The sequence below is a fragment of the Pseudonaja textilis genome, chromosome 14, assembly GCF_049901715.1.
Source record: "Pseudonaja textilis isolate UNSWEBS1 chromosome 14, rPseTex1.2, whole genome shotgun sequence".
In the NCBI taxonomy this organism is placed as follows: domain Eukaryota; kingdom Metazoa; phylum Chordata; class Lepidosauria; order Squamata; family Elapidae; genus Pseudonaja; species Pseudonaja textilis.
This window is the reverse complement of record NC_142003.1, coordinates 14,395,149-14,525,587: the sequence shown is the minus strand read 5'-3', so window position 1 is coordinate 14,525,587 and position 130,439 is coordinate 14,395,149. Positions and strand designations below refer to the sequence as shown.

Genomic DNA, 130,439 nt, shown 5'->3' with positions numbered 1-130,439 from the left:
GTAAGAATTGCCTGTACAGGTAGTCCTCAACTTATGACCACAATTGAGCCCAAAATTTCTGCTGCTAAGTGAAATGTTTGTGAAGTGAAACTTCTGGCCGGGGTGGGATTCAAATTTTTTAACAACCGGTTCTGTGGGCATGGCTTAGGTGGTGGGCACGGCTTGGTGGTCGTGACTGGGTGAACATGGCTTGGTGGTCATGTTATTGGCTGGGCGTGGCCAACTCAGCATCACTCACATCGAGGCACGCATCTCCTCGCCTGGCCTCTCATGACTGGGGATGCTGCAACAGTTGTAAGTGTGAGAAATGGTCTGTGGGATTTGTTTTATCAATGGTTGGACAAAAAGACATGGTAATGTAATAGACTAGATAATTTTGTGATAGAAATTTAATAGATTGATAGAAGACATAATATAGACATATATTGGTTGAAAGTATAACATAAATTTTAAGATAAAACTTGGAACATCTCGTATAAAATGATGGAATACACAGTTTAGTCATGGATGGTTAATAACTGATAAATATATAAGCATATGTTAGTTTGACAATATGAAAATTGATATAAATTGTGAGTAAATGACTACAAAAAGATAGCACAAAAGATTTGTAACCAACTGAACACTGTATGTATATAAAATGGAAGATGGTTTTATGTTTTATGTTTTGTATGTGTATGTTTTTAAAAATAAAAATTCTTTTTTTGAAAAAAGAAAAGTGGTCATAAGTCACTTTTTTCAGTGCCTTTGTAACTTTGAGTGGTCACTCCCTTTCAAAGGGAAAAAAACCTCCAGAGAAGTTCCTGAGACAGAAAGTCTAGTCCTACCAAGAATGTAATAAGGGTTAACAGAGAGGCAGTTTCTGTAAGCAACCCCAGAATGTTTCCTTCCTGTCTTCCTTACAGGATTAGGCCAGTAATTTCCTCTAACAACCGGTTCTCCAGACTGCTTAGAATGTTAACAACCGGTTCTAGAGAATAGGTGCAAGCTGGTAGAATCCCACCCCTGGCGGGGGGCGCAGGGGACACTCGTGCATGTGCAGAAGCATGTGACACACATGGGGTTGCACGTGCATGCACAGAAGCATGCAGCACGGGTCACACAGGTCACGCACACATGCACAGGAGACATGGGGATCTGCGCGCATTGCCTTCTGGATGATGGCACGCGAGCACGAGCAGGCAAGTGCATGCGCAATTATCAGTACAGGAGCCCAAAAAGGTTAGCCACCAAAACCCTAGCCACAATAGAAAACCCCAGGTACAGAATTATCAGAGAAGACATAGAGATTGAAAAAAGACCTGAAAGCATGAATAGAAGAGATGACTCCACCAGACTGTCAATTATCTGGAAGCCTGCACACACCTGGGCACAAACAGACCCCCCCTCCAATACCTCCAGCCCAAACACCCCCCAACCAGGCATCCAGATGAAACCTAGCTTCCTAATAAATGATAGCCATCCATTTACTTGGAGCCAAGCTGCACTAAAAGCCTTCAATACAGGAACACAATGCTGCCAGCCAATCAAGACAAAAAATGCTACAAAACAGACAGAAGATATTAGAAACACCAATCAAGCAGAATACAGCAAACTCCAAAATCAATAAACACAGACCAAGACTCCCAACCAATCAGGATGAAGAAAAAACCATTCTGGCACAGCAGTAGGCTAAACCCACCCCTTCTCTTAGGAAAATGAAATATTTTAGAATATACTTAAAAAGGCAGAATATTTCCCCTAAAAAGAAAAGTAAAAACTCAGAGAGGCAGAAACTCACACACACCCCTTTGCTAATGGACCATTACTCTGGCATAGGCCAGCCTATTCTACATAACAAAGATCTACCACCTTCAGGCAGACCCATAATAGGAATTGCGCAAAGCCCTTTCATGACATCATCACCCAGCAAGGCTCAACCAAGCCTGGGACTCAAGACAGCCTACAGAGTTGCCCCTGCGTGGCCCCATGGGAGTCTGACAACCAATCAGAATACTTAAAGAAGCTCAAATTCAAATCCCAACAGAGGGTATAAAACCCAGGGACTCTCAGCACCTCTTCTCTTTTTTTCACCCAGGAGCTCCAAGGCATGTGATCCTGTGCACCATTAAACCATCTTTCCAAGCAGTCACCATGTTTCCAGTGTCTTTCTTCCCCACTTGGAACTGAACCCAGAAGGATATTTCTTCCAACACTCAAAGAACAAATTTATTGGGTCTGTCATGTTGGCACAGACTGGTGAAAAGGTTCTAAAGGTTCCCATGGTTTTCACCTTAATTACAAGTAAAAGTTTTCCTCCCTTTCCCAAACAATCAGTCACATGGTCCAATCAGGGTGCTGTCTGGTTGCTTGGAAACTTTACTCCTCCTCTTTCAGCCACCTGTGGGAATGTCCTTGGTTCTCAAAGGAAACTATTTTGTTTTGGCTACAAAAGCTATCTCTATTCCCCACCACCCAATCCCTCAGCACCATTGTGGCAACACTGAAGCCTCCAAGATGGCCTCAGCCAGGCTAACTTCAGAATTGACCACTGGGCTTTTGCCCATCCAGTTTAGCTGACCGTCGCTTTCCTCTAACATGTCATAGGCAATGCCTATTGGGAAGGGGATGGGACAGCTTGCTGCAGCCAACTCACCCTGGCCCAACTCACCGCAGGACAATTTAACAATTCTGTTTAATTATTTAAAATGAATAAAAATTGTTTTGATTTTTGCCATTTCATTCTGTCCCTCCTTTTGCATCCTTTCTTTAATGATTATATTCCACCACTTCTTCGATATTAGTATAACTCTTGTCCCACAGGGAGTTGGCCATGGTGAATTGTCATAGACCCATTGGAATGGCTGTGGCTAAGTCACCAGGCAGAGAAAAAGGATGGAGTGAACTTGGCTTGCTTTGTACCGAAGTGTGAATTTACTTATTTTCATGTTTTTCAAACCACAGTGCAAATTGAAACACATTCACCTTTCAAAATCTGGACTTTTTTCCATTTTTAAGGCAGCTTTCAAATGGAAAACAGTTGCATTCCTGAAGCTTCTGCAGTTAAAAAAAAAAGTTTTTTGCGTGAAGACTGATGCAAAGAATGAATTAAGCAGCTCTGCTTTCTCTCTACTGCCTGTTACTTCCTTGCCACCTTCTCTCTTTAGGGGACCAACCGTTTCCTTGACTTTTTTTCTTGTTATTAATATGTTGAAAGATTTTTTTATTATTATCTTTGACTTGCAAGTCTTTGTTCATTCTAAGTCTTTGCCTTCCAGGCCATCTTTGCAGATTCTGGCTATCTGCTGATATTCTGTCTTAGTTATGTGTCCACCCTTTTTTTGTACCTGCTCTTTTTTTTGTCTTTCAGTTTATCAGAGAGATCTTTGTGCAGCTATGCTGGTTCCTTCTTGAATTTCTTGTTTTTCTTTTTCAGTGATATTTGGACTGGGCTTTTATTGATCACATTGTTGGAAGAAATATCCTTCTGGGTTCAGTTCCAAGTGAGGAAAAAGACATGGAGGCTGTTTGGCAGGTTTAATGGTGGACAGGACCACACGGCCTGGAGCTCTAGAGTGAAAAGGAAGGATGATCACATGCTTCAAGCTGAAGGAGGAGATCAAGAAAGGGCTGATATGCTGAGAGCGCCTGGGTTTTATAACCTTTGTTGGGATTTGAATTGGAGCTTGTATTCTGATTGGTTGACAGACTCCCATGGGGCCATGCACATGGGGCAACTCTGTAGGCTGTTCTGAGTTCCAGGCTTGGTTGAGCCTTGCTGGATGATGATGCACTGAAAGGGCTTTGGGCAATTGCTATAGTTTTATCTGGAGATTTTTGTTATGTAAAGTATTCTGGCCCAGACCTTAATGGCCCACCCATTAACAAAGGTGGGGGTGAGTTTCTGCTTCTGATGTGAGTTTCCACTTCTGAGTATCTACTCTTTTTAGAGGAAATATTCTGCCTTTTTAATATTTCCTAGGCTATTTCAATTTTCTAGGAGAAGGGTGGGTGCTAACTTCCTACAACATTGTTCAGAGTTTCGCACACTTCTTGTTTTCCCTTTTAAGATTTTCATCCATGGAATCTTTCCTAGAGGTTCTCTCTGAGTTTGTTAAAATCAGCTCTTTTGAAGTTTAAGACACTGCTTGGATGATTTTCTATCTCTTGTGTTTGCATTATACTGAATTCCAGAATTACATGGTCACTCTCGCCCAAGGTTCCAGCAACTTCAACTCCCTCCACAACTTCTTCTCTATTTAGTAAGAATTATGTCCAGTGTAGCTTGACTTCTAGTTCCCTTCTGTATCTTTCAGATGACAAAGTTGTCAGCTAGGTTGGTTAGGAATCTGTTTGATCTCCCCCTCTTTGCAGAGTTGGTCTCCCAGTTGATATCTCATTATGTCACCCACTGAAGTGTATAGGAGCCATACAGGTGAATACAACACCCTGAGCTAAATAGTGTATAGTACATGATGCAAACTGGACAATTGACTTGGCTCAGTAGACAATTGTCCAGGAACAATGAGTTTGCATTTGTTCCCACAAATCTGGGAATTTCTTTCATCCAAAGAGGAGGAAAATCAGGAAAAAAAAAAGTTAACATAGACTGCACTTTTCGCAAGAGAGCATCTTTACAACCTAAAACGAGACAAGATTGCCAATTATCTGTTAGACAGGTAATCCTCAATTTAAGACTACAATTGAGCCCAAAATGTATGTTGCTAAGTGAGAAATGTGTAAAGTGACAAATTTGTTTATTTGCTCTTGCCACATTTGTTAAGTGAACCGCCGCAGTTGTTAAATTAGTAACACGGTTGGTAAGTGGATTTGGCTTCCTCCATTGACTTTACTTGTCAGAAGGTTCGTAAAATGGAATCATGTGACCCCAAGACACTGCAAACCGTCATAAATGTGAGTCAATAGCCAAGCGTCTGAATTCTGATCACGCGGCAATGGTCAAGAGTGTGAAAAACAGTCATAAGTCCCTTTTTTCAGTGCCGTTGTAACTTTGAACAATCACTAAGCAAACTGTTACAAGTGGAGGACTACCTGTACTCTGTGTTGAAAACAGTCCTGGCAATTCATATATTTTATTTGGGGTGGGGGCTAAATCCACTTCAGACTTTCTCATGTTTAATGCAGTGTGAATAAAATTTATAAGCATAGAACATTGTATCCTGAAACTTCCCAAAATTTTAATCCACTGCAGGATTTTTGAATCTTAGCAAGTTTAAGATGCATGGATGCCAACTCCCAGAATTCCACAGCTGGCATGCTTGATAACTATACTATTTACTTTAAATAGTTTCTTATTTGAAATTTTTCCTTGTATATATTCCTATGTTCTAAACCTGAAATCTAAATTGTATTTTTAATGTTCCCAGTGGTGATGATCTTGTGAAGGTCAAAGACTAATAAAATGTGATCCTTATTAAAGCGTTTCTTATTATATCCGGCAAAATTGAAAAACAGGATTAAAGACATGAAGATTTTCAGCACAGCACAGATACCCAAGCCTTTCCCGCTTTGATCGGGAATCCAATTAGAACTGGAGAAGTTTGCATTTGAATCTTCGCTGAACGCTAAATTTTGGAATTTGGAAACAGTAAATTCCTCAGCCTATTTTCCCTTCCAGAGGTATTATTGTATAGTAACATGGGGGAGAGGAAACATTTATAACTTGGAATAGGTATCTTCTCTTCTAAAAGAGAGAGACAGGGAGGGAGGGGAGGGGGAGAGAGGGGGAGAGAGAAGAGTTTGTTCATCAGAAAGGTCGGCCATTCGGTGGTTCGAATCCCTAGCACCGCGTAACAGAGTGAGCTGTTATTTGTCCCAGCAGCTTCTTCCAAACTAGCAGTTCGAAAGAATGTAAAAATGCAAGTAGGAAAATAGGGACCCCTTTGGTGGGAAGGTAACAGCGTTCTGTGCGCCTTCGGCATTTTTTCATGCCAGCCACATGACCACGGAGACGTTCTTCAGACAGCGCTGGCTCTTCGGCTTTGTAACGGAGATGAGCACCACCTCAAAAAGACCAAAACATCTCCATACCAGCAATCCAGCACCCAGATGAGCAGAGACTAATTCCAAGATTAACATCAGACCAACAATCAAATAAACAATACCCCAAGCAAGGAACAAGCAAACAGTAAACAGCCCAACCTTATTAAGCCCTGGGGTTAGAATGCAGCATTGCAGGCTAACTCTGCCCACTGCTAGGAGTTCGACCCTGACCGGCTCAAGGTTGACTCAGCCTTCCATCCTTCCGAGGTCGGTAGAATGAGGACCCAGGTGGTTGGGGAAAAGATATTGACTCTACAAACTGCTTTGAGAGAGCTCTAAGCTGAGAAAAGTTGCAGCATTAAGACTAGAGCAGTATATAAATAAGTGCTATTACTATCTACTGTATTTCTCTCTCTCTCTCTCTCTCTCCCAATTTCTATTTCTCTCTTTCAATTTCTCTCCCCTACCCCCGCAGTGCTTAGAATGCAATATTGCAGGCTGACTCTGGCAACTGTCAGCAGTTCGATCCTAACCGGCTCAAGGTTGACTCAGCCTTCCATCCTTCCAAGGTGGGTAAAGACCCAGATTGTTGAGGGCAAGAGGCTGACTCTGTAAACCTCTTAAAGACGGCTGTAAAGCACTGTGAAGCGGTATAGAAGTCTAAGTGCTCTTGCTATTCTGTGGAGTGGGTAGCCACTGCGGAAAAGGCTGTCCTACATCCTGCCCAGCATGGCAACCAGGTTGCCAAAACCCTTTGACCAACTGGGTCCACAGGTTGCCCTTTCTGCCAGATCGAGTGGGACAGGCCAGGGAAATGCAGAATTACAAAGAGATGACTGATTTTAGCAGGCAGCATGAAGTTACGTGTATGTGGTATTTATTTTACAACAAGGGTCTCCTATCTGTTAAATATCAAGCATGAAGGAAAATTCACTGCTAGAGAATAAAACATTCAGTATATCCAAGTAACACCTGAAAGGTCCAACTCTTGTGCCAGATTAAGCAATGATTTGTGAATAAATCATAGTTGGCAGGGCTTAAACCAGGGCATGATTTACACACCCGAGTGGATTCACACATAAAGGCAAATGTAGGAAGGACATAAAAAGTCACAATGACAGCCAGAAGTGTGCAATTCAAACCCTGTCCTTTTGGTACAACAAGACGCAGAAAAATAGGTGGAATTTTTGATGGCTGAATTGTCTCTGCCCTCTTGCCTTTTTTCTCTTTTTGGACACCTTCCACAGGTGTAGAGATGGGAAGGCCTGGAAAAAAACAGGAAAAATTGGGAGAGAAACAAATTTTTTCCTGTTTTTTTTTTCCCCCAAAGCCATTTCCCTCCTGTTGGAAGAATTATCCTTCTGGGTTCAGTTCCAAATGGGGGAAAAGACACTTGAAACATTGAGGCTGTTTGGAAAGATGGTGGACATGTCCACATGGCTTGGAGCAGTGGTGGGATTCCATTTTTTTTACTACCGGTTCTGTGGGCTTGGCTTGGTGGGCGTGGCAGGGGAAGGAGACTGTAAAATCTCCAGTCAGAAGTGGGCTTTGCCGGTTCTCCAAACTACTCAAAATTTCCGCTACCGGTTCTCCAGAACTGGTCAGAACCTGCTGAATCCCACCTCTGGCTTGGAGCTCCAAAGTGAAAAGAATGATCACATGCTTCAAGATGTTGGGTGAAGGAAAAAGAAGGTCTGATATGCTGAGAGTGCAATTGTTTTATACCCTCAGGGCTTTGCGCAATTCCTATTATGGGTCTGCCTGAAGGTGGTAGATCTTCGTTATGTAAAATAGACTGGCCCAGGCCAGAGTAATGGTCCATTAGCAAAGGTGGCGGGGCTGAGTTTCTGACTCTGAGTTTCTACTTTTTTTTAGGGGAAATATTCCGCCTTTTTTGTATATCCTAAAATATTTTATATTCCTAGGAGAAGGGGTGGGTTTTAACTTAGAACACTCCCGAAAAAAGTGGGGAAAGTGTGGGATGTGTTCTTTTCAAATGATAAATAACATATATGTAGGGGGCGTGCATAAGCGCACCAATTGTGCCTACCGTCCCAGTCCTATTGTTTCTTTTTATTTTTCTTATATGTATCCATCTCATGTATTCAAAGCTATGTTTATACTTATACCTGTTATCTTGTAAGCGATTGACAAATCAAATAAATAAATTATACATACATACATACATACATACATACATACATACATACATATGGTATTCAGCTTTGTTTGGGTATTTTCTCACGTCATTATAGTTGTGCTTTTAAAGTTGTAGCAACGTTTCGGCAGAATCTCATCTGCCATCGTCAGGCTTCTGTATTGTGTTTGTCTGTGAGTCAGACTTTCACAGCCATTTCTGTTTTAAATTTGGGGCTAGCCTACTGCTTTTTGTTTTTTTCTTCATCCTGATTGGTTGGGAGTCTTGGTCTGTGTTTATTGGTCTTGGAGTTTGCAGTGTCCTGCTTGATTGATGTTTCTAATATCTTCTGTCTGTTTTGTAGTGGGTTTTTTTTGTCTTAATTAGCTGGCAACGTTGTATTTCACGGCTTGGCTCCGAGTAAATGGACGGCTATCATTTATTAGGAAGCTAGGTTTCATCTGGCTGGCTGGCTGGGGTGTGTTTGGGCTGGAGGTATTGGGGGGGGGGGGGTTGTTTGTGCCCAGGTGTTTGCTTGGCTTGTGGTGTGGAGATTTTTTTGTTTGTGGGTGCACGCTTCCAGAAAATTGACAGTCTCTTCTATTCATGCTTTCAGGTCTTTTTTCAATCTCTATGGCGTCTCTGATTATTCTATGGCTGGGGTTTTCTATAGTGGCTAGGGTTTTGGTGCCATTGAAGTCGATGCTATGACCTGTGGCTTTCATGTGTTGGACTAGTGAGGAAGTGTGTTCCAGCATTTTTAACTGTATTTTTGTGTTCATCAAGGTGGGTATTTATTCTTCTATTGGTCTGTCCAATGTATGTGGCAGGCCATGATGCGCAGGGGACTTCATATATGCCTTGGTTTTCCAGGTTTATTTTATCTTTGGGGTTTCTAATGATGGCTGCTATTTTTCTGTCTGATTTGAAGGCAGCCTTGATGTGGTGCCTGTGTAGTATCTTACTGATTTTTTCTGTTGTACCTCTTATGTAGGGCAGGACAGCTGTTCCATGAGTCTGTTCATCTTCTAAGTCTTTATTGTGTCTCAGTGTGTTTTTGTGGATCAGGCCTGTGATTTTGCTTTTGTGGAAGCCATTGACTGTCAGTACTTTGGTCAGGGTGCACATATCAGTCTTTATGTGTGTCTTGTCTGCCAGGTGTTTGGTTCTGGCAATTAGTGTTTGGCCACAGAATTTATCTGTGCTGGGTGGTGGTGGGATTGGGCGTTGAGGTAGAGGTTGGTGTGTGTTTTCTTCTGGTATATAGTGTGTCGTAGTGTGCCATCTGGTTTTTTTGTAGATTAGTACATCTAGGAATGGTAGTTGTTTGTTTCCGTTTCTATGGTGAATTTGATTTTGGGGTGTGTGCTGTTTAGGTATGTTAGGACATTGTTTAGGTTTTCATTTCCATGGGGCCAAATAACAAATGTGTCATCGATGTATCTTAACCATAGCTTGGGTTTGTGGGTGGCATTTGCCAGGGCTCTGGATTCGAATTCCTCCATGAACAGGTTTGCAATAATACACACACACACACACACACACACACACACACACACAGTGTTCAAACCATGTAACATGAAGACGTTAATAAAAGATTTCTGAGACTTTTGGTAAAGTATTAAATTATTGCAAGTTCTCTCAGCTGAAAACAAGCAAATCCTGAAACATAATTCAAGTAAAGCGGTACTTTTCAAGGCAGTTCTTAAACAAGAGTAATATGCATTTGTGCCACTAGGGGGCACTGCAGGGAAGGCTCCAATTTAGTTTGCTTGTGTGTACAGTACCTTGGACCCGAGTAATGGTTGGTATAAGAGGAAGAAGAAATGGAAAATGATAGCAGTAGTTCAAAAAATGAGATAGAATAAACTGCATGTATATGTTGTGTCTTCTGTTTCTTTTTTTTAAAAAGCATCACTCAAAAGGTAAAAGTTTTGTGGAGCTGAAATGTTGAGGTGGACCTTAACTTTATTTGCTATTGGTGCCAAGGGGCAAATCTGATTATTATTATTATTATTTTATGTTGATGGTTTCTTGATTTTTTTTTTTGGTTCCTTAGATGGGAAAGTGGGGTTGATTACCTGTTTATTGCAAGCACAATTCTTTTATATACATTGCATTTCACACAATTTCCACACTGAATTTTTTCCCCCATTATTTCCAAAAATTTCTATTTTTTCTCGAAAAAAAACCAGAAGGAAAGATGGTTTTTTTCTCATGGCTTCAAAATTTCCAGAAATTTTACATCTCTACACAGGTGTCCCACTTCACACAGCCCACTAGGCCAAAACTATCCAAAGCATAACGTTGGACCAACATCTAAGTTCTGGGATAGAGGTCTCCAACCATGGCAACATTAAGACTTGGGGACTTCAACTCCCAGAATTCCCCAGACAGCAGAATTCTGGGAGTTGCAGTCCACCAGTCTTACTGTTGTCAAGGCTGGGGATTCTTTGGGATAATCTGTAGAAGCCTCTTTCTTCTAGCTCTACACTCATGCCCTTGCCAGCAGCCCAGCTCCGTGTGCCAACCCGGTTGCCATGCTGGGCATTCTGTTGATGGAACTGTCTCTTCCTTAGCTGCGACTCGGCCAATGGGGAGCCAGGCTGAGATCTGCACATTCCATCCCATTTGTGCAGGTTCTCCTTTTGGAACATTGATGCCTCACACCCCCGGGCACCCCATGCCAATGTGCTTGGCGTGGCTCGGAGAGACCAACAAGTGAGGAACGGAGGAGTTCGTTTCCTGAAAGCCTCGTGCCAATCATATCCCAGGTACGCCTCCAACACGAAGCCCCAACCCAAGAAGGGGCACCAAAGATTTCGCCAAGCGGAGAAAAATGTCTTTACTTGATCTCATTCTGTTGAATGAAATGGTGTTTTCTTCAGAAATGTCTTCCTAAAGCAGAAATCCCCAAACTTGGCAACTTTAAGACTTGTGGACTTCAACTCCCAGAATTCTGGGAGTTGAAGTCCACAAGTCTTAAAGTTGCCAAGTTTGGGGACCCCTGTCCTAAAGAGTTGTTCAGGGACTCCTGCTGGGTACAGTAGGGTGCTCTCCCGGGGTGGGATTTAACTAGCATTACTCTTGGTTTGGTGATTACATTTTACGCATAGCAGCTGAGGTTGAAAAAGCAGGAAATAAAAGTCAGGTAAGCGTCCGGGCGGGCAGGTGGGCCAAACAGCAGCAAACACAGAACCGGTTCTGTGTCTGCTGCTCTTCAGAGCTACCAGCTCTATAGAACCGGGCAGAACCGGTAGCTTCCCAGCCCTGGTGCTCTCCCACTAACTAAAGGATGGTGGCCAATAAGAGATTTTGAGCGGCCATTCCTTTGTTGCATAATATTCTCTGCAGCCTCGGTGGCTTCCCACCGTTCCATGCTGGTCCCAGGTGACTCCTTCCAGAGAGTTTCTCCAGGTGTGCCATTCCTGGGTTGTCTACACTCAACACCCTCCCAGTCAAAGGGTTGTCCAGTTCTATTTTTGAAAACCTTCAGTGACGGAGCACCCCAAACTCCAGAAGGCAAGGCACTCAATTGGTTAACTCTTCTCACTGTCAGGAAATTTCTCCCTATTTCTACTCGGATCTCTCTTTGATAATCTTCCACCTATTATTTCTTGTCCTGACCTCCGGGGCTTTGGAGAAGAAGTCAACCCCCTCCTTTCTGTGACAGCCCTTCAGAGCTATTGGGAAACTGTCATCACGTACCCCCTGGGCTTTCTCTTTGATAGGGTAGACATACCCAGCTCCCTCAACCATTCATCATACGATTTAACCTCCAGATCCCTTATCATTTTTATTGCTCTTCTCTGCACACTTTCCAGGGACTCAACTTTTTTTTTTTGTGGTGACCAGAACTGGACACAGTATTCCAAGTGTGGCCTCACTAATACTTATGAAGTGGTATTATCACTTCTGATGATCTTGATACTATCCATCTGTTGATGCAGCCCAAGACTGCGCTGGCTTTTTTGGCAGCTGCAGAACAGTGCCGGCTCACTTAAGTAATGGTCCCTAGGACTCCTAATCCCTCTCACAGGTACTGCTGTTGAGCCAGGTATCACCAATTCCACACCTGTGCATTTTGTTTTTCCTGCTTAAGCGTAGGACCTTACTTTTTCACCACTGACTTAGTGAAATCCAACTTCATTCTAAATCGTATTTTATTCCTATTTCATTTTAAATTGTATTTTATTCGATTCCATTTTAAATTTTTTTAATCAGATTTTAGTAATAATTTGTGTCTGGAACTCTGCACTTTGATATGGCTCAGGGGCTAACCAATAAACTTAACTAAACTAAACTAAACACCACTGAATTGCATATTGTTGGATATGGCCCAGTGCTCAAGCACTGGCATATCAAGATGCCAAAATAATATAGGTTCTCCTGCGTAAAAAGGGAATAGGATCAGAAGACTTCCAAAGTCCCTTCCACCTCAATTCTGATTGATTGATTGATTGGTTGATTGATGATTGTTCTGGAGCTTAAGCCCATTTGCTAAAGCTATTCCGCTCAGTTTAGTGTCATCTGCACATTTGATCAGCTCCTCTTCTATCCCTTCATCTAAATTATTTATGATGATGTTGACAGTACTGGGCCGAAGACCGAACCTTGTGTTATACCACTGCATGCTTCCCTTCGTGTAAGTATAGAGTAGGTCCATTGAGGACTATCCATAGAGTGTCATTGGACAGCCAATTGCGGATCCATCTAAGGGTGCCTACTCCATATTGTTCTACCTTACCAAGACGTAGGTTGTGTTCTCCTATGTCAAATCATTTATTCATCTTTTCTCCTTGAGTATTTGGTGGAAATGTGAGCCCAGCTCCGTTCCAAAAGATTCTGCATAATCAAGGATTTCTTTGCTAGCTTCTTGGAACTTCCTGAGAGATAGCCAGAAAACTATTCGGTGTTTTCTTACCAGGATTACTTTCCTGGTTAACCCTACTGGTTACTTGCTGTGTATTCCGGAGTTCCACATATCAAGTGCATCCATCATAGACTGTGGCAGGCAACAGCACCAACCAATTCATTTTAAGGCTGTGAAAAATCAGAATAATTGCTGCTCCACTTTAAACTTGATTCATTTGGGGTTTGTTTGTTTGTTTTTGCAGCAAATTTGCTTCACAGCATCATTTGGCAAAAGAAAAGAAAAAAAGCTTTATTACAAAACCACGGAGCTCTTACAATTTATACAAATTTCTTTTTGAAAAGGATGGGATGGCCTCTGCCAGGATGCTAGCTGCTCCTAAAGGGATGAAGCCTCTAGACCTCCGATAAAAGGCTGCCTGCCTTCGGGGATGGTTCAAACATTATGCTAAACCACAGATGGGCCTTGCACTTAAAACACTGTCGTTTATGTTTTCATGTGGCAACGAGGACACTCATTAAGCACGGTGTTCTGATTCACACATTAAAACATGAATCAGGACAGGCACAAAAAGCTGTTGATAGCGGTCACGTGTGCATGCTTCATCGTATAAACAAAAATATTAGCAACAATGGCCGCAAAGAAAATATTTTGCATGTAAATATTAGAATCATAGAGCTGGCAGGGACCTTGTGGTTCAACCGCCTGCCAGTGGCAAGAGATTTAATGTCATCCCAGACAAATGGTCGCCCAAGCTTTTCTTTAAAACCTCCAGTGATAGAGAGCTTGGGGAGGCCAGCTGTCCCAACGGATTGTTCTCATGGTCAGAAAAGCAAGGTCCTGCACTTCAGCAGGAAAACCCAATGCACAGGTACAAAATAGGTGGTACCTGATTCAACAGTAGTTCCTGTGAAAGGGATATAGGCAGGGGTGGGCTTCAGCGATGTTAGCAAGGGGTTCTCTGCCCAGTTGCTGGGTGGACGTGGACATAGTGGGGGTGGCCTAGTTGGCCTCTTGCACCACGGCGGGGGGGGGCGTGTTTTTGCCCTCCCCGGACTCCTGAGGCTTTCCTCGAGCCTCCTAGAGGGCAAAAACAACTTCCTGGGCTCCGGAGGCTCTCTGGAAGCTGGAAACAGGCCCATTTCCGGCCTTCCCGAACTTCCGGGAGGCCCATTTTTCGCCCTCCCTGAGCCTCCGTGAAGGCCCTGCCCTTACCTGCATCCAAAATGGGCCCTGTGGGGACCCCTGGGAGGGTAGGGGAGGGGTGGGCAGAGCCAGCCAGGAGTGGGATTTGGGGGTTTTCCAAATTGCACAGAAACTTAGCTAGGGGCTCTCCCGAACCCATGCAAACCCCCAGCAGCCCATCTGTGGATCTAGGTGTCCTGGTGGAACAGTACTTAGGGGTGAGCAGCAAGGGGCTAGTGCAATCCTAGGCTTCATCAACAGAGAGTTAGTATCAAGATCGCGTGAAGTGATAATAAGAGAATAACAGAGTTGGGAGGGACTTTGGAGGTCTACTAGTCCAACCCCCAGCTCAGGCAGGAAACGCTTTACCATGTCAGACAAGTGCTTGTCCAGTCTCTTCTTAATAACATCCAGTGTTGGAACACCTGAACAAGGAGAGATTCACCCTGGAAATCAGGAGAAACTTTCCGACAGTGAGAACAATCAACCCATGGAACAGAAGTTGCCCTCGGAAGTTGTGGGAGCTTCATCCCTGGAGGCTTTTAAGAAGAGACTGGACTGCCCTCTGTTAGAAATGGTGTAGGGTCTCCCGCTTGGGTGGGTGGGGGTTGGACTAGATGACCTACAAGGTCCCTTCCAGCTCTGTTAATCTGTTAAACCTACAACTTCTGAAGGCAAGCTGTTCCTCTAGTTAATTGTTCTCCCTGTCAGGAAATTCCTCCTTAGTTCTAAGTTGCTTCTCTCCTTGATTAGTTTCCATCCTGTGTTTCTTCTCCTGCCTTTCGGTGCTTTGGAATTTGACTCCCTCTTCATTGTGGCAGCCCCTCAAATATTGGAAGACTGCTATCCTGTCACCCCTTCCCTCTTTTCGTGTTCTGTACTGCACTAGTGAAGTTACACAGGGAATACTGTTTTTCCAACTTTTGTGCTAAGAAAGGCTCAGCTCCAAAATTGCCATCTTCTCTCATTAAGAACAGATAAGCCAAGATAATGATTTGGGGTACCCTTGGCCCATTGGAGCACTTACTCAAATTATTCTTCCAGTGCAAATACAGGACTTTCTACAGTTCATTTAGTGACCATTTGAAGTTACGACGGGGCTGAAAAAAGTGACTTCAGACCATTTATCACGCTTATGACTGTTGCAGCATCCCCATGGTTGCATGATCAAAATTCGGATGCTTTGGCCCCTGACTCGTATTTATGATAGTTGCAGTGCCCCTTTTGGGACTTTCTGACAAGCAAAGACAACGGGGAAGCCAGATTCCAATAAGACCAGGGAGCTTATAGTGGACTCTAGAAGGAACAGATCAGACCTCCAGCCCTTGCTTATCAACGGAGACCGAGTGGAGCAAGAGGCAGTTTTAAGTTTCTGGGTATTACCCTAAAAGAGGACCTGACCTGGGGTGCCCACATTGCAGCCCTGGTCAATAGGGCCCAGCAGAGATTAGACTACCTGAGACTTCTCAGGAAACAACGACTGAATGAAAAACTGCTGGTGACCTTCTACCGCTGCACCACAGAGAGTATCTTAACTGACTGCGCTTATGCCTGGTTAGCCAATTGCACAGGGGCAGATAGGAAAGCACTCCAGAGGGTTAAGGTCATTGCCCAGGGGATCATGGGTTGCCCTCTCCCCTCTTTGGAAGAGCTTTATAGCTCCTGCTGCCTTAAGAAAGTTCAAAACATCCTCAAAGATCCATCTCATCTTGGGCACCCCCCCCCCCACTTTTTTTTAACTATTACCATCTGGCAGACGGTACAGGATAATAATAAAAACAAGGACAAATAGGCTGAAAAACAGCTTCTATCCCAGGGCAGTTGCTCCTTTGAATTCTGCTGTATAGTGCAGTGTTGGTGCGGTGTCGGGAGTGGGGGGGTTGGTTCAATGTGTGGAGGGTGAAGGATGTGTGTTTGTGTTTATTTTCATGGTCATGATGTACACTGAGGATGGTATTTGATTTTGTTGTATGAGGTTCAATGACAACAAAGTAAACTAAACTAAACTAATTCACTTGACGCTAGTGTTAGTGTTACTAACATAACAATTGCAGCAATTCACTTAACAATGGTGGGACAAAAGGTCGTAAAATGGGGGCAAAACTCACTTAACAAATGTCTCATTTAGCAACAGAAATATTGGATTTCAGTTGTGGTTGTAATTCGGGGACCACCTGCATGGGCAAAAAAGCACTAGCACCTGCACATCAACCGCTTTTTATTTCCTTTGTTCGTGTAGACCTGGATTTTGCAAATGAGATCCTTCTCAAGCAGCCAGCAATAATATAAATAATAGGAAAGAGGGAAGAATTATTGAAATATTTAAAATTAATTCTCGTATTATTCCAGGTCAAAGCCAGTTTATTAAAAACCTTTGGTATGGAGGTCAGTCCCCCTTTAAGTGAAATTATTGTGAGTGGCCAAAAGGAAATAAATTTTGTTTAGAACTTCTTATTTTTTGTTCTAGTTCTTCTTTGTCTATTATTTCCATTTTGTGCTTTGTTAGTTTCATTTTGTTTTGTAAATCATTTCTTTGCAGATTTCTTTGAAGCTCCTTCTCCAGCTTTTTATAATCTTCTTCTAGTATTTTTGTGCCAGTCTTTTCTTTCTATTTTTCTTTCCTGTATATGCTATAGTAGTCCTCTAGTATAAGCTTTTGCTGTATCCCAAACATTTTGTAATAAAGTTTCCTCTTTTCTATTTTTTATCAAAGAAAAGTTCCAATTCTTTTTCCATCTATTTAATGTACTCCTTTTAATATTAAATTGTTCGTTGTCCATCTTGACCTCTTTTTGTGTCCCTTCCATATTACTTTAATCGGATTAGGATCTGTCCAATTTTTTGTTTCAATACTTATTTCTTGTATGTTGAAAATTAAATCTGTTGATACCCACATCATGTTAATCCTGGACCAGGACAAATGTCTATTCAAATAGAACGTATATTGTTTGGTTTTGGGATGTATTTCACTCCATGCATCTTGGATTGCTAACTCTTCCGTCATCTTAAAGGAAGATTTTGGTAATGTTTTCGTATTCTTTTTGTCTTTTGTGTTTTATAGTCTACTGAAAACCTTTGGTATGGAGGTCAGTCCCCCTTTAAGTGAAATTATTTTGAATGGGTTAGAGAGTCAGAAATGTCATTAGCGACCACAAAAGTGGTCAAAAGGAAATAAATTATTTGACTGTCAGCGATCACGTCACTCCTAGTTCTTTCTGTTCGTTAGACTAGACATACCTACATACCGCAATCATTCCTGGTATGTTTTAACATGCAATCCCCTAATCATCTGTGTTGCTCTTCTCTATACTTTTTCTAGTTTTGTGGGAAAGGGGTGTATTGTATTGTGGTGGACCAAAACTGGGCACAGTATTCAACATGTGATCTCATCAATGCAGTAGAAAGTGGCACTAACACTTCATTTGACCTTGATGTTATTCTTCTGCCAATGCAGCCTAGGATTACATTAGCTCTCTTGGCAGCTGCAACATGCTGCTGGCTCATATTTAAGAAGTTTTTCCACTAGGAGTTCTAGACCATTTTCACAGTTGCTGTTGTTGAGCCAAATGCCACACATGTGCTGGGTTTTTCTTCTTGCTTTGGTATAAAACTTTACTCTTCTTACCGCTGAATTGCATCTTGTACGTCAAGGCCCAGTACTCAAGTCTGTCAAGACCCTTTTGAATCTTGCATCTATACTTCTACATGCAACTGTACTTCAGGGCTCAATTATATGGTAGCTGTACCAGGACAAGAAGCTCAAGTTTATAGCATTCACTGAAGTAGAAGTCTTCCTTTGCTCTAAATTTAAACCAAGAATTAAATCTAAATGAGTGCAATGGAAGACAAAGCTGCAATAACCACTAGGGAAGAAAGCTTTCTTACCTAAGTCCAATCAAACTACAGGAATATCCCTCGGGTGAAGTCCCTAGAATAATGGCCCCCAAACTCTTCAGTTCATCAACCCCTTCATGAAGTTTCAGATTGTTCACTGACTCAAAAAAAAAAGTTCTATGAAAATAATGTAATAAACTTTTAAAATAATAATACTGTGTTTCCCCAAACATAAGACCCAGTCTGATTTTCTTTTGGGCCCCAAAATAAGCACCAGGTCTTATTTTCAGGGATGTGTTTACCTGCTTACCTTAGGACCACCACAGCCAGCCCTCCCACGCCCCAACATCTATTATGCCCCAGCCCAACATATTTGTGCAGCCACTGGGGCCACTTGCAGCCAGATACCGCATGTTTGCCGTGCTGGTGCTGTTGCTCACAGCAAGAGGCCGTGTAGTACATTGTGCTGTTGCGTGCACACATGGCAGTATCATCGTGACATGCCACACAGTATCCTGCTGTGAGCAGAGGCACTGGCACGATGAGCCACGTGGCCTGCCGTGAGCGGCAGCACTGGTGTATGCACCACGTGGCAACCAGCCAGGAGTGGACACAAGCGGACACAGAAGAAGTCAGGCAGCCCGGCGACAGGTGTTGAGGCGTGGGAGGCTTCAGTGGTCCTAAGATAAACGGGTAAGGGACACGTGGGGCAGCTCCACCCCTCCACCCTAACCCTACCTTCATTTTTATGTATGTGCCTTGCCCCACCTCGTACAATCAGATGGTGGGCACGACTTAACTAGGGCTTATCTGGGGGCTAGGGCTTATATTAGGCGCAGGCATGAAAATTGGGCAAGGGCCTGTTCTGGGAGTAGGTCGTATTTTGGGGGAAACACAATATTATAAATAATAGTTATTAGTAGTAATAGTGTTGATAATTTACTAAAATCTGCACATAAAATTTTCCATCAACAATTATAAAAGGATTCTCACATATGTTATGGCCATATATTACTACATCCTATCTTCTTGAAAAGAACATGATGCGCATGAAGGTTAACCCCAGCTAAAAAGACTGTCAGCTGTGACAGCACATTTTAGTGCATGCAATAAAAGAATTATCACAGGCCAGTAATGAAAACAAAACAATGTATTGAAGGTCACAAATTAAGATTTGGAAATTGAAATGGACATATTATGGAATAAACCAACTGTGTTGGTCCCGGTGGTTTGACACTTTGGGTACCCTAACAAAAAATCCTGAACAGCACTTTACAAAATCTGTGCCTTGACAAAATTTCCGTCAGACAATTACAAAAAGCCACACATTTGCTATGCTGATACATTATGACATTCTAGGTTCTTGAGAAGAATTGGATAGGTGTGAAGGCCAACATAAGAACTGGCAGCTGTGACTTCACATTGTTTGTATGTAGAAATTCCAAACATCTGGAGACAACAAGAATCCTTAATTACAATAATCCCTCAGTGAGGCACTACCCCAATGTGATTGTGGGGTTTGTGTGCTCTGAGGAAGATTAGGCTTATGCCCGAGGTTCAACCATACTGGACAACTATCACCAGAAGAGCCAGAGAAAGTGTGTCTCTCCATTAACAATACGGTGAGAAATCATTTACAGAAACCCCCACCAAATTGGTTGTCATCCAGGCCACTAATGATTGCGCTAACTGTTGAAGTTTCTGGACATCTTGGGGCAAGTGGACTGCAGAATTCAGGAGTGTTATTACAAATCAAATCCAATGAGAAGAGGATAACTGAAAAAAAATGCATTATTTCTGGAAAGAACAATGTTCAGCTCCAGCAATAAGAGAACAGAGGCTAGCAGATCAATCTCAATTTATAATATGAAATAAAAGTATTCCCAGAAGCAGAATGGGAAGAATTGCAAAGGTCTACCCAGGACAAAGACATCAAAGTTTCTCAGAATATAGAGGCAAACCAGGAAGAGTCAGAAATGCAATAAGTCAGCATAGCTATTGACACATTTTTTTTCCTTCCCAAATCAGGGGCCTTCTCCTCTGCCCTTTCCTCAGAAACAACAAACTAACTAGAAAAGAAGAACTGAAACAAACAATAATTGAGCATCTAAAACCACACAAGAACAACAGAACGGGGTTGCCTGACGCGAACAGCTAGCAGAACTATTAAAAGATGCCAATATTTTAATATTAAATATAAACACTGGCTCAGTCAACTAACATAGGGCACCATTGCAGAAATAACTGGATACCTGGGATGCAAAATCGACAAAGAAGGAAAAAAGGCATACACTGCACTGCCGAGACAGAAGATAAGATCAGCATGCAAAGGTTAGATGCAAGCAAGTTGGAACAGATGAAAGAGAAGAAGTTGAAGAACAAAGAACACCTGGCGAAGAAAAGCCATCCGGAAACAAGGAAGTTCAAGGCAGCACCGGAAATAATAAAGCAGCAAATGACAGGTACAGCCAAGAAGATCAGCAGATAGTAAGCTCAAATTGAACTCTATGGGCAGAATCTCCAATTTCAATCCAATCATAAATATTTCTACGAACCCATCGACGGAGAGACTGCAGAGAACCAGTTAATGCTTGACCAAGAAGGCACCAGGTGAAGATGAAGTGCATAGTTTTTGGTTGAAACATCTGTCTCGTTTACACCCACTCATGGCCAAGCAATGTAACAACACACAGGCGGTCTTTGACTTATAGTCGTTTGTTTAGTGACCAAAGTTACAACGGCACTGAAAAAAGGGACCATTTTTCACACTTCCAATTGTTGTGGCATCCCCTGTGGTCACATGATCAAAATTCAGACACAACCGAGTCATGTTTACAACAGTTGCAGTGTCCCAGGGTCACGTGATCAATTTTTGTGACCTTCTGACAAGCAAAGTGTCAGGGCTCTGGTAGTTACCCATTTAAATCATGAGTCTCGAGCCAAACTTCCAAAACTTAAAAAAAGGATTTATTGGGAGTTAACATGTCTGGCACTGCCTGGGTGTAGCCAACTCTGAGTAACATCGTTCATTGTCCCCCTTGACCCTGGTTTCCCCTCACCCCCTGGGTGTATCGTAATCCATATTCTCCAATGGGACACATCCATAGCCAAGAGTCATCAATGAGGCTCTCCAGTTAGAATTTTGCTCCACAGACACTTCAGTCACCTAGAAACTATCTATGAAAACATTTATGGAATGCAAGTTGTCGCACTGCTCCCCCCTCCCTTTCTGTTGGCAACTCTAAAAAGACCATAGAAATATTTTATGAATTGAGACAAAGTCAATGGGGCAGCCAGATTCACTTAACAATCATGCTGTTAGCTTAACAGTTGCAATGATTCACTTAACAACTGTGACAAGAAAGGTCGTAAAATGGCTCAAAATTCACTTAATAAATGTCTCACTTATCAATTGAAATTTTGGGCCCAATTACGGTCATAAGTCGAGAATTACCTGTATTGCAAGGAGGTGGGTTTGAAGAGTGGCTAACCTCGGACAAAAGGAGTAGAACCAGGCAACTGTAGGCCAATTACCTGTTTGCTAACAACTTTCAAATTTCTATCTGCTGTAGTGGCTGATGCAGTCCAGAGGCATCTGTTTCGAAATAAGCTATTCGTACCTGAGCAGAAAGTAAACTGTCCGAACGACAGAGGAACAAAAGATTGGCTCCTAACTGACAAAGATGTTTCAGATTAACAGAATTGGAAGGGATCTTGTAGGTCATCTAGTCCAACCCCCTGCCCAAGCAGGAAACCCTGCACCATTTCTGACAAATGGCAGTTCAACCTCTTCTTGTCTTTCTGTCAGAAAAGTTATCCTTATTTCCAGGATGAATCTTTCCCTGTTCAGTTTCTATCCATTGTTCCTTGTCTGGCCTTCGGATGCCTTGGAAAATAGCCTGACCCCCTCCTCTCTGTGGCAGCCCCTCGAATATTGGAAGACTGCTATCCTGTCTCCTCTGGTCCTTCTCTTCCTTAGACTAGCCATGCCCAGTTCCTATCACAAGATGATTTTGGAAAAACTGCAGGAGAAGGAAGACTAACTTGAATGAAGCTTGGATTGAATACAAGAAGGCATTCAATTATCTGCCACATGATTGGATAACCAAGTGCCTAGAAATAACAAGAGTCTGTAGAAGCATTGGAAGCTTCATGCAAAGATCAGCAGCACAATAGTATCAGTTAATCACTATTACTGATAGTTATTGCTATCAAACATCAAAAACATTGGCCAGGTTAAGGAAATGGATGATCTGAAGCTGCAGGGAAAAACACCATCTGAAATAGAATCACTGCTCCAGGAGGTCCATATATATAGCAAAAATATTGCAATGGAGTTCAGACGGGACAAGTGTCCCAACTTCACCATCAAGAGGGGAAAATAGTTAAAATTGAAGGAATCAAGATGGTAATTATATCAAGAGTGGATGAAAACTATCACTAACAAATTGCTGGGCATCTTTCAAACTGATATCATCAAGCACATTGAAGTCAAGATCAAACAGATCAAACAGATCATCAGAGTTGGAAGGGACCTTGTAGGTCATCTAGTCCAACCCCCCACCCTACACCATTTCTGACAAATGGCAGTCCAATCTCTTCTTGAAAATCTCAAGTGATGATGCTCCCACAACTTCCGAGGGCAACTTCTGTTCCATGGGTTGATTGTTCTCACTGTCAGAAAGTTTCTCCTTATTTCCTGGTTGAATCTCTCCTTGTTCAGTTTCTATCCATTATTCCTTGTCTGGCCTACAGGCGCTTTAGAAAATAGCTTGACCCCCTTCCTCCCTGTGGCAGCCCCTCAAATATTGGAAGACTGCTATCATGTCTTCCCTGATCCTTCTCTTCACTGGACTAGCCAAGCCCAGTTCCTGCAACTGTTCATTGTATGTTTTAGCCTCCAGTCCCCTAATCATCCTGGTTGCTCTTCTCTGTACTTTTTCTAGAGTCTTAACATCTTTTTTATAATGAGATGAACAAAACTGGATGCAGTACTCTAGGTGTGGTCTACTAAGGCTTTATAGAGTAGAATTAGTATTTCCCTTGATCTTGATTGTATCCCTCTGTTAATACAATTTAGGATTGATTGCATTAGCCTTTTTGGCAGCGGTTGCACACTGCTGGCTCATATTTAGTTGGTTGTCCACTAAGACCCCAAGATCCCTCTCACAGTTACTGCTATTGAGACTGGTTTCACCCCAGTCTATATGTGTCCTTTTGGTTTTTCTTGCCTAAGTGTAGGATTTTACTTTTCTCTACATTGAATTTCATTTTGTTAGATATGGCCCAGTGTTCTAGTCTGTCAAGATCCATCAGGACCTTGAGCCTGTCTTCTTGAGTGTTAGCTATTCCTGCCAGCTTAGTATCATCTGCAAATTTGGTAAGTTCCCCTTCTATTCCCACATCTAAGTCATTAATGAAGATATGGAAGAGTACTGGGCCTAAGACAGAACTTTGTGGCACCCCACTGTTTACTTCCCTCCATCAAGAAGAAGGTTAGAAGAATATCATGGGAGTGAAGAAGATATTTGAAATTTAGAAGCTATGAAGAAATGTCCTAACGGTGAGAGCAATCAACACATGGAACAACTTGCCTTGAGAAGCTGTGGGTGCTCCATCACTGGAGGCTTTCAGAAAGAGACTGGACAGCTATTTGTCTGAAATGGTATAAGGTCTCCTGCTTGAGCAGGGAGTTGGACTAGAAGACCTCTGAAGTCCCTTCCAACTAACCCTAACCCTTCCAACTCCTTATATTTTATTCAAAGTTCCTTCCAACTCTATTATTCTATGTTCTCTGATAAAGTCCAAACTCAGTGGAGAAAATACCATCCAGACAATGAATACCTGGATAATGCCAGACATTTGATACACAGCTGGAATTTCTGGGCACTTCTATCTCATAGGATCTCTTATGGACTATGAATGCTAACATGCTTGTGAAGAAGGCACAGAAGGCATTCTCTTACTGAGAATGCTCAGTAAGATATAAATCTATCTCAGCATCTACTTCTGCCCTGCTACTGCAGCACCATTGAGAGGGTCCTGACATAAGCATTCTTGCATGGTATGGGAGCAGCTCTGTAGCAGACAAAAAAGCTCTACAGAGAATCATTAAAACTGCCCAGAACATCACTGGGCTCCAGCTACCAGCCCTGGACCACATCTTCGCATCTCGCTGTTTAAGGAAGTCGCACAACATTCTCAGAGACTCTTCCCATCCTGCTCACAATCTTTATGAACTGTTGCCTGCTGGCAGAAGATACAGAACCATTAAAACTCGGAACACATGTTTCCTGAACAGTTTATATCCCAAAGCTATAATTGCACTTAACAATGAACTTAAGGACCATCATCAGTGAGCTGTTGGACAGGATTACTTGGCCTGTTGTGTGGAGGCTTGTGTGTGTTTTTAGGGGGCGGGGAATTTTGGGGATTGTCGTGTATGTGTGCATGTCGGGTCTGGTCTCTGGGTGTTATGTGAATTTCATATGTGTATACTGTGTAATATACGTACAATGACAATAAATTGTTATTGGTGTTGTTAATAATAATAATAATAATAATAATAATAATAACAACAACAACAACAACAACAACAATGACGACAACGACGACAACAACAGACAGGGACTCAAGTAGAATTAAATGTCCTGGATAGGTAGACCAAAAAAATTAGGATAGTGAATCATCCCAAAGGTGCTTGTTTTTTCAAAGACAACTGGTCTTAGAATAGAAAAACAGAGTTGGAAAGGATCTTGGTTGTCTTCTAGTCCAACTTACTTGATTTTTCTTCCTTTGACAATGTTTTGCTTCTTATTCAAGAAGCTTCTTCGGTTCAAACTAATAGGTAGGAAATGGAAAGATGTAGATTCTTTGCGGTCCTCCTGTTCAATGTCATTGAGTTCACTTGGGGGCATATCTGTCCTCAGGGTCATCTGAGTAGTGGAAATGGGTGTGAAGTGCTGAAAGGACTGTGTTGTAGACAGGAGATAGATGATGTCATATTTTTCCCCAATCGATTGTGGGAGGGCTGTCCAATTTTAATATAGACGGCCCCTTTGACTCCTCTTTCAAACCAGCCATCCTCTCTGTCTAGAATGTGAACCTTGTCAGTGCCTTCCCTAAACATTTAAACCCCCAAATGAACACAAATGAACAATGACAATACAATGAAACTTGGGGAGAGGACGATTTATTTTAACCTAAAAGGTTCTTCACAGCTCCGCCTGACCCTTTTCTGTACCTCCCCACAGGAGATACACCTCACAGTTTGGGAAACCTTCTCTATCGGACTTTCGCCCATTTAACAGAGAATTCACATCCTAACGCCGTTTGCCTAGTTTTATTCAAGTGGTTTAGAAGCTGTGATTTAGGGAAGTGTGAGATTCAGAGAGTGCAGAGAGTCCTAAATTATTCATCACCAATTCAGGGATACAGCAGATGGAAGGAGGACATAGCAGGTTAGGAATAAGGTAAAGGTAAACGTTCCCCTCACACCTACGTGCCTGTTGTTAACAGCTCTAGGGGGCGCTGCTCATCTCCGTTACAAAGCTGAAGAGACAGCACTCTCAGTGGCCATGTAGCCGGCATGACTAAACGCTGAAGGTGCATGGAACACTGTGACCTTCCCACCAAAGGGGTCCCTATTTTTCTACTTGCATTTTTTTTTTTACATGCTTTCAAACTGCTAGGCTGGGACAAGGAACGGGAGCTCACTCTGTTACATGGTGCTAGGGATTCGAACTGCCGAACTGCTGACTTTTCTGATCGACAAGCTCAGCGTTTTAGCCCCTGAGCCATCACATCCTCTAAGGATTAGCTGCATGCAAAATCCAGTTGAAGCACCTGCAGGAAAAGCAGATAAATCTTCCTTTCTGGAAGTCTGTGGAGATACTTTGTTGATCAAGTCCTATATTCAGTCCCAAACCAGCTGTTGTACCTCCAAGGCTGTGGACTGGGTTAAATATATAAAATATACCTTGGTTAACAGCAACATCTTGTGCAAACACTGAGTAGACAGTGTGGAGTTCAGAAGGAGCCTTCTCTGAGTTTGCAAAGCACAGCAGCCAATGCTTTAGATGGGCATTTGATAGCAGCTTAATCCTTGGTGGCACAAAAACATGACATTTTATGAGCTGATTTCAGGGGTGTGATGACAGTTGTTAAACCCGAAGGATTCCATCACCGTTAGAACATTGGCTGCTAGAATGAATTCAGTGCCTGGGGTGTTTTGAGGAACACAATGCCGAGGGCCATGGCATGATCCTGGCCAAATCCCAGGTTTTCTGGGTTTGGTAGAGGAAAGAGGTGAGTTTCGAATGGCACAACATGCCACTGCTGACAACTCACCATGGCCAACCTGCCATGGGACAACTTGATGCAGCACAAGTCAATAATTCAATGTATTTATTTAAAACAATTTTTAAAAATAACATATTTTTTTGTTATTTCACATTCATTTTGTACCTCTTTTGGCATATTTTTTTTTAATGATTCCATTCTACCATTTCTTCGATGTTGGTGTAACTCTTGTCTCATGGCGAATTGTCCCGTGGCGAGTTGGTGGCTACAAGTTGGTCACATGAGTTGTCCTAGACCCAGTGAGTTTAGAGGGATTTGTCTTTCTTTTTCAAAATAATCACCAAGTATTAGTAAGGCTCATTCGGAATAGGGGCAGGAGGCAAGAGAGCCTGGTTTTCTGCACTTAGGGAGGCAGAGGCTTGGAAGTGAAGAGGGGGTAAACCATATCAAATCATGATCACTCAGTTAAAGATTATAGCCATTCCTGTTGGAACTGTGGTGGCACAGTGGTTAGAATGCAGCATTGCAGGCTGACTCTGCCCACTGCCAGGAGTTCAATCCTGACTGGCTCAAGGTTGACTCAGCCTTCCATCCTTCCGAGGTGGGTCAAATGATGGGGACCCAGATTGTTGGGGGTGACATGCTGACATTGTAAACTGCTTAGAGAGGGCTGCAAAAACACAATGAAGTGGTATTTAAGTCTAAGTACTATTGTGATAGATAGATGGATGGATGGATGGATAGATAGATAGATAGATAGATAGATAGATAGATAGATAGATAGATAGATAGATAGATAGATAGACAGACAGATAGACAGACAGACAGACAGATTGAGTGAGCAGTCGTTAAAATGCAGCTTTGCAGGCTGACTGTTCACTGCCAACAGTTCAATCCTCACTGGCTCAAGGTGGACAGCCTTCCATCCTTCCGAGGTGGGTCAAATGAGGACCCAGATCATTGTGGGACAATAGGCTGACTCTGCAAACCGCTTAGAGAGGGCTGGAAAGCACTGTGAAGTGGTATATAAGTCTGAATGCTATTGCTATTGGTTTTAGCCCACAGGTATGACTTGGTTTATATTTCTAATTTTTTGCAGGAGAATCCATTCCTGGAGAATAAAGTGATACTTACTCATGTTTGGGAAGTTGATCCACACGGCTCTCTCTGCAGATGACTGGGACTTTACAAGGATACTCTCAAGTAATTCTTTCTTTAAAAAAATAGCCTGGGAAAAGTAATATATAAATTGTTATTGGAAAAGGCACTGATCTTATTATCTTTTAAATTTCAAGGATGTTTTATCATATTTTTTTGCCAAAGAATCCTGGGAACTTAGTCTAACAATTAGACTATTCCCCAACCAATCAAAGTTCATAATCTGGTTTTGCTTCATGTTTTGTGTGCCCGCCCACACTGTGGTTTATTTATCAGGGTTTGTAACTTAACATGTATGATTAGACTTAGAACATCATAGCAATCCAAGAAGTTACAAAGGGAAAAACTGATTTCAGAAAATCGACTGGCTTGTGAAATATCAGACTTTTCAGGTTTGGAAAAAACAACAACCCCCTTTATCTCTGGTTCCACTTACACTTATAACAAGCATTGCAGAACTGACAACTATTTCAGTTCAACTAATTGTTTGAGGAACAGGTGTTTAAGCAACAAAAATGCTCCACTTTCAAGACGTGTAGACTTCAACTCCCAGAATTCCTCAGCCAGCATGGCCAAAACATGGCTGACTAGGGAATTCTGGGAGTTGAAGTCCACACGTCTTAAAATTGTCTGGGTTGAGAAACATTGCTCTAGTCTAGACAATATAATGGAGAGAAGGTGGTTTTGGAATGCGACTAGGAAGACAACAGGTTTATTTACTCTATTTATTTTTATTTACTAGATTTATATCCAACCTTTATTCTGTACAAGGTAGCACTGATCATGTTCTCAACTCTTTTATTTTCACGATAACCATCTTGTGAGATAGTTTGGGCTGAGGGACCTAGCTGCCTTCTGCCTCTGAGGGAAACTTTGACTGCATAACCTTCAGTGAGGAGACTTTTGGGGGGATCACCTTTCACAGGATGATTATTTTGGGATCGTATTGAATTGATACACACAGCCCTTGCCCTCTCAAGAGAAAATAAATAAAAACAAGCACTTTAATCCACTGATTCCCTCTTATATGTCAAATTAAGCCTTACAGACTGGCAGCACCCGCTTTTGGAGAAACAGAAATTCTCCCCTCAGATATTTGGAAGCTCGTCAAGGGAGGCAATGCATTTGGGGGTTCATTAGAACATAGAATAACACAGGGACCTTGGAGGTCATCTAGTCTGATCCCCTGCTCAAGTAGGAGAGTCTATACCATTCCAGACAAATGCCATCTAGTCTCTTCTTGAAAGCTTCCGGTGATAAAGCCCCCACAACTTCTGAACGCAAGCTATTCCACTGGTTTATTGCTCTTACTGTCAGGAAATTTCTCCTAGGCTGCTTCTCTCCTTAATTTTCAACCATTTTTTCTCTTCTTTCTTTTTGGTGCTTCGGATAATAATTTGCCCCTCTTCTTTGTGGCAGCCCCACAAATATTGGAAAACTGCTATGCTATCATGTCACCCCCTAATCCAGGGGTCCCCAAACTTGGCAACTTTTCAGACTTGTGGACTTCAACTCCCAGAAAGCTCCAACTGGCTGGAGAATTCTGGGAGTTGAAGTCCACAAGTCTTCAAGTCGCCAAGTTTGGAGACCTTTGCCCTTGTCCTTCTTTTCATTTGACTACACATACCCAATTCTTGCAACTGTTCAGGTTTTTGCCTCCAGCCCTCTAATCACCTTTGTTGCTCTTCTCTGCACTTTTTTTTTCCAGAGTCTCCACATCTTATTTATATTCTGGTGCCCAAAACTGGATAGTGTATTCCAAGTGTGATCTTACTAAGGTTTTGTAAAGGGGTCCTAATACTTCACATGGTCTTGATTCTATCCCTCCATTAATGCAGCCTAGGATTGTTATCAGCTCTGCCCTCCGATGAATGAATTCAACACCTGCCTTTTAATAGATTCATTTTAACTGGATTTACCTTTGGCCAATTTTTCAGCATAACCATATCTCATTGCTGTGAGATGATCAAGTGAATCAGTCAGAGCTAACGCACCATGTAGATACGTGTCCATGTAGAACTGTGTTATTTTTAAAGTGTGTTAACAACACAGGTAGTCCTCATCTCACAGCCATACATTCAATGGCTTTTCAGTTACAACATGGGAAAAAGGGACTTGGGACTATTTTTCCCGACTTACAACCGTTGCAGCATCCCTGTGGTCACATGATCCAAATTCAGAGGCTTGGCAGCTGGTTTCATATTTATGACAGTTGCGATGTCCCAGGGTCACACGATTCCCTTTTGCGACTGTCTGACAAGCAAAGTCCATGGGGAAGCCAGGTTCACTTAACAGTTGTGCCACCAACTTAACTGCTATTATGCTTCACTTAACAACTGTGGCAAGAAAAGTTGCAAAATGAGTCAAAAACCCCAACTTAACAGAAATTTGGGGCTCAGTTGTGGCTGTAAGTTGAGGACTCCCTGTAAGGCACCAGCTTGATTTATTGAAATGACCAACCTGCCTTGGGTTCATACAGCAAGCTGTATGAACAAATCAGTAAACAAATCATCTTGACTACTTGGCCTCCTTCAGGGATGAAAGCCCACTGAGTGACTTGGCCCAGCAATCACTAGGAGACAGGGAGTTCTAGTTCCACTTTAGGCATGAATGATGGCTGGGGGATTTGGGGCTATTCCCCCTCTTAGCCTAACCCTCTTCACAGGGTTCTTGCTGTTGGGAAAATACGAGGAAGGAAGAGTATTAGATATGTTCGCTGCCAGAGTTGATTGTCTTTCTGCAAATAAATAAAAGGTGGAATAAAAATCTCGGAACTTTAACACAGCACCTGATCTGCACAGAACCCTTTCGCTCTGTCCTCCCCCCACACACAATCCTTATCAGCACCCTCAAATTGCTTATCTTCTTGTACTTCTCCAATTACATGTTTTCTTGATTTCCCTTCCCCACAACTCCTCCTCTCCTGGAACCCTGCCTCATTCCCATGGAAAAGTCCTGCAAAGTGCTGCTTTAATGCATCTCCACAATATAAGTTGTGCCAAACACAGCATCTAAGAAAAAGCATGAAGAAAGTCTTGATGATCACTGCTTAAAAAATAATACAAACTCTGTATCTTTATAAGCAGGTAATTGTTTTCTGCTGAGTAATTATTATAAGGGCAAATGAAAAATGTGCCATACAGCATTCTCAGAATAGGCATCTCCGTAGCAGAGAACAATAAACCCAAAGATGGTTCCCATCTCCACATCCCCAATATTTACATAAGAGGTGCAAAAAATCTTTAACAGCTATAGATGCTAAAGAGGTGGATAAGTCAATGCTTAGATCTACACCGTTGCAGAGGCTGGAAAGGTTTGTTCTCTTATATTTGGGTTACTCAATTTTTTGCAGAGCTCAGCAACGTACCAATGAGTCATTTGTCAATGTACATTAGTGATGGCTGATTATAGTGAATTTGGGTTTATTATTCATTGAAACCTTTAGCTAGAATGTTTATATAAGTACTGTATCCATATGTCCGGTTTTATTTTTACAAATAGTTTTTCTTTCTTTGTAACTCTGGGTGCTGGTTTTCTTTCTTATTGTTTCTTGTGTTCAAGTAACGAGTTGTCATCTTCCAGTAGAAAAAGGAGTACCAGATTTCAGCTGCAAAAATTCCAGATGATTATTAAAAGGCAGTGATTAAGTTTTGGAACGTAGTGCAGATTTTTGCAGCCCAATTCTGAGAGCCCATTCTTGCTTTCTGAAAGTATCCCCCCTAAGTTTTTTGCTCCTTTGGCCTAAACATGGCTGGCTGGGAAATTCTGGGAGTTGAATTCCAACATCTTATAGTTGCTAAAGTTGAGAAACACTGCTCAAGCAAGGTGTTTCTCAATCTCACGGGTTAAATTCTCAGAACCAGCCCCTCCAAAATATACGGTACCCATCTCCAGATTAAGCCAGCTTTATGGGTGTGTTGCAAACAGTCTATGTGTACTGTATTTGCGTATGCACACACGCAAGGTGATAACAGGTTTTGAAGTGGATTTGGGTGGGAAAACAATTGAAGAGTAATTGGTGAGGTGCAAAGGACGGTTTAAACCTGATCGAAGATGACTGGACAAGGAAATTAGTGTGCTTTCTCTTTGTAACCCAGCAATTCATTTTATATTGGTACCATGTATTGTATTACATAAATTAGTGGAGTTCTAACTCCAATGTTCGCCCCCCCCCCAAAAAAAAACCCTGCAAGGGGGAGTGACTTACAACAGTTCGTTTAGTGACTGTTTGAAGTTACATTACTGAAAACAGTGACTTATTTTTCACACATGCGACCATAGCAGCATCCCCATGGTCATGTGATGCAAATTCAGATACTTGGCAACTAACTCCTATTTATGATGTTGCAGTGTCCGGGGGTCACGTGATTCCCCCTTTTGCGACCTTCCGACAAGTGAAGTCAATGAGGAAGCCAGATTCAGACTAACGAGTCACGTTGCTAACTTAACAAGTGCAGTGATTCCCTTTAACAACAGTGTCAAGAAAGGTCGTAAAACGGAGCAAACCCACTTAAGAATCGTCTCACTTAGCCACAGAAATCTGGGGCTCAATTGCAAGTCGTTGTAAGTTGAGGACTGCTTGTAGTTCTGTCCTGAAGACCCGCAACCTAGGAAGGGGGCAGGAGATGGTGTTGGGGGGGAATGGGATGCCCACTCCCCCCATCCGCTTCTCACCAAACCCTACACCATCCTGCTTGCCCTCCTTCCCTGCCCATCTGCGGGGGTCGCACTTATGGGGGAAGCAAAGAGGGTGGGCAATCCTCCCCATCACGCCCTGTACTAGCCAGCCCAGCTATTCTTCCACCCCCCACAATTTTGTCAAGCTGGGGGGGGGGGATGCCAGGGCACCCCTGAGGGACCCCTCCTCTTGCCCTTGCAGGCCCTCTTGGGGAGGGGGCCAATCCCCTGGCCCCATGCCACCCCCCACATCCCCGAGAGGCTGAAGAGGCTTGTGAAGACCCTCTCCCAGTCCGGGCGCGGGGCGCGCGCGCGCAGGCGGGAGGAGGGGTTGCCCGCCTCGCCCATGCTCCCCTCGCGGGGGCGCGCACCGCCCTCCCCCCTCGGCTCCTCCTCCTCCTCCTCCTCCTCGGCGGCGGCAGCAGCAGCAGCAGCAGCAGCGGCGGCGTCGGTTGCTGTTCCCGGGGCGGCCGCGGCGCTGCTGCTGCTGCTCCTCCTCCTTCCTGGCTGCTCCCTCCGCGCCTTCTCCACTCCCGCTGCTGCCCAGCGACCCGGCCGGCCGAGAAGCAGGCAGGCAGGCAGGCCAAAGCCCAGCAGGCCGGCGGCGCGGCGGCAAGCGAGTCCGGCGGCGCGGCGGAGGCCCGGGGCCCGAGGGCCGGCGGGCCTCCCTTGACTGTCGTGGCGGCGTCGGCGCGGGCCCGGCCCGGCTCGGCCGGGGCGCCCATGCGGATGTGACACTCGGCGGCGTCGGCCATTTTGAGAGCGCGAGGAGGAGGAGGAGGAGGAGGCGGAGGAGCCGCGGCCGAGCCAGGCGGGCGCGCAGAGGGCCGCTCTCCCGCCGGAGCCGGCAGCCCTCGCCGGGTGGGCCTCGGCCTCCCTCGGCTTCGCCCGCCGCCATTGGGCGCATCGCCAGCAAATACGTGCGCGTCTCCCTGCCGCCGCCGCCGCCGCCGCCGCCGCCCCTCCTGCCCGCTGAGGAAGGCCGCGAGGAAGCCCCCGCCCCGCCCGCCGCCCCGCAGCGCCCCCCGCCCGAGGGGCCCCCGGCGCCCGCCATGAACCACCACCACCACCCGCCGCCGCCCCCGCAGCAGCAGCCGCCGCCGCCGCCGCCGCCGCAGCAGCAGAAGCCGGGCGAGCAGCAGCTCAGCGAGCCGGAGGACATGGAGATGGAAGGTAGGCGGAAAAATAAAATAAAATAAACCCGGCCGCCCCCCTCTCTCTCTCGCCGCCGGGGTGGGGGGACCCCTCCCCCAATCCACCCCCTCCAATCGGCCTCCCGCTGCCGATTCGGGCCCCGCGCGCCTCCACCTGCGCAGGTGAAGCGGGGCGCCTCCCCCCGCCTCCCCCTCCTCGCTTTCGCACCCCGCATCCCTGGCGCTGCTCCGACGCGCCCCCCCGCCGAAGCGCTTGATCGCCCTGATCTGGAGCCGCTCCAGCTCTCCAGCATCGCCCGCCGCGCCGCTCGGGGCTGCAGCCCCTCCTGGCTGCTGGGAGACGGGGGCTTCCGATCGCCCGGCAGGCAGGGGCTCTCCGTGGACCCCCTCCTCCCCAGCTGTGCTGGGGGTGGGTTGCCCTTCTCCCCACCCCCTTTGCCCCGATCCTCCTGAGCCCCCTCCCCTCCTTGGAAAGGGGAAGAGCAGTCCCTCCGCAGCAAGGGGCCCCCGGGCTTCTTCCCGCCGCTGCCTGCGTCCGATCCCCGAAGCCCCTCCTGGGCCACGTGCGGCTGGGCTGGCGGGGAAGGTGGGGAAGGGTCTCCGGGCAGAGCCAGCCCGTGCGCGGCATCTGGGAAGACCTTCCCGAGCGCCCCCTTCCGGGGGAGGCGCCTGCCGTCTCGCGCGAGGCCGAAGTTTAAAAGTTTGGCAGCGCTGGGGGGCGGAGGCTTCCCCGCTTGGGCGGGCGGCGGAGGTGGGGGGGCCCGGAGGCGTCTTCCTAGCAGGGGTGGGTGGGTGGGTGGCAGGGATCGCCGCCGGCAAAGGGGAATGATTGGGGGGAGAAGGAGGCTGCCCCTGCAGGAATGCGCGGCCGCTGGGCCCCGCGGAGGCGCCGGCAAGCCGCTCGGCCTTGGCCGGGGGTTTTGTTTTAAAGAGCCTCCTCCGGCCCCCTTCCCCATTGTAGCTTGCACGCAGCCAGCCACGCGAGATGCTCGCCATTTTTAATTGGGGCGCTGCTGCTGCCGCCGCCGCCGCTGCTGCTGCACGGAGGGGTTATTTACAGAGAGCGCCCCGGCTTTCGGGGCGGGGAAGCCAGCCAGCCAGCGGGCGGAAGGAAGGAAGCAAGCAAGGCTGGCGCTGCGCTGCGCTGCTTGCCCGGAGCCAGCAGGCCCCTGTCCTTGCTCAGTCATGCCGGCTGGGGAGGAGGGGGTTGCTTGGAGAGGAGGAAGCCTTCCCCCGAAGATGCTGCTCCTGACCTCCCAGACCAGCCCTTTCCCCTTCCCCCGAAGATCCGATCTCTTTCGGTGCTGCTGTCCTCCTTCCATCCATTAGAATAGATCTGGAAGGGACCTTGGAGGTCTTCTAGTCCAGCCCTCTGCTCAAGCAGGAGAGACTACGCCAATCGGGATAAATGGCAGTCCAGTCTCTTCTTGAGGGCCTCCAGTGATGGAGCACCCACAAACTTCTGCAGGCAACCGGTTCCACCGAATTGTTCTCACTGTTAAAGAGAACAGCGGGATGGTAAAAGGTCCCTATTTATATGGCCCAGTGACAAGGTTGCATGCTTTCAGAAACCAGAACCATCTGTTTCTAAAGAAAGTAAGTGGTGGGGAATCTTCTGGCCCTAAAATGATATAGATGAATGTTTGGGCTACTTTGGATGGTGTGGTGTACAACACGCCTAGTTTTCTGTGCGTAGGAACCTAGCTCCGCGTGAGAAGAAGTAGGGTTGTCTGTGGATGAGGAAGTGGTCAGTCATGCAGTCAAAAAGCATACCGTTCAGATATGCAGGATTAGGATTTCAGCAAAGACTAGACTTGTGTTACTTTGTGACAGCTGAGAAAGAGGCGCAAGTTGTGGAGTATAAAACGTGTCCGGACCTACATGTCATGGTGCACGAACTTTACTGCTTCATCTCGGTTCCTCATTTTAAGACTTGCTTAAACCTCAGTGGGTCATTCTTATTTCCTTCCCATTTATGTAAAACTTAAGGATCGTTCTCCTTGACATCCTAGTTATTATTTCAATATTTAAGGAACTGAGTACTTCTTGTAAAATGAAATGAATTTGGATATAATTCACCTTAGTTTTCCCCCCAGCGTAGCTGTCCAAACTGTTCTCACCTATTATGTTGTCCAGTTAAACAACAGTAACCAAAATACTATGAGGTACGTTGGGATCTTCTCTGTTTATTTTGCTTCAGATGAATTAAAAACTATTTTAAACTCTTAGCTTTTTTGTGTAGTCACCATAAGCAGTTTGCTGAATGTAAAGTAACATTTTCTAAAGTAACACTTTCTTTGAAGTCCCAAAGGTGCTTTTTTCCCAAGAGGCAACTGGACTTTCTGGTTTTTCTTTGAAGATGTTTCGCTTCTCATCCAAGAAGCTTCTTCAGCTGTCTCTGAAGCTTCTTGCATGAGAATCGAAACATCTTCAAAGAAGAACCAGAAAGTCCAGTTGCCTCTTGGGAAAAAAGCACCTTTGAGACAACCATGACCTGGAGGACAGAGAAACTCCATTGACTTTCTTAGAAGAATATCTATTTTAAGAGGATAACATATTTAGAAAGTCAGTTATTTCATCATCCCTGAACTGAAATAATACTAGAAAAGTACAGTATTTTGAGATTTTGTCTGGGCTTTTCTGATTCTTTATCCCATCGCCAACAAAATCCATCGTCATCTGTTCCTAGTACATGATGCCTCTAGGACAGTGTTGGCGAACATGGAAGCGCGCAAGGGAGCACAGAAACCTGGAAGAGTAAGGGGCGACGGCTGGCATGTCCGGAGAGATGGCTCTGCGTGCCACTTTTGGCATGCATGCCGTAGGTTTGTCATCACGGCCTCTAGGACGTGCAATAAAAGTGGCAGGGGCTCCTTATTCTTTGTTTTCATAACCCAGTATTCACTGGTATACTGCAACTGTCCATGGAGGCCTCTGTATAGATCTTTAATGACTGTAATAGCCATGGATAAACCTATTTGCCAGGAATTTACCTAATCCTTTTTCAAAGCTGCCTAAGCTAGTGGATTTTATGCATGGTGATGAATTTATTGCTTGTTAATGTGTACCCTGTCTCTCTTGAGCCCAGCAACAATAAGTTGTATGTTTTGAGAAAACTCTTGGCTTATCCGCTGTCTCCGTGCTGTTTATTCCTTCCCTTAGTTATCCTCCTATGAGTTGCCTTATAAACCAAGAACAGGTTGGAATTGTCAGGTTTATTTGTGGGATGATCACACAAATATAAATAGGATGGTTGAGCTCTACTTAATGAAACTGGGGTATATGAAAGTTGTGTTGGTGTTTTTGGTTACTTTAAAAAAAAACATTTTTGGGCAGCAAATCTTTCCTGCAAGAAAAAAAAATGAACAAAATTCTCATGTTCATACAGTAAATAAGTAAAGGATTGTTTCAAGTTTATTTAGTAAATAATATTTTGTTGGCTTCCATTCTGCATAACTACAACTTCATTGGCAGTTAGATGATGATGAGAGCAACAACCACAACAGCACTTAGCCTTATATACTGCCCCCATAGTACTGTACAGCCCTCTCTAAGCAGTTTATAGAGTCAGCATTTCTGGGTCCTCATTTTATCGACCTTGGAAGGATGGAAGGCCGAGTCAAGGATGATGAAGGGGGATGATATCCATTCAGTCGTGTCCTGCTCTTGATGATTCTTTGGGCCAGGTCTCTCTACATCTTCCGCTCTTTCTCTGACTGGGGTCAGCTTTGATAGTGTCCAGCCACTGGATTCCTTCATTGCCTGGTTTCCTTTTGCTGCTAACTCATCCATACATAATTGCTTTCACCAGTGAATTCCCCTCCATGACATGGCCAAAATAAATGATATGTATGACATTGGACCATTTCATGCTTTGTTCTTTGAAGGGAACCCTAATCTGGATTCCTGGTGTGAAAGTAACAGTTCATTTATCCCACATACCATTTGGGTGCTGTTGTACTTAGCTTGCTGCCAGTTAAAGCCAACCATATACCCCACATTTTTATAATGAATGATATTGATAATCCTGGACATACAACCACAGTTGCACTCAAAAGTTGTTAAATAAATCACTGCAGTTGATAAATCATTGCAGTTGTTAACATCATGGTTGTTAAGTGGATCTGGCTTCCCACTGACTTTTCTTGCCAGAAGATTGCAAAAAGTGGTCACATGGCCCTGGGACACTGCAGCCGTCACAAGTGTGATTCAGTTGCTGTGTTTCTGAATTTTGATCATGTGGCCATGGGGATGCAGCGACGCCCGTAAGTGTGAGAAGTGGTCATAAGTCATTTTTTTTCAGTGCTGTTGTAACTTCGGTCACTATATGAACTGTTGTAAGGTGAGGGCTACCCGTACATGCTTATCCAAAAGGATTCACGGTTCAGTGGAAGGAACCGATTTAAGCAAAGGCAGAGTGAAGAGGAGAAAATTGTGGACTGACTTCAGTTATATAAACTTTAGGTTAATTACAGTAAGAGATGAAGGGTTGCAGGGTGATTTTGTTTTGCTTTTGCCAAAGGCTCCACATTAAATTTAGATTTGAGGAGGCATTTTAAAGGTAAGAAGTGGATGAGGCAGTTCCAGCCATCTAGGACAGCAGGAGAAAGAGAGAGAATTGAGGAAGTAGAAGAAGTTTGCATAATTGGAAGTGGAGAAACTGGATAGGCGACGGGGCAGGAGAAGAAGACGTCCACTGAGTATCGGGAAAAGGAAAGAAGGATAAACAGGAAGGGAGTTTGAAAAGATGCCTTGTAGTCTGACTGAAGGGCAGGTGTGATGAATACATCTGGTAGAGAATTTTGAATAGAGGGTGTGAGGTTTTTTTTTAAGAGTAGATAAGTTGAGAGATGTCCAGGATGTAGAGCTCCTTGTTTAGGCTAAAGGAAAGATAGATTTTGCAATGTTGTCAAAGGAGAAAATATGTGATTTGAAAATAAGGAGTAGTAAGTTCCGTCGGATTTTGGGATTATCAGGGCGGTAGATGGGATACTGGAAACTGAGCTGAGCCAGGAACACTGTGTGGAAAAAGGAATGGTGGCCGTTCAAGAACAATGTCTGGAAGACATCCCCACAAGGACAAAAATAGAGCTTTACTCACAACCATAATGGAGGCCAGATTATCCATTTTGAGTCCTGAGGGTCATGAGTGGCGTTATCCACATGACCGACCAGATTTTATGATTTATTTATTTTTTTGAGTTGCTTATTAAGTGATGGGTGGCAGTCGTAAAGTGAACACTCCACTCGTAAAGTGAGTCAGTGGGTGGGGTGTTTTTTTTTTTTGACAAACTGGTCCCAAAGGCTGGAAACCAGCAAAAAATACATCATAAATCCGGATCAGGTGACTGTGGATTGCTGCAATTGGCTGTAAAATTGTATAATCCCCAGTCTCCAAAATGGGATCATGTGATGGGGGCATATTTTCATGAGAATTCTGGGACAGGATGGCAAGGTCTTTTGGGGGAAGGGTCTGTCACAACCCCACTTGGCTGCTAAGGGGCCAGTCATTAAGCAAGGGCCACTAGTCATAGATGAAAGCTCTTGCTTCAAGTTTTGGAAACAATGAGCAGAGAGGCAGGAAGAGAGCAAACCTGAGAGTAAATTACAAGGATGTGTAGCAAAACGCAAACGCAAAGCAGGAGAGCAATCAGTTGTATAGAGATTGTGAGCAATACATTTTTTAAAACATTGGTCAGATGTCCATTCCAGCATTTCTGGAAGGATGTTTTTCATTTTGCTGCTGACACTCATGTTAATTTGTACCTTGATTAACTCATGTTAATCAAAGTACAAGTCAAATCCTTGATTGCTTCAATTTTGTCCTTAATTCCTGCTCTTTGAAGTAAACTTCAGTTTAGAAAACAAATCCACCTATGTGCAGTGTAGCTATTTGGTTTTACCACATACTTTTCCATTTCTTATACTTCGATTCTTGAAGAACGAATAACTTTGAACCTGTAGCATCAGACTGATTTCTAATGAAACTCTAAATTTTTTTGTTTTTGTGAGTTGGTCAGAGGCAGGATTTGTGTTCATAAAACCAAAGTCGTTTAAATAAAAGGGTAAATTAGTTGCTGATGTGAGAGGAACAAAGCAACCTAAATTGCACAAAGTGGAAAAAAAAGTAGAATTTTTGCATTGCTTGAACAGATCAGAAAGATGTCAGTGAGAAATAGTCTCAATTTTTTCCAGAGACTAAAATATATGGTAATTTCTCTGAGATGAAACTATTCACAAGACTAATTTAACTGAAATTCAACCTTTTTGACATCATGTAAGAATACCAGAGATGCTGCTCCGTCATATAGATCAGGGGTGTCTAACCTTGGTAAGTTTAAGACTTGTGGACTTCAACTCCCAGAATTGCTAGCTGGGGAATTCTACAATCTAAAGTCCACACGTCTTAAAATTGCCATGATTGGACACCCTGATGTAGATGCTGATTATAGCCTTTTACTCCTGACTGTTTGCACCTTGGAAATGGACCAGACGGAATGCAGGACTTCACAAACATTCTGTTTGGTTCTTGGCAAACCACATTATCAAACCAAAACTGAGTTGATTATTGATGTGAAAATACTGGAAAGGGGTTGGGATTTTGTTCCTGTTTCTGCTTTTATTCATTAGTGAATGAGGTTCAGTACTTAGGGCAGAAGTGGGGGCTTGCTTTATTAATTTTTCACGTGTTTAAATGGTAGGTTCTGAACCTGAAGTAAAATCTCAATAGGTTTTAGTTTATTTTACAGTTCAGCAGGTTTAATTGAGATTGTTGAAAGTGTCAATTCTTTTCCTATTTCTACTAAACCTCATTTCCCCTTCATGTTATTGTCCTCCAAATAATAATAATGGACAGAATCACCATTAGTCAATTGCAAAAAGCAGTTTGACTTGGAACAGCTTAAATCCTGTGGTGATTTTTTTAATGCCATCAAACAACAACATCTGCCTGTCCCAGGGCCTTTGGAAAGACTCAGTAGGTGGATAAAAATGCCAAATCCTGTCTAAACATCTGTCTGACTGTGACCAACTATAATGATTGTGCCAGAAGAAAGCAACAATAGTCCCAATAGTAATAGGTGCAATCCCAAAACATCTGGAGCACCACTTGAACACCATCAACATGGACGAAATCCCTACCAGTCAATTGCAAAAGGCAGTTTGACTTGGAACAACTTACATCCGACACGGATATCTTTAATACCATCATAACATTTGCCTACCTCAAGTCTTGGGAAGGTTTCAATCGGTCGATAAAAATGCCAAATTCTGTCTAAACATCTGTGTGATGAACCATAATAAATTCTTTGATAGTTAAGAGCCCATCACTTGAGGATTTAATGTGTCTTTTCTATTTTCAGCTTTTGCTGCTATTTCAGAACTTTTAACAAATTGGTTGATGTTAAGAGTAACTTACAGCATCATTTCGCAAAACAAAGCATGTTTGGTTCAGGCACAAATAGGTTCTTAATAAAATGTTTTGTGTGTTTGATCTGTGGTGGTATATTTTTTTAAATAAATGAACTGACTTCTTTCCTACATTTCAAGATTGGCTTATTATATCATAGGTTAACTAGCCATAGTTTGTGCACATATGAGTAGACTAAAATTCATTGAAATGGAAGCTGTTGACTCCTGAAATTGCCTCCGAAGAGACTGAGCCTGAGGCTCAGGATATTTGATAACCCTTCAAGGATATGAACCCGACCGTATTGTGGCTGCAAGTAAGTTTCGTTGGGTGCCATAACGAGTCATTGCTAAATCTGAACAAACCATGTCCTCCTTTTCGGGAGGAACCACTAAGGAGGAGCGGGAGGATGAGTGTCTCTGAATCTCCCACTTAGATAAACAGAAAGTGGCCAGGCCTTTCCATTAATAAGATGCTCTTGTTTGGGCTTACATAACATCTATTTAAGTAATTTGTTTCATGTTAACATTTGTGCTGGTGTATATTTTGATTATGACCATTGTTTGGTACAAAGCTGGAAAACTTTATCATTATTGTGTCCCTTCTCTGGCTTTTATGTCCTCCGCATTAACTCAGGGCAAAGGAAACAGAATAGCTATTTCTTTTTCATAACATGTCGTGGACTTGATTAGCCCAATTATGTACTTGTATCTGTGTAACCAGCGGAAGATCGAAAGCCAGCACGGTTATCAGACTTGTGTATGGCAACGGGCATCTCGTAGGACCAACTGCCAGCTGGTTATAAGGACACGAGCATGCTGTGTTAAATTCCTGTCTGTTGGGGAACTATTTTGGGGGTGGGTGGGTGAAGGTACTGACTAGAAGAAACCGGGGGAAGGAGGAAAGTTTCTTCCATGCAGTTTCTTGGGCCACTAACTGTAATCACTCCCCTGACAGAATGGAGAATGCAGAACTTGTAGGAAAATGGGTGTCTGAGGAAATACTTCATACGAAAGAGCTCGTCCCGAGAAGAAGTGGGGCATTCCTCCAGGAGATGGAAAGCTTATTTAATGGCTTATTTAATCGTTAGAAATTGTTACTTGCAACAGGTGGAGCCTGCCCGGAAACGGCCTGCCTAGGGAATGCTGGGGTGGAGACTAGTTGTGACTCTTGTTGCCACCAATGACATGAGGAAATGTGAGGTCCTGGAGTCCACTTGGTTGCTTGGAGGTGGTTGAGAGCTGGGATCTTCTGTCTCTGGAATTCTTTCTTCCACATGAAAACATCAGGTAGACGAAACCAAGGGTCTTAATGGTAGCATAAAGGGAATGGGGTTTAAATTATTTGGGGGAGGGGGATTGGATTCATTGTGGGCCACCCAGGACCTGCGTGAAAGGGCATATAAGGACGAAGCAGGAACTGAATGGGGTGGGTTCATGTTGATATTGGAGGAGACAAAACGGTGAGCTAAAAGCCTGAGAATGTCACTTTTCAGCAACATCACTTTATGCTAGCATAAATGCTAAGTCTAAAAGGTAATTTTGGTACTAAGACACGTTATACTGACCCACCAAATTATTCAGCAAAATATTTAAAGGCGAATGAAGTCAGAAACTTCTGTAGTAAAGGGATAATAATGGTTTTCTTAATTTATTGTTCCATATATTGGATAAATGTGTGTTACAAATAAACGACATGTTTAGATAATTTGAACTAGAATAGCTCATGAAACTGAACAGAGGAGCGTGAAACATATGAACATATTTTGGAGGGTGTCTGGATTGGATTACCTGCAGACATCTAGAATAAAGTTCTGAATTAAAAATTATGTGGAACAATCCAATATGGCCTTTTAATGATCTGAACCAGAATCAAGAGATACAGATTATTTGGGGAGGGGAGGAATTAAGCCAGTGCATGTGGAAAAATAGGGGTGATGGTCACCTTGCTTTTCCAGTAGAAGATATCTGGGTGAGTGCTCTCCATATGTAGACTGTATAATTATCCTTTTCAAATGACCTCATGTAAGTAGTACTTTATTTGATATTAGAACAGTACTGTAGTGTTGTAATATTTTCAGGATATTGGACAAAGATATAATAATTATATTGAAGCATTCTCGAGATGTCTTAGTTGAAATAACTTTCAGGTTGTTATCCCAGGAAAATGGGATGCTGTGTATATAAAGTGCAGAAGAGAAACCAGTTGGACCTGTACTGCTTTGAATGTCAAAACAATGTTTGGAAGTGGCTGCAAAGGTGTGGAGGCAGAAGTCACTTGGTGATGAGTTCCAACTTGCCCCAAATCCTTGGATTGTTATAGATTCATACAGATGATCGTTAGGAAAATGGGGACAAGGGCAGCAAGCTCGTGAAGCCTCGTAGCTGGTCTGCCAGTGCCGGAGACTTGTAGAATGGAATTAAAGGAATTAAAAACATTGAAAGAATTTCCCAAGGCACATCTCTTCCCTCACTGAAATTTTACTGGTACTTCTATTGAGCATGCCAAATTCTCAACTCCGTTTATGTTTTGACCAGAACAACAGTGGCAAGTTGTGCATAATGTTAATTTATTAGTTTTACTCTCATCATCAAGATAGAAATCAGCCAGGTTCCCAGTTCATTTGTTTATTTATTCAGGGTCTTTTTGGTGTTTATTTGTTTAGAGACCCATCAACTCTGGATGGCTTACGTGGTAAAAGACAAAAGAAGGGGGAAAAATCCTGAACAGTTGAAGGGTTAAATAAAATAACCTAAAGAAAACTCACAGGCACTTAACAGCTGATGTTCCCCAAACCAGGAGCAAAGCCAAACTTTCAGTGACTTGTGGAAAACCTTCGGATTGGGAACCATGGGATATCTGAGGAAGAAATGCTTCCTGGGTGACGCTGTGCATTTGCAGCCCCAGAATCCCATCTTAGTGGACAGGCAGACAGTATTGGAGATCAGCTGTCCCTCAACTAGTTAGGCCATTTCCCATGAAGGGCTTTAGAGGTGATAACCTACACCTTGAGGTGCATCCAGAAGGCAACTGGTAACCAACATAAATAATAAAAAAAGGAAGGAAACATGGGCACACTATGGTATATGTAACTGTAAGCCACCCAGAGTTATCCAATGTCAGAATAGCACAGTATAGCGTAGCATAACAGAGTTGGAAGGGACCTTGGAGATCTTCTAGTCCAACCCCCTGCTTAGGCAGGAAATAACAAATGGTTATTCAGTCTCTTCTTTAAAGCTTCCAGCATTCGAGCAACTACAACTTATGAGGCAAGTTGTTCCAATGATCAACTGTTCTCACCATCAGGAAATTCCTCCTTATTTCTAGGTTGCTTCTCTCCTTGATTAGTTTCCATCCATTGCTTCTTGTCTGGCCTTCAGGTGCTTTGGAAAATAGCTTGACCCCTTCCTCCTCTCTGTGGCAGCCCCTCAAATATTGGAAGACTGCTCTTCTGTCTCCCCTGGTCCTTCTCTTCACTAGACTAGCCAGGCCCAGCTCCTGCAACCGTTTGTTGTATGTTTTAGCCTCCAGTCCCCTCATCATCCTGGTTGCTCTTATCTGCACTTTTTCTAAGATGGTAAAATAGGCGGCCAATGAATTAAAATAAATAAGTAAATGTATGCATGCATGCATGCATAAATGCTCGCTGCCATATTCTGGACCAGCTGTCACTTCTAACTGATCTTTAAGAACAGCTTTATGTCTAGCACGTTGCAGTAATCCACTCATCAGGTGAACCAAAAATGCCACCTTTTTTATAATCTTGAGGGTAACATTTGTATGGGACAACAACTGTAAATTTAATTTGGGCTTTATTTATGCAATTAAATTAGGAGGTTTTTTCCCCCTATTGTGTCTGAATCCTGAAGACTACCTGGCCAAGTCCTTGCGGACTTTTTGGGCAAGATTTTCCAGGAGTGCTTCGTCATTCCTTCCTTCCTTCCCAGGGCTGGAGAGAGAATGGCCAAAATCACTGGGCTGGCTTTGTGCTCAAGGCAAGATCAGAACTCACGGTCTCCCTGTTTCTTTCTAGCTGGATGCGTTCACCTGTTGAAGCTTGTGTTTGGTGTGATTTTCATTGACACTATTTGATTTGGATTTGGATGTAAAATCAAACCCGAATTAGTCATAACAAAGTTTTGATTTGGTACAATGTTGAACTATGCATATTTTCTCAAATATGCATTTTACTGTCTTTGAATATTGCAATTAATATGCATTGAAATTCTCATTCTTTCTCAGTATGCTTGCATTTATACAAAGAGGGCACAATCTGTCCTTTTCTACTTGTTGATTAAAATGGTGTATGGAACATATTCTCAAAAGGGTTTTAGATTATGCTGGAAGTGATATGAAAAGGCTCACTTATGTTTATTTTCATTGATAGTCATTTACTATGTTCAGATAATGTACAGGTGAAACTCAAAACATTAGAATATCGTGCAAAAGTTCATTTATTTCAGTAATGCAACTTAAAAGATGAAACTAATATATGAGATAGACTCATTACATGCAAAGCAAGATAGTTCAAGCCGTGATTTGTCATAATTGTGATGATTATGGCTTACAGCTCATGAAAACCCCAAATCCACAATCTCAGAAAATTAGAATATTACATGCAATCAATAAAACAAGGATTGTCCATAGAACAATATCGGACCTCTGAAAAGTATAAGCATGCATATGTACTCAGTACTTGGTTTGGGTCCCTTTTGCAGCAATTATAGCCTCAATGCGGCATGGCATGGAAGCTATCAGCCTGTGGCACTGCTGAGGTGTTATGGGAGACCAGGATGCTTCAGTAGCGGCCTTCAGCTCTTCTGCATTATATGGTCTCATGTCTCTCATCTTTCTCTTGGCAATGCCCCATAGATTCTCTATGGGGTTCAGGTCAGGCGAGTTTGCTGGCCAATCAAGCACAGTAATCCCATGGTCATTGAACCAGGTTTTGGGGCTTTGGGCAGTGTGGGCAGGTGCCAAGTCCTGCTGGAAAATGAAGTCAGCATCCCCATAAAGCTCGTCTGCGGAAGGAAACATGAAGTGCTTAAAATCTCCCGGTAGACGGTTGCGTTGACCCTGGACTTCATGAAGCACAGTGGACCAACACCAGCAGATGACATGGCTCCCCAAATCAACACAGACTGTGGAAACTTCACACTGGACTTCAAGCATCTTGCAGTGTGTGCCTCTCCATTCTTCCTCCAGACTCTGGGTCCTTGGTTTCCAAATGAGATGCAAAAGTTGCTCTCATCAGAAAAGAGGACTTTGGACCACTGAGCAACAGACCAGTTCTGTTTTCCTTTAGCCCAGGTAAGATGCTTCTGATGTTGTTTGTTGTTCAGGAGTGGCTTGACAAGAGGAATACGACATTTGAAGCCCATGTCCAGGATCCGTCTGTGTGTTGTGGCTCTTGATGCACTGACTGCAGCCTCAGTCCACTCCTTGTGAAAGTCCCCAACACTTTTGAATGGCCTTTTCCTGACAGTCCTCTCCAGGCTGCCATCATCCCTGTTGCTTGTGCACCTTTTTCTTCCACACTTTTCCCTTCCACATAACTTTCTATTAATGTGCTTTGATACAGCACTTTGGGAACATCCAACTTCTTTTGCAATTACCTTTTGAGGCTTTCCCTCCTTATGGAGGGTGTCAGTGATGGTTTTCTGCATAACTGTCAGGTCAGCAATCTTTCCCATGATTATGATTCCTACTGAACCAGACTGAGAGACCATTTAAAGGCTCAGGAACCCTTTGCAGGCGTTATGGCTTAATTAGCTGATTAGAGTGGGACACTTTGAGCCTAGAATATTGAACCTTTTCACAATATTCTAATTTTCTGAGATTGTGGATTTGGGGTTTTCATGAGCTGTAAGCCATAATCATCTCAATTATGTCAAATCACAGCTTGAACTATCTTGCTTTGCATGTAATGCAATATATATGAGATATATTAGGTTCACCTTTTAAGTTGCATTACTGAAATAAATGAACTTTTGTATGATATTCTAATTTTTCGAGTTTCACCTATATACATTTCAGAAAGAACTTTGAAATACGCTGTTACCAGGTAGCAGGCCATGAAAGCAGGAGACTGTGAGTTCAAGTCCTACCTTAGCCATGAAATCCAGCTGTTGAGCCAGCCAATCTCTCTTAAAGAGTTGTTTTTATGGGGAAAATAGGAAGAGAAAGGTGCATTGGATATGTTCGCTGCCTTGAGTTATTTGTAGAATTAATAAAGCCGGAAATAAACAAATAAATAAATATATCTAAACGGGTTTGAATCAAGTCCCTCTGTATCCAATCGTATCTGTATGTCTAAAAGAGCTTTTTAGATACGGGGATAAGTTTGAAGGTTAGGTGTGAAGGGTTGAACGTTTCAAGAATAGTTTTTACTATATTACAGAATAGTGGTGCCATTATTTAATTTATTAAAACTCCAGAGGTCATAGGCAAGCTTTTAGCTGTAGCTACGGAAATGTTTTAGATTTCCATGAGCCCCTGTTGGGCTGCTATTGATATTGTCTACAAGAGAGCGGATAATTGCATGGCTAATAAAAAGAAAATACTTTTATAAATCAAAGTGAGGTAGTGTAGACCATAGTATTTCATTTTTGGCTAGATGACTGGAATTGTAATTGAACAACATACTCTTGCTCACATCTATTATATAGTCTGCTCACTAGGTAAATTATTTTTATTCTTAGACAACTCCATTGATGAAAAATAAAAGAAGGAACTGAAACTGAAGGTCTGACCTATTTAACTTTGTTATCGCAGCTAAAAAGATCACAACATTGATGAAGACTGAGGTTTGAGATAAGAGCTCTTTATCAACCATCAAGAAACTCAAACAGTGGGAGGCATTGTGTAGGGCTTGGTTAAGTCTGTGCTTTGGGCATAATATATCCAATTCATTTTGCCCATGGATGGTGCGCTGATTAAAAAAAAAAAAGGTTGAGTAAATGGATCTTCCATTCTTGTTTACCTGGAATCCTGAACTCCATTTAGAACTGCATGGGTTTCTTTCTGCAGTAATTAATATCAGGCAGTGCAGCCAGGAACAAACAAACCCAAAACATTGGAGGTGGTTTTGGTATGTTCATCCTGCTATGCTGGCTGATAAGGGAAAAAAACCCACACAACTCTAAATGGAGTTCAGGATTCCAGGTAAACAAGAATGGAAGATCCAGTCACTGCCCTGTTTTTTTAAAAATGCTCTGGGTTCTGGGAGATATAAGCTGAAATTCTGAACTGGGTACTGTGAGTAAAATAGATATTAGCCATTCTATTCCTCCATCATTACTGAGATCTATAGAAAATTCTGTCAATTAAAATGAACCAGAGCTAATCTGAAAAGAGTGTACTTTCCTTTTTTTCAATTTCCTGCAAGCAGAATTATCAAAATAATAGTTAATCACAAGGTAATCTTAAGACACGTTATTGATTTTTCTCCTGATCAGATAACTATAAAATTATCAGATCGGATAATGTTATAATCAATTAAATTATTACACTTAAGAAGTCTTACCCAGTGTTCAAAATGCATCAGCGCATTTTCTTTTTTGCCCTTGTTTCTGCACTAGAGAGGACATAAATGCATTTTACTATTATTAGATTTTAATGAAGAGGGTTGTCAGTTTTTGTGGCGCTGTGATACCCTAAAATGATAAATGAATTTATATGACCCCTTTATGAGTAACTTTGATGGCTTTATTACAGGCAGCCTTTAGCAAGATGTAAATATAAATTTTTAGTATCACTGAGGTTCTCAAACAACGGCTGCAAAAAAACAGAGAATGGCAGTTATACTGATTTTCTTTCGAAAGCCTGATCAAAATTAAGGAAGCTGCCCCCTCCTCCCCAAATTGCTCATAACTCCTCATTGCTTATCATAACCCTCAACTTAAGAGCTTATGCCTTAAACTAAAGGAACGTATTTTACTCATGAACTAGTTCCATTTAATACAATAGGACCTATTTTTGAAAAACGTGTAGGAGTATGCTGTAAAGTAGGGGTATCAAACTAGGATGCGTCACGCGCAGGCCACGCACACCTCCGTGAAGGGGGAAAATGTCACGATACGTCACATGGCGGCAACATGACGAGTTTGACACCCGTGCTGTAAAGCATTCATTTATTTATACATTTATTAAATTAAATTTATATGCTGCCCATCTCACTTTCTAACAACTCAAAGCAGCTTATAGTATTATAGACAATTAAAATAGGCAATAATAAAGACAATAAAAAAGTTACAAAATATTTAAGCATTAAGCACTAAAATGAAAACATCAACATTAAACTAGAAAATAGGATCGATATGTAGGGATAAAGATCAGATCTCATCTGGTAGCCACCTCCAAAATGGAGGACCCCCCAATTTGGACCCCAGGCCAGAGTCAGGTTTTCAGGCCCTTTCAGAAGGCCCAGGGAGTGGGGGAGGATCTCACCTCAAGGAAGGGGCATGATGGTCCAGGGGAGGGGACCACCCCCCCCCCAAAAGTTGAAATTCCCTGACTGGCGGGGTCTGCAGCATAGCCGCCTCAGCCAGAATGAGTGATGTGGGCCAATCCCATTGGGCTGGGTCCTCACAGCCCATGATCGGCTTATATGGAATTACGATTCAGTGAACAAATGATTGGATTCTGAATAGCCTGCATTTAGCTAAGGCACTTGGGAAAGATTTGCCTTATAATGGCCAACTCAGAATATTCATATAATTACGGAAACACCCTCTGCATTTTTAATAAAAATGTGGGACAGTTCAACTTGATCAATAAGGAAATTTAGGTTAAGAGTATGTAATGTTAAAACTAAGATTTCATAAGGAAGCATAACTGATGCGTCTCGTTCAGTTATTCCCCTGAGTGTTTTTCTCTCCTTTTGGAGAAAAATTGGGAGAAAAGCAAGAAATTCTTAATGTTAATTTGGGAGGGCTTCTATTGAATTATATACCCGCACCAGCTCTTATCCATTCCTCCTTTCTATAGTGTTGTGTTTGTCCATTATAATACCTCATGGATAATGTGTGAAAATCATCATTTCAGAAAAGCTTGTCCAGTCTAACACTACAAATAATTATCCTTTATCTGATACACTTGGGATTGACTTTGTAGGGCAGGCATACTTTTTTTCTGCAATTGTTCTTTTTTTCTGGGTCTTTTTTTCAGCCCATAGAGTGGTAGCATCACCATAATAGGCAGAGGGGAAGCCTTTTAAATATAATATTGAGGTGGCTTTAGAATTAAGGCGTCCTTTGTGATTCTTATTTAAGGGAAGACGTTGAAACAAAAATGTGCTGTTGAAAATTAGCTTTTTGGCCACTGGGAGATGTTTTAATGTTTTAAAACAAGTGCTGAAAGGTATATTTGACCCTTTATTTGCCCCTATATAACTAGGGCAGGATTAAAGATAAGACAACAACAACAATGGCAGTATAGACTTACAGATGTCATAAATTATGACATCTCCCTTTATAATGGAAGGGTTTTTATTCCTTATAGATAGCTGATCATTTGCATCCTTTTTTTAGGGAGTCATTAAGGCCACTTTGAGGTTTATCTGTGTCCTCAAGATCACCTGAGTGGTGCTCCTGGTTCCTGTAGTCTGCAATTTTTTCATGTCAATCATGATCTGGATGACTGAGAATCTCTATAAAGACTTTTAGAGATACAATTTGGGATGGACACCCTTTGAAAGGTGTGGGAGTAGGAATGGATTTCCAGAGGGGAGAAAAATGCAGGCTACAGGAACCAGGAGCACCATTCAAGCGACCTTGAGGACACAGATAAACCCCCAAGTGGCCTCAACAACCCTCTAAAAGGATGCAAATGACCAGCTGTCTGCAAGGAGTATAAATCCTTCCATTCCCCACCATCCAGTCAGAGCTGAAGAAGCTTCTTGGATGAGAAGTGAAATGTCTTCAAAAGAAAAAAGAAAAAAAGTCCAGTCGCCTCCTAAAAAAGCACTTTTGGTACAACCATGATCTGGGTGACAAAGAATCTCTACAGACTAATCTAGTTTGTGCAAGTCACTGTGAAAAGTCTGAGCATAGATCTAATCTGCCTCTCTCATCTGAGGCATACCTTGGAGTCGTGTGGTTGAGATGGGCCTCCATAGGAATAAATACCATTTTCTCCTGAGTAATGTTTGCAAGGCTGCCTTGCAGAAGTTAGACTGTGCCTTTTGAATGGCATGTCATTTGGTGTGCTGTTCCCCTCAGCCTATGAACTGCTCAGAAGGGGAGGGAGGCGAAAGAGTGTTGGGTTTTTACCTGACTGAAAAACAGAGGTTAGAATAACATTTTCTGAAGCGTGATTTTATTGCGATAGCTTGAGACCATGGTAGAAGCCGTCTCTTAATTTATGGACCATTATTATCATTGTACTTTGTTTCTTAAACTGTTGAGGGTGTTAGTTAATCAGTTGTGAAGGGTGTGTGCCTTATTACCAGCCATTCGACCGTTCAAAATTATGATGGGCTCAAAAAAAAACCAGATGGTGCAGTTATATTTCAGAACAAACGGCATCTTATTTGAAGTTGGAGGACATTATGCATATTTTTGTCCTAAGCAGATAGTTTCTTGATCCACTACTGAGTTCCAGAAGACGGTAAGAACCAAATAAGACATTCCACCTTGGTTACCCAGTTCCATGGCAGACACCACGCCACAACCTACACTGATCTCTGGAATAGCAATACAGTATCACTTAAACTTATATATTGCTTCACAGTGCTTTTACAACCCTCTCTAAGCAGTTTACAGAGTCGGCCTCTCACCCCCAACAATCTGGCTCCTCATTTTACCTGCCTCAGAAGGATGGAAGGCTGAGTCAACCTTGAGCCAGTCACTATCAAACTGCTGGCAGTCGGCAGAGTTAGCCTGCAATACTGCATTCTAACCACTGCGCACCATGGATGGATGGATGGATGGATGAAAGGAAGGAAGGAAGGAAAGGAAAGGAAAGGAAAGGAAAGGAAAGGGAAGGAAGGACGGACAATAGCATTTTGACTTATATACCATTTCACAGTGCTTTACAGCTTACAGAATAAGCCTCTTGCCCCCCAACAATCTTGGTCCTCATTTTACCCACTTCAGAAGGATGGAAGGCTGAATCAACCTTGAGCCAGTCAGGAATGCAGAACAAGTTACGGTTTTCAAGTGAGATTCTCCCAAAATAGCATCTACTGCTTACAAGTCTAAAGAATCTCTATGGTTTACTAGAAACTCCCAAGAAAGGAAGCGTCGATGCATGGAACAATAGTGGCAGAAGGCAAGGAGTAGCCACAGGTGCATGAAGAGTCTACACACCTTTCTGCCCATATTGCCACAAGAGGAGGTTATCCAGCAGATGTATTCAGGGTCATTTGTTCTTTTCTGCGGAAGGAGAAGCTGAAAGGCCGTGAAGAGTTCTTTCAGCGCTTTACGCTGCTGTGGCTGGTTGGCTGTCTTATTTTACTTGGCTGAATTGCAAAGGAAATTACGGGATTACCGTCCTGCGCAGTAACCCCTCAAATGCTTATGAGTTTGTGGATCGTGATGAAGCAGAGAGCTTCCTCTGCAGCATCCGCTCAACTGCTTCCAAACCAGCACTTGGCTCCACTTGGCTCCTTTGAGCAGCCAGACAATGCGGGTGAGGGGCTGGGCTTCGAAAGGAAATCAATGCATCATTGAGGGAGGAGGGAGCAGTGCCTGCCTCCTTGGAAAATGTGCAGCTGCTTGAAGGGGCTCTTTCTGGATCCAGCTGTGTTAAAAAAAACTCTGTCACCCCGTGCCCGACCTTCCTTTTTAGGGAATAATTTATAGGAGAGAGTTGGCCTGCGGTTTCATGGAAAGCTGATGGTTCGCGGTGGTCAGAGAGGGGGGGTCCAGATGTGGCATTGGTTTCCCTTAGTCCTAGTTAGAACAGAGATGGGAGGGACCTTGGAGGTCTTCTAGACCAACCCACTGCTCAAGCAGGAGACCTGTTCCATTCCAGACAAATGGCTGTCCAGTCTCTTCTTAAAATGATGAAGCATCCACTTTCTGAAGGGAAGTCGTTCCACTGGTTAATTGTTCGCACTGTTCGGATTTTTCTCCTCAATTCCAGGTTGCTTCTCTCCTTGTTTAGTTTCCATCCATTGTTTCTTGTGTTGCCTTCTGGAGCTTTGGAAAATAGGTTGCCCCCCGCTTTGTGGCATCCCCTCAAAATATTGGAAGACTGTTATCATGTCACCCCTAGTCTTTCTTTTCTTTAGACTGGCCATACTGCAACCGTTCTTCACCCTAGTTGCTCTTCTTTGCACTTTTCTTCCCTCTGAAATCATCTTGTGGGTTATATCTGAGCAGGATGGAGGGGAAGAGGAGTTTCTTCTGGTCCTTTTAGTTGTCTCAGCACATTTGATGGTTTCAACTGATATTCTTTATTATAGACCAGGGTTGGGGTCTGGCACTCGTCTTCAGTGATTCTGGTGCTTTCTAAGAGGGCATTTCCAGTGAGTAGTAGTGGAGAACCACTATAGAAGCCTCTGGCCATTCCACAGGGGTCATCATTCTCGTGTTTTGTACCATCTGATGAAACCACTGAGAACGGTCATCAGTTAGAAATCAAGCAAGCCAGGTTTTCAAATAATTTGCTTCTCTAATGGCCCCTAATGCTTTCTTTGGATGGGATAGTTAGGGGTCAAGGGGTAGGTCAGGGGTGAAATTCAGCCACCTTGGCCCACCTTGGGAGAGGTGGTAGGGACGATTGGAATCCGTAAAAAATCACCCCAATTGCCCCTGGTTGCTATTACTATAATAACCATTCCCACAGAAGCTGGTAGGGGAAAAGATTGAATTTCACCCCTGGAGTAGGTCCATGACTCTTAAGAGGCTCATCACTGCTTCAGTCACTAATTTAGTCTGCCCAGATTCCTGACTTTGAATTAATACAGGCTTGGCAGGTTTCAATTTTAGAAATTAAAGGACTGCAATGTCATGAAAGGGAGGGATCCAGAGTTTGCCATTTTCACACGGGGATCAACAAAATACAGAAGATACAGAGAGCCTTATAGCTTCTCCAGGGATTGAAAGGACCAAATGTGTTTAGTAACCTCTAATAATACGTTGCTTATATATATAATTACCCAGAATTCTCTGAAATCTGGTTTACTGCAGCAAAAGAATTAATTAATGTATTAATTTCAGGGTGTCTGGGTTTATAACTTTCAACAGAAAGATGTAAAAGATAAGTGCTGGTATTATTAAAAATAAATAGGATAAATTCTTCTCTTTCCTCTGATATAATACTTTTGAAGAATGTTATCCTTTAATTCCTGTTAGGAACTTTTAAATAGTACATAACAAATATATAATTGATTGATTTGCATTCATTGCATGGTTTTTAATTTCTTTAAAATGGATAAAATGATACTCAATGCTTGAAACTGGACAGAGATTGAATCTATTCAGCTGTGGTTTGTTAGACTTGTATTCTATTTCTTAATATTTACATTATGGAGTTGCAAAGTTCCGATGAGGTGACACTTTCTTGACTAGGTTGTGCTAAACTTCAAGCAAAGGTGATGGCTTGGGCTCCCCAGCAGCTGTTTATTACTAGGCTTACTGTGAGGGTCTTAGGGTTAAATGATAGCACAGAACAACCTACTTTCTAATAAACAATTTGGTTTCAGAAAAAAACTATCCTGCAATCTGCAACTCTTACACTGCAAAAACATATGGACTACACAACTCGATCAGGGCAAAGCAATAGACGCAATCTACATAGACTTCTGTAAAGCCTTTGATTCAGTGGTACATGACAAACTATTCCTAAAACTAAAATCTTATGGTATCTTTGGATACCTGCATAGCTGGTTAGAAGCATTCCTGTCAAGCAGACAACAAATGGTCAAAATTGGGAGCCTCCTATCAAATTCTGTACCTGTCAACAGTGGTGTCCCCCAAGGCAGTGTTTTAGGACCAACTCTCTTCATACTCTACATAAATGACCTCTGTGATCATATTAAGAGCAACTGCGTTCTCTTCACTGACAGTGTAAAGCTATTCAACACCACCGACAATACTGCTACCCTTCAAAAAGACCTTGACTGTGTATCAGAATGGTCAATCAAATGGCAACTTCAAATCTCAAAAATAAATGCTCTGTCCTACATATTGGCAAAAAAAATAAGAAAATAAAATACAGGCTGAATAGTCAAGACCTTGTTGATGATCCAAACTCTGACAAGGATCTTGGAGCACTCATCTCTAATGATCTAAGTTCTAGAGCCTACTGTAACTACATAGCCAAAAAGGCATTAAGAGTTGTTAATCTCATCCTACGTAGCTTCTTCTCTGATAATATCACATTATTAACTAGAGCATACAAAACATTTGCTAGACCTATGCTTGAATACAACTCATCAGTCTGGAACCCATACCATGTATCTGATATTAACATAATTGAAAAACTCCATTAATATTTCACAAGAAGAGTTGTCCGCTCCTCTACTCATTGCAGAATACCATATGCCACCAGACTTGAAACCCTAGACCTAGAAAACCTAGAACTACGCTGCCTCCGGTCCGATCTAAATATAGTATATAAAATCATACATTGCAATCTCCTACCTGTCAATGAGTACTTCAGCTTCAATCATATCAATACAAGAGCACACAATAGATACAAACTCAAGGTTAACCACACCAAACTTGACTGCAGAAAATACGACTTCAGCAACTGAGTGGTCAATGTCTGGAATACTCTACCTGACTCTGTGGTTTCTTCCCCAAACCCCAAAAACTTTAACCTTAGACTTACTATTGACTTCACCCCCTTCCTAAGAGGCCTGTAGGAGGTGTGCATAAGTGCACCAATCGTGCCTACCGTCCCTGTCCTATTGTTTTTTATTTTTCTCATAAGTATCTATCTCATGCATTCAAAACTATATTTATTCTTATACCTCTATCTTGTAAGCGATTGACAAATCAAATCAAATGTAAATGTAGAATAAGAAACTGTAGATAAAAGGATGGAACAAATATGATGCTTTTATCAAGAGCCTAGATCAGGGAATGGATCAGCCAGCGGGGTGTATAGATCTGGCCCACAGAGCCACCTTGGGAACAGCAAAGGACCGGGCCGAGGTGCCTCAGAGGAAAGAGCTTGGGAGCTCAGTTTTCAGCTGCGACAGCCTCCTGCAAGCAGAAATGGTGCTCGGGAGGGCTGTGAGCTCCGTTTTCGCTGGCAGAGCACTTGGGCCACCACAGGCATCCCCAACACAAGTGACGTTGAGCTGGACATGCCTATCCTGGCCACACACACACACACACACGCACACACACATACCTCGCCCTCCTGAGGTGAAACACAGCCCTGACATGGCCTTCAATGAAATTGAGTTTGACACCCCTGGCCTAGATTGTCTTGCTTATTTAGCTTCTGGATGTCTGGAAATCTTGAAGATGGATCGGAACAAACCAACTTAATGGTAGTAAACTAATCTCTGAGTGAAGCCACCATGAAGGTCTGGGAGTCTGCTAATATAGTCACCCCAATATCACATTTTTAAAAAAAGTTTTATTTAAAGAATTTATAATAGAAAAACTCTAGGAAGAAAACAATGAAAAATAAAAACAGTATGATGCAGTTGAATTGTATAGGAAAATTCTTCCATAATGCATCATAAAGTATCTCAACATCGCTCCAATAACATCCTAGCCCTAAAGCTTGAGGAGAAGAAGACAGGCCTTCAGTGCCTTCCAAAAGCTGAGAGGGTTGTGGCCATTCAGATCTCAGGCTGTTCTAAAAGACGGGTGCCATAGCAACGAAGGTCCACCTCCGGGATCCCATTAGATGACCCTGTTTCACAGGAGGAAGACAGAACAGAATGGCTCCTCTGCCAGATCTGGTAAGATGAGGGGAAACAACCAGAGATAGATGGCCTCACAGGAAGCGTGGATGTTACCATGCAGCGTCTTGTAGACATCACCCAAAACCTGATATGGCATCCAGAGATCTACTGGGAGTTAATGCAATTGCAACAGCACTTAGACTTATAGACCACTTCACAGTGCTTCACAGCCCTCTGTAAGCGGTTTACAGAGTCAGCTTCTTGGCCCCAACAATCTGGGTCCTCATTTGACTTACCTCGGAAGGATGGAAGGCCAAGTCAACCTTGAGCCTGGTGAGATTTGAACTGCCAAATTGCAGGCAGCTGGCAGGAAGCAGAAGTAGCCTGCAGTACTGGACTCTTAACTACTGCACCACCACAGCTCAATGATATTAATGCTTCCATGTTCTCTTCAAGACAACTCTTACGTTGAGCACATTGCATCGTCCAACTGGGAGATAATGCATGAGTAAATGCAAGTACAGGTGGTCCTTGGTTAAGGACCACTCGCTCAGTGACCATTCACTCAAGATGGCGTTAAATGAATGGTACTTAGTATCAGTTCTTGTGGTGGCAGCACCCACATGGTTGTGTGCTTGGAGCCTGAGTGCTTGGCAACCGGCCCAGATTTCCAGCCCCCATGGTCATGGGTTCATCATTTGTCACTTTCCGTGCTGATTTTCCACAAGCAAAGTCAGTGGGGAAGCCGGCAGGTAGTCGGAGTTGTAGTCACATGAGGTCCTGGCTTAATGACCTGCAGTGATTTGTTTAGCAATGGTAACCAGGATCTGCCAGAACTTCTATCAGTAATTGTAATGCTTTCCACCCCATCGCTTAGCAATGGAAATTCTGGTCCCAGGTATCATTTTTAAGTACGAGTCATCCAGTCCAGGAATGGGCACAATTGGTACAGCAGGATGTTTTTCTGTAAGGGCCATCCTGCCCATAACAGCCACATGGCTCCTGAAATAGGAATTCTGAGTCCAAGAGGAGCCCCAGTTGTGCACCGATTCTGCTTGCAGGAGTAGCACCTCCTCCGGAATCAGAAACAGGAAATATCCAGATTCTACAACTGCAAGTAATCCTCGACTTACAACAGTTTGTCGAGTGGCTGTTTGAAGTTACAACAACACTGAAAGGACCGTTTTTTACACTTAACGACTGTTGCAGCGCCCCCATCGTCACATCACAATTCAGATCCTTTGGCAACTGACTCCTATTTGTGACGTTCTGCAGTGTCCCGGCATCACGTGACCCGTTTTGGCGACCTCCTTGACAGTCCAAATCAACGCAGGAACCAGATTTACTTAACAACTGGGTTACTAGCTTAACCACTGCAGCAATTCCCTTAACAAGTATGCCATGAAATGTCACAAATGAGGCAAAACCCCACTTAACAGACGTTTTCCCTTACAACATAAATTTTGGACTCAACAGTGGTCTTTGTAGGGTTGAGTCCTTCTGTGATGACCTGGGACATGGCACAAAGGCAACACAGTCAGATAATGAGTAAGAGTCCCTTTATTAGCTCCAACTTTGCCTCCAATGTCCAGGTAACCTTCTGGCCGGAGAAAAACTCCCAGGAACAGCCTTTGGCTGCAGAGAATTAAGTCCAAAACGTGGTAAAAAAAACCTGTAACTCTGTAAGTCCAAACAAGCCAAACTGAAGTAATTAGTTTGGTAGGGCAGGAGCAAGAATTTCAGAAACTTACACGGTTGGGAAGAAGCCAGGAACACAGATAAGCCACAACGATACAAGATAAAGTCACATTTGCTCCCAACAGCCTGCCACACGCAGCCTGCCTTTTTTATCAACTGTCTTCTCAGCTGTGGCTAATGAAGGGAATCGGGGCCTTTTCCTCCCCATAAGCCACACACCCCACATTGCTCCCTTCTCCGTTCCTTCCTGCGTGCCCTAGGATGAAGAGGGGGTGGGCATGAGTCTTCCTCTGAACTCCCTCTCCCTTGTTTTACCTCTTCCCTGCTCTGCCCAACCAGACTTTGCCCTTCCCCAGTTTCCTCCACAGCCAACGTAGCCACACTCCCATTCCCTGTCAGCTGTTCAACTTCCTCCTTGGATTCAGGCTCCGACGGGCATGACACCTTCCTTCTTAGTTCATCCTTCATCCAAGGACCACCTCAGCAGAACTACTTGGAAAGGCCAGAGCAGATACGTCCAGCTGTTACTCAGCATGCAGCTGATCTTTTCCTCCCGTGCCAATGAATGACCTCACCCAGCAGCTTCGTGTAGATGTTAAATAGGAGTGGGGAGAAAGTAGAGTCCTGAGGCAGACTGCAGTGGAGTCTGGAGCTGGAGCCCTCTCTCCTCCTCCTCTCCTCTCCTCTCCTCTCCTCTCCTCTCCTCTCCTCTCCTCTCCTCTCCTCTCCTCTCCTCTCCTCTCCTCCACCAACACAAATTGGAACCAGCCTCAGAGGAGAAAGAACCACAGTGAAACCCTGCCCCCCTCACTCCTCACCACCTAAGTTATCCAGGAACTCATCCATTGCTGTCATTCGTTAGATTTTAATTTTTTTAAAAGCAGTGCAACGGTACGTTGCAACGGAGGCAAAAGAGCTCAATCAACACCAGATTGAACTCTCCTTCACCTCTCCAGTTCGATCCCTAAGGATTTCCACTCCAGTTGGAACTCCCGTGTATTTGTCATCCATGTTGCTAAAGCATGGGGGGGCAGCTGTTTGGGATGTGCCTAGGTGTCTTTTTGACATTTCTCTTCCTTTCCCTTTGGCCAAGGCAGTTTCTGTGCTTCACAACAAACCTCTCGGTAGCCGACACAGACATGGTGAACCTGCCTTCGCTTCTAAGAACAGGGGTCTCCAACCATGGCAACTTTAAGACTTGTGGACTTCAACTCCCAGAGTTCCTCAGCCAGCTTTGCTCAGAGTCCCTCAGCCAGCTTTGCATTGAGCTTTGCTGGCTGAGGAACTCTGGGAGTTGAAGTCCACATGTCTTAAAGTTGCCACTGTTGGAGACCCCTGTCTTAGAAGGTTCTCAGGGAAACTGTAGGAACAGCTGGTCTCCCAAGGATGGGTCTGGAGGTATGTGCTGGCTGAAGTTTAGGTGATAAGCAAGCTCTCACATTTGTCAGGCCCTGCCTGACTGAAGAGTGCGTTGTATGCACCACAGTGGTGTTCTTTTCCAGTGGGAAGTTTGTGGTTGCTGAAGTGGCTCAGGTTCAGGAAAGGCGATTAGGAGCAGCGGGCTGAGCTGTACAGCAAATACTGTATCTCAGGTAATCCCAGGGAACTGCAAAGCCAGCAGATAAATGCAGTTAGAATATATTTCCACACTCATGCTGCACCTAACGTGCTTCACATACAAATGCTACCAATTTTGCTGAACTTAACAAGAAGTTTAAATGCAAAGAGCCACTACAGGGCTAATGTTTTAATTGGGTTTCTAAACTTCACACACTCCTGTTTGTAGTCTTATGTTTTTGGTAGATGTAAACCAAAGGGGGAGAAGATCCTTGCTCTGGGTTCCCGTTGTTTTCCCCAACCAAAAACCTTTGAACTGTTTTGAGTGTTGATCCATCAGAGCTCAGCCATCCCGAAACATTCCGAAGGCCTGTTTTGTCCAGAACCACAAAATAAAGCATCTTTCTTGTTTTTGCACATACAAAATAATATCTCCTTTGCGGTGATGGAAATTGTGTGTCCAAATGAGTAAATGATTGTGCTGGTGGAAGGACCACACTTGTCTTTCTTATGCTGTTATTTGTACCTTGCACCAAAATCAAATAGCCCTTCCTATATACCCCAGATAAAAATGTAAAAACAGTTCCGAGGTTTTTTTTTTTTGTTCCTCCCTTTGCTATCTCCTTGCAAGTTACTCAGAGATTTTGTAGGCTAATAAGTATGGATTCATAAACATGTTCATCTTTATTTTGCCTTTCCATTTTCATCAAAGTATGGATGCAAATACAAATACTATATTGGATGTACCAAAAAGTTTAAATGCAATGGGTGTGTGGAGTGATACTGAGAAATGGGAAGAGACAAGACTCGGAAACTACAGATAGATTAACTTAATGTCTGCATTGCACAAGAGATTAGAATGAGTGCATGTCTCTGAGAATTTCGAAACAATCCTGTTGTTCAGGAGCAAGTGTGACTTTGATAAGGACAAATCATGTCAGACTCACCTTATCTCCTTTATTACAGAATGATTTCTTTGATAGACCAAGGGAATGCTAAGAATGTGGTCTATCTTGAATGTAGCATTTGAAAAGGTCTCTTAATCTCCCATGAGCTGTTCAGAGCATCCAGTAGTGGGAGGTGCTTCAGTCTCTGCGTATCTAGGCTGGGCTTAATTTGTGGAATGCTCCTCCTCCTCCATGATATTCCTTCCCAGCATTCCCCAGTTTTTGCTCAGCCTTGTGAGAGATAGGCAGTGCTTGTGATTCTTCCTTGGCTGAAGCAGGAAAAATTCTTTCCTTGCTAGCAGGTTTGAAAGTTAATCAGCTGGTCTTTAGAATCCTTTAGCCTTCTAATCGCGTTGCGATCTCTCAACGTTGGCTCACATTACAGAGATCGCTCGCGTTACAGGGAAGCGCCAATTTGTGCCCCAAAGCGGCGGGAGGCTTCAGCGCTGTTCCACGCCCCCTCCCCACAAAACCGATCTTTCTACACCTGCCATTCCGACAGATTGCTGCAGAGTTTCTTTTACCCGAACAGCGGCGTGAGCTCTTTACTCCCAACAGAGTCGTATCGCTTTCCTTCCCCCTCTGAACGCCACTTGGGGTGGCGAATTCAAATGCTTAGTGCCTTCCACCCTTCCCCGCCGCTTAGCCTTATAGGAAAAGCCATCGGAGGCTATTCCTTCACACGGTGGCAGTTTGCTGCTGGGGAGCGCGCCAAAAGATTAACGGCCGGAGGCCATCTTTTCTTACAAGACCTCGTGGCCACGTGCCTGTATTCCATTTCATGCTATGTGAGGTAACTGTTCCGAGGAGAGGTTCCCTTCAGGAACACTGGGGACCATTATACCCTCGTCTTGGTTTCTTTCAACATTCGAGGCTATTCTTACAGTTAAATTGTTGGCTTAACACTCACAGCCCAATCAACCCAGCGGCACAACAGCGAGCATCTAGGCCTGTGTCCACCTGTGCAGGGAAGCTGTTGAAGGCCTCTACCATAATCAATCTGGGCCTTTAGGCGTTCTCAATTTGGCTGTTTGGTTTCTCAGCATGTAACATCGTGCCACTTAATTAATATTCATATACGTATTGCCATATATATATATTAGTGGTTATATAATAATACAATAAGAATAATAATAACTTTCTCTTCGGTATAATATTTTAATATCAATAAAATATTATTGCTGAGATACGACTCATTATAGATAGGTATTATTCAAAAAAAAAAAAAAAGAGGAAAGGGGGCAATAAAAACATCATCAGGGCAACCGGTCTGTCCTCAGATCTGGCCCCTGGGCGTGCCAACTGCCTTCACAGTATTGCACTGTATAACAAGCATACTGTAATTCCAACTTCAATCGAAATGGCAGACGGTAGCAGCTCTCAGACCTCATCCTTGAAGGTCAAAGCCAAATCTCAGCACAAACCTAAGCAGGCTAAAGGGAAATCTAAAACTTCAGAAAGGGATGCCATCAGGCACCATAAAGCTTTACAAAAACAGATAGATAAGCGCACACGGGAGGCGCACAGGGTCTCACAGGACTTCCCCTCCTCCAGTCCAGGTCCGTCTACCTCTTCCCACCCTTCTCTTCCCCTAGATCTCTCCCTCTCATCCAGGCGCAGCTTGGCTCCCCAAAGCCAACAGGCCCAAGTATCTGGGACACCGACCACGCGAAGGGCTCCAGAAGCTACATTCACTCTGACGGCTGCCGGTCTTCATCAGGTCAACATTCTTCCAGAGGAAGTTCCAGAGAGGATGAAGGCCTGGGAGGAGCTGGCAATCCGCTAGGGAATCGTAGCAGGTCTTCAATACGCAGTTATGACCAGGGAATATCCTGTGATCACCTATCATGATTCCCAGTCGCTGAGGTCGTTGACCTGGTCGGAGCAGCACTATACCCAGGTACATTTACAAGGGGAGGTCCCCCTCCAAGGGCCGACTGAGGAGGAGGAGGAGGAGGAAGTGGACCAAATTGATCAAATGGAAGAGATTGAATCAGGATCAATACATGACAGCGAGCCCCTGTCAGAAGCAGACCCCTTAGAAAGGGGAATGTCTGAGGATGAGGGCCTTGTTCCTGACCAACCTGTTTTTACAGACTTATTCCGCCCACAACTTTTCAGATCTCTCTTGTTTAAGGCAAAAAATATTGCATGCCTAAACAAGTCGACCCCTTCTACCACTCCAACTCCTTCGGAAGAGGGACCAGAAGATCTAATTTTCAACCAACCAGTAGTCGAAGCAGAGGTGATCCCAGTTCCTCCCATGTTTTCAGACCTGGTACAGAAACAGTGGGCCTCTGCAGTGGTGTACCCAGCCCCCACTGGATATGACAGGAAATATTTCAATTTGGCCCCTGATTTCTCAAAATTATTGAATACTCCTGAGGTAGATGAACCTATAGTGGGACTAGCATCCTCCTCCATTCCCAGTGATGCACTGGAGGCATTAAAGCCGGAGGAAAAATGGGCTGAGCTAGCCCTACGCAGAGCCCATCAGTCTGACACATGGGCCATCAGAGCAGCCACAGCCGCCGCCTCCTTCAACCGTTCTTCTCTCAGATGGCTCCGCCTCTTAAGGGAACATGTCCCTAATTCCAACCTTAGAGCGCACCAAGATATTGCTAAACTTATAGCAGCTGCTGAATTCTCAGCTGACGCAACTTATCATGGAGTCAATTTTTCAGCCAGGGCCATTACTTCACATGTCACAGCGCGACGCTTACTATGGTTAAAACATTGGCAAGCAGACTTTAAGCACAAATGCAAGCTGGCTTCATCCCCAATTGTGGGAGACAGACTGTTTGGCCCTTCCCTTGATCCGCTACTAATTGAAACCCGAAACAAAAAGAAAATTCTTCCTTCCCTTTTTCGGAAGTCAGATTCTACAAACCCTCAGTCCTTTTGGAGGGGATCCTTTTGGCCCTTTTACCAGGGATCCTTTTCACCCAGATACCAGAGACCTCTATCATTCAGACCAGGGCAGCAGTCAGACAGGTCCAACTTCGGGGATAGGAGCAGAAGGGGTGGTCAATCCAAGAGATCCTTTCGGGGAGCAGGAAACAGGTCCTTTAAGCGTCCAAGATAACTCCCTGGACTCGACCCCCATTGGTGGACGCCTTAAATTATTCGTGGACAAATGGGACTCCTCAACCTCTGATTCCTGGGTCAGAGACACGATTAGATTTGGCCTTGCACTGGAGTTTCAGTCTGCTTGCCCAGATTTTTTCATGTCATGTCCTCCAGAGACTTGGTTAAATGTAATCTCATGGAAACAGCTTTCCAACACCTATTGGACATACGAGCCATCCAGCCAGTAGCCACCAACCAACGAGGGCGAGGTTTCTATTCACATCTTTTTGTTGTTCCCAAAAGTTCGGGGAGATGGAGAGCGATATTGGATCTGAAATGTCTCAACCGTTTCTTAGTATATCGCAAGTTTAAAATGCACATCCTGCAATCTATCTTACTTGGTATCAGAAAGGGTGACATCCTCACGTCCATAAACCTGACGGAGGCGTACCTACATATTGCTATTCGGCCTTCCAACTATAAATTTCTGAGATTCTGTTATAATAACCACCATTTTGAATATGTGGCCCTTCCTTTTGGACTAGCTTCTGCCCCCAGGACCTTCACGATCGATCAATCTCCATCCGACCCTGTTTCAAGAGGTGGTCAGGACATTTGGACAGCCGGTGGTGGACCTGTTCGCTTCCCCCCTCAACGCTCAGCTCCCAAGATTTTTTTCCAGGTACCCCTCACAAGGAGTGGAGAACTTCAATTCGCTCCGCTGTCGTTGGCCCCCGGGACTTCTGTATGCATTCCTGCCACTTCCACTGGTTCCCAAGGTCATCCAGAAACTGCTAGACGAGAGGGCGGAACTACTTTTAGTAGCCTCTTACTGACCCAGACGGCCGTGGTTTGCAGATCTCCACAGTCTATCCGTATGAACACCATGGAGAATTCCCCCAGCCAGGGTCTGGCTAACCTGGGGACCCCTTCAACATCCGGACCCTCAATTGCACCTGACCGTCTGGAGGTTGAGCGGAGTTGTCTGAAGAGCGAAAAGTTTTCCAACAGAGTTATTGTCACTATCCAAGCCGCCAGACGCCCCCCAACAACTCGCATTTACAATGCCACATGGTCCAGTTTCTGCAAATGGTGTACCGAGTCTCGAATTGATCCCATCTCTCCATCTGTGGCTCAAATCCTAGAGTTCTTGCAAGAGGGACTTGATAAGGGATTATCACCTAATACGTTGAAAAGACAGGTGGCGGCCTTGGCCTCTACTATCTCTTTCCCATCATCCACTCATACGGAATTTCCTTCGAGGAGCCACAAATTTACGCCCCCCAGCGGTACACCATTATCCCACCTGGGACCTTAACAAGGTCCTCGTCGCACTCACTAAGGGTCCTTTCGAACCCTTGAAATTGTCAAGTCTCTAATTTCTGACATATAAAGTAGTTTTCCTTGTAGCGATCACTTTTACTCATCATATTTCGGAGATTGCAGCTTTGTCTACCAGACAAGATCTTTTGTTTTCCATTCTGACCGGGTGGTCCTTCATCCTGATCCTACATTTATACCCAAAATTAACTCATTTTTTCATTGGGCACAAGAGCTGATACTTCCTAATTTTTGTCCCAGACCATCCCAAGGGTTGGAACTACAATGGCATAGGCTTGATGTGAGGCGAGCATTGCAAATATATATCAACCGCACAGCGGCTTTCAGAAAAATAGAAGCCTTATTTGTGTCTTTTCAGCCCAACACTCAGGGATCCAAGGTCTCACCTTCTACAATAGGCCATTGGCTACGGGCCGCGGTAGCGAAAACGTATCAGACTCAATCCCTGCAGGTGCCCAGGGGTATAACAGCTCATTCAACAAGGAGCGCTGCAACGTCGGCAGCGTTGGCCACACAGGCACCAATAACTGAAATTTGTCAAGCTGCAACCTGGGCCTCTGCATCGCTATTCATTAGGCATTACAAAATAGATGTGTTTGCATCTGCTGAGGCCTTATTTGGCAGAAGAGTTCTGCAACGGGTCCACAGGGACCAGGAGGAGATTCCAGGCCAGACGGAGTCCCTCCCGTAGGACAGGCCAAGCTTTGGTATGTCCCACTACTGGATGCTCTGAACAGTTCATGGGAGAAAGGGCATTGGTACTTACCTGACACACCCGTTCTCTTTGAGGTGTGAAGAGCATCCAGCCCCACCCTTTTTTCCATCTGGTAGGGTTCTGTTTCGGCCAACGAATTGTTAGGGCATTGAGGACGAGGGCGGTTATTTCTCTCGTCTTCGCCAAAACTGGGGAACGCTGGGGAGGAGTACCGTGGAGGAGGAGGAGGAGCGTTCCACAAATTAAGCCCAGCCTAGACATGCAGAGACTGAAGCACCTCCCACTACTGGATGCTCTGAACAGCTCAAAGAGAACGGGTGTGTCAGGTAAGTACCAACGCCCTATCTCCCTGAGTCTAAGACAGAGACACGTTAACTGGTTGGTTCTGTGATACAGTTGGACCACATTGAAGGTTGTTCATAAATGGTTTTACGTCATCCGGTCAGGCTGTTTCAAAGGGAGACCAGTCCTGTTCAGCATGAGGTACAAGATACATTTGTTTAACTGCAAGACCAAATCACACTGCAAATGAAGCTTGAACATTGGGTCAGATCCAAAGCAGAGGTGGTATTCAGCAGGCTCTGACCAGTTCTGGAGAACCAGTAGTGGAAAATTTGAGTAGTTTGGAAAACTGGCAAATCCTATCTCTGACTGGCCCCGCCAACCCCGTCTCTTCTCTGCCTCCCATTGAGTCCCAGATGATTGGCTGGGTCTCCTTTGGTTGCCCTGCCCAGGAGAACGGAGTTGGAAAGCAGGTTAGTGGGCTGGGGAGGGAATGGGGAATTTGCAGTATCCTTCCCTTGCCACGCCCACCAAGCCACACCCATCAAGTCATGCCCATCAAGCCACTCCCACAGAACTGGTAGTAAAAGTTTTTGAAACCCACTACAGATCCAAAGACAAGAATTCAGCGGTGAAAACATTTTGTTCATTTTACCCGTGAAGAAAGTATCAAATTCAGGTTTCAGATTGCAGAATGTAAGATAGATAGTGGCGTATGTGATCAGGATCAATGACTCCCGGTGGCCCACAATCTGAATTTAATAAGCAAACTTCTCAAAACTTCCACGCAGTCAAACTGCTTTTAACAGAAGAACACATGGAAACCATAGGTTGCATTGTCCCCTGTGCTGGCTAGCTTGTACTTAGAATACTGAGCTTAGTTGTGGACGGTACAGTTCAAAGGGCAGAAGTGAATTGGGTTCAGAGGAGACAAGAGTGTTAACTGGGAGCCAAGCCCTGTATGCAACAGTTAAAAGAGCAGTGAAAGAGTGGTGGGAGACAAATACTTTAAAAGATTGCTGTGTGCAAGAGAGGAGCATGAGCCGTGTTATGTGTTGAAAGCGATAGAAGATGGAAACTGATAGAGATTCAGACAGCATTTTAGGAAGAATTTCCTGACAGCATGGACTGCTAAGCAGAGGAATTGTCTGACTATTGGTCTCTCCCCCCCCCCCCTCCCCCCATGCACTGCTGCTTTTTGCTGGAACATTTTTAGACCAGCAGCCCCCAACCCCTTGGGCATCGGGGGTTGGGTCCATTGGTGGGATTAAAAAAAAATTACTACCGGTTCTGTGGGCATGGCTGGGTGGGCGTGGCAGGGGAAGGATACTGTAAAATCTCCAGTCAGAGGTGGGATTTGCCCGTTCTCCAAACTACTCAAATTTTCCACTACTGGTTCTCCAGAGCTGGCCAGAACCTGCTGAAGACCACCTCTGATTGGGTCCGTAGAGAAAAGGTTTTCCACGGACCGGAAAAACCTCCTGCTGCATCCCACGGATGGGGTTTCACTGCTCAACCTGGTTGCTGGCATCCATGGCAGGAGTTGGGGACCCCTGTTGTAGAGTTTAGAAAAGTGGAATATAAAACAGTTTTAAATAAACCCTGGCAGAAGTAAGAGGTTGGAATTTACGTAAATTTTATTTTATTTATCACAGATTAAAGAAAAATGTTCCCAATGTTGCTGATGAAGGTAAAATCACATGCCATAAAACATGATACTGAAGTGCGATAATCAAACTTCAATAAATGCAGCAAACACCAACAGTTAAAACTTCTTTTCACAATAGTTAAGACCAGAGCATTAAAACTCAAGGGAAGTTGTGATCAAATTAATAGGCTTATAAAAAGGCAAATATTTATATTTTACACTTTTAAAAGCTCTGCTATACCCGTAATCATCTGCACAGGATGTTTTTAAGTCTGTGATTTGCTGACTTAACTCAATTTTGATATGCTGAAATTAAGGAACTCATTACCTGCTCTCCTTATTTCAGGGTGAGAGGAAAACCTTGGCTTGTAAAAAAAAAACCCACCTGGTGATTATCAGCTTTTTAAAATAGCATCACATGGAAACACACCGCTTTTTATTTCAGTTTCCATTTAAATTTCAACTCGCTAAGGAGGAGACAAATTACATGATGTTTAATAAGGACTGTTTATTACATGCCACTGCCTTGTTTTGTTCCCAGAAGTTATTTTGGGGGTTGTTTTTCTCCCATTCTCTCTTTCCTGTCCATGTGGACAAAGCAAGGAACCTCCAGAATTGTCTGCAATTGTAATAATTATGAAGGTGGTGGCAGCTTCTGAATCAGCGGCAATGGAATGTAAGGGATGGTTTGCATTTGGTAATGGCACTTTTGTAGGATGTGGAGTAGAATATGGGGTTTGGTTGCATAGGAAGGGCATTGAGGAAAGCTGCTTCCTCTGCCACGGCCATGTTGGAGCAACGCCTTTGCCTGACTTCGACCCGCATCCAAAGAATCTGCATTGGCAGGATACAGGGCTGGTTGTGGCAGCTCTCACTGCCTCTGGATGAATGCAAAGTAAGGCATGCTTGTGTAATGACGATAAGGACAGCTTGAAGGCCTTTCTGCGCATAATGTTCAAACAACTCTAATTCATGTTTGCTGCTTGCCTAGTGAGGGAAGTATTTAAAATTGACTTCAAAGCTCTTAATCATCTACAGTGTAGAAGAAGACTTGGTAACCCAGGATGCATGGCTGTGGGTGCTTCTTCCAGGGAATATTTTAAACATGGATCATTGCTTCTGTTCGCTTCAAGCTCCTGACATCATCACAATCAGTGGCTTTTCTTTAAACTGTGCTCGTCATACCTGATCCAGTGACAGGGACTCACCTCTTTTAGAGTAGTTATACCAGACGTACAACTTTTAATGTGAGTAGTTTGTGCAATTCGTTGAAATTTTGACTTAAGGAATTAGCTTTTGTAGTCAGTATTTGTCTCCTGCTTGTTTCTGGATAGAAATTCCTTCTAATGTTTTATTGCACAATTTTATATATTGCCCATTTCCATTGAAACCCGAGGTGGTTTTCAAAACAAAAGAAAAAAGATGTACAATTAAAATCTGCAAAGGCAATGATTGCATCACTAAAAGGCAACCACGCACCAAGAGGTACAGATATTTGGTACAATGGCTAAGTTTTCAATGGTTTATAAAAAAGCAGAGAGATTGACATGCCCTGTTTCTCAAGAAGTTATGTGTGCCATTGCACGGGGGGCGGGGGAGGAGGGAAGTTACAGTGAAGATACACTAGGGCCCCCATTCCTTTGACTTCCTGGGGTGGGACCCTCATGTGTGTCTCTAGATCAGGGATCACCAACATTTTGGACCTCAGGGACCACCAAACTCGTAATTTTAAATCCCTCAGACCAGACCCTGGGAAAATCCCCCAAATCTGCAGGAAAATTCCCCACCTCGTTGGGATCGCAGGATACCATCTCCAGCTCCATTCTCACGTGTGGGTGGGGGGGGAGAGACTTTTGGCTTCATGCAAGGAAAGCAACAGAAGCAGCAGAAGTCTTTCTTTCTCTCCCCCAAATTCTGCCAGAAATGAGTCTTTGTGAGATTTGTCGTGCCGGCGCAGCCTCTTGGAGCAGGAGGCCTTGCAGGGTCCCAAAGACTCATTTCTGGTGCAGTTTGGGGGAGAGAAAGACTTTTGCTGCTTTCCTTGCGTGCAGCCAAAAGCAGAAGAAAGAAGCAGCCCGGCAGCCAGGCGAGGCACGTGGGGTGAGTGGGGCAAGTTCTCCCCCTCTGCCCTTCCCCCCCTCCCCTCACTACCTCGAGTTATTCACAATGCAAGTGACGCAAGCCTTGTGTTCCCATGGTCCATGTGGGCAGCGCAGCCTTGTGTTCCCGTGCAGCCTGGATTAATTGCTTTCTCTGCAGACCACCAAAATTTTCTTGCCGACCACCAGTGGTCCCAGCTCACTGGTTGGCGACCCCCTGCTCTAGATCAAGGGTGTCAAATTCAGGGGGTGGATCTGGCCCATGGGGTGCTTAGATCCGGCCTGGAAACAGTGAAAGGACCTGCCTGCGGTGCCTCTGCCAGTGAAAACGGAGTTTGGGAGGGCCACACACAGCCCTCTTGAGCTGTTTCCACTGGCAGAGGGTTGCAGGAGGCCATCGCAGCCAAAAACGGAGCTTGGGAGCCCATTTTTGCTGGCAGAGCACTCGGGCCTGCACAGGTGCCCCCAACAAGAGTGACCTCAAGCTGGCCACACCCACCTGGGCCCCAGAGGTCAAACACAACCCTGATGCGGCCCTCAATGAAATGGAGTTTGACACCCCTGGTCTAGATCAAGTGGTCCAGCTCTTAAAAGAGAGGGAAGGCCCTGTCCATATTAGAAGCCAAAGTCCCAGGGCTTCCAATTGGAACCAAAATAATTCAGCAGTCCTATGATGAGCAGCGTTCTGGCCCTCCAAATATTCTGGACATGTGCTGGTAGATTCATTTTTTCTAAGAGGCTGGCTCTGGCTCTTGAATCAACCCATATCCCCTGCGGGGAACGGGAAGACGAACAAACCTGCAAAAAAAAAAACCCAACAACAATCACCATGGAACAGGGCTTCCAATAATGTATTTCTGCTGCCCAACCTTTTAGCAGTTGCTGTCTCTTCTTTGTGGCACGGTACATTTCTGTAGGCAGTCTCTACTATTCAAAATCTTTATGGGATTAATCCAGGATATACGTGTGTGTGTGTGTGTGTGTGAGAGAGAGAGAGAGAGAGAGAGAGAGAGAGAGAGAGATCACGCAGGCAGATCCTGGAACAAGGCTCATTTAATTCAGTGGGACTTTTCACTAAAAGGACACGTGCAAAAGGGCTACGAATATAACCGTATCTTGTCTTCACTGTCTGATGCAGCCAGGATACTAAATTAGATTGTGTTTTCTTCCCCTTAGAGAGTAAACCGTTGCATAATATATAAAAGCTGGAAAAGCACTGTTTTCCAGTGAACATTTGGATCTTTTGATTATTCTTTTTCTGTTTTTTTTTTTAAATTACTGCAGATAAGAGCTTTTTTTTTTTTTTTTTTTTGGTTGGATACCTGGTCTTCAGCCATTGGCTGATGCAAATATTCAGCTACAGCAACTGCCATGGAATTCTGAGTCTCAGCATTCTGCTTTTCCCCCACGAAAGGATTTTGCATAGCAGCTATCCTGCCTTTCTTTCCCTCAACATAAAGCAAAACAAAACTAGCTACTTTCAGCAGGCTAAGGGAACCGGAAGGTTACCATTTATGAAATCAAACTCAAGTTGTAAGAGCCGTAACATGTCACAGAATGAGAAAGTGTGAGCCTTTTTTCCCTGTGTTGCTCCATAGATAGGATCAGCTCAAGTAAACTCCGGTTTCATATTGTCTTGGATTCAAGTTTGGTCGGGTATAATCATGGAAATCCTAGATATAAATAAATCAAAACAGTGAAGGTTACATTGATTTTTAGCATGAGTTCAATCTGTAGTTTTGAGTTCTTTGAGGGTTCTTGTATTTTATTTTCAGTTGCAGTAACTTGCAAACAAGTCTGGAATGAATGTTTTGAAAAATGCCGAAATAAACAGCAGCCGTATTACTAATCGATATTTCCCCCTGTCATATTGCCCTCCTTTAGATTACTTATTTGGCTTATTCAGAATTGGACAGAAGTTTCCTTTTGTAATAGGAATTATTTCTAGATTTGGTAATTAGGCTGCTACATTTTTTCCAATAATCACATTCTAAAATCCCCCCCTTCTTTCCTTTTAATTAACAATAATTTTCCCTTAGGCCAGCTAAATCTCCCCCAAAAAAATAAACCCCTCAGCATCTCACAGAAGGGTCTTATAGAACAGTCATACAGCTAAAGTTACTAAGAGCCATTTTCAGGATCATACCAGCTGTTAGGTAGTAATGCCGCCCAGTATATTGTTGACATAAAATTGCTTGTTGGGTTTTTCTCCTTGTCTTAACTTTTGCAGCTGCTGGCTGTGAACTAAAAGACAGAGCGGGTCAGTCACCGATATATCCCCAGGGGACTCTTTGCTTTGCTTGCCTTAGCCAAACGGGGTCTTGGAAGGTCCTTTGGTTCCTTCTAGCCGAACAGCCAGTAAAGACTAAAAGAAATTAATGGTTGAAGCACTTCTGCATTGTATTCGTCGGTGGGCCAAAACTTACGCTCCCCACTTGACAAAGAGGTTTATGCTTTGTATAGGTTCTTGCGTACGAAGAACCTTACCTTGTATCTTGAGAACCCCTGGAAGGTGCCCGGGTGGGTTAATCACTTCTCTTGCAACTCTCTAGGTGATGTAACTGATCTTCAAGCTGGTTGGACACACTAGATAGATGTTAGGCCAATCTTTACCTTTCTGCACTGGTAGGAAGGACTTCTACCTGGCGCCGTTTTTAAATCAACATGAGCCTGCTTGAACTCTATGTCTTCAACCCAGGTGAGATCTTAAAATCGGGGCTAAGCTTCACTCATGAATCAGATATTTCTCAACGTTCACACAAATATTGGTCAAATGCAGTTGCCTGCTGATGCTGTTTCCTTCAGAATCCTTAGCTCTGGAATAGGGTTAATCACCAAGGCACCCCGTGTCGTTTCCTCCTGTGAGCAGCTGGAGGGAGATGCGCTGCTTGCAACCGTATGCAACATTCAGACTGGTTGACTGTGAATATCATGGGCTGTCACTTCCAGCAGATTGATTTAATCTTCCGTTTGTACCACGCTCATCCAGTTGACCGAGTAGTGGTTGTCACAGAAGATTGGCTTTGTGTTTATCAAATCCGTTGTTCAGCAAATAAGGAAGGTTTATTTTTATTAAAATGTCAGTCAATCTCAGTGGGAAACATAGTTTTCATGCTTCGACAGTAGCAGATTTTTATAGGCTGAGATTGACCAGGGATGGGTTTTGATTTTAGCCATATTAGAGACCTGCTTCAGGAGTGTGTGTTTGTGTATGTGTGTGTGTGTTGATTTGTTTTTCTGCCAGAAAAATCTGAACTCTTTTTTTTTTTCTACCGTTACTCCTCATAACTATGTTTATACTTAAGGCAGCTATTTTTGAGATGTTGCAAATTTATTCAGAGGTGTTAACAAACATGTTTGTGGAAGTTTGCCTTGATGTGGCTATATTTAGTACTTCTATTAAGCAACTTTATGCAAATTAAATGGACCTTAATTATTTTATTGAACCATCTGAAATAAGAAAATCGTACCTTTTACATAGGTGCAGATTGCAACAACTATAGGTTGTCAGTCTGTGAATGATCTGGAGATTTTATTTTCTCGATATATTGCTCTTCTAAGGTCCTACTGTCAAGATTTCAACCTCCCAAATCACTGAATTTTAGGTATCTCAGGAGATTTCTGTAAATAAATTCTACATAAAAGGACTTTCCTTGTGCCAGATCAAATGTGAAATAAGCACTCTTTTAAAGTTACCTTTGGATCCTACTCCCCTTGGTTTTTGAAAACATGTTGCGTCTTTTAACCTTAGTTCTTGAAACTGTTATCTAATTGTGTAGATTGTGGAGTCCTGCAATCATTTTGTTGCTTTCATTTTATGTATTTTTTATTTTTATTTTATTTATTTTATTTTGTCAAACGCTTACAATACAATAGAAATAAGAATAAACATAAGTTTAAATGTAAGAAATTGGAACTAATAATTGGGGACAATAGGACAGGGACGGTAGGCACGATGGTGCACTTATGCACGTTTTATTTTCATTTATTGAGTAGTACTGTAGATTAAATGCAGAAGGCATTGCTTTTTTGGAAAGTGAGTTTGGAGTTGTAGTCCAATGAATGTTTATTTAGTTGACAACATAAAACTGTAATGAATAGCTAATACCTTAAGATTTTTAAAAAAGTAATCAACTTGGGAAATGGGCTAAAAATGAATTGAGGCAATGAAGCGTTCTCACTTAGGTTAGGGGTATGACATTTTGGTGGCTGTGTTCCACTTACATTTTGGAGAACTTGGATTACAGTAACTAGGGTTGTGATTTATAGCTTTGGTGTTTGCGGTGGAGGGGGAGATTATTATTAACACTTTATTAGGCCTAGTGTGACATTTCACTAACATCTTAGGTTTTTTTATCTCAAAGTTACGAAATAAAGGAAAGTTAAATGTGCCAGCACTTTTTAGTTATAAAGGCCAGAATAAAGTCCAGAGGCTACATGCTGCCTTTAGGAAAAAGAAATAACAGTTTTAATTACAGAGCGTGAAGTACCTGGCTTGCTAATAACATGGGCCAAAAGAATGTTGAAAAAGCAACTGATGACTATGGCAAAGAGTGCATTAGAATGGTTAGAATGCATTTGAAAGGGAGGGAATTCCACGAAAGGAAAAAACAATGCAAGAGAGAGAGAAAGAACAAGATAAAGTTATGATTATGTGAAAGGGTACTTGGACAAGGAAGGAAGGAAGGAAGGAAGGAAGGAAGGAAGGAAGGAAGAAGTAAATAATCAATTTAGGCATTTTTAACAGACTATAGTCACTCCGTTGAACTGCCCTGGCAAAGCAACAGGTTAATTTTTCAGGCCAGTCTTCAGAGGCATTCATATTTTTCAGCAGTGACGTTGGCAGCTCTCTGCTAATTTGTCTTTTCCTCTCATCAATGTAAGGTGACTTCTCCCCCAATTATTTGGGAAGGGGAAAACATTGCATCTTCCCACAGGAGATGCTCTTTTCATCACATTTTGCATGGAGCTCTGGATACTGCATTTTACGAAGGATTGTGACAAACCAGACTGGATTGTAAAGATGATTAACAAGGATGGGCAAAATCCACTTGGTTCGGGAATGGACTATTTTCCATTCCTAAGACAGTTTGGCGTTTTCCAGAGCTGGCACAAATTTGTGTAAAATCTGTGAATTTATTTTTTTTTTTAAAGGAAATGCCTGTGCCACTGATTAAATTCCCAATGTATCTTTTTTTTTTAAATAATAATGGGAAAAAGTCTTCTGATTTGTGTTTTTAGTACTAAAAGGGATGTTAAATTTCCCTCTTTGAAAGGAGACCTGTTTTCTGTTGTTTCAGACAGCAAGTATGAAAAGGTATTTTTATTTTACAGGATGGTTAACATTGTAAGCTGCCCAGAGTCACTTTGTGGATGAAGGAAGGAAGGAAGGCCCAAAGTTAGGAAAATATTCCTTATTAAAAAAAAAAAAAAACCTTGACAGTGGAACCAGTACGGATTACTCAGTGTTGGTATCTTCACTGAATGTGTTTCAGCAAAGCTAGAAAATCATCCGGCATGGATGCTTTAATTCAAGGGTCGCCAACCTTTTGGACCTCAGGGACCACCAAACTCATAATTTTAAATCCCGCAAACTACACACCCTGGGAAAATCCCCAAAAAAGTCTGCAGTAAAATTCCCCACCCCTTTTTCCTACTGATTGATCCATTCTTTATTTGGGATCGCAGGATACCATCTCCAGCTCCATTCTCAGGGGGAGAGAGAGAGAGACTTTTGGCTTTGTGCAAGGAAAACAGCAGAAGCAGCAAAAGTCTTTCTTTCTCTCCCCCAAACTCCGCCAGAAATGAGTCTTGGTGAGACTTGTTGTGCCAGCACAGCCTCTTGGAGCAGGAGGCCTTGCAGGGTCCCAAAGACTCATTTCTGGCGGAGTTTGGGGGAGAGAAAGAAAGACTTTTGCTGCTTTCCTTGCGTGCAGCCAAAAGCAGAAGAAAAAAGAAGTGGAAAGAAGCAGCCCGGGGGCCAGGCGAGACACATGGGGTGAGTGGGGCAAGTTCCCCCCCTTTGCCCTTTGCCCCCTCCCCTCACTACCTCATGTTGCTCGCAATGCAAGCGACGCAAGCCTTGTGTTCCCGCAGGCCATGTGGGCACAGCCTGGATTAATTGCTTTGGGGGGGACATTTCTCGGCGGACCACCAAAATTTTCTCGCTGACCACCGATGGTCCCTGGCCCACTGGTTGGCAACCACTGTTTTAATTCATTGTCATCATTAATGATGTTACCTGGTTTGAGTCATGAACCATCTGCAAGAAAACCAAGCTCAAGAGAGTCCCATGGACCCATGGGTTCAATCCTGAGCTATAAATATTCTCTTCTATTGAATGCTTTAATTTGGAGTCTTAATTGGGCTTGATAGTCTGAGTGCCCCCTTCCTACAGCGTTGATTATTTGAAATCCGCAGGGCGCCAGGTTGGGAAAGAATTTCTCTATATAATCATATCATATGAACGAGGCATGCCACTGAGCAGGAAAAGTTTTAAATCAGATTTGAACAGACTATGTCCAACTAAGTCGTTTAGGTATGATGTTTCCATTTATGGTGCAATGTGGATATTTTATAGAAGTCTGGAAGTAAAAGCTCTTTAAACTCTATTTCGCTTTGGTAAAAATTGTAACATACCCAGTCACATTTAAAACAAAAACAAAAAAAACCACCCATCCCATAATTTTTAGACTATTTTAACCAGTCTCAGTTTGTCCAATAGTTTAAATCAAGAAGGTATAACTAGTTATAGATCACCAAGTATCTAGTTCATAAGTTGTGTGTTGGCAATTTAGATAGCCCTCAACTTACAAAGCTCATTTAGTTCATTTGATCAAGTGATCAAATTCAGTTTTTTGGCAACTGACTCATATATATGACGCTTGCATTGTCTCTGGGTCTTGTAATCACTTTTTGCGCCCCTCTGACAAGCAAGTTCGATGGGGAAACCAGATTCATGTAACAACTATATTACTAGCTGAACAACTGCAGTGATTCACTTAACAAATGCGGCAGAAGGGTCACAAAATGAGGCAAAATTCGCTTAACAAATGTCTTGCTTAGGAATAGAAATTTTGAGGTTAATTGCAGTCATAAGTCAAAGACTACATGTAATAATAAACTAGCTTTAAATAAAAGAGCCCTTTCCTAGTAACCTCCAGGTACGGTGGGCAATTTCTATGACAGCTTGGGAGAATTGAGAGTTGTAGTGAAATCCACAGGGCTGGAAATCCTATCCTAAACAAAAGGGCATTCCTTTGTAAGGATAATGAAAAATTAGTTGCTGCCTAACAGTAAGTTGTGAATTAAAAATGCAATCCTTTACTTCCATTACTGCAAGCAAAATAAGACTTTGCATTTTGGAGATACTACATTAAATAATAAAAAATTTATAGCATTACCAAGTAACTTGGAAAACTTTTCAAAGCAGGAAAAAAACAGTAGGCCAGTAGTAGAAAACAGAATATTAATGATACAATTCCAAAGTATTAAAGGGCCAAACTATATTTTAGGTACAGCTGGCTCTACTATTTTTCTGACTTTGAGGGGGATAACTGTTTATCTGGCAACACTAAGGTACGAATGGTTTAATTCTTTATGCAGTTTTCCTGTAAATATGACTCTTTTGCGCTAGTTAGCATGTTTGACTGTAGGGATAATGAAGGATTCTACATTATTACAATTAAGAGGCCTCAACTGTGTCTTGCATTTTCCAACTCATTTTAAATGCACAAAATAATGCGCTTAGCAAATTTTACAGTTTTCCCATAAGACAAAGCACACTTTCTGAAGCCAACTTTTGTTTTTTGGAATTTCTTACACTCAGCACTGTGTTTTCCCCTAAGATCACTGAAGTCAGCACCTGTAGTGATATAACTTTGGTGGTAAATTCTGTGCAATGAAGGCCAATGAAGCTCTGTCCTGGGTGCTGAATCGCCTTTTGAAGGCCAGATGCTTCACTTGTAATGGAGAAAAAAAAAGAACATACTAGTTTTATATCAATTTGCCAGATGTGGGTGAAAAGTGGTGTAAACCTATGTTTTGACAACTTTTAACATTAATAATAATTCTGAGTAGTTTTAGCAAGAATAAGCTGGGGTTACTGTAGAAAGAAAATTAGAAGCAACAGTCTGTCATCAAACCATTGTGACAATATTTATTATTTTTCTTATTTGGGATTACTTTCCAGAAAAATGAGCTGAAGTATTTCATTAATACAAACGTTCTTTGTGGGGGGGAGAGTGTGTGTGTGAGAGAGATGATAAAGTTAGAAGTGTAATTTGCAAAGCTAGAAGGGCAATATTTTCAAACATTATTTATCTGCTGATAAATTGTTCTGTTTGCCATCTTTTATGTACAGGAAGAGACAGTTCAAGTGAACTAGTAAGGTGAATATTGATGGCGTGTTACAGTTGTGTGGCTGTTTAATGCTCTTTTTGTTTTTTTGAATTTATATATAAAATTTCCCTACTGTTGCCCCCTGCCCTGCTCCTCATCCCATTCCCAACATGGTAACATTAGGACTGCCAACCCAACAAAGCAGGATGTTGCCATATTGAGACAAAACGCTTTATCCATTCCTTCGCTATATTGGTCCACACTGCTGGCACGGTCCCCATTTATTGATCTGCTTCTGTCTTCTTTGTCCTCAAAAGCTGGAGATGCCGATGATCCACCAAGAATTACCCCAAATCCAGTCATCAATGGGAATGTAGCCATGGCTGATGGTCACAACAACACAGAAGAAGACATGGAAGATGGTGAGTAAACCTGCTCTCAGGTTGGTGGTGATGTGGAAAGCTGGCTTTGTTTTCTTCAGCAAGTAGTCCCCAAGGGTTTGATATGCTAGTTATGGAGACCTATCTAGGGAAGAAAACTTCTGAAACATCTGAGGTGAAGCTTGTAGCAGATAAAACGGATAAAGAACATTTTCTTCCTCTTTCATAACCAGAATTATTAAATTAAATTAATGGGATACAGGGCAGAGGAAGCAAAATAATTCCCTACATGATGGATAAACAAGTAGTAGGATTCATTGCCAGTTGGACATGCTAATTGTCGTGCACTATGTGGAGAATTGCTTCATTTTAATTTGTTCTGAATCTCTCACTATTTATCTTCAATGGATGAACCCAGAATCTAGGAATTGGAAGGAAAAGTCTGTCTTTCTAACCCTCTCTATAGGGAGTATTATTTTAGACAGTTCTGTCAGTGGTTTTCTCTGCCAAATCATGTTTTCTTGAATCTGGGTTAGAGCAACATGTGGATTCTCTTGTTGTAAATTGTAGCTTAGGGTGCAATGGAGTGAAGAGAAGAATCAGGGGAGATAGGAGAGCAGTCTTCCAATATTTGAGGGGCTGCCACGGAGAGGAGGAAGGGGGTCAAGCTGTTTTCCAAGACACCCAAAGGCCAGATAAGGAATAATGGATGGAAAGTGAACAAGGAGAGATTCAACCTGGAAATAAGGAGACTGCAACCATCCTAAGTATGAGCCAGTTACCAAGTGTCCAAATTTTTATCGTGTGACCATGGGGGTGTTACAACGGTTGTAAGTGTGAAAAACGGTCATAAACCACTTTTTTCAGTGCCATTGTAATTTTGAATGGTCACTAAATGAACTGTTATAAGTTGAGGACTATATATATATATACACACACACACATACACACACACACACACACACACGGAGGGAGAGACAGACAGAGAGAAAAGTAGGAGACGCCTCTATTACAACTTTACAACTTGTAGGTTTTTATCCTGCTGTGTCATTGCAGACATTATAAGCTTAAACTGGTGATTTTAATAAGGCATGCTTAAAGACTGTATTTCCCGAATTTATTCAGTATGTGACATGTGCCACCAGGGGAAGCATCACACTTGATCATGTGTCTTCTAATGTAAAACATGCATATAAAGCAGTGTCCCTTCCACATCTGGGGCTTTCAGATCATTTATCACTGTTCCTTATACCAGCATACACCCCCCTCAGAAGGAAAACTAACCCTTAAATCAAACTCATCAAGATCTGGCCGGAGGGAGCACTTCACCAGCTGCAGGATTGTTTCTCAAATACTAATTGGAATTTATTGGAACAAGAGGATTTGGAGGAATATACAAAAACTGTCCTGTTTTACATCTTGACCTGTGTGGATATGGTTACTGTGAATAAGCGCATCCACATTTTTCCAAACCAGAAGCCCTGGATGAACAAGGACGTGCGATCACTTCTCAGGACACATGATATGGCATTCAGGTCTGAGGACAGGTTTTGGCATAACAAGGCAAGAGCGGAACTGAGGTGGGGCATCAAGGAGGCAAAAAGGGACTATAAAAGGAAGATTGAGGACTACTTCCCAAATAATGATGGCAGGGAATCAAACACATCACTAATTACAGGGGCAGCAACCCCATATCGATCAATAAGGACGCATCACTGTCAGAAGAATTGAACTGCTTCTTTGCCCAGTTCGAACTGAATAGGTCTTCGAACACACTGCCTCTACAAACCACTGGTACTCAGCTGTTCACAGTACAAAAGTATGATGTGAAGCAGGTGCTTAGAGCAGTGAATGTGAAAAAGGCTGCTGGCCCTGATGGGATACCTGGGAAGGTACTCAAAGCATGGGCTGACCAGCTCGCAGATGTGTTTACAAATAGTTTTAACCTTTCTCTTACACAAGCCATTGTTCCATCTTGTCTCAAAACTTCCATTATTATTCCAGTTCCCCAAAAGCCCTCTCCTGAAATACTTTAAAAGACTATAGACCGGTAGCTCTCACACCCATAATTATCAAGTGTTTTGAGAGACTGGTCTTAAAATATATACAGGATTGCCTCCCATCAAACCTTGACTCATACTAGTTTGCCTATCAGAGTAACAGATCCACAGAGGATGCTATTGCCATGGCTCTCCACATTGCACTGAACCATCTGGAGCATAGTGGGAGCTATGTAAGGATGCTTTTTATTGATTACAGCTCGGCTTTTAATACCATCATTCCGGATATACTGATTAAGAAGTTGCTAGAAATGGGCCCCTCCTCTCACATCTGCTGTTGGATAAAGGACTTTCTTACTAAAAGACCCCAAACTGTTAGGAACGGCAGCTATTTTCCCTCCACTCTTGCTCTCAGCACTGGCTCTCCACAGGGTTGTGTGCGGAGCCCCCTTTTGTATTCACTCTACACCTACGACTGCACTCCCACTTGTCCCACTAACTCTATAATAAAATTTGCAGATGACACCACGTTGGTGGGACTCATATCAGGAGAAGACAAAACAGCCTATAGGTCAGAGGTTCTCAGACTGGTCTTGTGGTGCAAGAGTCATAACCTCGCCCTGAACATCCAAAAGACCAAAGAATTGATTATAGACTTCAGACGATGCAAAGCAGAGCCTCTCCCGCTATATATCAATGGAGACTGTGTGGAAAGAGTTCATAGTTTCAAATTTCTAGGAACTCAGATTTCTGACAACGTTACTTGGTCAGTCCACACTATGGCCACTGCAAAGAAGGCCCAACAGCGCCTGCCCTTTCTGAGGCTGCTGAAAAAGAGCGGTCTGGGTGAGAAGTTGCTGGTTACTTTTTACCGTTCTACCACTGAGAGCATTCTGGCATACTGTGTAACGGTGTGGTGTGCTGGATGCTCTGCAGTGGATAAGAAGATGCTCCAGGGAGTTATAAACACAGCACAAAAAATCATCGGTTGCTCTCTTTCTTCTTTGGAAGAGACTGCGAAGACCGGACTCCTCTCTGGAGCACTAAAAATCTCCACAGACCATTCTCATCCTGGACATTCTTATTTCGAATTGTTGCCATCAGGGAGGCGTTATAGGTGTCTTAAAATGAGGACTAATAGACTGAGAAACAGTTTCTTTTCCAAGGCAATAATTGTCTTGAATCAAACAATGCATATGTGATTTAGCCCTATGTATATAGTGGCATTTTTAAACTATCTACTATATGTTTTAGATAGGTTTTAGACTAGGTTTTAATTATTATTTTAATTATTTAATTTTTAAATACTCTGTAGTGTGATTGTGAAGTGATGTTTGGGACACTGCTGGAGTAACTTTCAAATTTCATTGTATTTGTAGAATGCAATGACAATAAAGCTATTCTATTCTATTCTATTCTTACTAAGATAAATGCAATTAAAAAAAAATAATATACACTTGTACAGTAATACAGCTGCTAGCTCAAATCTTCTTTCCTGCCAGGATTCATGTTCGCTCACGCCAAGGCTACCAAAAACTCCAGCAAATTTGAAGGTGGGAGCACATGAGTCAGCTCCATATCCAAAACATCATTCACATTTTTTTAGGAAAATCCTGAGTCACGTTGACTTGAACTCAGTGGCACTTCCTTAGGAAATACAGGATGTGGCCATAAAGCAAACTTCAGTAAACGCATTGACAGCTAATTCAGTTTCTTATTGAGATACTCTGCCAAAAGAAGTTAAGCCACTTTGCTGTAGTACAGTAGTCCTTGACTTAGCAACGTTCCCTTTAGTGACAACTGGAAATAAAGTGACATGGCCATTTTTTCACACTTAACGACCGTTGCAGCATCCCCCAGGATCACGTGATCAAAATTCAGGCATTTGGCAACTGGCTCATATTTGTGGTGATTGCGGCATCCTGGGGTCACGTGATCCCCTTTTGCGGCCTTCTGACTTCGGGGAAACCAGATTCACTTACCAACCATGTTCCCAACTTATTAACCGCAGTGATTCACTTAACAACGGTGGCAAGAAAGGTTGTAAAGTGGGGGCAAGATTCACTCACATGTCTCACTTAGCAACAGAAATGTTGAGCTGGATTGCAGTCATCGCCTGTAGTACAAGAGCCCAGGCTAGAAACTGGGAGGCTGCGAGTTCTAGTCCTGCCTTACACACAAAGCCTGTTGGGATGGTTTAACAGCCATGCTCTCCACCCTAGGAAGAGCCTCTTTCAAAATATTGCCAAGAAAACTACTTGGGACCTATCTGGGTAGTTGGTAGGAGTTGAAACTGACTCATTTTAAGGCACATAATGCACACAGAAAAGGTTCACAGTGCATCTGCATTTCTCAGCTTAAATTCACAGGCTAAGAATTCACCATGCTAGGCACATTTTGATTTAACTGTGTTCTGTTGGACAAGCCAGGCTTACACTTAGATTAGATTAGATTAGATTAGATTAGATTAGATTAGATTAGATTAGATTAGATTAGATTAGATTAATAGAGTTGGAAGGGACCTTGTAGGTCACCTAGTCCAACCCCCTGCCCAAGCAGGAGATCCTTCATTTCCGATAGAGGGCAGTCCAATCTCTTCTTGAAAGCCTCCGGTGATAAAGCTCCCACAACTTCTGTTCCATGGTTTGATTGTTCTCACTGTCCGAAAAGTTATCCTTCATTCCAGGTTGAATCTCTCCCTGTTCAGTTTCTATCCATTGTTCCTTGTCTTGCCTTTGGATGCCTTGGAAAATAGCCTGACCCCCTCCTCTCTTTGGCAGCCCCTCAAATATTGGAAGACTGCTATTGTGTCTCCTCTGGTCCTTCTCTTCCTTAGACCAGCCATGCCCAGTTCCTGCAACCGTTCATCACAAGTTTTAGCCTCCAGTCCCCTCATCATCCTGGTTGCTCTTCTCTGCACTTTTTCTAGAGTCTCAACATCTTTTTTATACTGCGGTGACCAAAACTAGATGCAGTACTCTAGGTGTGATCTTACTTACTCTTTATAGAGTGGTAGTAGTACCTCACTTGATCTTGACTGTATCCCTCTGTTAGCGCAACTTAGTGTCTGTGCCAGAGTAAGGCTCTGCTGGATAGTTGAGATCCAGCATCTCTCAGCCCTGAGAGATCAACCTAGTGTTCCCTGTATCCATAGAATTGGGTGAAGGGTGGGGAAGGAAAGCTGAAAATCACTGAGAGGATGAGGCACCCGACTCTGAATAGCCAGACAACTGATTCTGTTGGTGATATGTAGATATTGAACAATATGGGGATTAGATGGAATTTTGTTTTTGAAAAGTTGAGGAGATGCCCAACGCCTTCCGAATTCTGTAGCCAACTTCTAAAGTTCACTTTTATTTTTGGAAATGGAAATGGAGCAGAAAATCAGTCACCACAGCCTAATTGAAAACTTCACTATAGGGCACTGATTGATTGATTGATTGGTAAAATTTATAGGCTGCCCATCTTACCTCAGGTAGCTCTGGGTATCCTACAATCATGCTCAAAAACCATTGTGAAACAATTCATTTTACAATTGTTTTGCGATAGGGATCCTTATTTGAATAAGTGTTCATCAGTGGAATCGAGCCAAGGAGAAGGCAGTCCCCCCCCCCGTCCCCCCCCCCATGTGTTATGGGTCTCTTTTTCTGTACAGACTTAACATTGGGTATCCGATGACTGACCTCATTTTTATGCCATTTTTTGCAATGGTAGTTAATTGAATCACCATGGTAAATTCCCAGTCATTAGGCCAACCCATTGTCTGCAGTAGGCATTTTGTGCTGGGAAACGGAAGCAATCACTGTTTTTTTCTTGCCCCCCCCCCTCCCCAAATTGTAAACCACTACCACATGACCACTGGATGTGACAAATGGCTGCTATGAAAGTAGGCCAGTTGCAGGGGACCCCAGCCATTAGAACTTTGGATCCCAGTTATAGCAAGAGTACTTAGACTTATATTCCGCTTCACAGTGCTTTTACAGCCCTCTCTAAGTGGTTTACAGAAGCATCCTCTTGCCCCAAACAACCTGGGTTCTCATTTGACCCACCTCGGAAGGATGAAAGGCTGAGTCCACCTTGAGCCGGTCAGGATCGAACTGCTGGCAGTGAGCAGAGTCAGCCTGCAATACTGCATTCTAACCACTGAACCACCACAGTGAGAGAGATAGAGAGAGAGAGATGGATGGATGGGTGGTAGATAAATAACAATAGCACTTAGACTTATATACTGTTCCATGGTGCTTTCCAGCCCTCTCTAAGCGGTTTAGAGAGGCCACCTCTAGCCCCCAACAATCTTGGTCCTCATTTTACCGACCTTGGAAGGGTGGAAGGCCAAGTCCACCTTGAACCTGTCAGAACAAACTTCTGGCAGTCAGCAGAATTAGCCTGCAGTACTGCCTTCTAACCACTGTGTCACCACGGCTCATTATAGGTGCCTTTTTATTGTAACTTGATCACAAATGTCAAATCATAATTCAGGGACTACTGAACCAGTGATGTAAAATCTCTCGCTGGGAGACCCATGGAGAAGGCTGCAGACTCTCGGAATGGTTGTTTCCTTATTTTGCAGACACGAGCTGGCGGTCAGAAGCGACGTTTCAGTTCACGGTTGAGCGTTTCAACCGGCTGAGTGAATCGGTCCTAAGCCCACCCTGCTTTGTGCGGAACCTGCCCTGGAAGATCATGGTGATGCCACGGCTTTACCCAGACAGGCCACACCAAAAGAGCGTAGGATTCTTTCTTCAGTGCAACGCCGAGTCCGATTCCACGTAAGTCCCATTTTGAATGGATATGCAGCACTTCTGTCATGCCCCTGTCAGAGTCTGAATCTGAGGAGGAAGCCGAACAGCTGACAGGGAATGGGAATGTGGCTCTGTTGGCTGTGGAGGAAACTGGGAAGGGCACAGTCTGGTTGGGCAGAGCAGGGAAGAGGTAAAACAAGGGAGAGGGAGTTCAGAGGAAGACCCATGCCCACCCCCTCTTCATCCTAGGGCACGCAGGAAGGAACAGAGAAGGGAGCAATGTGGGGTGTATGGCTTATGGGGAGGAAAGGGCCCTGATTCCCTTTATTAGCCACAGCTGAGAAGACAGTTGATAAGAAAGGCAGGCTGTGTGCGGCAGCTGTTGGGAGCCAATGTGACTTTATCTTATGTTGTCGTTGCTTATCTGTGTTCCGGGTATCTTCCCAACCGTGTTGAGTTATTGTCATGCCTTCAAGTCTGGAATTCTTGCTCCTGCCTGGCCAAACTAATTACTGCAGTTTGGCTTGTTTGGACTTAAAGTTACACTTTTTGTTGACCATGTTTTGGACTTGATTCTCTGCAGCCAAAGGCTGTTCCTGGGAGAGTTTTTCTCCAACCCAGAAGGTAACAGGACATTGGTGTCAAAGTTGGAGCTAATAAAGGGACTCTTATTGATTATCTGACTGTGTTGCCTTTGTGCCACACCCCAGGTCATCCCAACCTCTCTTGAATGCAGAGCCATAAAATTTTCTGCACGTGGAAATGTTGCCTGATAGGAGATAATGCATCCAGCATTGTCATCAGCAGGGAGAGGCCAAACAGGATCAGTACAGTAGATGTATATATATATTCAGAGGACTTACATCAATGAAGATCCTCAGTCAGCCAGGTAGAGTTGTCTGGAAGTTGAGTCATGGCAACCAGAGTTCTTTTTCTATTTGGTTTGAAACATTTCCCTGCTTATCCAAGTAGATCCAAGAAGAAGCTATTTTGATCAGCCGTGAAACATTTCCAACCAAAAAGAAATCCAGTTGCCATGACTCAACTTCTAGGCACACATGCAGAGGACTCATTTGTCACTTCTGAAAATTGGATGTTGGCTACAGGGTTGTTAGCCTCAGAGAACATAATGAGAACAGTGACTTGTTTTAGTCCAGGCTGGTATTTCAACCTTTGGCAACTTGCAGGTGTGTAGACTTCAACTCCCAGAATTCCCCAGCCAGTTTTCGAAAGTTTTTGAGGAGTTACGTTACTGCTTGAAAGGAGTAACATGTTTAACCTTAGAAGAAAATAATCAAATGAAATGGAAAATTTATGTGGGAAGTAGCATTTTTTTTTAAAAAAAAAAGCTTTGTTTAAAGGGGAAGCGGTTCATAAATTGCTTCCAGGATACTAATAATGGCTACCACTTCTGCGAGGTTACCAAAAGAACGTTTTAAATCCAGGAGTGACAAGAAATGAAGAGGCTTGCTCAGTAAAATGTAATTTATGAGTGGCTTTTCTGCAACACAGTGTGTCAAGTGTTATCTCTCTAACTATTGCAGGTCATGGTCTTGTCATGCGCAGGCAGTCCTCAAGATAATAAATTACAAGGACGATGAGAAATCTTTCAGTCGCCGGATCAGCCACTTATTCTTTCATAAGGAAAACGATTGGGGCTTTTCCAATTTTATGTCTTGGAGTGTAAGTAACTGCTTGCCACTGGGGATGGCGGGGAGGCAGGCGTGGCACGTTGCATGGGGTCTAGGACAGTTTGCCATAGCCAACTTGCTACGGCCAACTTTCCATGGGACAAGGTTGTAATATCAAAGAAATGGTAGAATAGAATCACTATTTAATCATTAAAAAAAGGATGCCAAAGAAGGGACAAAATGAAACGTGAATGACAACAATTAAAATATTTTTTAAAATTATTTTAATTAAATTTGAATAATTAATTTGAATTGTTCCGGGACGGCTTGTCTGTGGCGAGTTGTCCCATTCCATGTTGGATGGACTGGAATAGGAGTCTCCAACCTTGGCAACTTTAACACTTGGGGACTTCACCTCCCAGAATTCCTCAGCAGCAAACTCCATAAGTCTTAAAGTTGCCAAGGTTGGAAACCCCCGGACACATCACAAGCCAGGTTGAAGTGGAGTTGTGGGTAGCTTGACCACCATATCTTCTCTCCTTCCCGTCTTAGCTTAAAGTAATTTTTTCAGAAACTTCTTTGTGGAGTGAAGCCTTCGTAATCTGAAATCCCTGGAGTCAAATTGCAGGACAGCCAAGCGGAGTCTCATTAAAGCATCCTGAGATGCAGAGCTCAAAAGCTAACTTTGTGTTCACAAATACCTTCTCAGCAGCTCTCTAAGATCAGGAACAGACAAGAAGCCACTTCTGTAATAGAAGAAGTGGCTCTGCACCGCACCCCTACCAGTCCCCTTTGCCTCCCAGTTAATTGTGTTTGCAATTGTCAAGCTGTCAGTGGCTTCTATTGATTTCTAGAAATGGCCATCTGTTGACAGCTTGAGACATCCCCATATCATTTGAGCTCAGTGATAAAAATTGATGTATGTTTATATTGACTTGAGCCGCAGATTGAAACATGACCTTTCAGGAACGGAAGAGCCCAAAAGATTATTGCGTCTGGTTTTGATCTTCTTGGTTCAATCCTTTCCTTCTCTCATTTTTTTTTTTTGGTAGGAAGTTACTGATCCAGATAAAGGCTACATAGAAGATGACAAAGTCACTTTTGAAGTTTATGTTCAGGCTGATGCTCCTCACGGTGTGGCGTAAGTAGCCTTTGCTCTTTTGTTCTTTCTTGGAGGGGGAAAAATAACTTGCTTAACTTTTTCCTTTGCAGTTTTTTTTTGTTTTCAGACTTATGAGCTATTTTTAAGAAACATTACAATTTTTTAAATGGTGGGGTTAAGAGAGGGAAAACTCATATTTTTCTATCTTAAATCTCTTTCACCAAGTCAAAGACTTACTCCTTCTCACATGTAATCCTTGCCTAATTAATACATTAGTTAACAAGATTAACAAACAATCCCTACCATGTTTTCAATTTTCTTCTAAGGAACTGATATAAAATGGAAGAAGGAGGGATTGTAATTACAGGATCTTCCTTCAAATGGAGCTGGTTTCTTGGAAAGACCTTCAAGTTCTAGGACGGATGGATGAACACACACACACACACACACACACACACACACACACACACCAGTGAAGGAATCCTCATACCACCTAGATAAATGGCTGTTCAGTGTTTTCCTGAAAACCTCCAGTGGTGAAACACTCCCAACTTCAGAAGTCAGGTTTTCCTGAGAGGTTCCCCAGCTTGGTCCATCTCTCACAGGGTCCTTTGTTCATCTTGGAGGAAAGGATTGTCTTCAGCAAGTAGAAAGTCCTTTCCTTAATTGCTTTCAAAAATCAAGAAATGAACACCGTTTTGATCCTTCCCAGGGTTTTAGTGAACAGGGTATTGGAAACAGGCCCATTTCGTCACTTCCTGTATTTCTGGAAATACCGGAAGTGATGAAATGGGCCCATTTTTCGGCCTCCAAAGGCTGCAGAGGCTTCCCTCGAGCCTCTGGGAGGCCGAAAAAGGCCTCAAATGGGCCGAAAATCAGCTGGGAGGCACGCAGTGCAGGTAAGGGGGCAGGGGAGTCTTCTGGGTGCTGGCATGCGAGCGCACATGCAATTTTCAGCATAGGAGCCCAAAAAGGCCATCCACCACTGGTCTACACAGTAATCCTCCTCTCTCCACAGGACGTGGAGAGTCCTTGACTTACAGCAGTTATTTAGTGACCGAAATTACTTTGACATTGAAAAAAGTGACTCATGACCATTTTTCATAGCAATAACATTAAGCACTTAGAGACTTATATACCGCTTCCCAGTGCTTTACAGCCCTCTCTAAGCGGTTTACAGTCTCTTGCCCCTAATAATCTGGGTCCTCATTTTACCCACTTCGGAAGGATGGAAGACTGAGTCAACCTTGAGCTTGAACTGCAGAATTGCTGGCAGTCGGCAGAAGTAGCTGGCAGGACTACATTCTAACCACTGTGGCACTTAAGACCATTGTGGCATCCCTCAGGGTCATGTGATTAAAATGCAGATGCTTGGCAACTGGTTCATATTTATGACGGTTGCAGTGCCCCAGTTATCCTTTTTTACAACCTTCTGGTGAGCAAAGTCCACAGGGGAGGCCAGGTTCATTTTACCACAATGTGACTAATTAACAACAAGTGCAATGATTCACTTAACGAACATCTCACTTAGCAACAGAAATTTTGGCTCAATTGTGGTCGTAAGACAGGGACTACCCATATTGTAGAATCAGTATAGACTTTGTTGCTTATAAATTTTAGCATTATGGTCAATAATTCAGTTTCGAACAAATCATTTCGCAGGGGCAAAGCTTCTAAGCAGCTTTCATTTTTCAGACACATGACTTTTTCTTTGCAAATTGCTACATCTTTGATTTTAATTTCTCTTTTTGGTATTGTTGCTTTGTTCGAAGTCTTGAAAAGACTTCAGAATTCTGAACATGTGTACTGTTATCCTAATTGCTTCATAACAGATGCGCGATTTGCTGACAGTTAAATTTGAACCAGCCGGATTTCGTTGATGAAAACCAAGCTTCTAGCTTGGTTTCAATGGTGTGTGTGTGTGTGTGTGTGTGTAAACGTGTGTATGCCCAATTCTTATATCCCAATTCTTTGAATATTCCAGATGGGACTCAAAGAAGCACACAGGTTATGTGGGGCTGAAGAACCAAGGTGCAACCTGCTACATGAACAGTTTGTTACAGACATTATTTTTCACAAACCAACTACGAAAGGTAAATAAATACGTATTTGAAATGGACTGTGGTTAATATATATGTTTGTATGTATAGCATATGAATCAATCAATCTACAGTATTATACCTTTTTTCTACACACACACACACACACACACATATACACATGCACACACACCACACACACACATATATACTTTTGAGAGAGGGCATCAGAATGTCTTTTTTAACATGTGCCAGTGTGTACAAGAAATGTACTGCTGACCAACATTGGTATATATTGCATTGGAGAAGAAAACATTACGGCCACTCCCCTGGGTTTATTTCAGTGTTTGAATTTACCTGTGATATTTGCAAGATGCAATATTTGTGGTTTTCTCCCATTGGAATCTTAATTTGTTGCTCCTGTTGTGTTTTGTGCTGGAGTATTTCCCCCCCCCCCCCAATAGCGGTCTCTTTATGTAACGGAGACAGCCCTGCTATTAAAGAGGAGGCGATTGTGCACAGTCATCATAGATTAAGTCTTGTGACTCGTGCGCCCAAGCAAGGCTTTCCAAGCACCGCGAAGAAGCAGCGCTTAGCAGCAGCAAAGCTAACGGAGATTCACATAAGTGAAAGGAAGAGGGCAGTGCCATTTTATCCCTGATTGCCAATTATAAAACGGCATCTCAGAACTACCCACCGCCATTGTCGTCACAAGCTCCCATGTTCCTTATTCAGAAAAAACAGGGTTAAGTGGGCTGCGGTTTGCATTTTGTTCCATTGTGAATTTTGTCGTTAGGTTTCTTCCGTGAGCAAAAAGGCTCTTCCAGAGTTTTTCCTGCTCAGTGTTTTAAGTTTTGATCGGACTTTACAGAAAGGATAAATGCGAACGGCCGGGAACAGCCATCTTTTCTCGTAAAAACCTGTTGTTGTTTTTTCTGCGAAGAACTCCTGAAAGGAATGTTTTCTGTCCCACCCACTCCTTACAGGTGGTCCTCGGGTTACAATTGAGCCCAACGTTTCTGTTGCTTAAATGAGACCTTTGTTAAATGAGTGTCATGCCCTTGTTAGAGTTGGACTCTGAGGGAGAAGAGGAACAGCCGACAGGGAGTGGAAGTGTGGCTCAGGAGGTTGTGGAGGAGGCTGGGCAGTCAGAGGAGGACCCAGGCCCATCCCCTCTCCATCCTAGGACACGCAGGGAGGGACGGAGAAGGAAACAACTTGGCTTACGAGAGAGGAAGCGGCCATGATTCCCCTCATTGGTTGCTGCTGGGGAGAATAATATATCAGAGAGAGACAGGTAAAACTGCCAGAAGCAAAGCGTCTGTTATTTTGGGCTGAAGTTATCTTGTTTGGCGTCCTTCCAACAGATTGTGCCTTGTTATCTCCTTGCAGTTGGTAATTACTTATCCTGGCCCGTTGTGGAAATTCCTTCATTGTAGTTTGTTTTGTTTTTTTTATTTCACCTCTATCAGCTCATTAAGTTTGCTTAAGTATTGCTTTCTTCTGAAGACTATTATTGAATTCGTTTTATCTCCAACTGAGAATTATTGTACAGTGGGGCCAGTTGGAGGCATTATAAAGGACATTTATTTACATTGTGGATTTTGTTACATTGGAGTTGCACAACAGGTCATCACAAGTGGTCACTAAACAAACAAATATATAACTTGAGAGTTACCTGTATGTTGGAGATGAGAAGGACATTTTCATGTTGTTGATCACTTTTTCCCCCTACGCCAAAGGTGGTATTCAGCCAGTTCTCACTAGTTCTGGAGAATCGGTAGCGGAAATTTTGAGTAGTTGGGAGAACCGGCCAATCCCACGTCTGACTGGCCCTGCCAACCCCATCTCTTCTCTGCCTCCCATTGAGTCCCAGCTGATTGGCTGGGTCTCCGCCCTGCACAGGAGAACGGAGCTGGAAAGCAGGCTATTTGGGGTGGGGAAGGAATGGGGATTTTGCAGTGACCTTCCCCTGCCACGCCCACCAAGCCCCACCCACAGAACCTGTAGTAACAAAATTTGAATCCCACCACTACCCAATCAATGCTCCTACCCCATCCATGCTCCCATGATTGAGTTTGCTAAGTTACCGTGACAAACGCAGTAAGATCTCCACATTTGAAAGAAAAGAGGTAATGGAGCACAGGAAAAGTGCAGACGAGAGAGGCAGAAATATCAGGGAGATAAAAGAGTCTCCCTATGAGATAAGGCTAGAAAATTTATAGGTTGTCCTCAACATACGACCATGACAGAGCCCCAAATGTGTGTTGCTAAGTGAGTTTTGCCCCATTTCGCGACCTGTCTCGCCACACCTGTTAAGTGAATCCCTGCAGTTCTTCAGTTAGTAACACGGTTGGCTGCAACTAATGCGATTGAAGCATTTTAAAATTCACTCCTCGCGGCGTAAAGAAAGTGGGCAGACGGAGGTCCTTTTGGACCTTTCCAGACAGTCGAACCAGAACCTGACTCCGGTGGAAGAATTGGCGTAGATAAAAGAAAGCACACGCAAACTCCCCCGCAGGCTCTTTCATCCTATCAGACGCTTCACCACCAGTCGTGGCCATTAGCTCAGGTGGCTTTTAAACCTGTTGGAATAAATTTTACGGAGGATGAGTCTTTGAGGGCTTTTGATCTCGAACACACACACACACACACACACACACACACACACACACACACACACAAATGTCAGAGGTAGCAGGAAATGCCGTCACAGACCAATTTCAGCAACTTCCAAGGATGCTTTCAGTCCGAGAGGCTTTGATCCTTTCAGAAGCACAATAAGCAGGAATGCTTGGATTTTCATGGCTGCTCCACTCCATACACTTGAGGAAAGTAATGAGCAGGTTAAATTATTTTCTCCCACTCCGCTATCCTATTTCCTTACGTCTAGTTGCTTTAGTTGAGCAAAGAAAACGTTTTTCTTGGGTTTTGATGGCCCTAAAAAGTGCCAAACTACCTTACCCTTTTTAAAAATGTGTCCACATTGTTGTTTTTTAAAACCGGAAAGCTTCATATTTTGGTTTGTTATCATCTTTCTGGTTAATAATGAGGGTCCTTCATTGTTTAGGCATTGTGCCAAAAGAGAGCCACCTGCCCCGATATTTTTGCTTCTCATTTCTAGAGCGCTTTATTTCCCATCTCTAGTTCTTTGATCTTAGATAGGAAACCGCAAAGCCAACTTTGCAAAATTAATTACCCCCCCCCCGATAATTTGGCCTTTTTGTCTGGAGAGGTTGGAACTAGAGTCCGATACTTTGAAAGTGTCCAATGGCAGACAGCAGTTCCCCCAAATCAGGAAGAATATCAGCCTGGAATTCCTGGGACCTTTGGGGGGGGGGCAGGGGGGGAAATGAGTGGGTTTTTGTTTTGTTTTTCAAAATCTGACAAATCAAAAGCTGATGGGCACTTCCATTTCGCCTCTTAAGCACAGCATCTGTTTGTCAGGTAGGACTTCAGTGAGGAAGACATTCAATATGTTTGGATATTCGTAGCTCAGGTTATTCAGTAATATATTCAGTAATAAATGTGGTTTGCTTAGTTTTCTATATTTTTCCCATTTCCCCCCGGCCTTAAATCTATTAAAGGAGTTATATCATATTGCTTGAAACTGCTCTGCAAGCGTGATGGGTGGTACAGAAATTTAGTAAAAAAAAATAGATTAAAAAGCAAAATCTTCTTTCCCTGATCCTATGCTGCTTGACTGCTCCCATCCTTGTCCTTTGGGTCTCTGTAGATGTGCCTATACATGTACCCCAATAATAGATTTTAAATACCAACCCAAGGTTTGAAAAAGGGGGAGGGTTTTTTAATTTTATTTGCTGGAAGAAGTATTTTGTTCAAAAGTCAAACTTAAGCCCTGGTTGATCTTCTCTTCACCTGTTTAGACTTATTTAGATTGCGTAGCAGGTTCTTTATGATGCTATGGTCAGAATTATTGGGTTCTGTTCTCCCGTTCATCAACTTTTAAGTTCATTGTAATTTTGCTTTTTGCAGTCCACCTTTTAATCTCCTTAGGGCCCTTGACTGGGTCATGGTTGTTCTCATCGCTTCCCAGAACTGTTGATGCCGTCTGTCAGTAGACTTTCACAATCCTTTCTACCTTACATCACAGGTTCACAAATGGAATCAGGGCTGTTCAGTATACAGAGCAAGTGGTCAGCCACCAGGGTGGATAAAACTTGATGGTTTCTTTTTTTTTTATTGGATTTTTAAATTTTAAATTGGATTTTTTTAAAATTTAAATTGGATTTTTTTAAATTTTTTATCAAATTTATTTTAATAAAATGTTTTTGGAATAAACATCTATCTAAAGATAGTTTTCCATTTAAGGTACATTAATAATTTAGTTTATTCAGCATGAAATGGAGCTTAGTTATGCAGCATGAGGCTGTATATTTTGCAATATTGGGACTATCGGTCAGTCAACAGCAGGACAGAGGAGGAGCCGCTGCAGGACAGAGATTACAGTTGCTCTTCAAAAATTGTGATTTAAATCAAGTTGATTTAAATCCAGCCTTTTTACTAGTGATTTAAATTGTGATTTAAATCGCCTTGATTTAAATCAAATCCACCCTGTCAGTCACTGAGCTCCATTCATTCTCCAAAGTTGACTCCCAATGTTTGTTGAAACCAGGTCAATAAAATACAATTCTGGGAAATAAACATCTCCTACTTCTGCAGCAGCTCCAGAAACCTTGACCATTGAATTCTTGCAGACAGAAATTTTCCATTTTATTTTGCGGAGCACCGTTAGAAGATTGCAACGCATACTTATCCCACTCATAATACCTTGTATTGCCTTATGTAAGAGGGAAGAGGGAAGCATAATCTATTGCAAACATTATCCTAAATTTTGACCCAATTCAGCCTGCTATATAAAGCAAAATGTGAGTGTGATCGGATCAAAGAGCACATTGGCCAGTGTGAGAACAAGTGCTGCCCTGGATTTTACTCTGACACGGACTTGAAAGGGCATCCCATAGAAATCAGCATACTCCTACAAGCATTTGACCAAGAGCTTGGGGTGGTGTGTGTGTGTGTGTGTGTGTGTTTATCTGTCTGTCTGTGAGTTTGGTATTCAGAATTGTTCTGGAGAGATAGGTTAGAAGCTGGACAGCTCCCAGGATCAAATTTTTCTTGACAGGGGAGTTACTACCAGAAGAAGCTGCTCTGTGGAATAGATAGAATAGGTCTGTCAAGTGCTTCGAACTGCAGGAGCCCTGCCTGAGGCACGGCCTCAATTGGAATATGGCACAGCTCTATTTCTTGGTGTCCTTCAGATGCGTCTGGACTCCTCCACTAGGAGGGCAGCGCGGTGACTCAGGGGTTAAGAGGCTGGGCCTTTTGGCTGGAAAGCCGGCAACCCAGGTTCGAGATTCGAGCACCACACGAAGGGGTGCCCTCTTGTTTCGCTCCAGCTCCTGGCAGTTCACAAGCATGCAAATGCAAGTAGATAAATAGGTACCACTTCGGTGGGAAAGTAGCAGCATTCCATGACATCATGCTTGGCCAGACAACTGTGGAAATGTCTTCAGACAAAGCTGGCTCAGTGGCCTTGAAACGGAGACGAGCATTACCCTCTAGAGTCGGCAGTGACTAGCGGAGTAAAATCTGCAGAGTCTCCTTTACCTTTTACTACGGCTTTGCAGTTGAGAGAGTTTTATGGCCCTAGGGGAACTGAGCTTTCTCACTCCAGCTGAGAAACGTGCACTTCTCTTTGGTTTTGGGGAGAATGACTTGTGGCGGGGGGAGAACATCCGATGGCCCGTTTTGTTTAACAGTGGACCTTGGTCCCGTTTGCAATTTATGAACCTATCTTTATAACAATATCCCAGGATCATGCGTATGTGAGAGTAGAGACTGGATATAAGTCAACAGAAAAGCAGTATGAAATGCAGTCTTGTTCAGAGACTCTTTTCTCCACCCCTAATCCCGTGTCATATCGTAAGTACTGAGCGAAATCTTAAAGTGCCACTTTCCCAGACTCAAACCAAGGGGCTGCTTTGGTGGTAGTTTAGGACTCCAAAGACCAACCTATTGCCTAAACGTAAACAGCCTTTCACTGTCAGCAGCCTGGGTTGCCGTTGGATATCGCAAAGCAGGTTGTTCAGGAGTATTTAACTGAATTGGCCAGCAAATCACCACAGGGAACCAGGCATTAGATGAAAAAAACAAAACATCTATGGAGATTCTCTGTCATCCAGGTCGTAGTTGTCCCAAAAGGCAAAGTGGACTTTGTTTTTCCTTGAAGACGTTTCACTTCTCATCCAAGAAGCTTCTTCAGTTCTGACTCAGTTTTTGGATGAGAAGCGAAACATTTTCAAGGAAAAAAACCAAGTCCAGTTGCCGTTTGGAAAAAACCACCTTTTGGGACCCGACATTAAAAACAAAAGGACTTTTCCAGAATTTAAACTCAACTTACGTGTGCTTTTTAGGCTGTATATATGATGCCTACCGAAGGAGACGACTCTTCAAAAAGTGTTCCTTTAGCGTTGCAGAGAGTCTTCTATGAACTTCAACATAGCGACAAACCAGTAGGAACTAAGAAGCTAACAAAATCTTTTGGGTAAGTGCTGGAAAGGTTTCCAAGAGTTCTTCAACCGCTAAGCGATTAGCAGAAGTTTCTGGGGCTTTTCAGAAGTGTTTTTTTTTTTCCTGATCTTTTAAATCGTGTACCTTTTGTGAGTGCAGATGGTACCTTATTAGGGCTGCAACAAAATTAAAGTGTGTTTAATAGATTAACCCCACAAATCTTAATCTCTGTATTGATTGAACTTGCATATGGGCAGAAACGATGTCTTTTTTTTTTTAAAAAAAAAAAAGCTTGCTGGCATAATTAGGAGGCATGTGCACGTGCAAGAATTAAACCTCTTTTAATCAATTAAACATTGCAGCACTACTTAGCTGTGGCACCTAGCGCACTCTGGCACTGAATAAATATGGCTGGGGCTGGGGCCTGTGAGTAATTTAAGGTAGTTTTGTTGCATCTTAAAATAGTGCCTACATCAATGAAAACCCCTCACTCGAAGTCCTTAATAGCCTGCTACCAATATCCTGTCATTCTTAAGCATCCCTTGAAGGAAGAAAGTAGCAGGCCTGGTTCTCAGGGGGCGGGGGAAGAAATTGGCATTCATGACTTCAAAGCAGGAGACGGCCCTTTTATGACCTGTACGCTTCAACTCCCAGAATTCCTGATCCAGCCATGCTGACTCAGGAATTCTGGAAAATTAAAAGTCCACGAATCATAAAAAGTCCATGATTCCCCACCCGCTGCTCTAAACTACCAATGAACTTGAGGTTTAGGACATTCTTACAGCCAAGGGATTGTAGCCTTTTCCCGCTTGGCTGCGGATGATCTTGCTTGATAGGAGAGATCCCAACACCATATGTGAGACCTCATGTTGAAGACAGGACGTTTCTCCAGAACTTCTTGGAGAAAATTCCTTCATCAGCATTGTCTTGATTCTTAAACCAAACCAGCCTGCAACACATGAAGTCAAAGGAGAATATTGCAGAATATTCACAAGATTAATAATACAGAGTCTTGCTCTGTGCTCCACCGTTTATGTTCCTTCAATTTTATTTATCATCAGAGATCAATCTTTGCCCCCCATTTTTTAAACTCATCTTTGTTGCAGCACTCTTTGCTAGATAACTTTCTTCTATCATATAACACCCCATTGGGGCAGCTGCCCGGCCTCCTTGGTGTAAGGTTAAGCTACCGTTGTGATTTTCTTTCCAACAGAAAGAAAAGTGTGTGTACACGTGACCAGCAAGCCATTCAGAAGAGAGCAAAATGCAGCCTTTGATGATTCATTAAGAGATTAACTGAATTCCCAAATGCTTCAAAGCTAATCTCATTTTAATATGTCCTTTTTTGTTTGTGCACCGAATCAGATGTATTGGATGCTTGTGTGGTTGCTTTCCAATGTTAGCATTTTATAAGAGGCCCTTTTTTGTTTTGTTTTGTTTTAATAAAGATGGGAGACTTTAGACAGCTTCATGCAACATGATGTTCAGGAATTATGTCGAGTGGTACGTATTGTTTCTCTTTTCTTTTCACTCAGCAGTATTCAAACCGAGATTCCTGTCCTTTGTTTATGCAGCCTCTGCATAAGGAATAATCACATTAAGTGCACGCTTTTAATAATGGCACTTAATTCCAGGTCCGTTGGATTGATGGATTTTAAATTTGGTCTTGGCCCCTTCCATTTTCTTACCCTGGTTTCACCTTCTTTTTAAGGTGCAGATTCCAGCATGTCACTCAAAAGCAAATGTGGTCCCAAATGCCTGAAAAACGGGGCCTTTTGTTGGTTTGTAGAGTTTGATGGGCCAAAAGCCTTCACCGGGGCTGAGCTCAGATTTATACAATCACAGCAGATGATAGCCTTTCCCTTGATCCCAAGAAGCTTAAGTTAATATTTGGATGAGAGACCCCTGAGGTATACACAGGTTAGACCGGGAAAAGAATGGTCCCCACCCTTGAAAAAAGGCAATGGCAAACATTTCCATATTGTTACCAAGGGAACTATAGGGAAATGGTTATGAGGTCACTTGGAGCGCAGTTTGGCTCCGAGGAAGCTTTTCTTTGACAAGTGGAGAACCTATTTGATGAGCGGAAGAACTGAAGGGTTGTGTAAATTTGTTTTCCTGCTGGTAATGGCCGTCTCCACCTTTCTTAAGATGAGAAGATGCCATTTTGAAGTCTTCAGAACCTGCAATCAGACTTAAGAAGAAAACCAAATAATTACCTGGCTGGGCTGCATGAGAGATAGCTGAGCATCTCTCTCTCTCTCCCTCTCCCTCCCTCCCTCCCTCTCCCTCCCTCTCTCTCTCCCTCCCCCCCCCCTCTCTCCCCAGAGTTGTCTGAGATAAAATCCTAATGGCTGCTCATTATTAATTCAGGCGTTCTGTTTTTCTTCTTCAGTTGCTTGATAATGTCGAAAACAAAATGAAAGGCACCTGCGTCGAAGGCACCATCCCTAAATTGTTCAGAGGGAAGATGGTGGTATGTATTGGACTTGCGGGGCGGAGGACGAACGGTTGCATTGTTCACCTGTCTCGATGTCCCAATGCCTTGTTTTTATTTGCAGTCCTATATCCAGTGCAAACACGTAGACTATCGATCTGAACGAATAGAGGATTACTACGATATTCAACTTAGTATAAAAGGAAAGAAAAGTAGTAAGTATGTGTGTTCTCTTAAGTAAGAATTCATGTGCCTCAGAGAAGCCCTTCTTTCGATTAAGATTAGATTAACAGAGTTGGAAGGGACCTTGCGGGTCATCTAGTCTCACCCCCCCGCCCAAGCAGGAGACTCTACACAATTTTTGACAGATGGCTGTCCAATCTCATCTTGAAAGTCTCAAGTGATGAAGCTCCCATAACTTCTGTTCCATTGGTTGATTGTTCTCATGTCAGAAAATTCTCCTTATTTCCAGGTTGAGTCTCTCCTTGCAGACATTTCATTACCCAACTAGGTGACATCATCAGTGTAGAAGGGAGTGGGGTTTACTCCCTATCTGCAAGCAAACAACCAAGCTCAGAGAGCACCAAGGACTCCTAAACCATTCTTCTATTAAATGCAGTGTCTGATTTGTATTATTGGAAATTAGCCCCCTGCTCTATTTAGTTCCAAAATATCTTGGTTTAGTTGGGGTTGGGTGGGGAGAGTTGTGCCCACTGAAACTTTTCATGCATTTTTAATATGAAGTATATATATAAAACTTTTTTCTTCTTTCTTGTCTCTTTCAGTCTTTGAGTCTTTCATAGATTATGTTGCAGTGGAGCAGCTGGATGGAGACAATAAATACGATGCAGGGGAACATGGCTTGCAGGTACTTAGCCTTCAGCTGGGTCTGTGGAATTGCAAAAGATGCCAGAGAAACATAGCTTCCCCAAAGCAGCATGTTTGTTTATTGAAGTGTGTTTGTTTATTAACTATGCTCCCCAGCGGTGCCATTCAACGAGTTCGGTGAGTGCGCGCCCAGCATTTAGAAAAGACCATTTTTAGCTATAATACTTACCTTCTCTGCAGCCCCAGTGAGTAAAACAGCTGATGCATGAAAAAAACAAGGAAATAAATCACAGGAAAAGGGCAGCCCCCCAATCATCACCACAACTGAGCCCCCAAACATCTGTTGCTAAGTGAGACAGTCGTTAAGTGAATTTTACCCCATCTTAACAACCTTTCTTGCCACACTTGTTAAAGGAATCGCCGTTAAGTGAGTAACTCGGTTGTAAAATGAATCTGGTTGCCCCACTGACTTTGCTGCTCGGAAGGTCGCAAGAGGGGATCACGTGGCCCCTGGGACACAGCAACGGTCATAAATAAGAACCAGTGACCTTGGGAAGGCTGCAGTGGTCTTAAGTGTGAAGAACAGTCATAAGTCCACTGTTTTCAGTGCCGTTGCTAACTTTGGATTCTCGAGCCAAACTTCCAATAACTTCGAAGGATTCATTGCCCTGTATGAAGCCAACTCTGGCCTATGTAATTTACAGTCCCCTGTGACCATGTTCCCCCCCTCCCTCCCCCCTGGGTGTCTCATAAACCAGATTCTCCAATTGAGCACATTCAGGGGCTGGATGTCATCCTTCATGTTCTCCAATTAAATATATTCACGGGCAAAAGCTCTGGTAGTTTAGTTACAATCTTTTAAAGATAAGCGTTGGAATGTACTTTTGCTTTCAAACTGCTGCACTGCTCTTCCAGATTTTCCTCCCCCCCCCTTTATTATTTACTTATTTTTTAATTTTTTATTGGTTTTTAAGTCGAACATAGACAAACATAACATAAAAACATCAAGTCATCTTCCATGTATATACATACAGTGTGCCGGTTGGTTTACAAATTGTTTTGTGCTTCCATTTTGTAGTCTTCAATTACAATTACATTGTATATATTCTCATATTGTCAATCAAGTATTAAATACGTTAATATCATTGTTAATCAGTCATTTGACTGTACTTTTATTCGTTCATGTTTTTTGAAATAATCATATTTTACTTAATTTGTTTTATGACAGTTCATATTATCTCAAATCTATCCTACAATCATTTTGTAGATATAATAAGAAAAGAATGCATCTTTATATATTTATTATTTTCTAAGAATCTACATATTTCATTACCATGTTTTATTGTCTAACCATTGATAGAATAGATCCCAAATTTGTATAAAATGGTTTATCATCTTGTTCTTCCCCCCCCCCCCTTTTTTTTTAATGGCAACTACTAAAACAGGCATAGGAATGTTTTATGAGTTGACACAGTTGTAAGTCGAGGGTTGCCTGTTTTATGCCACGCTGGGACCCACTTCTCCATTCTGGTTGGAAACCGTTTTTTTCAGCGGATGAAGCATAACTCAATTGTGCGTTTACGTATCCGTCTGTTTGACCCACAGGAGGCAGAAAAAGGGGTAAAATTCCTAACATTGCCACCTGTGCTGCACCTACAGCTCATGCGTTTCATGTACGATCCCCAGACGGACCAGAACATCAAAATAAACGACAGGTAACAGTACATTTATGAGTGTCGCTCAGGATTCTAACACGGGGTTTCCATTGCTGCTGCGTAGATGATGGTCATTTTATAGCTAGTCGCTGCATGTCCGAGGCAATGCCCCTGGATGCTCAGGGAGCAATGCGTAACACTGAAAAAGTTCGCTTTCAGCAAATAGCAGTAGCACTTAGACTTACAGCATATGCGCTTTACAGTGCTTTCCAGCCCTCTCTAAGCGGTTTACAGAGTCAGCCTCTTGCCCCCACAACAATCTGGCTCCTCATTAGACCCACCTTGGAAGGATGGAAGGCTGAGTCAACCTGGAGCCTGATGGGATTCGAACTGCCAAATTGCAGGTAGCTGGCAACCAGCAGAAGTAGCCCCTGCAGTACTGCACTCTAACCACTGCACCGCAGAGGCCCCTTGGAATGGAAGACACTAGCTGGAATCCTGGGGTCTTGCTTACATGATTAGAACAAGCCTCAGGTCCCTGTGGAGATTCTCAGGTCCCAGTTGTCCCAAAGGTAGCTTCTTTTTCAAGAAGCAGCTGGACTTTCTGGTTTTTCTTTGAACACTCTTCGCTTCTCATCCAAGAAGCTTCTTCAGCTCTGACTGGATGGTCGAGAATGGAAGGACTTATACTCCTTGCAGACAGAGCTGGTTATCTGCATACTTTTAGTGTGTCGTTAAGGTCACCTGGAGGTTTATCTGTGTCCTCAGGGTCACCTGAGTGGTATAAATGGGTGTGGGAAAGGATGCAAATGACCAGGTCTGTCTGCAAGGAGTATAAATCTTTCCATTCCCCATCATCCTGTGTCAGAGCTGAAGAAGTTTCTTGCATGAGAAGTGAAACACCTTCAAGAGAAAAAATAAGTCCAGTTGCCTCTTGAAAAAAGCACCTTTGGGACAACAAACCTCATGGCCTTCAGAGCTGTTGTTGTATCTTGAGCTCTTTGTACCAGCAGGAAACTTCAGGGAAGGGACTGCTGTCTCTCCCCCCGCCCAACCCAACCCAGTTTTTAAGAAGAGCCCTCATCCTTTCCAGAAATGCTTTTGGTAATAAATAGACGGTCTCTATCTTCACCAAGTAGAGTTGGGGAAACCATGGGCAATTTATTAAAAAAAAAAAAAAAAACCAGGTGAGGTGAATTGGCAGAAGGCCATTCCTCTCTGTGTTGTGTCCTTTCGGTAAATTATGTAGAAATACTCCGCTTCGTTTGTGGACTCTAGCTTTTGCAACAAGACTAAAATTGATGAGGTAGCTGCAGATACATCCTAACCTCGGTTTTCATGGAATTAGGAAGATGAGGAAAAATTGAAATGTTTCTGTGGGCTGATTTCAGAACCTGCAACAGGAAAACTTCTAGTAGTTCTCTCTCACTCACCCACATTCTCCCTTTCTTCCCTCCCTTCCTCTCTCTCTCTTTCCTTCCTTTCTCCTTCCATCTTTCCCTCTCTCCCTCCTTCTCTCCCTCTTTCCTTCCCTCCTTCCTTCCCTTATTCTCTCCCTCCCTCTTTCTTCCTTTCTTTCTCCTTCCCTCCATCCTTCCTCCTTTACAGTTCCAGGCACTTAACAAACAATCATAGACAGCCCAAAAATTCTGCAGTAAAGTGATAAAAATTGATGGTACCTCTACTTAATAAGAAACCTAGCAATACAACTGATACAACGAAGATGACGCACTTATCTGATGATGCACTTGATTACTGCATGCGTTTCTAAACCACGTGTAACTCTTCTCCCCCCTTCCCCCTCCCCCCACTATTTTTGTAAAAGGTTTGAATTTCCTGATCAGTTGCCTCTGGATGAATTCTTGCAAAAAACTGATCCTAAAGATGCTGCAAATTATATTCTTCACGCAGTGCTCGTACACAGTGGTGACAACCATGGAGGGCATTATGTTGTTTACTTGAACCCAAAGGGAGATGGAAAAGTAAGTCAGAAAAACCATCAGGTATTAAACGGAAAGTCCTTTAAATAAGCACTTATTAACAATTTTAGCATCAGGAATGATATATATTTTCCTCACATATAATGTCTTGGAAATCGTTAACTAAGATTTTAGAAAAGTTATCAGTCTGTTTTATCAGATGTCTGGGGGGAAAACTGTTTGCATAACTTGAATAATCTATAGTTTCTATTTAAATGCTGCTAGATATTAAGTTTTTTTTTTTTTAAGAAATAGCCACGCAATCTTCTTTCTGTATGCTATGTTTAACATGCAAAAGGAATTTGAAACAATTCCAGTATGAAGGAACAAGCAAGGAGAAACTGGATCAGTTCTGGGAATTTCCTTGGCTTGCACAGTCTAGAATCAGCCCTAACAACTCAAGAGAAACTCCGGGGTCAAACTGGAGTCTTGTCAGTTCTGAACTGGTCTGCTTGCTACAGGGCAGTTTGCAGTGCTTAGAACAAAATTAGAATTCTAAGTTTTAAGTTTCTAAAATTTAGAACATGAACGTTTTATTGAATACTTGCCGTTTTTAAATTCACTGCTTTATTTTCACAGTGGTGTAAATTTGATGATGACGTTGTATCTAGATGTACAAAAGAAGAAGCAATTGAGCATAACTATGGAGGCCATGATGATGACCTGTCTGTGCGACACTGTACCAACGCATACATGTTGGTTTATATCAGGGAGTCAAAGCTAAGTAGGTGCACCAGTCATCTGTTGAAATGTAAAACAGGCCTGAATGTTGACTTTCTCCATGCTGTATTTAAGAACTGTCTCACACGTTGCACTTCTGAGACCACACTTGCAGAACTGATGCTAACATGAAGGGAAGGCAATTGAGGTTTACAATTACAAGGAGAGTGTTGTTTCTCTAATTACTTAAAAGTATATACTTTAAGGTGGTATCTGCCAGGTTTCTTGTTGTGAAAAAGGAAGAAACCTAAGTATTTAAAGAAACCTGATTCCTGGACACTCGCTTTCAAAAAGGGATTGGGGGAAAAAAAAGCTAGATACCGCATGGTCTCCATCTGAAGGATGATATTGAACATGTTTTTTATAGCAAATCCTACACTTTGGAATATTTCATAATACAAGGGTTTGACATTTAAAATTTGGCCATTGCCCTCCATTTTAGAGCAGTTAAAAAAGCCAAAAAACAAAATAATCTGCTTCTAAGCAATAAATAAATACAAGGCTTAAGCTATTGGCAGCTCAAGGATCCAGAATGAACTTATCTGAAGCTCTGCTTGTTGTTTTAAATTTATCTCTCTTTCTTCAAATGAAGACATGCACAACTAATGCATGTGGCATGCTGAGTACAGAAACATTTCTAAAATCCTACTGAAGAAAATGCTGACCTTCAGAGATGCAGTAATTTGTATCCTCTGTTTTAAAAAACGGATGACGTGTGCTTAACAGTCATCCTGATGTCATTTTGGGCAGTGAACTTAGTGGACTCTGCAATCCAGACAGCTGTTAAGAAATTGTGTTAAGAAGCTTAACATTACAAAGGAATGTTGTGTCGTGGTGTTTAAAAGATTGCTAACTGTATAAATAAATAGTCTAAATGGAAGAGTGAAATTTCAAATACTAAAGTTCTTTCTAGCAGTTCACCAATGCAAATGAGTTCATCACTTCTGATAGAAAACTGACTCTGTGAAGGATTGCTGACAATCCCTCTGTTGAGGTACAGTTTGTATTATGAGAGAGAGGTTAATAAATCCCGCTGTCTTGTAGAATGTGCAGATGTAGCTTAGGCAGGAATCCGGTCCATTGTTCACCTAATTAATTAATCTCTGTATACCCAGCTCACTAATACAGCAAGGCCGGGCAACTTACAATATAATAAACAGTGTTAAAAGCTTTAAAAACAGTTAAAAGTTAAGAACCAAGATGATGGACAGCCTGGGGTGAGAATCTTCTCCACCCATCATCCACCCCCAATGTAGCAAGCCCCTGTCAGGGCCCAAGCCAAGTAACAGAGCCAAGATTTTAGGCTCCTCCAGAAGCCCAGGAGGCCGGGGGGGAGGACAGGGTTCGCTTCTGCTGAGAGAATATTCCAGAGGATGGGTGCTGGAGCAGAAGAGGTCTCCTGTGTCCCATCAGATGACATTCCTTCTTGGACAATCCCATCCACATTCAGAATAACAGAATAAAAGAGTTGGAAGGGACCTTGGAGGTCTTCTAGTCCAACCCCCTGCCCAAGTAGATGACTTGTGGACAAATGGCTCTCCAGTCTCTTCTTGTAAACCCCAAGTGTTGGGGCAACTACAGCTTCTGAAGGCAACCCATTCCACTGGTTAATTGTTTTCACTGTTAGGAAGTTTCTCCTTAATTTTAGGTTGCTTCTTTCCCTTGATTAGTTTCCATCCATTGTTTCTTTGGAAAACAGGTTGACCAGCTCTTCCCAACTTGATGGGATGGGTAGATATTTTTGGTGAGGGGCAGTCCTTCAAATACCTGGATGGATGGATGGACGGACGGACAGACCAAATGACCACCCTCAAGTCATTGGCTGCTTTGTTTTGCCTTTAAAACTCTCCTAGTGCCAATGTTGTATTTCTTGCAGGTGAGGTTTTGCAAGCAGTCACAGATCATGATATTCCTCAGCAGCTGGTGGAACGATTGCAGGAAGAAAAAAGAATAGAGGCCCAAAAGAGAAAGGAGAGGCAAGAAGCCCATCTCTATATGCAAGTACAGGTGAGCTTGGAGAAGGAGCTGCCTTGGATTTTCTGTGTCATTTCTGCTCATTTTCCCTTCGTTGGTCCTCTTTCTCACCCCCTTCCATCTGGATGCAGGTCATTGTAATTTGTGCTAAAAGTAGAACTGTGAATCAGTCAAGGATAAAAGTTCATTGCTACCTCTAGTTGAGTTTGTGGCTCAGTAGACTTGTCATTCCAAGCTCAAATCTTTGTGATGACGGGCAAGTTCTCCCCGTAAGCGTTGAGTGTAACCCTTGGAAGTTGATTTGATGCACAGTGGTAACTCGGTGCTCATCACTAATTGGTTCTGGGAGGTTTGATGAGTACCAAACAATTTTTTCCCACAAGGAATAACGTAGTGAGTCATAAGGCAGCCAATACTGACAAGTTCTAGCTCGTGTATTGACTACCAAAACAAATGATGGACAAAATGTTCATGTCAAAATGTGTTGAGTTCAACTCAACACAACTTTGAAACTCAAATTCAATGAGTTTCAAAGCAGTTGAGTATCAAGGTACAACTGGACAGGTAGTCTGTGACTTAACGATAGTTCATTTAGTGACAGTTTAAACAGCACTGAAAAGAGTGACGTATGGTTTTTCACACAAACCATTGCGGCACCCCTGCAGTCACATGATCAAAACTTACATGCTCGATAACAGGTTCGTACTTACGACGGTTGCAGTGTCCCGGGGATCATGTGAGCCCTTTTTTGCGATCTTCTGACAAGCTAGGTCAGTGAGGAATCTAGTGACCATGTCACTAACTTTAACAAATGCAATGATTCACTTAACAATTTTGTCAAGAAAGGTCGTAAAATGGGGCAAAATTCACTTAGCAAGTGCCTCACTTAGCAACAGAAATTTGGGGCACAATTGTGGTCGTAACTCAAGGACTACCAACTGTATCTTTATTCACACTGGTGTTCCACAACTTTCCTTCTCTCCAGCTGGCATATGGAGACCAGCAAATCTAAAGGCAGATTATATGCAGTTTGATCGCTATCTTCTCTTCCATGGTATCTAATCAGTTGAATATTTCTCAGCAGTGCTTCTTGTGGTCGAAACTGAGCATCTTGGCTTGATTGTTTTTCTTTATATTTACAGTATTTCAGAATTTATTTATTTATTATAGTCATAGATCAGAGACCAGAACAAATAAAAAACAATAAATATACAATTAAAAATTCTAGAATAAAATAATAAATAACAGATAAAATCTACAATAAAATCCAGCCTGTCAATTGTACATGGTTCTAAGTACACTTAAAATCACAATCTATAAAACGGTGTGGCTCCTAGTCAGTTTATTACTAAAAGGGAAAGGAAAAAGGCAGTGCAAAGGATTGGCCACATTTGCTGTATATAATACGTAAGGTGTTTCCAACGAATCCCCAGTGCTGCTGTGTAGAGTCTAGCCACCTGCGCTGTAATTTTGGACTGCTTGTCCTTAAGCAGCCACTGGAGATAAGCCGAGTGTCAGAACAGCCAGGATATCTAGCAATTATTTTTCCCCCCGAATCTCTGTAAAAGGAACACCGAAGGAGTATGTGACCCACAGGAACAGAAAAATATATTTACATTTGTAAATTACCCTTGATACATTTTTTTCCAAACTTCTCCAAGTAACTCCCCTCCACTTGCATTCGGTACATAGAGGGACATAGTTAATAATAGAACTAAGACCCAGTCACCTGGGAGAGTTAAAACTACTTGATGTGTTTCAATCAAAATTTGACAGGTGATGGTAAAGTTCCTCTCATTGTAGATACTGTAGGAGGAGAGCAAGGTTCGCCAAGGATGGCCTAATGTCAAGAGGAGACAGGAAAGTCTCGTGCCAATTAATTCTGAAAAAAGGGTTTTAGTTTTAGTAAAGTTGATGTATTCTGCACGAAATGTATTTTTGCTGTGCATTCATGCAGAATCCTTTTCCTTTCCCTTTATGGAGGGTGATGGCAGTTGGACTTGAAACACAAGAGTCCACCTTCCTCCTTCCTGCCTGCTTCAGTGAGCCCTCTTGTGTCCAGGTGCTGCAAGCATCTGCAAAGGGCAGCCCCACTTCATTGCCTTATTCTGCAACAGCCGGGCAGTTCTGAGAGATTACGACCACCATTGAGGCCCAACATTTGTGTTGCTAAGCGAGACATGTCTTAAGTGAGATTCGCCCCCATTTTACGATCTTTCTTGCCACATCTGTTAAGTGAATCACTGCAGTTGTGAAGTGAGTACGTTAAGTGAATCCGGCCTCCCCGTTGATTTTGCTAGTCAAAAGAAGTTTGCATGATCCCAGGAGACTGCAGCGGTCATAAATATGAACCAGTTGCCTAGCACCTGAATTCTGATCACGTGACCTTGGGGATGCTGCAACGGTCATAAGTATGAAAAATGGTCATAAGTCATAACCTGGTTTCAGTCAATTTTGCTGAATGTAACTGAAGTTACCTGCCTGTTTAATTAAGCCATCATAAGCAATCTTTTAAGAACATATATTTCAAACACACTTGATCAGCACACTGTCAGCATACTTTCTTTCAATTTGATATCAGCTGTTAAAAACTGACACCATGTAGTAATATAGTGTGCTGATCAATTGCATTTGAAAAAAATGTGCCCTTAAAGGTTGTTTATGATGGATTAATTAAACATGTAACTCAGTTACATTCGGCAGAATTGACAGTCATAAGTCACTTGTGCCGTTGTAGTTTGAATGTTCACTAAACAAACTTTTGTAACTCAAGGACTATCTTTATGTCCCAATGGCAGAAGTTAACACAAAGTGTTAGCTCTGTAATAGGTCTGAACCTGAGTTATATTTTAGTATTCCACCACCCCCTCAAAAAAAAAGTTGAGAGGAACTAGAAGCTCGAACATGAATGTTCACCTTCTAAGGTGTCCATCATTGTAGAAATAGGGAAGACTTTCGTTGTGATCCACGTTTGTTTCAATAACCCAATGCTTGTGTAATTTCAGATAGTAACAGAGGACCAGTTCTGTGGCCATCAAGGCAATGACATGTACGATGAAGAAAAAGTGAAGTACACAGTGTTCAAAGTCTTGAAGAGTTCCTCACTGGCAGAATTTGTTCAAAACCTTTCTCAAACAATGGTGAGCGCCAACAGGAGGAGACAGCGATTTAGTCCCTGGCTTTTTTTGCGTAGAATAATTTCATCACTTGGGCATTAAAAACCTGACACTGATCTCATAATGACTTATCTTTTTCTAGTCAGCATGTACGTTTGCTTTTTTTCAAAACTTTGTAGGGCTTCCCTCAAGATCAGATACGGTTGTGGCCGATGCAAGCACGAAGCAATGGGACAAAAAGACCAGCCATGTTAGACAATGGATTTGATGGCAGTAAAACTGTGAGTGCACATCAGGGAGGAAATATCACTTCTGAAGTCTTGCACAATTCCAGATGAGTTAATGTCACCTATTCTCCTTTGTTTCTCCACAGTTGTCTAAGATAAAAAATGCATAACATTTTGCACATGTAAAATTCTGTTGTATTGAAAAGTACATGACAAAAAATTGTACAATATCTTTTTTTTTTTTCCAAAGGAACCTAAATAATATTTTAAATTTGCATATACCCTAGATTGAGAGCCAGTATAGCTACGACACTAGTCTAGTCCTGTCTTAGGTGTAAAATTATCTGGGCCTAGGAAGAATGCCAAGATTTAAATACTTGAACACATTTAAAAGCAAAAATTCAAAACCCAGAGCCCTAGATTATACCAGCTGATCAAGGTTATCCTTCCCCAGGTTATAGCAAAATTTTGAGTCCAGGTTTTCTTCTAATCCAATGCAACATTGAATTATTAAAAACACCTTAAATTTTCTTCACGGATGAAGCCGTAATATTACCCGTTCCTTCCTCAGACTATTTTGCACTTATTGCTTCTTTCCCTCTCCTTTATCACTCACAGATGGCTGAACTCAGCGACAGTGAAAACCCGTGGACAATATTCCTTGAAACAGTAGATCCAGAAATGGCTGCTACAGGGGCAACGTTACCCAAGTTCGACAAAGACCGTAAGTCCCGTGGCCTGCGAGTTTCATGCCGAAGGGAATAATATGGCCGTCTTCCTTTCCATAGAATGAAGTCAACATTTTGGATTGTAGGATATTGAAGCTGTTTGTATTGATGAAATGGGGATTTCCTTGTTAGCATCGTAGGAATTGTTTCTTCCCGAACTACGAAGAACAAGGTTATCTGGAAGTCCTCTCATCTAATAAAAAAAAGTTGGTCAATCCATTGAAGTCCTGGGAAATCAAAAGCAGCATTTCTTAACCGTGGCAACTTTAAAATGCTTGGACATCAACTCCCAGAATTCCCCAGTCAGCCATACTGGAAGTCCATACATCCTTAATTTGGCTGGGGAATTCCGGGAATTGAAGTCTGCACATTTTAAAGCTGCCATGGTTGAGAAATACTGGTCAAAAGTAACCTTGTGGATTGGCCCCTTTTGACCCCCAGTTCCAAGTTGGTAGCCTCTGAAGCCCCCACCCACCCCCACCCCCAAAAAATGTATGCTGAATACCAGTGGTAAAACGGGGTCTTCAAACCAGTTCATTGACACCTTCATGAAGTTTGAAATTGTTCATCTCCAAACCATTCAAGGCTGCTCTTACTGGTAACTGTGCAATGCAGCCCTGGGTGATACTATCTCACCGTGCTGGATGGGGCATTCTGGGAGTTGTAGTTGCCATTAGGCACGTCACCTTCAGGACTAGGGGATGGTGCAGAGCTCTATACAGAGACCCTCTAATTGACACCACCTGGCTTTTCATCATTTTGATCATTGGCCATTTACCAACCCCAGAATTCCCCAGTCAAAGTTTCCTGCTGACCCTTGGGGAACCCTGAAGTAGATTAATAGTGTGGTGTCAACCCTAAAAATGAGCTTAAATAAGTTTTATTTTCCTTTTAAGATGAGAGATTGAAAAGAGAAAAGAAGGGACATTCCTCAATTGATTCTTTAACTGCATGATAGTATCTAGATTGATGAACTGGAAACAGTTCAGAAAAAAGAAGGGATATTAAAAGTTAGATTTTGATCGGTCGATGGACTAGTCCTGGCTCTTGTTTCCATAACTTGCTTTAAAAAAATTGTTTTAAGATTGAGTAAATTCACTGTACTTTGATTGAAAGTACAATCAAGATTGGCTGTATCGTTGATTTATCAATCATTTGAGAAGGATAAAACCATAATCCACATCATTAAATACCAAACATTTCTCTTACTATATTTTTACACTACACCAAATATAATTGGTTGAGATATATACAAAAACAGCTCAGGCACAATTGGATATTTTGTTCTTCTTTGAAAATCATTTTTGCTGTTTTGTAGACGATGTGATGCTATTTCTGAAAATGTATGATCCAAAGACACGAAGTTTGAATTATTGTGGACATATCTACACACCTATATCCTGCAAAATACGTGAGTTTTTGATGTTTTTGTTGCTCATAAAGAGCCCCTTAAGAATTTTGTTAAGCCAAAAGAAAAAAAATATTCCACCCCACATAGTATGCTTTGCATAATAAACTTCTGTAGTTTCAGATCATATATTTGTCTGAACTCTTTAAATATAGGATAGCAAAGTTTATCTCTTAACTGTTGAATCTGTGAGAGAAGGTGAGAGAAGCTAATTTTGAGCTCTAGTTTTGATTTCTGAGGTAAATCATAACATTAGATAATTAAAATAATTATTAGATTATTAAAATGATTTGTAGACACAATATTTTTCCACAGAAGCAGAAGTTGCAATGTGTATATTTTTCCCCTGTTCTGATCTTCCTCTCAAGGTGACTTGCTGCCAGTTATGTGTGAAAGAGCAGGATTTCCCCAAGAATCTAATCTTATCCTCTATGAGGTTTGGGCCATTTATTTACTTTTTCCTTAAAAGTAGAATTATTCTTTGAGACATTTATCTGGGGAAGGGGGGTGGGGTCTGAATGTTATGAAATATTGTCAGAGTGAATGAATGTCTTTACAGCACAATAAACTTCAAGCACTCCAAATATGAACACATTTCTTTTAAACATGTCTTCCTTTTTCCAAATAGTTGGAACAAATTGCAAAGTTTGGCAGTTTTTCCAAATTATGTTCCAAGCAACTATTTAAATTTTTTACAAGGAGAGGGTTTTTTTTTTTTAAAAAAAAAAACATGTTTTCCTGAAATCGTACAATTATTGTGTGAACTTAAGGAAAACATGTAAACTTAGGAAAAGCTCTGTAGCCCCCTTAAAGTGCCCCCATCCAGCAACATCAGCAGAAGGGAACATGTTGGAAAGGGGGTAAGAGGGAGCACGGAGCAATTTGAGATGCAGCAGTGAATTAGGAATTGCATTCAATGTTGCTGGATCCAATCTGGGTTGGTCGGTCACTGGGACCAGAGGTTTCATCTTCTGACATTTTTGGTTCCCATCATCTTCCAGCAGGAGACCAAAATCTCAGAACACACTAAACCTCTGGTTCTGATGACCAACCCAGATTGGATCCCGCAACATTATCCTGAGACACGTAGATTTGCCTTCTATACATCATTCAATGTCCTCACATAGATAAAGGCAGTTTTGTGGCACAGGGAAAAGCTTAACAAATTCTTAATATTGCACACAATGCAGGTAGTCCTTGACTTATAGCCACTATTGAGATTAGAATTTCTGTTCTAAATTATTGTGGCTGTAATAATGATTTATATATTTTTTGCAACAACTTTTACTTCAGTCATAAGTCGAGTCACCATAGTTCTTAAGTGAATCACAATAAAGTGCAATAAACATTACAACCTCAGTTGTGATGTTTGCCTTAGCAAATATGTATAATTAAAGTTCTGCCTTAGCTTTTTGGAGTGTTTTCACCCAAGAAGGATCCCTTTGAAAACAGAGAGATAATATTTGACAGTATTTTCATCAGAAAAAAGTCATGTCATAATGAATGTATCAGTGGTATAAGAGCCCTAGTTGGTTCTAATGAAGGAGAAGAAAGGTAAACCTCTAAAAATGAATCACCCTCAATAGCTACTTAGAACTCAAAATAAAAATACTCAAGTCTTCCTTTATCAGATTTATTGAAAGGGAAAGAGGAATTGAGTTATAGAAATTTTGGTAACTACCTTTGCTTTAGTACCTATTTTAAGTTCATTATACCAGAAGATCTTCTGTGCTTGTAACCCTGCACAAACTCCCATTTCTTTTTCTAGGCTGAGAAGCCTATCATAAAATATTATTAAAAGAGAATTGCAGAACCGCAGAGGCTAATCTTTTTATTTTTATTTTGTTCTTTCCAAAATAGAAATCAGATAGATCCCTAAGAGCTAATGCCAGAATACATTTCTTAGTGTTTATAACTGAAAAGTTATCTTCAGGGCATGGCTTTGAGTACTTTTTTATCCTGAAGGAATAGTGGTTAAATGTACTGTAGGACGCTGAATACTTACGTATGTGTACTGTGGCTACCTATACAAAAATATATACAATTTTTATTTAGGATTGAAAATGAACTATTTCTCCTTAATTATGATTTCTGATAACTAACCCCTTAATTTCTTGTGGGGTTCTTTTTTCCCCAGGAAGTTAAACCGAATTTAACAGAGAGAATTCAAGACTATGATGTTTCCCTCGACAAAGCTCTTGACGAACTCATGGACGGTGACATCATTGTGTTTCAAAAGTAGGCTTGCAACCATTTTTGTGCACGGGCTTTGAAAATTTCAATCCTGGGTTCTCCCAACAGAACGTCCCTTAGATGTGTAGAGCGTCAGCTTCCATAACCCCCAGCAGCCCAAATCAATACGGGTTCCAACACATCTGGTTCCACCATTAGTTTAAAAGATAACTGGGTTAAATCTGTGATGAGATAGGCAAAATGTTTTTCAATTGAAACCTTTTAAGTTCAAAACAACCATTTTCCAGGCCGGGGACAGACAGACAGGATACCTGTGGTTTGGAATGTTCCATTGGAGGGGGGGGGGAAGGATACCAAATAGAAGCCTTTATTCTCCCCCCCCTTTTTTTGTTGTTGTTGTTGCAGGACAAATGTAGGCTCTGTGTGAGTGCTGCCTCCCGTCCAATGTAATTTCTTAAGGCAAACGGGAAACAACAGTTAAAGAAGCATAGGGCTGGAAGAGACCTTGGCGGTCTTCTAGTCCAACCCAGGAGTGGGATTCAACCGGTGTTACTACCGGTTTGGTAACTTTCGGTGACGCTGTGCGCGTGTGTAAAAAGACCTTAAGCTGCGCCGCCCAGAGAGCTGAAAAACGCAGTGCGCAGGTGCACAGCATTTGAAAAGCTTCTTTTTTTACTGCTTTTTCAACCTCAGCTGTGCCGCGCAAAGCAGCTGAGGTTGAAAAAGCAGGAAATAAAGGACAGGTAAGAGCCCAGGTGGGTGGGTGGGCCAAACAGCAGCAAACACAGAACCAGTTTGGTGCCTGCTGCTCTTCAGAGCTACCAGTTCTTAAAACCGGGCAGAACCAGTAGCATCCCACCAATGGTCCAACCCCATACTCAAGACAGGAAACCTTATACCCTCCCAGTCAAATAATTGTCCAATCTTTTCTTCAAAACTTCAGCAATGGAGCACCCACAATTCAGGGAGGAAAGCTGCTCCATTGGTTAATTGTCCTCTCTGTCAGGAAGTTTCTTAGACCCAGATTTGATCTCTCTCTTTAACAATTTAGGCATGGCTTGTTTGTTTGTTTTGCCCCCCTGCCTATTCAGAGTTAAATAACATTTAAAAACGATCTCCGTTGTTGATTTTTTGACACTTAAGTGATGGAGTCAGGAAGGGTAAACTACTACTGCTTTTAATACTGTGACACCTCAGTACAGAAACTGAAGGAGTAACGGAATTGTTTCAAATTCTTTCTTACTATGTAGTGAAACACTCCATTGTTTCTCAAATTTTATTCCAGTGGGATGCAGTTGACTTGAAATCAATCCTCTGGTAGAGCATTCTAAGCGAGGTCTTTACTTAAAACAAAATGCTCAGCCCATTTTGCTTATAATCTGTTGGAGTTTTAGTTGAGTAATCTGCTGTGTTGGCTGGCTACAATTTGTGATTGCAATGAGTTTTTGTGAAATTCTTTCAAAAACAGTTTCATTTTTGCTCTTTGGCATGTGTGCATTATTTTAGTAGTTCATTGTTAGAAGTTAGGGTTCGCTCTTGTTCACTTGGACGAAATAATTTCTAAAGGTTTACCAAGAGCTACAGATTTTGATCATCTTTTCAATGTTTCAGCAATTTTTGTGTAATTATAATTTTTTTCCTGCTTACAAGGGATGACCCTGAAAACGACAGCAGTGAATTAGCAACAGCAAAAGAATACTTTCGAGATCTCTACTACCGAGTTGACGTCATCTTTTGTGATAAAACTATCCCCAATGATCCTGGTTTTGTTGTCACATTGTCCAACAGAATGAATTATTTTCAGGTATTTACTCTCTTCTCAGCACCTCTGTTGGATTCAAATAATGTGGTATGGAGTAAAATCATAATTTTTAAATCCACAACCCTGGAAGGGAAGCTGTTCCATTGTTTACCAGAATTCAGCTCACTTTCTATTCTTTTTTTAAAAAAAATATTTTCAGGTTGCAAAGACCGTGGCTCAAAGGCTTAATACAGATCCTATGCTGTTGCAGTTCTTCAAGTCCCAAGGGTAAGAGATGTTGATCAAATATATCGTCTGGTTCATGTTGTAATTGTAGATGGTGAAAACTACAAATGTGAGAGAATGACACCTCACGTATATTCCTGATGCCAAAAATCTCCAGGAATCCTGGAGAAGAATCCTGAATTTGGGGAGGGAAAGCCAATTGTGCACAGAAGATAAATTGCAACGTTTGGCACAGCTGGAAATTTCCTTTCAGATTCACTGGATTGCCTAGTTAAAGGCAGTTATTTCTCTCTCTGGAGAAATGAGACTATATCTGCTGAACAAAACTCCGCATTGGCGTCAGGAAGGGCATCCAGTCAGTAAACACTCTGCGAACTCCATTCAGTTTCCCAGACTCCGCAAGGGATTATGGGTTCATTAAACAAAGATGATGATGATGATTCATTGGATTTTGGTTCACGCTGCACATAAATCTGTGTTTTAGATCCTGGTGCAATTGATGTTCTGGTTAAATATTCTTTCCAAGTTGGTCATCTTTATCATGAATCAACGTACATACTTTTTAAGTAGCAGGATTATTTAAAATATGTTTCCCACAAGATGGTAAACCTCTGTAGATTCTATAAAACCTATATATAGCAATAGCACTTTGACTTATGTGCTTTCCAGTCCTCTCTAAGCAGTTTACAGAGTCAGCCTCTTTCCCCAAAAAAATCTGGATCCTCATTTTACCCACTTCAGAAGGCCGAGTCAACCTTGAGTCAGTCGGGATCGAACTCCTGGCAGTCAGCAGAGTCACCCTGCAATCCTGCATTCTAGCCACTGTGCCACCAGGGCTCCCCCTCTTTATTCTAAACGCAGGGAAAAATCATAGTGGATATCAAACAGAGCATATAAAATATTAAAGACTGATTACAGAAAAAAAAACCAACTGAAATGCTGTGCAGAAAGTATTTCAAAGTAAGATTTCTTTTCTTTTTCCCCCCTTGTCTCTGTCTGTCTGTCTGTGCCTCTGGTTTTTAGTTACAGGGATGGTCCTGGTAACCCTCTTAGGCATAATTATGATGGAACTTTAAGAGATCTCCTGCAATTCTTCAAACCCAGACAACCTAAGAAACTTTATTATCAGCAGGTAGGGGCTTCTGTTACTTCTGCAAGAAGGAACATTTGGCTTGTTTTTCAGTATGATTAAACTGGTGTCTTTCCCCCCCCTCCCCCCCCAACTCTCCATAGCTTAAAATGAAAATCACAGACTTTGAAAACAGGAGAAGTTTTAAGTGCATATGGCTAAACAGCCAATTTAGGGAAGAGGTAAGCCCTTTCATTTGTTGTGATGTTCAGAATGATCAAATAGCAAGTTTATTCATGTTACTCACCCATTTGTCCTACAAAATGTTTACTAATTCTAAAATTCCAGTAATAGTAAAGTATTTGAGGAACAAATCAGAATTTTTATCTATGGGTAGGGATTTGCTGTTGTTCCTTAACTTTTCAGCTCCATACATGAACTAACTGAATAATTGCTCAGTAGTGTTCTAATTCCACAAGTCTCTTTATTTGCACAAAGGTGCGATCAATTAACAAACTGTTTGTTTCTTAAATTTATATGCTGCCCATCTTACTATCCAAAGAGCTTCCTTTTTTGATTCAACATTTTTTTTCCTGCAAACCCTATTGCATACATAGAACATTATTTGTGTGCAATATAGCCTCCTTTCATATTAGTGATTCTTTTGTAGTATCAAATAAACTTGGTAGGTTTTAGCATTTGTACATAACTCAAGAGCTTGTTCCTTCTAACTTTAATTTCCTTTTGCATCTTACAGCAGTTAATTATTGGCTTCTGCTTTTCTCTCTCTCTTTTCCTCTCTCTTTCTCTTCCCAACCCTCCCCTTAACTTTTTTTTTTAGGAAATAACATTATATCCAGATAAACATGGATGTGTGCGAGACTTACTAGATGAATGTAAAAAAGCTGTAGAACTTGCTGAAAGAGGTTCAGGGAAATTAAGGCAAGTGTTTTCTTTACTTAATTAAAAGTATTTCCCCCACACACACCCCTAGACATCTACTGAAACTAAAAAGTATACTTAAACAAATTAGGAAAGCCAAACCTTAATTTGATTACCAATTTGAAATGTTTTTATTCCTTATGTTTACTGGGCTCCATTTATCCATTGTGAAAATGTATGTTAAGCCAGATTTGAATGCATATTCTTAAAAGTCGTCTCACCTCCTGCGCTAAGTTCTATCAAAAGGAACAGAACTTCCTCAGGAGTTCAGTTGTGAGTTTTCGAGTATTCTTACACCATCTTTCTCTTGTTAAGGCTGCTAGAAATCGTAAGCTACAAAATCATTGGTGTCCATCAGGAGGATGAATTATTAGAGTGCTTATCGCCAGCAACCAGTCGGACATTTCGAATAGAGGTCAGTGTTGAGACAATGTTCAAACATGACTTATCTAAGTGCCATCAGACCCTTGATGGGGTTATGGGCCCAAGCAGCTTTCATGACTGAATTCCTCCTTTGAATTCAGTCACAATGTGTTTTGTTTGATGTTTGGTTTGATGCAAAATCCAGGTTATTATGGCTCGTTCAATAAACCATAGTTAGGTGCATCACCCATTTCACTTGAGGGAAAAATCCATTTATTCCCAATGGGTCTTACTACATTTATGGGGTTCTGAGGCCCATGTATGCAAAGAGACAATATGGGAAATTTTATTAGGTAACGTTGGGACTTGGTTGAGATGTAGGATATAGCTCACAAAGATCTTCTCCACAGGCCTCAGTGAAATGACCAGCCGTTATTAAACTGCTTTGGGAGAATTGTTGTCAGATCTGTGCTTCTTAACCTCAGTTTCAGGATGTATGGACTTCAACATCCAGTCCACCATGATGGCTGGGGAATTCTGGGAGTTGTAGTTCATACACCTATGTGTTTTGTATCAGTTTGGTTTCAGGAGCAGGGACTTGTTTGGTTTATCTGCGTGAAGGACCAAAATCCTTAGATCCAGATCTGAACTGATCCAGTAGATCTGACATTGCAACACAGGAGCCCTTTAAAGAAAACAGGAGGAGTTTTGCCTCTTCAAAAAGGGGTGGGAAGGAGGAAATATGCTGGCAGTTTTTTTTCCAGAAGACAACCACCCCCAAACTGTAGTAGAATCGCTCTCTCCAGTCCGTTTGATTGATTGGATGAGGCAAGCAAGTTTTCTATACCATCACCTTCATCAGGCTAGGGATTGCCAGACTTAATAAATATTGTAAAGGCTGGGGACAAAAAAGGAGATTTGAAGCCTATCAGAAACCCCAGATCAGTTGTTCATAATGGGCAAATTATGGAACAAAGATCTCTTTTGCAGACTTGACCAATCTAGGGCACACAGGGGAGCCTTACAGTTTGATTTTTATCCCCATCACAATTCCCAACTTCTTCTTTACCTTTAAAGGTTGACAAAAGTACTGATAAAAGAAAAATTGTAGCTCAGGGCTGAACTGACGGGTCCTTGGTGCTCTCTGAGCTTGGTGGGTTTTCTTGCAGACGTTTCAATACCAGCACTGATGGTGTTAACTTAGTTTGGGTCACAAAACGTCTGCAAGAAAACCATCAAGCTCAGAGAGCACCCGGGACCGATGAAGCGCCCAAAGGGGCTTTAGCTCGGCTCGCCTTGAGATCCAGGAGCTGAGGGGTGTCTGGACTGTGGGGCAGCCCCGGAAATAGCAAAAGGACCGGTCCGTGGTGCCTCTACCAGTGAAAACGGAGCTGCGGGAGGATCCTTCCAGACCTGCCCAGGCCACCACAGGCACCCCCGACATGAGTGACGTCGAGCTGGCCACGCCCATCCTGCCACACACACACACCCCAACGCCCCTCCGAGGGCAAACACGGCCCCGATGCGACTCTCAATGGAATCGAGTTTGACACCCCTGCTGTGGCTGCTTCCTAATCAGATGTCGGTGTCTTGGGTTACTTCCTCTTTCAGAAGATCTGATTCCACGACTGCCGTACTTTTCAGCTGTCCTGCTGGTGGACATTCTTCCTAATCCGCATCTCACATTGATCTTTTTATCCGTAGGAAATTCCTTTGGACCAGGTAGAGCTCGATAAGGAGAATGAGATGCTAATTACAGTGGCTCATTTCCAGAAAGAGGTTTTTGGAACGTTCGGCACCCCTTTCTTGCTAAGGATACACCAGGTGGGTTCCGTATAAACTGCTGTTGCGTTGAGTCTGGGCGACCGGAAGAGAAATTTTGTTGGAGACCAGAGACCAAAAGCTGATGGATGGTCTTCCCAAACTAGTGACTATCCCGTCTCATCAATTTCATATTACTGTTCATTCCAAGCCACTCATCACAACTTTTGGTCAACATTCTTGGGTGGTAAACTTAATCAGTGTGCAAGCATGGGTGTGCATAAATGTTTATAAATGTGTACACACTGCTGTTCAACTTTAATATGCACACAAAACAGGCTTTTAGCACCGTCAAGCATCATCTCAGATGTACGAAATAGACCTAAAACTGAAGTTTACTAGAATAATATATGCCCGATAGACTTTTAACGTGCTAGAGCAGTGGTGGCTAACCTTTTGGGGCTCCTGTGCCAAAAATTGTGTGCATGCTTGCGTGCCAGCACCCAGAAGGCAATGTGTCCCCCCACGCCACCTGCGCATGCGCGCGCAATCCCCCCTTCCCACCCTCTTATCTGCACTGCACCTCCCAGCTGATTTTCAGCCCGTTTGAGGCCTTTCTTGGCCTCCCAGAAGTTTGGTGAAAGCCTCTGCAGCCCGAAAAATAGGCCCATTTTGTCACTTCTGGTATATCCAGAAATACAGGAAGTGAGGAAACGGGCCTATTTCGGGAGGCCGAGAAAGGCCTCAAACAGGCCAAAAATCAGCTGGGAGGTGCACGCATGCGCAATGAGGTAAGTTTGCCTGCGGCTTGTGTGCTGGCACAAATGGCTCTGTGTGCCACCTGTGGCACGTATGCCATAGGTTTGCCATCACAGTGCTAGAGTTAATATCCTGTATTTCTGGAATTCTGATGCTTCTAGGGTGAACATTTTCGAGAAGTGATGAAGAGGATTCAGACAGTTCTGGACATCCAAGAGAAGGAATTTGAAAAGGTATTGATGTGAAGTAGAATATCTGTTACTCTGCAAAGGGTGGTGGGTGTTAGAATTGGCATGAGAGAAGTAGAAGAAAGGGGTCTTCCTTCTTTTGATTTGCCATTCATCATTAAATCTGTAAGGACCTGACCTTCCTTCCCCCACAAAGTTCTCGCTTACAATCTTCTGAATAAAACTGCCTAGAATTGCTTTGTAAATGTAAATACTTCAGATATTCTGTAATTCAAACGTTGGATTTTATATTTGAGGTGTAAAATACAATCAGGTTTAATACAGAGGAAAGCATGGATAGAAGCCAGAATTATAACCATAAGTCATTGTGATTGTAAATTGAGGTATATCAAGATATACCTAGGTTCGAGACCCCAGCGCCACACGATGGGGTGAGCTCCCGTCCTCGCCTCAGCTTTTTTAGGTTGTTCTAATTCTCTATCCATTGATAAAACATATTCCATACCATGTAATATTAATCTTTCTAAAGGTTTATCCTTTTCTCTCGCCTTGTCCTCGTGCCCAATTTTCGTTGCAGTCACTGAAGTGCGATAAAGAAATATTCTATTGTTGTTGTTGTTTTCTCTTTGAAGTTTAAGTTTGCTATTGTAATGATGGGCCGGCACCAGTATCTTAATGAAGACGAATATGAAGTGAACTTGAAAGATTTTGAGCCCCAACCCGGTGAGGATCCATTTATTTTCATTTGGGGGCTGGGGGGGGCAGGGGTGGTGTGTGTGAGGGGGGGTGTTTTCTTCAAAGTAAGTGGGAGCCAGCATGGATAAAAATTGATTCTAAAAAATCAGATTTTTGTTTAAAAAAATAAACTTGATTTATTTTATCAAGTTTATTTGAATAAAATGCTTTGGGAGTAAAAATCTATTTAAAGGTAGTTTTCCATTTAAAATACATTAATAATTTAGTTTATTCCACATGAAATGGAGCCTAATTATGAAGCACGAGGCTGTAGATTCTGCCATATTGGGACTGTCGGTGGGTCAGCCACAGGTCAGAGGAGGAGCTGCTGCGGAACAGAGATGACAGTTGCTGTTTATAAAAATTACAGTTTAAAATGAGTTGATTTAGGCCAAGCCTTTTTACTAGGGATTTAAATCGTGGTTTAAATCAACTTGACTCAAATCAAATCCACCCCGGGGGGAGCTAACTTCAGGTTGAAGGCGTGGGTGGGGTTCTAAGTGTCACAATTCTTCGGGACTTGTCGAGCGTCACAGCAAACCCTCCAGCAATGGTCTCACCCTTTCTCTTCCTCCCTCCCTCTAGGCAACATGTCTCACCCCAGGCCATGGCTCGGGCTCGATCATTTCAACAAAGCCCCAAAGAGAAGCCGCTACACGTACCTTGAAAAAGCTATTAAAATCCATAACTGACTTACCCTCTCCAGTTTGTTCGAGGCAAAAGGGGCAACAATAAGTGTGTGCGTGCGTTTGCGTGCGTGTGTGTGTGTGTGTGTGTGTGCGTGCGTGCACCTTTTTAACAACCGTAGGACTTTTGGTACACGTGCACTTGAGGTCGGGAGTCTCCAGCAAGACAATTTGCTGCTGATTTATTAACTTTATTTTGAGGCTGTTCAGTTTGGCTTCTCTGTATATCTTATTATTGACTGCCCTCTATTTTTTTTTTTTTTTTTTGAGCAAAAAAAAAAAATGAAGGTGTTTTATAAAAAAAAAATAATAATAAAGCTCGGGTGCCAATGAGAGTTTTTATGGGAAACGTAAACCAAGGAAGATGGTCAGCATAAAAGAAGGGAAGGGTCAAATAGGACAAGTTGACATTGGCGAACTCTTTGTCTGTAGTACCTTTAAGGGCGCAGTCTGTGCGGGCTGTCCTCCCCTCCCTCCTTTCTCCTCCCCCTCCGGCCCGATCCTCTCCCCCCTCCCCCCTCCCGGATGCGTGGTACCTGCCATCACTGCAGCTAGCTGGCACTGTGGTTAGGGTCACGTTTGATTTCTTTCCTTCAGTTATATACTTTAAATGAAATTTTTGTGCATTTGTAAATGCAAAGAAAAACTCACATCATCAATAAATAGCAATCTCTACTTCATTGTGTACACTGTTGGCACTTATTCGGGGGAGAAACGTCTTTTCAATCAGCCTAGGAATTCTCTTTTTATTCTTATTATTCTTATTCTATTATTATTATTATTATTATTGCTGTTGTTTTTAAATAAAAGACTTTTTGGAGTCAGAGCCCCCTCCCCTCCACTATGTCCCGCCATCACTTTTTGCCAAGAAAGACTCAAAAACTCCTCGAAAGAGCCGTGGCGTCTTTATATTCCTTTTAGAAACTGCTCAGAAGAAAGAAGGGTTTGGGTTAATGAAATAATGTCCCGAGTACGGCAGCTGGCATCTCAGTGGGACTGCAGAAAACGGCGGTGGGGGAAGGAAAATCACCTGAATTATACTGAATTTTAGCTAATCTGGGAAGACAGACGAGCAAAGTCGCTTTTTCTTCGCACCGAGGGCACGTTCATTAGCATTTAGGAAGCTGTTGACTTTGTAAAAAGAGGCAGGGAGCTTGGGGGGGAGGGGGCAAAAATAAAATAAAATAAAAAACCTGGAATTGTATATTTAACAAAGGAACAACATGTACAATTTAACACTTGGAGATTTCTCTTTTTTTGGTGTGGGGGCAGAGGGAGTCTGCCAGCGAATTCCTCAGATGTCAATATTCATTGTGTGTAGTTTCATTTCTGTCCCAGCCTCCTTTCCTGTTTTAGTTTGGAGTTAATGGAAACCTTTGTGGAATATCTACTTTTTTCTTACTTTTTGAGCGAGTAAAACTAGAACCTGCCACTTACACTCCCTTCACTTTTTTTTTTCTCCTTTAATTTCATATTCTTTGGTCTTCACCCCTTCCTCCGTTCTTATCTCCTCTCCCTTCTCTTTTTCCCCCTTCCCTTGTTTTATTTTATTTCTGTAGCTACAGTGTGCAATGATTCTTCCTGTATATTGCCTTTTTGGCTGGAAAAAAATGTTGTATGTTGAATAAAAATTTTCTATAAAATTTGACTTCAGTGAGTCAAAGACGACTTCTCCTTACAAGTATAGTTTGGGGAGATGTTACTTGAGACGGAATTTTTGTTTTATCAAAGAGCAAAGTTTTTTGAAATTGACTTCATTGAAGAATATGGTAAAGTGGTTTCTCTTGGCTTGAATTTTATAAAACGAGATGTTGATGTCAATAGAAGAAAATATGTATGCAGAGTTGCAGTTGCAGCACAAAAGTACAGCTAAGTGCAGCAAGGACCTAAATTGGAATAGGTCTTAATTCCAAGGAGTTTGTTATATGATACAGTTTTTCCTATAGCAACCCAAATAATAATGTTTAATTTCTGTTCTACTTCACTTCGGGCAAGAGCAATCAATATTTTTCCATAAAGGTGCGCTTTCTCCAAATATGTATCAATTCCCAATTAAAAATTGGTCCTAAATCCTTAACCAGTTAGCTTTTTCAGGGACATCCTTTATAGAAAGTTTGAGGGGAAACATAACTACCTTACCAAATAAACTGGGTTTACACAACCTAAACCATGATGCTGTTGTGGTAGGTTGGTTTTTGGCTTCTTGCATTAATGAACTGTAAGTCATGGTTTATAATTTCTTCTGGTTCAATGTGGCTACTTTTTCAGCAAACGGTGATTAATCCTGCCTTAGTGCAAGACAGGGGAGGCTACCTGAATCTTTCCTGTACACCCCTGAAGATGTGGGTGCATCCTGAACAGAATTGAACTGGAGATCTATGGATCTTATCCATCCTCTTTCACACATTTACAAAGGCATCCTTCCCTCACATCTTCCTTCCAAAATCTATCCTGGTTCTCCACTGAAATCAAGACGGTCCTTTTCCCTGGCCCCCAACTGCCATTAGAAGTGTTTCATTCTTTGGATGTCCATCAAGCTATTTTTTTTTTTTAGTTGGGGGTATTGTATATATGTCACCATTTAGTGTGTTGCCCTGCCTTCTACATTCCATCTTCAGCATTTCTAAAAGCGCCTAGAAGCTTTGCTATGTGATGGACCAACCGCCATGCCACCTTCCAGTACAGAACATAGATGGTAGAATAACAATTGGAAAGGACCTTGGAGGTCTTCTAGTCCAATCCCTTGTCCGAGCAGGAGACCTATACTATTCTGGACAAATGGTTGTCTAACCCAAGAGTCACCAACCTTTTGGACCTCGGAGACCACCAAACTCATAATTTTAAATCTCTGGGACCACTAACCGGTTCTGTGGGCATGGCCTTATTTGTGGGTGTGGCTTGGTGGTCATGTGACTGGCTAGGCATGGCTTGCATGTAAATAATATAAATATTTATATAAATATTGAATTTTTTATTTAAAAAGAGCAACTTTTACCCAAAATCAGGCAAAGCAGGCAGGCAGATTGAGTTGCTCACAGAGTCACTTGGAGATCTGTGTTTCTGCCATCGGCTATCTGAATCTGCACTGCTTCAGTCCTAAGGAAGGTTCAGCTCCACTTAACAGAGCCGAAGATCTAAAGATTAGCTAGAAAACAAGAAATCCAACAATTTCCTGCTTTCTAGCTAATCTAAAATTTCCAGGCACAGCAGAATAACTGATGGTCGGAAAAAGGAAAAATAGCAACTTAGCAGGCAAGTTTGCCAGGTAAGGAGTGAGTTGGCAGGGAGGGTTTCCGCGGGCCATGTGGGCAGCGCAGCCTTGTGTTTCTGCGCAGCCTGGATTAATTGCTTTGGCGAGGTACTCTGGGGGCGACATTTCTCTGCAGCCCACCAACATTTTCTTGCGGACCACCAGTGGCCCGTGGACCACTGGTTGGCAACCGCTAGTCTAACCTGGAAAACCTGTAGTGAAGGAGCACCCACGATTTCTGAAGGCAAGTTGTTCCACTGATTAATAGCAACAGCTCTTAGACTTATATACCGCTTCACAGCCCTCTCTAGGTGGTTTATTACAGAGTCAGCCGCTTGCCCTCAACAATCTGCGTTCTCATATTACTGACATGGGAAGGATGGGTAGGATGGATCAACCTTGATTATTTCTTGATAATTCTTACTGTCAGGGAATTCCATCTTAATTCTAGGTTGGATCTTTCTTTAATGACTTTGCCACCCATTACTCCTTGTTGTGCCCTCAGGTGTTTTGGAGAAAAGCGTGACCCAATCTTTTCTGTGGCATCTTTACTGGAAGACTGCTATCATGACACACACACACACACACACACCCCTAAAAAAAATCCTCTTTAGAGATACCTTTTCCCCACAACATTCATTCTACAATTTAGTTTCCAGATCGCTCGTCATCATTGTTACTCTTTATCTAGAGTTTCTTCATCTAGAGTCTTTATCTAGAGTCTCGGCATCTTGTTTGTATTGTGAGCAGAACTGGACGCCATCTTCCAAGTGCGGCCTTACTGTCCAGTATATAGCAGCAGCAGAGGTGGCATTCGGCCGGTTCTGACCAGTTCTGGAGAACCAGAAGTGGACCATTTTGAGTAGTTGGGAGAACCGGCCAATGCCACCTCTGACTGGCCCCACCAACCCCATCTCTTCTCCGCCTCCCATTGAGTTCCAGCTGATCGACTGGGTCTTCTTTGGTTGCCCTGCACAGGAGAACGGAGCTGGAAAGCAGGTTAGTGGGGTGGGGAGGGAAGGGGGATTTTGCAGTATCCTTCCCCTGCCAGAACCAGAACCAGTAGTAAAAAAAACCTTGCATCCCACCACTGAGCAGCACTATCACGTCATTGCAATCTTGAAGCTGTCCCTCTGCTGATGGAAGACCAGGACTGCATTGGCCTTTTGTCTTACACTCCCTTCTTGCCGGCCTGCCTTTCTGAGGGCGGACATTTCTGAACCATGGCAGCTTTAAGATGGGTGGATGTCAACTCCCAGAGGTTTTGTTTTTTCAAAAAAAAAATGTGTCCATTTGGCATGAGGACTTGTTATCCCACAATTTTTGAATGGAGGTGGTAGTGGTAGGGAGGTAGTCCTTGGATTACAACAGTAATTGGGACCGCGATTCCATCGCTAAGCAACACAGTCATCAAGTGTGGCATCACATGACTATGCTGACTTACAGTGGAAGTGGCGACCGTTCCAGTTGCCGTTATTATGTGAACCCCATGAGGTTGTAGTTCCCCACAGTCAGTCATCTACAATCTCCTGCTGACTCGTCCATGGGGATGACGTGGGAATGGCCCGGGGGTGGAGGTGGGTGGAACAGAGATGAATTACAGATTAACAGAATTGGAAGAGATTTTATAGGTCATCTAGTCCAATCCCACCCACCCACCCAAGCAGGAGGCCCTACACCATTTCTGACAGATGGCAGTCCAGTCTCTTCTTGAAAGCCTCCAGGAATGAAGCTCCCACAACTTTTGAAGGCAAATTCTGTTCAGTTGGTTGATTGTTCTCACTGGGAGAAAATTCCTCCTTATTTCCAGGTTGAATCTCTTCTCCTTGTTTAGTTTCCATCCATTGTTCCTTGTCTGGCCTTTGGGTGTTAGACTTCAACCGCTGTGTGACCAGGGTTCCAATTAATTTAACCACTGCGCCAAGGAGCCTGATTAATTATGGATGTCCGTTGTGAATGTTCTGCTTTTATTAAATTGTAGCCTTCCGAATCTGTTCCTCTGTCCTACCTTTTGGAGGTATGGCTGATGTACCTTTTATTTTACATTTTAGAAGCTACTAAGAAACTCCCTTCTTAGCTGATCCTCAGAGTTCTTCCACTTTCTTTCTCAACCTCCTCCCAATGTCTCAGAGGACACGGTGGTGGGATTCAAAATTGTTTACTACCAGTTTCTGTGAGCGTGGTTTGGTGGGCATGGCAGGGGAAGGATACTTCAAAAACTCCATTCCCACCCCACTTCTGGGAGAAGGTTACTATAAAATCCCCCTTCCCTCCCCAGCCCACTAACCTGCTTTCCAGCTCCGTTCTCCTGTGCAGGGCAACCAAAGGAGACCCAGCCCATCAGCTGGGACTCGACGGGAGGCAGAGAAGAGATGGGGTTGGTGGGATCAGTCAGAGGTGGAATTGGCCGGTTCTCCGAACTACTCAAAATTTCTGCGACCGGTTCTCCAGAACTGCTCAGAACCAGCTGAAGACCACCTCTGAACCTCAGGAACAAGGAGTAGCAGAAGTGGGAGGAGAACCAGGGCCTGAAACAGGAACTAGAGAGGATTGGAAAGTACAGGCCAAAGTGTCCCCAGGGATGGTAGGAGCACTCAAGAGTTGTGATTCCTAAGCTAGGAAAGTGACTCCAACAGATCCCAGGAAGAACACTGGAGCTCTTTGTCCAACAGAGAGCAATTCTAGGAACAGCTAAGATTTTGGGTGGAAACCTCAGCCTTCCAGAGAACCCAAGATTGAGGAAGGCACAGGCCACCCCATAGGGTGAGATGGGATTTTATACATCTTACTTAACATGCATTTAAAAATTATTTATTCAATTTGTATGGCCACCATCTCTGTACACGTGGTTGAATCAGTTGAGTTTGGTAGGGGCAGGAAAACCTTTTTCTTCAGATGCCGCTTGCTAAAGTACTAAGACATCAATTTACAGCAAGATTTTGGTCTATCTTTGGGTGAGTTGCTAAACTCATAACTTTAAAACCAGCTGGAGGACTTCGAAATATAAACTCTGAATTACGTGGCCGTTGACTCAGCATTCCCATCCCTCTTGCCTAACCTTCCCATACAATAACATTTGTAATCGTTCTTTCAATCTGGACTTTGAGCGTTGACTCACTTGTTTTGATGAATGGGTTTGTACATCCTTTCAAGTTTAGCTCTGAAAAAGATGCGTCAAACCAGACTGGCTTGTAAGTGGCTGCGGGCTCACTGTGTACTGCACAGCCAATCATTTGAGATGTAATCAGTAAATTTGGCTCAGCTCAACTAAACAAAATTAACCAAATGGAAATCATTAAAAATGACCGCCATGTAGTATCTAAAAACAACTTCTGGGGAAATTAGAACAACAAATGATGGTTACTCCACATATACATACCAGTTCAACTGGTGGTGTGTTTAAGTCCCTGATTTTACTTAGGTGGAGAAAAGGTCCAGGCCAGGACTCCCATGGAGGCCCTGGTACCGTGATGTGGCATTCAACCGATGGCAGAGACTTGGGTTGCTATTCTACATGCAAGGATTTCAAATTCTATGGTGTGTTTGAAGACAGGTCCTTAAATCCATATGAGATCTCACCTGGGTTGAGAAACAAGTCTGGCATGGTTATGTCTTCTTCAAAATCTGGTTCAGAGGACTGTTTATTTGTTTATTTTGTCATTAGCGCTTTTCATTCTTGGCAACTTTAAGATGTGGGAACTTGGATTTCCTTCGAGTTCTGTAGACTTCAGCTTCCAGAATTCCCTGGCCAATTTTAGTATGTGTGGACTTCAACTCCCAGAATTCCCTAGCCAACTTTAAATTGTTTGGATTTAAACTTCCAGAATTCCCTAGCTAATTTTAAGATATATGCATTTTTGACTCCCAGAATTCCCCTGCCAGCATACTGAATTCTGAAGTCCACATGTCTTAAGCTGCTGAAGTCAAGAAATAGGGACCAAGGATCACCATCCTTCCTCCTTTGCTCTTTTTCTTCCTCTCACCTTCAGCTGCCAGTGTCCTCCATCTTCCTTACCAAAGGAAATACAACATTAGGGGACAACACAGGAACCGTTTCTTTAACCAGTGCAACAAAATAGAGCATCATCCAAGGAATGTGTCCTGCTCTCCCATCCAATGAGAAAGCTTTGTCATTACCCCGTCCACATAAAGAATCAAAATTGTAACAATTAATCCCCTAAAACAAGAGCTGGAACAAACAGCTTATCCAAATTCTGTATCAAATATCGGGGCAGGAAGGATAATCTACATGGAGATAGTCCCAAAAAGTCAAGATGACAACCACCACCCTGCAACCAAAGCCCCGCCCTCTTTTTAAATGCATATTAAAAATGGATGTGGCTCTGATGACCTGGCCTTGGGACTCCATTTTCACTGTTTGGGGACCCCTTCAGGCCAAGGAATGGAGAGATTTCTCTGAAGTTTCTTTATCCAACCAAATGAAAATTGGGTCAGGAGAAAAATGAAGGATTTGATCAGTCCAGCATGAAGTAAAAAACATGTAAAAGTGGCCTCTGGCAAATTAGCAAGCCAGAAGATGCTTGGTAGAACATAAATGGTGCATTGTTGACATGGTCCTTAGAGGAGATATGTGGTGGAGAAGGATTTAAGCCGCCTTGAGAAGGAAGCGTACCAAAGGATTCACAAAAGAAAAACCAAAAACAGACTTAATGTCAGGGTTCCGGTAGTTACCCCCATTTAAATCATGAGACTCTAGCTGAATTTTCAAAATTTAAAGAAGATTTATTAGGAGTTAACATGTCCAGCACTGCCTGGGTGTAGCTGAC

The 130,439-nt window shown here is 42.7% G+C and overlaps 2 protein-coding genes across 3 annotated transcripts in view; one reads left to right on the top strand and one right to left on the bottom strand.

The window, feature by feature from the left end:
* Window positions 1–32,530: 32,530 nt before the first annotated feature.
* USP7 (ubiquitin specific peptidase 7) lies at window positions 32,531–124,050 on the top strand. The gene is made up of 31 exons (XM_026704099.2): window positions 32,531–33,320; window positions 78,537–78,641; window positions 85,170–85,368; window positions 86,886–87,024; window positions 88,025–88,113; window positions 90,059–90,167; window positions 96,551–96,681; window positions 98,096–98,150; window positions 99,043–99,123; window positions 99,209–99,299; window positions 99,870–99,952; window positions 101,518–101,627; window positions 103,393–103,549; window positions 104,126–104,270; window positions 106,143–106,273; window positions 109,246–109,380; window positions 109,536–109,637; window positions 110,202–110,307; window positions 111,630–111,722; window positions 112,088–112,155; window positions 113,857–113,957; window positions 115,563–115,716; window positions 115,874–115,941; window positions 116,923–117,031; window positions 117,133–117,210; window positions 117,810–117,910; window positions 118,226–118,325; window positions 119,978–120,097; window positions 120,955–121,026; window positions 121,614–121,704; window positions 122,302–124,050. Exons 1-31 carry the CDS (start codon window positions 33,200–33,202, stop codon window positions 122,406–122,408), a joined length of 3,351 nt encoding a protein of 1,116 aa, XP_026559884.1. The 5' UTR covers window positions 32,531–33,199; the 3' UTR covers window positions 122,409–124,050.
* Window positions 124,051–129,800: 5,750 nt separating this feature from the next.
* LOC113438993 (lipopolysaccharide-induced tumor necrosis factor-alpha factor homolog) overlaps window positions 129,801–130,439 on the bottom strand; it is a 13,411-nt gene continuing 12,772 nt past the window's right edge. For both annotated transcript variants that reach the window (XM_087912630.1, XM_026704628.2), the window contains exon 5: window positions 129,801–130,439. This exon is cut by the window's right edge and continues 645 nt beyond it. The gene's annotated coding sequence lies outside the window, so the exon portion shown is untranslated.

Coding starts and splice junctions, on each gene's coding strand:
- USP7 (XM_026704099.2), top strand. CDS start 33,200: ATGAACCACCACCACCACCCGCCGCCGCCCCCGCAGCAGCAGCCGCCG. Junction 33,321..78,536: donor GGAGGACATGGAGATGGAAG/GTAGGCGGAAAA, acceptor TGTCCTCAAAAG/CTGGAGATGCCGATGATCCA. Junction 109,381..109,535: donor AAAACCTTTCTCAAACAATG/GTGAGCGCCAAC, acceptor AAAACTTTGTAG/GGCTTCCCTCAAGATCAGAT.